The sequence below is a fragment of the Pygocentrus nattereri genome, chromosome 26 (assembly GCF_015220715.1).
Source record: "Pygocentrus nattereri isolate fPygNat1 chromosome 26, fPygNat1.pri, whole genome shotgun sequence".
Lineage (NCBI taxonomy): Eukaryota > Metazoa > Chordata > Actinopteri > Characiformes > Serrasalmidae > Pygocentrus > Pygocentrus nattereri.
In genome coordinates, this window is record NC_051236.1 from 22,463,537 (window position 1) to 22,585,432 (window position 121,896).

The window sequence follows — 121,896 nt, forward strand, 5'->3', positions numbered from 1 at the left end:
GTGGTGGAGAGGCAGCGGGTGATGGCGGCGCAGGTGGCCCTGAGGAGGCAGCAGGCGGCCGTGGTGAGCGGACTGCGCAGGCGCGGCTGTCGCTCCGAGTCTTACCTCTTCCTAAAGTGTTTAACAGGCTGCGAGTTTGCTGCTTTTGGTCCATGTTTACTTATTTATGGAGACACGCGTTGAGTCTCATGAGTGGGCCGATTTACATTTAACGTCCACTGAGCTTTATTAATCGTAACCACTGTCAAAAAAGTTGCCGAAACACCTCGAAAAAAGTGATAATTATCCACAATAATTCACGATCTTCCAGGCCTGTTTACTATTTAATGTTTACTTTTATTTACTAAAGATGCAGATAAGGTCTCATCTGGCCTCAAAACAGTTTTAACACACTGTGATGATCAAAAGTGATGAAGAGCGTTCACAGCACAGCTCGTTGTGTTGTTTCGGGTTTAGGCACCGACTGAATGACCAATAACGAACTGAATGATTTAAAACGTCGACCGACGTTCACAGCGCAGCGTGGCTTTCGGCCTTTGGTGCAGTCAGAGTGGATTATTTGAGCAACGCTGCAGAAATAATCTCTCCTGAGAGACATGATTTGTTGTATATATGTTGTATAACAGTAGGCCTGTTTACATCTGTTGACTTCTTAACATTTGTAATCTATATTTAAAAGATTGATTATTTTTACACAATCCACAAGCTAAACTGCATCAACATTAGTCCCATCTTTAAGTTCTTTACTTGTGAAGCCCAGTATTATGTACAAAATCTTAACAACAAACATTATTTACATTATGTGCTATTTCATTTTTATAGTACATCTGTGTTTTGAATGCTGATAATAACTGGTGAAGTAATAATCACAAGGTGAAGTGATGAATTAGCTGAACTTTGTTTAATTGGATCTCCAGCTATAGCCAACACACTTACTACTTATTGAATTACTTGTTTATACATGTCTCCCTAAAAACTGTATAAAAATATTTGCATCAACTAATGTTTTACAACAGAGCTACCGTTTAAATACTGAGTACAGTCATTGATTTTCAGAGTGTAGTTTAATCACCAAATTTAATTGAACTTTGCAAACTTTACCAACTGTAGCTGTAATGAAACGTTCACACACGGAGCACAGAACCGTTTCCTTTCTTACGCAGGGTAAGAAGAGTCAGAGGAGTGCGTCTTTTCTCCGTCGCTCAGCGTACCAGTGCTACAGCAGGGCACCAAGTCTTCTGGCAAAGAGCATTCTGGAGGGTAAGCCTTAATGAACACACATCTCATTAACACATCCAGAGGCTCCCAGGCGACATCAGGAGACAGTGGATTAGTTCAGCCATTATGCTGCAGATCCCTCTGCCCATAACAGCGCTGTTTGTGTTTATTTAAGGTAATTAAAATTATGCAAATGAAGGTAGGAATTACAGTGGAGTGGACTGATGAAAGTGCTTCAGAGACGGAAGGTCCCTGATGTGCTTCATTCAGCGTCAACATTAAAGTTCCTGCTCTGCTGTTTGTTCTCCAGTTTGATTTTATAATACCTTTATCACTTAGACTCAGCGTTCTTCAGATTTTGTTATGGGAAATGGGAATGGGAATGGTTTATTGCGTTGGGTTTGTTAGACTTTGTTAGACATTTTTTAATCATTTATGATATTAGAAAGTATACTGGCCCTTTTTTCTCACATTTGGGATGTCTGGATAAATTAAAAATAAGTTATTATAATTGATATTATAATTATAAATGAAGACTTTTAAGATTTTTATTGTTGATCAAATTATTGCAGCGTATTCATGTTTTTCCACTATAAAATAGAATGTGCTATTCAATTAATGGTGAATTAGTACAACAATGAACAGACGCAGCCAAACATGGTTTATGCAAAATGAGATTATGTATCTTTTTTATCATGATATGAACATATATTAAGGCTGGTCCTTGCTCTCATTATACCTTAGGCTACAAGCCCCCAGTGCTGGAGGACTGGCCGAAGAGACTCCACTACCCTCCGCTGAGCGTGAGGATGAGGAAGAGGAGAGCGTTTGCTGATAAAGAGCTGGAGAGTGTGATGCTGGAGAGGGAGATGAGGCAGAGAGAGATGGAGGAGCTCCCTGAACTCGTCTTCCTTCAGGCCACTGTATCTCCTGCCCCTTCTCCATGTTGCTGCTCACTGTCTGACTCCGGCTTGCCCAGCCACTTACCCATGTACAAATCCAGTCCACTGCTGTTTGAGTGTGATCTCCACTGCCATACACGAGAGTTTAAACTCAGCTCTGTAGAGCAGTGTCAAAGGGGGGACATTCTCACACAGAGCTGCCTTCTTCAAACAGCCAAAAGCTGGGAAACTTGCAATGAGAGGGACTCCTGTCTGGAATCTTTTCTGCTGCCCTCATTTCAAAGCTCTCAGTATTACTGTAGCGAAAACTCAGGTGTCAACACAGAACAGACAGTGCCAGAAAATGTCACTGCTGACTCGTCTAGCAGCGTGCCAAACGGTGTTGCTGCTGACAGACTGGATATCGCGTCAAAGCAAGACGGTGCCCTTTCTCTGATTGAGGCAAAGGTGCTGTCACGGGCTGAGCTGCCAAATAAACACTCCAGGGCACCAGGGCTTGAAAATCTCACACAAAAACACTGTGATAGTAAAACAAACTCCGTTAAAAATTCCAGTACAAGGCCCTTACCCTTTTCTGTAGAGGCCTTGCTGATGAGATGATGAGGGGTCTTCTCTGTAGAATCCACTTTTTATTCATTTGGAGACTATGCCACAGAAAAAAATGTTTCTATGTCAAATCAATTCATTCTCTAGGAGTTAAAACAGAATCGAATATTTGGACTTGTCTTATGCTTATAATTGTATGTTTTTTTGATTCACACAACTGTGTGCTATATCAAATGAAATATTTTTTTAGCTTTATTTATTTTTATTGTCCTTTTTTATTGTGTATTCCCACAGAAGCCTCTAGTTTTACATTTATGCTTTAGTGTTTTCTAATTGTATCACAAATATGCTTTGTACATTATGGGCTTTGTTTGTATATAAATATATATGTGAATAACTAATTTGTTGCTGTTTTCTTTTAGTTCACAGTGCACCATAATATTTTTCACCCAGATGCAATGTTTAAGCAGCAGGATTAGTTCTTTTAGAGCAGGGCAGAAATTTTACCCTCTATTTTTAAAGAAAACTAATAAAGAAAAGAGCCCTGTGGTGTGGAACAGCTCTGAGTGTAACATTACACTGAGTAAAAGACATGAATAAGAAATGAGCCGCATTTAATATTGCCAAATATATGAACGTATATAGAATGTTCTGTCAGAAGCATTAATAGGCTTTTCAGTAATAACAAGCACACGAAAATCATCGCTGTCAAAACCAAACCTTGTGTCTCCATTATTTGTAAATTTCTTTTACTTTTTTTTTTACATAAATACCAGTGGCTCTTATATGGTGTAAGCATTTAATGATAAATGAAGCAATAGAAATGGTCCAAAAAAGACTTTTTCATTAGCTTTACTGACAGTTTAAGAAGTTAAGGTTTTTCTGTTCTCTGAAGTTACCATGTTGAAGATACCAGGTTTTGTTCTGACAGCAACGAGATGTACGTTTTGCCTGTGTTAAAAGGACATTTTTGCAAAATATATTTCCACTTACATACTTCGTTTTAAATACATACCGACCAACTTATACTAACAGCACAGTTAATGTGAAGCTATTCCCTGCAAAAGATCTGCACACTGTTCTTCTATTACAGTCATAGCCACCTTCATGTGAGAGAGGTTGGAAGCCTCACTGCGCATGCACATCTGATAAGGTTGCCTTAGCAGCATTGTTCTTTATTCTTCAGCGTGGCTTTATTCTGGAGCCTTGGCAAGTTTGTTTAACCTGCAGCTGATCTGTATCCTTCCTCTTTTCTCCTCCTTTCTTTTTTTCCCCATCATTACAATTTCTCTGATAGAGGAACCAGATAGTTTTGACATCTCTGGACCGCGTGGCGTCAACACAGGTGATAGCACCTTGCCCTCTTCTTTGTCTGTCTGTATCTCAGCGCATCTCAGTGCTCAGATAGGGGCTCCACATCGGGAGGCTTTCAGAGGAACCTTAATCGTTCCCACGGGACAGTAAAGGCAGTACTTTCCAGTGTCTCTGAAGCTCTTTCACAATGAATGTTATACTTGACACCTATGTAGAGCAGAGAAATATGAGCCTTGCATGTGACAATGGGCTATGTATTGACAGGCAGCCTCCCCTAGGTGATAGAATTGAACCCTGAGCAGATAATAAACTGTCTGTTGGTCGAATAAGGACTTCCATGAATTAATAAATAAATAAATGAACAGAGGCGCACAATGATTCCTGTCAAGAATGGAGATCGATTTTCTCTTTCAGGTAAGTTACATTTATATTCATCTTCCTTACCATATTTGCTCTGCTTGATAAAGCGATGCGCTTCAGCAGTTTCAAGGATTCAGATCTCTCTTAGATTGCCAAGGAATCAACAAGGTTACGATGGACGCATTCATCGGAAATGTTCTTGCCCTTTTATGGCATTCTGAATAGCTGTGCTCCAATTTGTCAGCATTATTCTTTTTTAAAAATCTAGTGTGGTGGGCTGTGCTGAATGAAAAATCATGTGGTGGGCTGTGACAGTGCAAGGATAAAGCTGAACCACATCATTATCCTTGTCCCAGCTCTTGTGCCAGTTCTGCTAAAGTATCAACTTTGAAACTACTCTTTCCTCCTTATTTCCATTTCAGTCACATGTTTCACACCAGGATCCACCACGTTTGAGACTTGGCTTTGTTAACCCAGCCACTCTTGTGCACTATGTAGGGTGCGAGAGAAGAGAAATGTTATTTCAAGACAGCGCCCCTGAACCCCTTCTCCTGTGGATTTATTTATCCTCGCAGCCTGCTCTTAGCGTGAAGTCACCCCAACTTGTTTGTGTAATCTAGATATCAGTGTCTGCTCTCTCCTGACAGGATATCAGCAACGTTTGGTATCAGGGCCCACAGGGGCTGCTTTGATCCCTCTGCCAACTCCCTACTCAAGCAGAATTCGTCAGATTTGACTCCCTGTGCTTGGCAGGCAGGCCTCAATCCCCCCAAAAGCAGCTCTAGGGTTACGCAGCCCCCCATTCCCCAAGCAGGGGTGTCTCTTTCAGTGTGGGTGGGCTGGCCTTCTGCCCCTCACCTGCTGCACCCAATAAAAAACGCTCCTGTATGTGTCATTGGTCTAGAATAAATGGACCTACTGCAGGCAGAAGAACTTAAATGACTGTGACACATAAAGTGCTACAATCAGAGTTCTTTCTTTCTTTCTTTCTTTCTTTCTGATCCGTTGCAATAGTACAGCACTGTGAGGATGAAAAAGGTTATTTTTGCTTAAATGGTTTTGTAGTTTGGGCCACCAAAAAAAAAAAAAAACATGTAAAGTAACAGATGATGTTAGCATTTTGGTTTGGGAATATCAAAACTGTTTTCTGTCCCTGCAATTCATAGGAAAAATAATAAATAAATGAAACTAATATAAATTAATAATGTTTACTTAACTTTGAACATAGGGACTTCAAGGTTGCCATCCAATACTGTTTCAACATAAACAGTTCATCAAACGTCTTTGTCTCCTTAATGAACAGAGAGGATCTGGTGTTAAATGTGTGCAGGTTCCACTTAACAGACAAAACACTGTCCCAGTAAACCTGAGAAACAATCTCTCAGCACATGCAGACATTCAAATGTGCTTGTGAGCTCGGGCTGCGTTCTCTCCCATCTCTCTCTCTCCCGCTCTCTCTCTCTCCTCTATTTCTCTCTCTCTTCCTTTTCTTTCTTTCTTTCATTCTTCCCCCCACATGTCTCTCTCCCTCTGTTTCTCTCTCTTTCCACATATCTCTCTTTTCACCCTACCACCCCCCCAAGGTGTTTGTGGGCTCGGGCTGTGTGCTCTCCCATCTCTCTCTCCCTCTCTGTCTCTCTCTCTGCTCTATTTTTATATCGCTCCATTTCCTTTCTTTCTTTCTTTCTTTCTTTCTTTCTTTCTTTCTTTCTTTCTTTCTTTCTTTCTTCCCCCCACATGTCTCTCTCCCTCTGTTTCTCTCTCTTTCCACATATCTCTCTTTTCACCCTACCACCCCCCCAAGGTGTTTGTGGGCTCGGGCTGTGTGCTCTGCCATCTCCCTCTCTCTCTCTGTCTCTCTCTCTACTCTATTTTTATATATCCCTTTCTTTCTTTCTTTCTTTCTTTCTTTCTTTCTTTCTTTCTTTCTTTCTTTCTTTCTTTCTTTCTTTCTTTCTTTCTTTCTTTCTTTCTTTCTGTCTCCCACATGTCTCTCTCCCTCTGCTCCTCTCTCTTTCCACATCTCTCTCTTCTCACCCTAACCCCCAACACCCCCACCCCCCACCCCCACTTCAGATGACCACTGCTGCAGCTGTGTGGCTATACTGTTACTCCCCAGCTCCCAGAATCCACCTTTATCCATTCCAAAAGCACAAGCCACTGTGTTTCCTGACTCTGACTGTACAGGCTTTCACAGGCTTTTCCTCAGGTGTTACATCTGAATGCCGTATGAGCATGACTTACTTGCTGATAATGGCATAGTCCTGTACATAAAATTCAGGTTTAAATGGCCTTTTACCAAAGAACCATTTAAGTTTATCCAAACACTAATGTAACCACAATAACCCTTACCCATCTCAACTGCCATGGGTGAAGGCCAGGATTCCTGGATGCTTCTGGAGTTTAATAGAGTGGGCAGTGATATACAGATGAAAATAGCCGTGTTCCCTACTCTGTGAAACCATTAGCGCGGTATTTAGCCTGCTTGCATTTGAGTGTCCTCTATGAGTAACCTTAACCTCCGAACAGCCGTAACAGCCCACAGTCCTGGAAAGCCAATCCCCCCACTGCGTGTTATGTGGTCGTTGCTCCGTAAAAGTGGCATACAAACGTATTGGCACCTTCTTATGAGTGATTGATTGCACCAGGGCCAGGCTGCGGAAAAGGAAAAGAGGGGCTTATTGATGCATAAACCTCCATTGATGATGTTGGGTGAAAGCTCAAGGAGTGAAGGGATGTGGGAGATTGGAGTAATAACAGCTGCTTGGCCAAAAGCAATGTGTGGAGGAAGCAAGGAGAGAGAGAGAGAGAGAGAGAGTGTTGAGTTGGCAGAATGTAAGTGAAGTGAAATGGCGTGATATAGCAGAGAAACCTGGTATTCGGCCCAGCTGTACAGCCTGCACCCCGGCCAAGAACAACACCATGTTTAAGGGCTATTTATTCTAACTGGATTACCATTACAGACATGACAATCCATGCTGTGAATTCTATGTGAAAGCAAGACCAGAGGGATGGATTAAGAATTGCAGCTCATTCAAGTATCTGTGACAATATATAGCATCAATAAAAACAGGAATCGGCCATTTGCCTCATGATGAAATGATGATGAAATCAAGTCCAGTCAACCTGGATAAATGAACTTGTATTAAAATGTTTTCTTTAGTAGCAAGTGTTGTGAATTTGGACAAGCTTTGCTGAACGTTGGTAAAAATTCCATTCCAACAGAAATTGCAGATATCAACTTGTTTTTTTTTTGTCAAAATATGACTGCTACCCATCACTGGGTCGGTATCCCGTCTTGTCACCAGGCTTTCTATTGTATTGCTTTATTTTAAAATATTAGGTTATGAAAAGATACAAATACGTACTTTTCTACTGGGAAAAATGTATTTAAATTAAAACCACTGTTGTACCTTTGATGGTTTGTGCTGAGCAGCACTGTGTTGTTGGAGCAAAGTGGGAAATAACAACAATAGAGAATGTTGTCAATATGGTAATGCCAGCTTGATCACATGGTTAAAAACTACACCAAATCTATTCCAACAGTGTAGACACAAAAATTCACTTGAAAATGATAAAGCGCTTTTTGAATATTTCTCAGAAATGTTGCCAACATTCCTTAAACCCTGTCTGGAACTGTTGGTTTCAAGAATGTATGTGGGAAAAGCAAATAGGTCTAGTAAAGTTGAAGGGTGTCACCAAAAAGTCTTACTTGCTGTTCATAGTACGGTGTGTATTTTCTCATGGATGAGGTGATGTGTTGAGTCTAATTGTTAAGCCTTCAGGATTTAAAATAATCATAGCCACCAATCATTTGATTCATGCAGTAGTTATTCTAGCTCTCCCTAACACACATATGCAAGCAAACTCTCACACAGACACCTATATCATGTCTCTAAAACAATAATCAACTTGAGTATAAACAGTGGCTCTTTATATGAAGCCTCATGTCAATATTGCCCTTTCCGCTGCCACTCACACACTTGCTTCCATTACCACTGAGCATTAGGCCAGGGGCTTTTCACCTATACCCTATGGCCTTCAGGCTATTTGCACCTTCCTCAGTATGGCCATTCTCTGCTTTTGAGGCCCTTCACCTTCTCTGCTCTCCCCCGGGCTCCTGATGGCCTGTCCCCTTCTGGAACATTTGGTCTGCAACACCCACCTTTCTGTCTTGTGTTTTTTCTTCAAACAAAGCTATTAATCACCTTAATCGCCCTCAATTAACCTGTGCCGCCAGATGCACTCCGCATGTCAAACTCCGAACTGTTCCAGACAGCCAAACAGGACATAAATCAACGTATGGAGCAATTTGCCCCAGCAATTCCGCCTAATATTTGCGGAAGCCGGATAACAAAACACTAACAACATGGAAACTGGGACCTGAAGCTTGGACAGCTCCGTGGGCCTAAAGCATTAAGGGTAGAGTTGCTGGGGAAAGCCCAGGCACTATACTGGGCTAGGAAACATTTCACTTTCACCCTCCCAGTTCAAGAGGTGCACAAACTTTTAACTGAGCTCAACTCTGACCAACCTCCTGGGCTGTTGCCAATTGTTTGATATTTTAGACTAAAGTACTTGCCTTGAATGTATACTAACATGTGGGTCTATCTTGTTACACTGATACGAAGACTAACTTATTCTGTACGTGGCCAAGTCATTGACAGGTGCAACGCAGAAGCCTGGATCTTGTCTGTGAAGACGGAATTGATGCCATTGTGACATTTATGACACTGTGTCGGATTTCTACGGAGGCAGAAAAAAAGGAGCTGTCAGTGCAGTATTAGATTAGAGTCTTATGGTAATCTAGCAAACAACACATGGCAGCCACATCATAACAGAGATAACAAACACTGCTTCATAACACATTAGCCAGCATTTGAAACACATAATTGTCACACAATGACAGAGAGAGGAAAGAGAGAGGACATTCTCACCTATGTCACTTAGAACTGGAAAAAGCAATATACTGTACTGTGACATAGTGTCTCAAAATAATGATTATGTTGAAATAATGACTTGAAAATAAGTAACTGTTTTGGGAACATAAGTCAGTATTTTGACATGAAAAATAAAAATTTTGAGAAAAGTAGTCACTATTTTGACACAGTAAGTCATCATTTAAACACACTAAGGAAACAAATGAGAAATCAGTTTTTTAGTATACAATAGTATACAAGATACTAAACAGAAGTTTAAGAAAATAAGCCATTATTTTGAGATACTAATTCATAAAAAGTCATTATGTTGACATACTGCTGCCAAAAACAGAGACGTGATTCCTTTTACCTGGCAGAAATGGACTGAAAATATATTACAGACCAAAATTGGAGATGTATCGACTGCCAACAAATAGAGGCCTGTTTTCATTTTAAACAAAAACGTAAGCATGCAGTCAGTGATGAAGTGTGATAGCGACAGACATGACACTGCCTGTGGCTTTATTATATCAGAAAGTATTTTGGACATTTGCTGGATGAATAGTTTGGAACTATTTGATTTAGAAGAATTTTATTGGGACGAGCAGCATGTGAGAGAGGTAGAGGCACAAAGAGAGAATAGTTGTGTGTATGTGCGTGTGTGTTGTATGTGTGTGTGTGTGTGTATCAGAGGAAGAGATTAAATCAAGAATGGACAGCATGCAAGAATGCCAGAGTTGCTGGGTGGCTGGAGCCCAAGGAGGATTCTAAATGTCTGGCCGAGTGCCAGAGGCTGAATTTGGGACTCCTGCTGGAGTGTCTTGGGTCCTGATATGAACGTGTAGTAAGGGCTTAGTTGGCAAAAAAATGAAGGCTAGGCCCACCTGATCTGCTGCTGGAGCGCTTTGAGCAGGGATCAAGGTCTCATTACAAGGCCCCCGAATATAGCAAGCCGCTCTAACCAAGCAGTGGAGCAGCACGGATCAGCCGCATATATCAAAGGGATTAACAGATAGTGTTTGATACATATGGTATTATGTGATCTATCCAGCTTACGCACACAAAAATATGCAACCAATGTCAGTGGCCATTGGTAGGCTTTTGCTACCAATCAGGAGTCACTATGCTGTTAGGTCTGCATGTAAATGTGAACCGCTATTAAATGTAGGCATTTGAGTCAAACAGGCCAGACTTCGGCCTGTCATCAGAGAGTCTGGTAGGTTTTCATCACTCAGTGTGGCTAAGCACTTTATACTTTACAGGAAATGGGCTTTTGGCTGCCTTTAGATGCACACTGACCATTCAGACATGATTGTTTTTGTATGACATGTCGGTGCAGGCAATTGTCAAAACCATGACAAAACAAAGGCAGATGAAGTGGTAGGCCATGTCTACTGGCAATATATCTATACTTGCTAGAAACTACTTCAAACCAAACTCACAAATCACATATTAGATGCTTTACATTTTTCGATGCAGCTGCTGTCTTGTTTTGAAAGGCTCACTGCTGTCATGATGTCCAGAGCAGGCAAATGCTTGCTACTGGTGATCAGGCAGCATTTAGCATTTTAGACTGATAAAAACGAGTGTATGGAAGTGCACGTGGGCAGTATGGATCAGAGTTTTACTGCCAATTTACAAAGTAGTTATGGCAATCTTAGTGTACAATATACATCAGACAGCAAGTGTACTTGGAAGGCGGAATGTGTGAGGCTAAACTATGAGCCTAACTATGAATCAACTCCAACAGCCATGAGAGGTTTTGTTTTAGGAAAGTACCTACAAAAAGGCGTTCCCAGAACGGATGAAATGAAAAATCCTGGCTATCAAAACCCAGACAACCCACATCGCAATCCACAGGGGGCTTTTATAGTAGTTTGTTTTCAGAGGCTTCACACAACCAGCAATCTGCCATCAGTGGTTGGAACGCCAACGCTGTGCAACTGGACCTTGTGGTGACTAGACCAGGCTATCTTTTTATCCACATAATTATTTTGATTTCCTGAGGTGTCTCATTTTGCATGTCTCCACACACTGCCTTCCTGTTTGCTTTGGGCTTTAGGCTGAGCCAGGAGAGCAGGGCTAGCGTTTATTTTTAGTTTCCTTTTACCATGAAATGGACTGTTTTGGTCCCAGGAGTTCCATTATGCCATCAGGTGTGTGGCATAATTTTGACACAGCTCAATTTGAGAGCCCACCGTGAGGACGGAGAACATTAGCACCTTGAGTGATGGTGCTGTGTGTGCTGCTGCTCTGTGGAGATACTTACTTTGTGTTTAACAACAGAAAGCATAATAACACAATTAAGCCTGAGAGACGTAATGCTGGAAATTGATTCTCAGTTCTGGCTGAGGTTTATTTTAAACTCTACAGTGTACCGTCAGGTCTCAGCATAATCAAAGGCAGTGGTGTGTAAGAGCAAGAATGACAGAGAGAGTATTTTTCTGCCCAGTTTTGCCCCATAATATGGGGGTAATTTGTCACTTGTCAGACGGACAAATATAGCTACACTTGCACTAACTAACAGAGCATGTTATAGTCATGCATTACTTGAGCCGCCACATTTTCAGACAGAGAGAGAAATGTAGCATGATGGTTCTTTCACAACAGCCTAATTAGGCTAAAGATCTCATCAAATAAAGAAAATACGGAGATCACACTAAGAGAAAATAGCTTCAAATGACTTAACAAGAACCATGTGTTAAAGACCCTCTGTACTCAAAAATATCTTTTCAAAATGGTTAACTGCTCTTGGACGACTTGGTCTGCTTGTGCTGTCTGACATTTAGCCATTAGCTACGTTTGCTCACCAGAGGCTAGTGTTAGCTTAGGGAGCAGACTAAACCAACTCCACACATCACAGAAGAGGTTTGGTATCCGCAAGTTTAGAATATAAAGATAATTCTGAGTCAGTAAAGTCAAGTAGCTGGTGTTCAAGTGACAGAGAGATAGAAACTAACCTGATCTGTGGTGTGTTGTGCTAGGTTATACGCCTGCTAAACTAGTGCTGCCATAATCGGTTCCACTGTGCCGTCCTCAGCGCTATTCAACATTTAACAATTCAGCTTATGGTTTAAAATTGATAGGATGATGAATGGAAACTGTAGATAGACTGTAGATTTTCTTATTATTTATGTTACAAGTGGAGCTTATTTTTTCTGCTGTGCTTCATCTCTTCTGCTCAATCTGTTCACATATAGGCTGAGTTACCTGTAGACCTCTGAAGTGGTCATTCAGTATTTGGAGACATGCCCATATTGGGAACCCTGGATCTAAGCTTGATTTCTTGTTCCAAACATGACACATTTTGTCCGATGTACATTTTTCCCAAAGAAAGTCTGAATTACAGGATCGTTTATGAGTCAAAATATAAGCATTGCTATATCCATGCTTATAGCAAGCTAGCACTGTTGTGCATTGAATTTACATTGCATGAAAGTAAGTCTACTATGTACCATTATTGTATAATAACACGAGCTACTGCAAACTACTGTTAACGAAACATAACACTTGACAAAGCTTCCTGGTTGGTTTTTGCTATTTTGGTGCAGTCAGCTTTTCGATTCAGTCCGTTTAGTGTGCAGCAGTGTTAGCTCGCATGTAGCATAATTCATATTTAGTCTTTTTAATGGCCTTGTAAGTTGTAAGAGAATCCAGTGACACTCAGAAGGAAAATGTACATATGACAAAATACATTATGTCTGGAACAATTTTGTTTTCCACAGGGTGTAATTGTGCCGATTTTGGAAAATTCCATGCAAATCTGCTAGAGAGAAATCAAGCATCGATCCAGAGCTTTTAACATGGCCCTGCTGTCAACCACAGAATGATGACATGGCTTTGGTGATCTAGTTGCCTAAGGTACCCATGTGGAAAAAATGATATGGACATGTATTTTTGTACATTCGAAATTCATGGCAATTCATTGCAATCCATGGTGAAATACATTCCAGACACTAAAATGTATTTCAGAATATGTTGCCTTATTAACAAAACATTTTAACATACATTTTTTAGATGGGGAAATATTACAATTCAAATGTACCATACAAAAATAAATGTATGTAAATGAATTTATCGAATAATAAATATGTATGAAAGTAGCCAAAATACTTGTCTAATGCATTTACACTTGGAATATTTTTTTCATATAGGAAATAGTGCAGTGTGCAGAGCAGTGGGGGAAAGGGTGGGATTTGGAAACCAGGAGGGGGTGTTTACAATTACCATCACTGTGCATATTTATAAACCTTCGCATTCTTAATGGGTGTTAAAGTGATAAATACTTAAGGGTACATTAATGTAATTCATAACATTGTGAGCTGTGCTGATTTAGTCCAAAACTTATAATGGTAACATGAATCTCTTTCAGATGATAATGTCAGAATAGCTGGTTCAGTTTTCTTGTTTAGATCTAGTCTGTGTCAGTGCCTCACTCTGCCTAAGGAGCCAACGTGAGTTGATGAGACCATGATTATCAATGTGCATGTCTACACATACACACACACACATGCACACACACTCTTACACACCTACGCATGTATCTCTTTTCCATCACTGCTCCCAGTGTTCCTTTGACTGATGTACTTTTGTTTGAATTTCGGCATCTTTCCACTCACTGGTGTGTACTGATGCTATCAGAGAGTATCTCAGAGCGAAAAGAAAACCTTATGTCTCCAGAGAATGAAAAGATGCGTGACAATACCACCTCTAAATATTGCGACGGTTCATAGAGACACACGGAAAGAGTCTGTGAAAGTGAAATCAAAATATCCATCAGGGCACAGACAGGCGTCTGAGAGCCGACTTGAAAAGACTATGTGGGACAAGAAAAAGAGCACAGTGCACAGAAAAGTGGGCCAGAAGCCTAATGTTAGGATTTTTAATGCAAGGAGTAAAGATGAAATGTTTACTTTGATACATTGAAAAAAAAAAAAGTATCACAAACGTTGTCATCAAATTTCTCAGCATTGTCTGAATGCTGAAAGGAAGATTACATCAATGTGATGTGAAATGGACCATTGTAGAGAAACCAAATTTTCTTTACAATGGGAATGATAGAAACCATGGGTTACAGTGTTTACAGCATAAATATAGACATTTTACTTGCTATTCAAAAGAACCAGTGAGCAGATACATGGTTTTTAGGTTTTATACACAAACACACACACACCCACACACACACCCACCCACACACACACCCACCCACACACACACACACACACGCACACGCACGCACACACACACACACACACACACACACACACACACACACACACACACACACACACACACACAAAATTCTTACTGTGTAAGTTTCTTAAGAATAAACCATGCTGAACCATGCTTAATGGTGTACTTAAGCAGAATTTTGAAAAATTGGTGGAATCCCCCTTATTAAGGTAATGTAATGAAACAGATTGGACACAAGTGTTTAAATGATAATGAAAAACGTCTGGTGCCCCCACCTGAGCTTCGCTGCATAATTTCAACTTTGAGTCAGAGTGTGGCAAAAGCTGACAGGTTCATGGATGGACAGCTGCAGTGACTCTCTGATGTTCCAACAAAAGATTGGAATAGAAATCAGGAGCACTAGTCTAGTGTTTTAAGGTACAACACACTTCATGTTTTATGAGAATACATAGCAGCAATTCATTTATTGCCTCTGGTCATTTTAAATTATGTTGTTTGAGATAGTATATTCCTACTTTATTAATTATAATACTAACAATACTACTTTAATTTAATAGTTTTAATCATGCTACATTTGTATATAGTCACACATCTTCAACAATACTGCACCTTTCCTACATTATTCTTGTATTATATTTGTCCTTTGAGATCCACTTATAATATTTGTGTGCTTGTATGTACTGTAAATGTCATAATTTATTTCTACATGACAATTTTCCAGTCTCCCTTTTTCCTTCAGAATTAAAAAAAAACTTTTTTTTTGTTACTACGCCTTTAAAACTATGAACACAACTGCAGAAAGGTTCACATCCAGACCACTGAAACTGAGGGAGCTCACCACTAGCCACCAGTTTCACCCTGCCATTGACTGCCTTTATTGTGCATCATTGAAAAAGCACTCAGAGCTAAAGTGCTCCTTATAACTTTTATGTGATTAGGTGGGGCCGCTGTAGACTGAAAATGTGAATAGCTGCAAATTAGTTGACTCTTGTGGCATCACAGAAGCAATGAATTTAAAACAGGCTTCATCATAGTTTCCATATTGTATGGACTTCAGCAATGTTTACATATTACTTCAAACTCCTTTATTCCAAAACTAATGATTTGTCTCTGGTTCTTCAGAGGTTTTAGCTTCTTTTCTACCTCATCCTTTCATCAGCATGAAGGCCTGTTTTACTCAGGGCTGTAATGCTAGTTTTAGGCCCTACAAATCATATGGTGTACGATGATTTGAGGCTTTGTCACTATAGACTTATGGCACCCTGCCACAGTTCAAACCATAGTTAGCCAATGTTATTTTTATTTTATTTCACTGCTGTGTTGATTCATCCAACTGGAAAGCTAGAGTTCTATTATGTCTAAATGATTTTAGAGCACTGAGTCCTGAAAAAGAACTCTTATTTTAGTGCATGACTGTCTGAATCACTCTCTGGTGTAGGCCCATCAGCATGTTCTATGGCAAATGATATAAAACTAGCTTGTGTTTGTCTTTCTCATGGACCTACTGCAAGTGTGGGGAAACTGGCAGCTTCTCTGCTGGAAGAACATAAATAGGCAGCGGGTAGAATCTCTGGAGATAAAATTAGTCACTGGCCACCTTTTGGCTCATATCATCGAAAATGAGCCAAATGAGCCAAATGAAATGAACCACAGTCTAGCCCTGCTCACTTATGTTGAAGTTATAAGGAGCATTTCAGCCTAGACTTCTGTTTAAATGAGGAATAGTATGTCTGTCGCACTGCATAATCAGTCTTAAAGGCACAGTACCAGAAATATACATTAACTTCATTGTTAAACAACCTTGGGTATGACTAAATGTGTACATAAATGAATAAGTTGTTTAAAGGAACAAGAAAGGTTGGAAAATAGTCATTTAAAAATGGTGTGAAAGCAAAACCGCTAGCTGTCTAAGCTAAATTCTTAGTTTGCAAAGTACTCAGAATGGACCCAAAAGAGCTGGCTAAAATGTTAATTGTGCTATAGATTGCTGTCCTCACAAAAACGTTGTGAAATTTTTATGAGAAGGAGAAAAATCTCTTTAACTTTAATGTGGTACGTAATTTTTAACTACATCTATTTTTCCATTCATTAGGAAATGTTCACACTATGTGAAGGGCACCTGGAATTTTCGCAAAAAGGAAACTTCAGGCCTAGCGAATGCTAGCATTGTTCTACAGGTGGGTATTCCCTGCTGTTTTGACTGAGTTTTGGCCCAAATCTAAGGCCTAGCATTAATAGTCACAGTTCACCGCTGCATTTTCAGATGGTGTTAAAAAAATAAACATGAGAAATATGTTATGTTATGATACCAACTCATTCACATTCATCCATCTTTTCAGCCAATAGCTGTTCAGCATGACAGTATGCACCTTCTAGTGCTAAGAACAATGTAACTGTAAATGAAGAAATGAAATAGACCACATCAGTCTGGTGTGCTCTAGGATGAAGGTTAGCAATCTGCGAGCTTAATTTCCTTATATCCGTTGTCAGTTCTCACCCTTGAAACTTGTAGTGGCATGACGAATTCATACACATACACAAAGCACATAGATACCTAACCTGAGTTTGTTGAGAGCTTTAAGTGGGGATGCAGCATGTCTGAACAAAGGAACTAAGAACAGAGCTAAGTGTTTCAGTAAGAAGGGCCTCAGTCAGCGTAACCTGATCACTGTTTGAGGTCTACCTGAGTGACAAACCAGTGATTGGCATCATCCCCCCACCACAGACACTGCTGCCGTTGCGCTGGATAAGGAGGAGGAGAGGAGCCTTTGTGTTCTTATCTGGATGGACGTGGAGTCGCCAGTTCAGTTTAGGATCTGTCTAGCTGTCTCTCTCTCACCTCCCTCTGAGAGCTACAACAATAACAACAAACACCATCCTAACCTTAACTAACACGTGCACTTCATGCTAAGACATGTGTGAGTATAAACTAGTTTGAAATGAGGTCTATCTTAGCATTGAGATTTTTCTTCATGTGAAATTGCTGGGTTGTAATTACCATAGACTTGCACACCTCCACATATACATGCTACATGTACTTAGATGTATTAATTATGTAGCAGGCACTACATTATTTCCTCATGTCACCAACAATGCAATTAAATAAATAAAAGTGTGATTAAATTTAGACAATGTAGCAAAATGACAACTATAGCTTTACACTTAAAGCAAATGCTGGCTACTAAAGCCTGTTCTCATTTTGAGTCTGGCATCACAACAAAGCATAAAGTTTTGATCATAGCACATGGAACAGCATTAAGCACCATTACCCAATTTGCTTTGTATCAACAGATTCACAGCAGGATCTGAAGGGACAGTGCAGTATGGGTAGCATTGCCAGGTGTGTGATGACATAATGCTGGCAGAGCCGTTTACACTGGCGGACGATCAGGGCCTCGTGTAGATGCGCTCTCAGGGCATCTGAATGTGTTTCGGTGGTGGCCCACCAGAGACTGCTTGTCAGCAATTGCTTGTTGCTTGAACAGGACTAGTTGTATGGCACTATCCCCATCACTTTGAGTTCCAGCCTCACAGATGAGTTATACATTATTCAACTGCTTTGTTTCCAACATCAACAAAATTACCCTGGAGAGATCCCGTCTAGAAGGTTTGATTTAGCCTGGGCAGAGAAGAAGTGTGTTTGTCAGTGCTCAGTGGCTTTGACATCACAAGCCGTGCTAAAGAGTAAGTACAAAGTGTTGTGTCATCATGGGGTTTCCTTGTAAAACTCAAAGGGCCAGATGGAACTGACAGCAAAGAGTAGATTGAGTGACCTATTTTTCGGCTTTCAAATTGGACATCAGTCCCATCTGTCAAAGGGTCTTCACTCTCAAAGGTGAGTGATGGACTAAGTTAAACAAACTGAAATGCATGACAAGCAGAGAGCAAGTTCTTCTCTCTTTTGGAGCTGCGCCTATGATAAAGAGGAAAGGGGCAAATGATTTATTCAAAGGGGTTTGATAGACAGGCCGTGGTTAGCTGCACCACATTTGGCCTATGAGGTGAACATAGTAAAGGTTTAATGGGCCATCTTTGAGTCTCTTTGAACTAAATGGGCCCATCAGTCTCAATTTGATGATCCCATGACAGCAATTTCACTACAACTGTGCTGGCTCTGCTCCTCGTATGCTATTAGTCTTTATACTTATGTGGTAAATAATAGTCAAATCATGCCACTTTCTCTGTCCTCAAGGTTTTCAGAGATTTGTCATATAAGATGTGTAAGGATGTGGGAGGGTGTTTTGAGTTTTGAGAAGCAGCATATACCCAGTTTTTTATATCAAACATACCTTGGTATAATGTGATGAAATACAATAATATACGCATATATCTGACACACCAAACTGCTTATCGATTCTAGATTAACATTATGCAAATGAGCTCATCAGTGACCAATCTGATTGTTGATATGTTGCCTGGAAATCACTTGTCACATAATTAAGCAAAACGCATGAGATTTACTACTCAAATGAACATTGAGCAGGAGAAGAAAAACAATACATGTGAAAAGTGGGACATCATAATGTTAAAGGAATTCTAAAAGCTTAATAAGAACATTAGGTCACTTTGGGGCACAAAACTAGCCTCTAATTAACCATCTGATGCACAAACCTTTTTGAATACACAACATGGGTCAAGAAGGACCCATATTCATTTCCTATGTTATGTCATGCATGAGTGAGTGTTTCTCTGTTGATCAAAATAAGAATTTATGATGATCAAAAACAAGTTCATGAAATTCCTTTAATACAAAGAATAAAAAATAAACCTCAGTCAGTTTACTTTTGACCCATGTTGTGCACCAAAGGGTGAAATGCACTTTCACTCTAGTAACTTCTGGAAACCCCCAAAGCATTTGGCAAGGGGCAATTTGGCTCACTGGAATGAAAACAGTAACTTAAAGACTGCAATACTACTGAGGATTTTGGAAATACATAAACTAAACATAACATAAAATACATCTGCACCCTAAAAAAGCACACATACGTCTCCACTGTGCTCCGATTATAATTTTTGAATTATTTTTAGCAGTTACCATGCTGACATCTGTAAGTGCTGCAGCCCCCTCACCACCCACAGTTCCTGCATCCTAGGGAGGAACACAATCAACTTTGGCCAACATTGGTAAAGCTGGAAAAACAAGAAATATAATCAGTAAAAGTGAAATAGTTATTGGATGTCTGATTTTGGAGTAAGAGCAGTGGTTGAAATTCTTTTTTTTAGTAACAAATATGAAATAAACTAATGATAACCTCCTGCTTGTCTTTTGAGATCATGTCCTTTACTTGATTTTGCTTCAGGCCCTTAACACATCCAAACATCATCCTAGTCCTGGAATGAGGCCCACGCAGGCCCAAGTCCCAAACGATACTCTGCAAACATTGCTGGGCTTCTCTAAGGAAACTCAATCCCTCTTTTGTTGCCCGGCGTAAGTGGTAGCTGAGGACAGATGTGACATTTAACTGGCTCGTCAACTTGTGAGGGAGGGACGGCCTGCTCTGTTTTCACCCCCATTTTGAAAGAAACGAGGCTGTTTACTTAATATGGCCAACTTTTAATCACAAGGGAAAGGGCTTTTTAAAAGATTAAAATTCAAGGCTCTCTCAATCCTAGTGTTGTCAGAAATGCCAAGTGCCAGTGTTTTCATCTCATTTATGCATGAAGAACCCTGTGTGTGCCTCAGCGATTCATCAATATTTGAGGAGAATAACTAAAATCTCATACTCTGGCATATAAGCTATAACCATTTATAACAAATTTGTTACATCAAATCAGTAATACACTTCCGTTTAGAGTCAAAAGAGGCAAATGAATGCAAAGATAAAGATACTGACTCAAAAGGATCAGAGAGTATTATTGTGCTAGGCATGCCACTTTATTGTGTCCATTGACATTTACCAGTATATAAAAAACTCACTAAGGCAGAGCTATCTGATCAGCAGCCTTAATGAATGAACTGTGGAAAAGTCTGCCATGCAGAAGACAGAACAGAGTGTATATGGAGAGCATGCTAGCAGATTAAATGGCCTTTTCACTTTCAGTGACGCTCATCCTCAAATCTCTTCTCACCTGTCAAAGGTGCATCTCACTCGCACTGCATTCCAGGGCGACTCTTACTGTGGTAGATTCTTTCTCCAAACAACAGCCACTTTACAAAGGAATGTGACATGAGCAATGAACCCATTCTCTCCCATCACAGACTCCATTTCAACTGGTAGGCCAGCAACAATTACTATGGTGACACTTGTTCGGTTCTTGGCCAAGCGGAAAAAGCAAAATGGTCTATGCGCTTCCAATTTTTGCATTGCAGTTTTCAAACATGTATGAAACCTCTGTGAGTATTTCCATGTTTCGGTGATGAAGTTAGACTCAGAGAGCCAACATTTGATAAGTTTGGAAGTCCCAGACAGAGTTTAAAGCCAATCAGATAAACCTTCTTCCATGAAGAATAGTGCCAAAGTAAGGCAATGCAAGGATGCAAACATACTTTCACAAATGTCAAACTAATAATGGAAAGAGATCACTTTACACAAGTGAGTCCAGAATGCTGCACGTCACGTTAATGTATTCACTTTGATGTAAAATCACAGACGTGCAGAAAAGTAATGGAGCTTGACTGTTTGATCCAACTCGATACCATTGGACCATTCGGTTATGTCTTTCCTCAACTTTAGATAAGATGTTGGTGAAATGTCTACAGCATACGCTGGCAATTACTCAGAGACATTTAAGCTCCTCCATTTTGCACTCCGAGTGAGATGTTACTTCTTCAGGAGAGCATCGGGTAGAACATTATATTTCCAGTCCACATTGTTTTATACATGCTTATCTTCCAGCACCAGAGAACACTTCACATTTCATCTGAACATACGGAAATGAAAGAGAATACAAAAAAGGCCCTTTGATATTGTAGCAAAGCTGTCTCTTAGCAGCTGAGAGTGATAACAGCCTGATGGAAATCTACTCATAAAAAATGATGTGAAACAGTTAAAAAGAGATTGCTTTGTGTTGCATCAAATCCGTATTGTATAGCTCTCAGGTTAACAGTCTCGCTGGTGGAGTGAGTAAAATGAGAATCACCTCCATTTCGCCTGAGGCGCTCTGTGTTGAATGCGAATTCATTTGGCTAATGCTCTTCTAAACAAATTAAAGCTTCGACATGCCTCAAAACTCGCTATTATTGAAAATGACACCTTTTATAGGACAATAACCACACTCCCAATGACCCTATCTCTCACTGTCTAATGTGTAGCTCCAGGGCTATGCAGAGGTATAATAAACACAATTAGCAGGACTTGTTAAAACCGAGGGTGAGGAACAGTGCCTTGGATTTAATGAACAATGGATGGCAGCTGGGTTTTTGAGTGAATTTGCATTGGTTTAGTCTAAAAGTGTAACATTCAAATCACACAGCAACAAATAAGTCACAGCACAAAGTTGAATTTGGGGCAAGTGAGACGAAAAATGTCTTCATAGTTCTGGCAATTGATTACGTTCAGTGTCAGAGAGGATGATAATAAATGATGATGGAAAAGAGCATAGTTCTTCAGTTTCATTTGAACTATGCTAATGGAAAGGGCGTCTGGTGGCACAGGTGGATCACTTGGGCCATAAGGGCATCTCACTTCATTGCCCACACAGACATTTAGCTAATCATCCTCTGCAATGGGCCAGATCATCATCTCCTCATTCCTTTGGAGCAAAAAGATAATGAAGATGAGTTTGCAGCATTTCTATAATGATACATTAGCTGTTGTAGGTTCAGATATTGCTGGGTGCTGTCCTCTAGTGGCTCTACATGATGTTTGTGGTGTAGAATTGTTAATGTAGAGGAATTGCTAAATCAAGTGATGCTGCAGTGACACTGACATGATGGTGTGTTAGTGTGTTGTGCTGGTACAAGTGGATCATCAACTAAAATTAATTAATTTTTTAATTTTTTGCAGTGTAGTAAAGTCTGATTGGCAAAATGTCTTTTTTTGAGAGAGTTATGCTCTCTTTAAAATAAAGAACTATTTGGAGTGATGCCTTTTTGATGGTTCCTTGTAGAAACTTTCATTTTGTTGGTTCTTTACAAACAAAACACTCAAAAGGTGGTTCTTCTGTGGCATCACTCCAAGGAACCTTTTCTGGCACCTTTATTTTTTAAGAGTGTAACTGGAGAAACCCTCTTTGGATAAATCCATCAGAAATCCCCACTGATTAGACCACATGTTGCTCAGACTAGTTAATTGGCCATTTGGGAACAAAGTCAAACTGAAGATACGCTGCCAATGCTCGCCTTCTGCGCTCTAATCTCAGAGGCTACTGAGAAGAACCAACTTCAGCCCAAAGACAAAACACAGAGATTTTGACTAGACCATGCGTGATGGAGCATCAGTATGATAGGTCTAGCACATCGTGCCCTCTTTGTTATGCTATAGTTACTATGCCTTACTCATTATGGAAAAGACATAGACTGTGCTGATAATACTGCTCATAGATCAGGCTGAAGGAGTGGAGAATAGATGCCCAGGGATACTTTCCCATGACTAGGTGGCGTCTGTACTGGGCCTCAGCCCTAGTGAGTGCATTCAGAATTATCAGAGCCATCAGTGTGCAACTGAGGTTTATCTGCTAGATAGAGATTTTTCAGTCGCCCCTCAACAGCTGTGTTTGGGGGAATGTCACAATGAATCGCCCTCAAAGTGAGCAGACCCCGGTACATTTGATAACAAGGGCATTTATCTGAATACATATATACGTATACACATGCAGATTCACAGCGCTCTTGTGTCTGAGATAGTGAATCATCATGTTGCTTGTGGAGACAATAGGTCAGTAGGCAGTGCATGTGTTTGTGCTAGAGCTCAGATTGTGGTTATGGATGACTGCTTGTCACAGACACACTGGGGGTTCCACGTCCATTCCTGCTGAAAGTTTTCTCGCCGTCTCAGCACTGTAAGACTGGTATCTAATGTACTGTAAAAACTCATTTACATTCGAAGGCAATGCAACCCAGGTGGAAATGACAGTTTTGGTCCCAACATTTTTCCGATTTTTGGATACATTGAATCTACAACATGTCTTCTCTTAAAATGTGATCATAAATGTAAAAAAGAATCAACATAAATATTTTAATTTATGTGTGTTTCGTCACCTCACATCCACTTACATCTAACTGCATTTTCCAAAAGTGAGTTACTTTAATGGATGAGTGAGCACCACTCACTCTCAGCAGAACCCTTTCCCATCACTTATCACTAAAGATCTTTTGTTTTCCATATATTCTTGTGCTTTAGTAGTGATGGCATCATTTACACAAATTTTCTGAGATCTCAGTGGGTAACACAGTACTAGGGTCCAGTCTTAAAATCCTTTTTTTTCTCAATATACATTTTCTCTACATTCAGAACCAAAAATCTCAACATCTAGAATGCCTGCACTAATGATTTTTCACATGTTCCTAAACATATTCTGAACAAAATAACTGAAGGAACTGCTCTTATATTACAGTGCATAATGTTTTTTAATTGAACAATAAAATTCTGAGTTTTCATGAGCTTTTTCAGGGCCTGTCTTCACAACTAAATAAACATTTCAATCATCTTCCAAGGGCTAGATGCATTGAACATTTTCATATGTACGCATATTTAAGTAATGTCTCCTTTGGATTTCTAAATTTATTTACTTTTGTTAAACTTCCCATATGAAAAATACTAGTAATATTAAATAATTTTGCAAAGATTCATTGTGATATCTTACCTTATTCAAAAATACCTTGTCTTCATAATGATTGTACACTAGAAACAGAAAATTGTATATGTGAGATTACTCTTGTCATTATGTGAATTTATCTGTGTATGTTTTATACAGATATGTGTGTTTTATGTTGTATATGATTAGGGAATTACTTAATACAGGACACAGAGATTGTACAATTTAATATGTCATGTTATGCAGTATTCTGTTGTGCAGTATTGTATCTCTCAACCTCATCAGTTTAACAGAATTTACAGTTTTGTGTTGTTTTCAGGTTTTCATCAGTACATCTGCATTCTCTCAGTACAGTAACCAGCATGCATTAAACAAATACATCATACAATCCCTGTGGTGTCAACCAATGCTGCTTGTCTAGCCCTTGATTTATAGGCTTTTAAAAGTTCCTCCCTACCTTCAGTGCACATCATCAGAAGAGATTTCTCTAGTCTCTTAACCAGAAAATCTCCCTCCAAGGACTGCTGCAGCACCACGGTAGGACAAGCATGTTTACAACAGTTGTAGTAATGATTACATTTTTATTTTGGCCAGAACATCCCCTTATTCAGCGAGTGATATAATGAGCCGAACCAGATCTGACGCAGAGGGTGAGACACTGGAGGAATGTTTCGTTGGGGAAATAAAAAGTTGTTGTGATTCTGACACGGCTGGACGCTGTGGTCGAGTCCTTACTGAGTGATCTGACATGACATCTTGAAGCACCCACACAGAAACTGCCCGAAGGCTTCTGGAAGGCCACGGCCTCAGCACCAGCAGAAGACAAGCTTCAATTCTGATCAACTTCACAGACATCTGCCTGTCAAGGGCTATTTAAGAGTATCTACGTGTTTGGGACATTAACCAGTTCTGTAAACTAATGAACAACTCAAGCTTAGGAGATGTCTTTCTATTAGTTTGGATTCTCCAGATAAAGCAAAGGCCTTTTGTGTCGTATTTCCATCTAAAGCAGAGAGTACACCATCCAGTCTGCTCTGCTGTTCCTGGACGTTTAAAGTAACTTCTGTGGAGATGCAGGAATTGGAAAGACAAGGATAAGAAATTGAGCAAGACAGGAACAGTGGAAATTGGATGAAGGAAAAACAGAATAAATAGAGATGTAGAGAAACAACATTCAGCCCTCCAGCATCTTTCTCTGCTCTAAAATACCACTCAGAAATGCCTCAAAGGAGCTTTCAAGACTAGTAGACATTTTTCTGATTGTGCTTGTGCGTCTAGCTCTTAGGCTGGGTTAGAGTTTGGACTCTTGGCTTTGGAAATTCCAAAAAACCATTAATATCAGCTAAATTATTCGACAGCTGGCTTTTCTGTAAATGATTTTCTGCCCTTGGCTGAACCAGTTTGATATTGGCTGGCAACAATTGGAGATTCATGCTCTTTGGTTTCTACTTTGAATAAAAGTGAATTTTTAGTCAGCTACAGCTAGACTGAGCTCTGGGTCCTGGAGGAAGCTAAGGCCTTTTCTTTGCATGTAAATAAAGCATGTAGATGTGTGTAAATGCGTGCAGCTGTAGCTCAGCCTCTTTGTTGTTGGTAGCTATTTTAGTGGAGGCTGCCTTCCTTGGAGGTGAGTTGCTAATGGACGCTACTGCTAGTTTGATGTAATTTTAAGTAAATTTGTAAAAGTGTTCTTTTGAACAGTCACATAATACTGTACAATGTGTCTCTAATGTACACTCACGGTTTTTGAAGGGTTCTTTAGTCGAAGATACAGTGGCTCTGTATTGAACACTCAACGAACCCTTTGCATGATTAAAGGGGTCTTCAGATTGGTGGAGAAGGTGCGTTATATGGTTCTAAGTAGAACGTTTTTGAAAAGGGTTCTAAATAACACCCAAAAGAGTTTTTCTATTGTTACAATGTCAAGCTTTGCCACAATAGAAGAACCCTTTTTGGTGTTATATAGCAACATCTACAGCTCATTCTCCATCGAGCTGAAGGACCATTTCACGATGCCAAGAACCCCTAAATCAGGCAAAAGGTTTGTGGAGTGTTCATAGTTCCATATAGAACCATTTTGTTTGCTAAAGAACCCTTGAAGAACCATGTTTTTATGTGCGTATGGCAGCGCGTTTAAGGGCGCTGTATTATCCTCGCGCGCCCTCTTGTGGAGAAAATGAGACACAGCGTCAAGTGTTTACAGTTGCTAGGCAACAAGGAAGCGGAAGCCCCGGGTCCTGTTGATGTGCAACACGACCTGCGGGCCAGTTAAAACTTTTGGCCGCTTTTGGCAGGTAAGACGTTTTAGCAAAAATATCACTGTCAACACTGTCAGGCAGGTTATGGCAGCAGCAGGCAAGGCCAAAGAGAAAGAGCCGGTGGATATAGTTCACCAGAATGCGATTCACGTGGAGACCATCCTGAAGGAGCAGAGGAGTCAGAAGCTCTACACCGAGTTCAGCATTAATCCTTTCAAAAAGCGTGAGTACAACGCCTAGCTGACTTCTTCACAGCCAATACAAGTACAACGAAATTAAATGCTGGATGAAACGTTCAGACATTTCACACAGACCCTACATCGTAATGTATTTCCCTAGTGTGAAGCTGTACTGATCCAGTTCCCTACAGAGGAGCTCCTGAATACACCTAGTTTCAGTGCACTGGTCACTAATGGTGCCTACTGGAGCAGTTTTGTGGCACCTAATACATACACTCTTTAGAAAGATGGCTCTTCAATGCTTTAGTAAAAGAAGTCCCTGCTGAAAAAAATAGACAATTAGAACCTGATGGTTTTGCTGTCTAATGGGAATTGGTTTAATGGTTATCATTAGAGAGCAATAGTCTCCCATAGGATACCTTTAGATCCCATAAGGAAACCATCAAATGTATCTGTAATCAGAACACTTGTTACACCATCATTTTCCTTTACACTGTGATATCGAGGCATCAGGAACGCACACAATACCATGACTTATTATTGAACACCAGCAGGAATCGACAGAAACATTTAATGGTTTCTATGTTTTTTTTTTCAGTAGGAATGGTTTCCATTTGGTGGAATCATTTCAGGCTTAAATTGTTAAATGCATGATGAAATGGTTCTTCAGATTGATGAATAATGTGTTTGTCACGATTGGCCCCTTTCAGTCTTCCAAGTGCTTTTGTTTACATGTGCTTTCTTTGTTTTGATTCTTCCCTGTCCTGCCCCTTTTATTCTGGACTCCGCCCCTGATTGTAACCACCTGTTTTCCACCTGTGTCATGTTAACCGTCGTTATCCTTGCTGTATTTGAGCCCTGTGTTTTCCCTAGTCCCTTGCTGGTCTTTGTTTGATGTGTAGTTCTGTGTTTCTGTTTATTATGCCTGTACCCTGATCTTTCCGTGTTGGCTCCATGACCCTGGACTGTTTTGACTCCGAATCTGATTTGCCCCGAATGCTTATCTCTGCGTCTGTGTCCTCATCGCTCCCAAACATTACAGTGTTGTATAAGGTTCTACCTAGAACATTTTTGAAAATGGCTCTGTGTAGCACCAAAAGGGGTTCTTGTGTTGTCACAATGTCAAATGTTACAATGCTTACACTAATACACTAGCAGGAACATTTCTCCTTGCTAATCATCATTTGAGCAGAAAATGGTTCTGTATAGAACTCGTGGTTTTAAACAGACCATACCCTTTACTGAAGAACCTTGAAGAGCCTTTTCTATTAGGAGGTTTGAGTTGCCCTATGTTGTTTTAATGGCCAATAGCCATCCATGGCACATATGTATATTTAGCTCTGTACATAAGACTATAGGTAGAATAATGAGTAGAATATTTTGACAGACAAAATCACTGTAGCAGTAAAACTACAAGTAGGATATTTTGATAGCCTAAATATCCTTATCAGAAAATGATACCAGCATTTAAGTGTGTAGGCAGGATATTTTGATAGCCTAAATCAATTTATCAGAAAATTTTACCAGCATTAAAAAACAGGAGATTTTGTTAGCCTTAGTCTCGTTAAGTAAGGTATAAAGCTGAGGCTGTACAGTAGACCATAGGTTAGGCTGAAGGAACATTAAATACACAGTAAAATGTTTGAAAAACAAAGTTACTATGCCTTACTCGTTAAATGCCCTGCTGGACCACTCGATGCATAGGACAAATTACAACACCGGCAAATTGTCTCCTATCTCGAGTTAGTTGATACCTGCAATTATTCTTATGAGACAATAAACAATAATTAGGCTAATGTTCTGATAGCAGTGCCAACACGGATGTTAAAAACATTAAAAATATGGACATCAAAAATCATACTTAAAAGCTGTTGCATTAGAGCTAAATAAACTACATATATGGACTCTTTAGATCTACTGTTATAAATCATTCACTCTGTCTCTTGTGGCTGCTTGTGTCTCTGACAGAGCTGGGAGACGGGCGGTATCAACTAATCCTCCACCCAAGCAGTAACGCAATGATGAAAATTTGAATGGATCTAGAAAAATATGCTTGCTCAGTACTTGGCTGGCTAAAAGTAAACCACACTGCAAAACTCGAAGGCAAAATGCAAACAATTTGTGAGTGATGCAATATAATAATGTTCTCTTTCTTTCAGTGCATGTTTTGACCAACAAACCCATGTCAAGGACTACATATGAAGAGGCAGAGGAAGACCGTATGTATTTGTTTAAGAAATTTCCATTTTGGTATTAGCTCAGTCAGATAATCTTTGTTCAGATAATCTGTCAACAGAAAATGTCTTAGAATGCCAGAGAAATGGGTATATACAGAGAATATATGGCTTACTGAAACAGTTACCATGGTGTTTTAAAACATTAGTGGTGAAACAGTATACCATGTAAGTCTTCTGAAATACCAGATGGTGGCCTTTCTCCTTATAATTAAGAGCTTTGAAACACACCAAGTGACATTCCTTGAGATGTAGGCAAAAAACATTTATAAAAATGCATTAAACATATCCAGATTCTTCTGTTATAGTGAGGTTATTAGAGCTTTCATAGACTTGATACTATGTCACCGGTAGGACAAATGATCCATAGCTGTGCGAACGCTGTAGATAATGCAGTCAGTGAAGTAGCTGTCTTTGTTCTCCACATATGCCATCCTTGTATGCCCAAATACTGAGGAGGAATTTGATGCAGTTATTGTTAAGCACAGAAAGATAAGGTTCAGATGAAATGTGAACATGTAGCTAATAAATTTGGAAGCCTACCTCATGGCAAACATAGTGTGACAACACATCTGTTGTTCTGAAAAGTTTTCATTCTGTTTGACCATAAAATCTGGTGATTGAAGGGGAAAAAGAACATTGTGTGTCAGTAATACACATGAGCACAACATAAGCAAGAAACAGACTTTCTGTTAAAAGGTGTGTCTCGTCTGCGTATAAACTCAAGCTGCTGCATCATTCAGCCAAATTATAACATCTAAATCAATGAATTGCACATTTAGTTAATCTCCTGAATGAGTTTTAAAGCAGAGAGTGGCATTGCAGGCTAAGCGTCAGGGTCTGTGTTTACAGACCACGTCAAGAATGGGAGTTCTGATAGTGATGTAAATCACAAATACAAAGCATCTGACATCTGAGATCAGTCCTCTAAGTCAGGACTGCTTTATGAATTATAGCCCTGATTAGGTGGAGAAGAGGGGATATAGATCGATCTCAATACTCCAGTTTCACTTGTATTTGATTGAATCACCAATTAAATCTCAGTGAATGTGTCATGGGCAGAAAGAGAGAAGTACACATTTGAAGTCTCTAAGGCTTGAACTTTAACCAGGACAGTCTAGACCTGTGCAGCCCATGTTCATGTTAACCACTGTGAGATAAAGCTGAGCTGGTATTCACAAAGCCATCCTGAGTTAGAGGACTAATTTCAGATCACATTTTTCCAGATTTACTGTGGTGGGCAAAGTACACAAAGCATGTACTTGAGTTAAAGTCAAGATACCAAAGGTACAATATTACTCCAGTAAAAGTAGAAATCCTCCCTTTAGACCTCCACTTGAGTAAAAGTACAAAAGTATTTGCCTTCAAATGTACTTAAGTATCAAAAGTAAAAATACTAAAAGATTGATTACGACTCTGATGTCCTGTTATCATGTTTATAACAAGACTTGCTTCATTAACTCATCTTAGGTGAAAATACTCCAGTGCCGCTCTTGGTAAACCAGTCTTTTAATGGAATGTCATTATTTAGTGATGCTGATGTCTATGAAAATGATCATAAGCACAAAACGCTGAAAGCAAACAGTTTCCATCAGGTAGTACTGAGGGGCTCTGAAATCACTTTTTGCAAACAAGCAAAGTTTCAGTTTGAGATTTATTTGCAATTTTTAAGTTTAATGAAAACCTGCTTTAAACACAGGATCACAAATGAGTTTTCCTCTACTGTACTGTATCTGCAGGTCACTGTTCATAAACATAAACTAGCAAAAACAAATTTACTATAAAATTAAATAGTGTTTGTGTAAATTCAGTAAAAAGACACATGAGTCACGACTGCATATGTGTACATATTTGTATGGTTTATTTATACAAAGTTGGGTTGGTTCCATTATTTATGCTGGAGATCCTCCCAAAATTTGATGCTGCTGCGCTGATGTTGAACCGTATGCTTGCACTGGGTCAGTATGTCCAACAGATGAAAACAAGCTAAAAAAAACTGGTATTGTAAGCCTAGTGTATGCTTCCATGTGTCAAAACAAGCTCAAAACAAAGTGCGCTCTGTGCCCTGATTGGTGTTCTTGCTTTGCGCTTCTTTCGTTTTGATGTTACATTTTTATACACACATAAACCAAAAAGAAATGACAAATTTCTCATAATGTAGTGGAGTAAAAAATAAGATATTTGATATTGAAATCTAGTGGAGTAAAAAATAAGATATTTGACTTTGAAATGTAGTGGAGTGAAAATGTAGTGGAGTAAAAAATAAGATATTTGACTTTGAAATGTAGTGGAGTGAAAGCCGCCCAAAATGGAAATACTTCAGTAAAGTACAGATACACAAAAAACTACTTAAGTACAGTAACGAATTACATTTACTTAGTTATTGTCCACTTATAATGGTCAACCTCACATGGTTAACCTGCTTTAGCAACAGCAGATATTGCATTTGTGTTCTTTCTCGCTGATAAAACCAAGGAACAAAGAGCTCCCCATTGGTTTCTTGTGCCAGATATTTACATACTGGGCAAGTCTTTCCCCTTGTTTTACTTATCCTCTTACCTTTCCTTTTGTTTGCTTGCCCCTCTGATCTCAACTAACCTGTGAACTGTACTCACTGCAAAATGATTTAGTTGTGGTGAACATCTTATCTGCATGTGTGTTTTCTCACAGGTGTGATGTTTTGATGTGAATAAAGTGTTATCTAACCTTATATATCTGATTATCTTAAATAAAATCGCTGAAAGGCCTAGGATAGGCTATGTAACACTGTCCACCCACACATAGTCCAAGATAGCTATGATGTAATTACGAACTGATCTCCCATGTGCCTATTCATCTCAAACCAGAGTATTCAACAAGGATTCCCTTTTTCTGATTCAAACTTGCACAGCTAGCTTCAATATGGATATAATTAAGCGTGCTTTGATGCATATCCTTGAACTATATTTATCCAGTGGATGTCCATTTAAACAATGCCTTAAGTGTCTGTCCAAGGCCATACAGTGAAATCCTATTGGCATATGCTAAAAACCTTATAAACCTTTGGAATCAACAGAAGTTAATAAATAAATCTATTTTTGCTTCATGTGGATTACTGTCAAAAGAAAAAATACCGAAGTGGGCCAATATTTGGGGTCCTTCAGTATTGTACTACTATTAGAACTACAGTTTAGCCTGGTTTCTATTGTGTGCAATACCACCAGTGCCTGTTTTTGTTTTTACATTATGAGTTGCACCTTAGATTTGTCTCATGTTTTTAGAATTTGTTAAACATTTACTTTGTTGGCTGGCATTGTTTTTTCAGACTGTAGATGCTGTAGTAGTTCCCCACTATTTGTGTTCAAACAGGAAGGAACAAATACATAAAAGTATGGATCATCAATCAGTTAACTTGTATTGTAACTTTAATGTAACTTTTACTGTCACTGTTAATGATGGACAGTAATTTGTAATTCTTTTCTTTCCTGTTAGCTGCCTTCCTAAAGATTATTCATGGAGCACATTTGGAACCAACAAAGAAGTACACTCATGCCATGACGGAGTCTCAAGAAATTGGGTGGATATCCACTCCTCTGGTAAGGGTTTTAGGATTTTTATGCTGTGTAGTCTATGGCTAACACTATATAGATTTTAGAAAGAGAACAAATTAAAAAAAAAGGAAAAGATAAAAAATAGCATTAAACAGTGAAATGAAATTGCAACATTGTGGTACACTGTAAAAACTTTCAGTGTAGAACTACAATAAATTACTGGTTACTAAGTGCATTGTTTTTGCTGTAATTTACTCTACCATATTAACTGTAAATAACAGTAAAATAGCAGCTCTATACTATGACTTCATTGTCACCTGGAGCTTAGGATTATTGTGATTTAGCTATACACTTAAGTTGTAATTAAGATACAGCAATTTCCTGTATTTTGCATAATAACTATGGATGCATCGATACCAATACTAGTATTGTAAGCCTAGTGTATGCTTCCATGTGTAATGCTTGCACAGAATATAGATGCTTGCGGATAAAGGAAAACAAGCAGGCTTTAATGTTGAACACAGAATCCAAAATCATAGTCGAAAAACAGGCAAAAGGTCAAAGTACACAAATCCAGCGTTCCAGAGCAAACAATCCAAAAACCAGAGTCAGAGAAAACGGGGGAAAACAAGTCATACACATGAATAAAATCGATAGAACGCTCAGTGGTTTTCAGTAGAAACAATACCTCGCGACTAACTACTGCTAAAGCCCGGGCTTGTAAGAGTCATGCGATTATAACAGGTGTAACACATTAGAATTCGAGTGATCTCAAACGCTGATAGGAGCGTATGTGGGAATCAGAAGTCAGCTGATCTTCCAGTGCATGCTGGGAGATGAAGTCCATGTGTGTTTCGGGAAGCGATAAGGTCATGTGATCTCCCAGAGGATCAAGTCTGTTGCTCCATTCGTGACATCATGCTAATGAACAAATAACTCAAGCTGGCATTGAACAAGGGTCTGCTCACATAGAGAAGTGCTGCTGATGATGTGGTTTTAGTCCATTTTTAAACACAAACAAACACTACTTCCCCACCACTGGCAGAGACATGTAGGCTAGCAAAACGGAGGCAAAAAAGTTGACATTTGTGGTACTAAAGTCCAAATATGCCTACTTTGTACTTTGCTCAGTATGACTACAGTTGCAAAGTATATCAAATGTATTGATTTTTAAAAATTTCCTACCCATCTACATCACCACCTTGATTTAGTTTCAGTGCATAATGTGGCACAAGTTAGCAAAGCTGCTCAGTTCCTCAGCATTTCTGCTCAGTACTTGGATGTGTCAGATGCTATTTTGAATGAAACTAAATGCTATTTTGTTGTATTGATAATTGCTCATAGACAGAGTTGTCTGTAGGGGCTGCATTCCACGTAATTTCTTATTAGACTGATAAGATAAGATAAGATAAAGTGTTTATTGTCATTGCACAGTGTACAACAAAATTGAGCAGCAATCCAACGATACTTCCTACATACAAAACAATTTAAACATAAGGCTAAAATATCTAAACATAAGGCTAAAATATATAGATGCAGATTTAAGGAAAAAAGTATAAAAAATCTTAAATATAAAGAAAAAGGACTATAAAACTATATATTCTAAAACAGTAAATAGACAATAGTCTATAGACAGTCAATAGACAATAGACAGGTGAGGTAGCAGTTATTGCACATTCCTTGGATAGCTTATAGTGTTATATAATATTGCACATCTAAGAATTATTGCACAGAAAGAATACAGATTATAGATCACACTCTCGAGAACAAATGAATAATAAATAGAACAGAGGTGGAGTGGAACACTGCAACAGTGTAAAGGGTCCTATGAAATCAAATCAGTGCCAGTAAAGAGCAGTAGTTGTGTTCAGTCGGTTCTACTGATCACAGTGTTCTATGGAAAGGCCTTGTCAGTGTGTGGGTTTGGAAGTGTTCAGTTCCCGTACGGCTCTGGGGTAAACACTGTTTTTAAGTCTGTTTGTACGGGATGGGATAGACCTAAAGCATTTACCAGAGGGCAGCAGGTTGAACAGATGATGTCCCGGGTGAAATGTGTCCTTCAGGATGTTGGCAGCCGATGATCTTCTGGGCCGTGTTTATGACCCCCTGCAGTGTTCTCCTCTCTGCCACTGAGCAGCTGCTGTAATACGTTGAGATGCAGTATGTCAGCACGCTCTCAATGGTGGAGCGGTAGTAGGACAAGAGCAGCTCCTCCTGAAGGTTGTTTTTCCTGAGTATTCTCAGGAAGTAGAGCCTCTGCTGCGCCTTCTTGACCACTGCCATGGTGTTGGTGGTCCAGGAAAGATCCTTAGAAATGTGTGTGCCCAGGAATCTGAAGGAAGGGACTCTTTCAACACAGTCCCCATTGATGTACAGTGGTGTGGGGACTGCTCCTTTCTGCCGGAAGTCTATAATGAAGGAAGGGACTCTTTCAACACAGTCCCCATTGATGTACAGTGGTGTGGGGACTGCTCCTTTCTGCCGGAAGTCTATAATGAGTTCTATTGTTTTTGAGGAGTTCAGGGTGAGGTTATTTCCTGAACACCACTCAGCCAGTCTCTGGACTTGTAGGCAGTCTCATCTCCTCCAGAGATAAGTCCAACCACTGTTGTGTCATCCGCAAACCTTACTATGGTGTTTGTGGAGTAGGTGGGGACACAGTCATAGGTGTACAGAGCATAGAGAAGTGGGCTAAGCATGCACCCCTGTGGTGCTCCGGTGCTGAGTTTGAGGGTGGAGGAATGATGGAGACCCAATCTTACAGACTGGGTGCGGTCGGTCAGAAAGTCTCTGATCCAGAGGCAGGTGGGTTGTGAAAGTCCCAAGTCTGTGAGTTTGGTCACCAGTCTGTGGGGGATGACTGTGTTAAAAGGTTAGCTGAAGTCTACGAAGAGCATCCTCACATAGCTCCCCTGGTGCTCCAGGTGTGTGAGTGCTGTGTGGAGAGCAGTGGTGTTAGCATCTTTTGTGGATCTGTTTGCTTTGTAGGCAAACTGGTGTGGATCAAAGGTGGGTGGGAAGATGGCTCTGATGTGATGCAGAACCAGTCTCTCAAAACACTTTATTATGACCGGTGTGAGTGCGACCAGACGATAGTCGCTGAGGTCGCTGATGGTAGTGTTTTTTGGTAGTGGGATGATGGTGGCAAACTTCAGACAAGGTGGGATGATGGATTTGGACAGGGACAGGTTGAAGATTTTTGTGAAGACCCAAGAGAGCTGGTCTGCACATACCTTCAGCACCCTTCCTGTCACTCCGTCAGGATGTGGAACAAAATCTGCTCTACTGCAACGCTACACAATCCAGTGTAACTAATGTAGCATAACTACCTCATACATTTAATTTAAAATCAACTAGATTTTAATAATTTAACAATTAAGGTAGATTTACACTAACAACTGCTTATTATGGTATCAGAATCAGAATAGACAAGTTCTTAAAAATGTACTTTTACTTGGTCTGAACAAAATGATATTGACGCATCCCTAAATAACAACTGTAAAATAATGCAACTCAGTTGCCAGTAATTTATTGTAAACTTGCATCTAAAAAAATATTTTAATATGTTAATTAAAAACAGTATCAGTAAACATATTTCCATTTTGCACTGTGTAGGAACAGAACACCTCAAGTATGCAAATTTAATTGCAAATATACATTTACACACATTTGTAAATGTTATTGCAAATGCAATAAACAGCACAGTTTTAGTCAACATCCCAGTGCTCCAGCATTTAAACAATCAAAACAATCAAAAAAGGAACAAAAATGTACAACTTTAAAATACCAAAGCCTGAATTTTCATAATAAAATACTACCAATATTTTAATTAAATGTTTATGCATTTTTAAATCTCAGTTGCTGTCACATCCCATAATGCTGTGCTATAGAGTGCCTACCTCACAGTAATTTGCTGTGTTACTACAGAAAATATTTTAAGCTAAGTTGATGTCACTAAAATGTCAGATAAAATGATGACTACAGTTAAATATTTTTAAATCCTGGTAATAGTTAACAATGTATTTGTTTATGATATTGAGCTAGCAGAACTTTCTCTAACATTTTAGATTGTTTCGGATCGCGCAGATAGAAGACTGAACTTCCCACGGCAGAATTCGGAGATTACCAAATACATGGATGCTGCCTGGCGTCTGAAGGAGCAAACCCAGAACCTTGGATGAAATTCACAGTTTTATCTGCAACGACCACAATGTGTTGCTCTCAGGATTCTCCAAACACGGAAAATAATTTGTCTTATTGTGCTTACTGTCTTGTATTAAATCATAGCACCATATCATGAGCAAGAGTAGTACGGTTTTCCAGTCATCAGCCTTGGCTGTCTGTTGGTAATCAACGTGACTGAGAAAGCACGTTTGGATCAAATGTACAAAATGTAATTTCATGTCAAAATATGAATTGCATGGGAATATTTTGCAAATGAGCTCTTCACGAGGGAAAAATCCATAAACATTCTGACAAGCAGCTAATGAACAATTGACTTATTCACATGTTTTATGCAGGTGCAATTCTGCTGAGTCAGAGTTACATCTGGAAGTGGAAATTGTTTCTTTTGTATTCCAGTGATATATGACAGTTTATAAATAATCAGGATGTGGCAGTAAATGTTAGTTTGTTCTAGAGTGATTTGCTGTACTTTAAGAAGGGATAAATACATTAATGTGAAATCCTTGTTTTACATGGCCTGTGTTATGCATTTACTTTCATTTATAGAATTTCATTATTTTCTTTCCTCTCTTTTTTATGTCATAGAAATTCAGAGAAATATTCTCAATTCACTGTATTTTTAAAGGGGTCCTGTAGACACCAAATAAGTAACAGATGTATTCACATAAAAAAGTGTTAATAGCAATTTTATTAGAGTTCTAAATATTTAACCCTTTAATGCCAAGCGAATCATATTTGATACATAAGTTTTTGAGACCTCCACGTCATCAGTATGATAACTTCTTCTTTACTGAAAAACCTGATGTATAAAATCAGCTACATGTCTTCTGCCCCCTGGTGGATTATCTGTGCATTGTATGCACCAATGGACCTTCAATTGAGACATCCGTTGCCAAATAAGTGACCCACCTGTGGTTTTGCATGGACATTTTTACCAATTTTGTAAAGTTAAGGTAAGAAAAACACTCAAATTGTTACTGATACTTCACTATGAATATTTACTGGAATGATGCAACTTATGATTACCTAATGTTTCATAATTTATTTTATAAAAGTGTGTTGAAAATGTGTGTATCAAATTATATACAGCAGGTATATAAGGTCATTTATCTGTAAATCATCATTTTATTGCATTTCATGCATTATGCATTGCAAAAAGCAACATACACTCTTTTGATTATTTAAGTAAACTAATTAAAGGTTTAAATGACATAATTAGATATATTTAGAGTAGAAACTGAAATATTTATAGCCTATATTGTATTTTTTATATATGCAACCTGCTGTATCATGATGATTGATGACTAGTTGGATAATGCCATGGCTTGCTTGCTAATAATTGTAATTTGCTTATTGCTTTTCACTAAAAACTGACTAATTCAGAGAATAAATACACAATAATTTGTTTTGATATGTATTGTTTTAGATGCCAGTGTCGAAGATGTCCTGAAGATGATTTTAGATGGAGATTCAAGTGACCTGGAACAGTTAGGAGAAGATGATGATGAGGAGGAGAAATGGACTCCTACTGCAATGTGTTCAGAGGGAAACTCAGATAGTAGTGATGAGGAAGACTTGCAAGATAAGTTTTGACGAGACAAGTGGAGAAGTTGAGGACAAGACAACAATACAGGACACAACAACAAAGCAATCAGCAAGGGGCAAAGTGAAAAGGAAAGAGTATCGCTGAAAAAAAAACACAATTTGAACCTCCAGCTGCTGAATTTGATGAATGTGTTGAGGAAGATTCAGAAGACAGGCTTGACTGGACACCATGCATGTATTGCAAAAGTTTTGTGTCCGACGAAATGCTACAGGAAATTGCAGAACAAACAAACTTATACAGTGTACAGAAAGAAGGAAAGTCAGTGAACACAACTGCCAAAGAAACTAGGCAAATTCTGGATACATGCACATGGGTTTAGTACAGATGCCCAATGTACGAGCCTGTTGGGAGATGGTGGGTTGGTGGGTTTATCATTGCTGCACGGCTGAACTTTGATCAAACCCACACTTTATTTCAAGTTTTTGTGGAGATCCCGATATTTTTTGTTTATTTTGGAGATCCCAATTGTCTTTCCTAAATTTGAAATTACCTGAGTAAAGATTTAAAGGAAACTCAGAGTAGAAAGTGTAAAAAAATCTGTTCTGTATGTTTTTGTTTGTTTAACAAAAAAATGCTGTGAGCAATAAATTGCAAAAAAAATCTGGATGTATCAAATATGTTACAAAACAAAACTCCTATATGCCAAGTGTTTTTTTATTAGACAGAAGGTCTAATAAACACTCCAGTATCAAAGAATTAAAATTTTCTGTCAATTATTTAATGGTTTAGGAAAATTAGTCAGAATTATGAACAGGGCTGATGAAAAGCTGATGGTGAACATGTTATTCAGAGAAGTGCTATGCTGATAACAATAATAGTCGTGGTGTTTTTATTTTATTCCCAAATCTGAACAAGTTTTGGATTAAACTCATTGGAAGAATGCACTTACAGTTCAGTGTAAAACAACCAGTCTTTTGATTGCTTTGAGGCAAGAAACTTTGTTGACGCTCATTTTTATGATTTTAAACCATAAATAATGCGCAGAACAGTGTTTGGATCAGTTAGCTATTGTTATGAGTTAGATTTAACAATCTAAAGCAGGAATCCTCAGATTAAACATTATGTGTGGAGAAAAATATTACTGTATTATTTTAAAGTATAAGTTACAAGTGCTACAGACACTACCAGGTGAGCTTCAAGTTTGTCAAATATACTAAGATTAACTAAGAGAGCTAAGAGAGCTTTTATTGAAAATGCACCTTTATTATGAATAATAATAATATTTTTTTTAGATTTATGTACAGCACAGCTGTAGAACCTCAATTAAATAACGTCATGTTTCACCTCTTTGGGTACCTTGTAATAAATGAACAAATGAACATTGCATGGAAACAGAACGGCCTTCAATATTCCTTTTTCATATTAGTCTATATATATCGCTGCTGTCGGATCAAAACCTCATATCTCCAAAATGGTAACTTTACAGGAGAAGGAAAAAACCTACTTTACTTTTAATGGAAGTCATTTTGGGCCATTTTTGTTGGTCTATCCATCAAGAAATTTACACACAATGTAAAGGGCAAAAGATAATTTTAATCTATGTCAAAAACTGAAAATCGTCAAAAATGGAGATACGAGGTTTTGTTCCAACAACAGTGATATATATATATGTATGTATGTATAGACACATTCAGACGGTGGAGTGTATCCTGCTCTAAGACATTCAACTGACATGGACAAATTAATTAAATATCATGTCATTTTTGATAGGACAACCAATCAAAAAAGAGCTGGAGAAATTGAACCAGAGAGCACACACAGCTGTTCAGTATGACACAGTTTTCAGCTCAAAGATAAATGTTAAATTACTGGCTACTTAAGTTTTTCAAATTTTCAACTTGATCCATGGCAGAAAAAATGTGACCTGCAGCCGAACAAGTGGAACCCACAGAATCCATATCCTGCTGTAGGATATGATGTCTTTTTTTTTTTTTTTTTACGAAATACTCACCGCTGTCTGAACACAGCCTTAAGCCAACCAGAAAAGAGAAAATGCCTGAATTGATCTTTTAAATCCAATTAAATGTGATGTATTTGGCAAGGAAATGTGTTTCTCAGCAGAGTCAGAGAATTCAATAAGGTCTTAAAGATTTCAATTTGGAGCTGCAAGGTGCTAAGCAGAGTGGTAAAAAAAAACATTCCAGAGCTTTTCTTTTTGTACACCTCTCTGAATACTGACAGGTGGGCCTGGGTTTGTCATGAACTACAATGATCAGTGCTAGTGGTGTGCAGTGTTACCACACCTTTGGCCTTCACAGAACAGTAGCCAAAAATGTCTGTTGCTGAGTATTATCTATCCGTTTGGAACCGACTGTAAGTGGTACAGCAAACTCCATAAATAGCAGTAGTTTATTCCAGGTACAGCCTAGTTCCTCTCACTCACTTTTCTATTCCACAAACTCAAGAGACACCAGACTAGTTTTAGGTCATACACACATTGCTTGCTCTCCTCTACTGGTGTAGAAATATATCAAGGAATGAATTCATATGCCATGAACTCAAACTTCCGCTTTTTAGTTGCATCCGAGTGAGGAGAGTAGCCATGATCACCATTCTACAACATTCACAGTGCTGGAAAAAGGTCCAGAGCGCAGGAATCCTCATGGCTTTTCTTTCATTGGGCAGACAGGAGCACTAGACTACACCCTGTACTACTGGATGTGGGAAAATCGCGTATTGATAGCCGCAGAAAAGACCGGCTGTATGGACAACCCACAGAGTGGCCATGCTAGATCAAGTTGGCAAATGTTGGTGAAATGGTCGCATCCTGAAAAAAGCAAACAAGTGCCCTTATCATGCTTATTTTCCACGTATAATATCTTGTTTAAATGTGTGTGTAAAACCCATTTTACATATATAATTATTGCAAAAATAAGTGAACTGAAACGCAAAACTGTGTGGATGTAATCTGTATGCATATATATATATATATATATATATATATATATATATATATATATATATATATATATATACATTTAAAAAAGTCAAATCTAGGCATCATTTTAAGGGTTTGTGAAAGATGAGGTCGTGGTTTGTGTATATAGCATATTACACCTGGCAATTATTAACACCGAGGCCACTCCTTTAACATAGTTTATGCCTGCAGGTGAACTTTAACCCTGGGAGCATCACAGATCTGTGTGAGTGGGGATGGAGTCTTTAAGCTGCTTCACTGTAGTGAGAGTTTCTTCAAGCAGTCCACACTACAGAAACTGGACTCCTATAAGATGGTGACCTATGGTTAGACATGAGTGCAACTTCCAAGGCCGGTATACAGCACAGCCATATGTAGACATACACTGAGCTATTACAGACTGAACAGCCGCTGTTTGTGTCATTTGAAATGTAATGGCAACATTCTTTCTTGTATTTGAGTGAAATGTTGATGAAGTATCACTGTTGATGGTGTTCATTCAGTGTGGCAGAGGTAGATTAGAAAGAAAATCTGCCTCATTTGCTGCAGGTTACGGCTGTTGCACATCACTCCAGGCTTTGACTGCTCTGCAGGCCCTTGGATTGTGTTTGTTTGAGAAAATCGAAGATAAAGACTACTACAGGAAAACTAGAAGGATGCTAGCAAGTTCTTTTTAGGCATTGTTAAATAGACCATGCAATACATCAGTATGTGCATATAACTTTTAATTGGAAAAAAAAGTGTCATGATTTTTTATTTATTTATTTATTTTTACCTCAAAGGCAAAGGAGAAGAAGACAACTTTCTTAAATTCGAACAGAAGTTAATGGTACTGGATTTTTTCTTCAAATAATTGGTCCATTCATCATTAAATTTTAGCACATTGTAAATGCACCTTTTAGCGTGTATTAATTCTTATATTTGATATGTATGTACATAATACATATACATACTCTTTAAAAAGATGGTTCTTCAAGGGTTCCATAGTAAAGACAATGGTACAGTATAGATCCATGAACACTTAAAGAACCATTTGCATGATTAAAGGTTTCTTTGCATCTTTAAAAGGGTGATGGAAATTGTGGTTAAGGTGTCTGTATAGAACCAGTAAAAACACACACTTAATATGGTTCTTCAGGTCTCTTTAGTGCATATATATATATATATATATATATATATATATATATATATATGCACAGATTATTATTATTATATTTTGGTACTGTCTCTATTTGTGTGAAGCCTAGAAACTCTTGTAAGGTTTAGTTGCTAGACTTCATGCACAGATAAGCAAAGCTATTCCACAAATACAGTACTTTTTAGATATTCAAATGGCCAGTGGAATCTTTTTCACAAAATGTTCATTCTTAATCCCAAATGTGGTTTGATCAGCCAAGATATATTTGCTTTCTGCAGTTTGCTTCACATTGAAGTTAATGTATCTAACATGTAATGAAAGCTTATAGCAATTAGTATAGCACTGTGCAACTGCATGTCTATATCATCACATACCCATCTCACACTACACTAAGTAACATCACAAAGCTTTCCTTGTTTGCTTTCTAACACAGTATGACACACCGTTATCTATAAAAATGGACAGAAGTCACACAACTAAAACAGTAGCAGCAGCCGTGTTTGCCTTATTTTTGTCTTTTAGTGCAACGACATGTCATAGTGTCTACTTACACAAATCTGTTGGAAATAACTTAGAAATGTAGAAACCTTATATAGTTTGGAATGTACATGATGATTGAAGCTTATAATTTACACAGTGTTAGCTGGCTGTAAGCTTCCATTACTTGCTAGCTACATTAGCTGAAATGCAAAACTAAAAATGCAAACATGTCTTGGCTGATTTAGGTAAGAGGAAAATTACGTAAATTAAACTTCAGTTTGTACCTTCACCATAACCCTGAACAACTGCAGGATGACAATGATGATTATATTTAGTGTTGACAGCAATGGATGTTTGTATGTCTGTGTGACAGTGTATATTTATAAAGGACTACAGCATTGGATGTTTTGGCTGTTGTGCTAAGTGAACTATGAACTACTGTCTAATGGAAAACATTTTCCTTGTATGTGCAGAAACACTTGGATAAAGAAAGTGTGATTGTGGTTTCTTTTTGTAATTCTGTGCACTGGAGCTGTATAAGGAGTTTTAGTAGGATGCCTACAGCATTGCTCTCTAGCTCTCAGGCTTGTTTCTGCTGGTGAGTCTACTCATCGAGGACATCAGATCCTTCAAGGAGTTCGGTGTGTGCAGCTGCAGAGAGGTGAGTCCAGGAGTGTAGTCAATCAATGTTGGACCAATTTACATTTTAACTGACTCATTTTGACTGTTTTCTTTTATTGTCATTCCTCATCACAGCCAAGTGTTGAGGAATGAAATATATTTCCTCCTGTACTGTTGTGCTGCATACATATACATATACAAATACACATATTAAGCAAAACAATACAACAGTGATCATAGGTCTGTAAGCAAATTTACAGGCTTTAGCAGAAAAAATTTGACTGTTTAGATGGATCGTTCAGTGGTGTAAACTATACACACACACACACACACACACATACACACACCCGTAATGCTCTGTAACCTATTATGTATTGAAATGCTATGTAAAAAAACTCATTTCACTTAAAGCCTGTAATGACCTGGCATAAAGTGTTATCTACAACTTTAGCACATACTATACGTCCACAATGAAAAGATACAAGCTTTATGATGTGTTATGCATGTAATTATAACTGCTTAAAAGCAACTATTCAGGTATATGTTCTGTTTTATAACTCTTATCTGTTTATGGTTATACTGTGTGTGTCGACAGTATGCTTTTATTCATGGTGGGCAGCAGAAATATTGTACATTTTTGCTCCATCAAAAGAATGTCCTCAACCTCAAGCATCACAATGGAATAGTATCAACTCATAAAAGATGTGGTGATTTTACAAATGTTGTAGAATCCCTGTTCTCCATAATAAAAGTCAAAGTTATCGCAGATAAATAATAAATTATTCTAACATGATGCTTGTATAACTTCTGATTTTAAGCAATTACTATGAAGCTGTGAAAGATTAAGAAATTTCAGATGTGTCCAAAATGATGAATGGAGACGTAAACGATCCCATAATAAGTATAACATTGAGAATGTAATGAAATAAATTTTGCACTGGACAATTCCATCTGTAAATTTGTTCCTTATAGAGGATGTGTTAACTTATTTTTATTTAGGAAAACATAACTTGAGATATTGAATGAATCATCTAAAATATCTTCTTTCTGTTTTTTTAGTTTTAATATACACTCAATAAGTTGTATTTGAATAAAACAGCAACCGTGATGTTATTCCAAACTTTTGAATAGTAGTGTGTATGACAAGCTGTTTATTTTTCTGTGTGGCTGAAGGCCATCAAGCCTCTGCAACTCATCCAGAATGCGGCAGCACGACTCGTCTTCAATCTGCCCAAGTTCAGCCACGTCACCCCATTGCTGCGCTCCCTTCACTGGCTTCCTGTAGCTGCATGCATCAGATTTAAAACCCTAATGCTTGCCTACAAAGCCAAAAATGGACCAGCCCCTACCTACTTGATGGCAATGGTGAAATCTCGAACTGTACCACGGGCCCTTCAAGCTTGACCCGCCATCCTTCAAGGTGCACGGAAGGCGAGCGTCGAGAATGTTCTCTGTACTGGCACCCAGGTGGTGGAATGAACTCCCACTGGCTGTCCGAACAGCAGAGTCTCTTGCTGTCTTCAAACGCAGACTGAAGACTCATCTCTTTACACAGCGCTTAAATGAGCGTTGAACTATAAGCTGCACTTATTTTATTTATTGTATTGTATCTTACTGTTATTGTATTGCATTGAATGGCACAGAGTTCTGCGCTCAACTCTGTTTCTTTTTCTCTTGGTGTCTGCAGTGACATATTTGTTTCTAGCAGTATCTGAGCTCAGGACTGTCTTTTTCTCTAACCTATTGGTAACTAGCAAAGATACTTTCTCTAGATTGACAAAGCACTTCTTGTAAGTCGCTCTGGATAAGAGCGTCTGCTAAATGCTGTAAATGTAAATGTAAATGTAAAGGTGCGCTCCACTGTAGAGTATGGATGGCATGCACTGTGGAATAGTGTGACTTTTAAATACTGAGTCAGTAAAGGTAAAAGGCACTTTGTCAGACACCACCAGTAATCACAACACTGAAGCCAAAAGAAGCACTTTCACTGCAGATTGTCTCCCCATTTAAAATAGATTATCCCATCAGCTGAGGAGGCTCCTTTATGCTTGACAGAAAGACTAAGGCCCTGAGGGTCACATGTAAATCAAGTGTGCCAACAGAGATGGGACAGGAAGCTGTTGAAGGCAAATAGAGACAAATATTCACCACCTAACATCACCCCCCTGTCCCAAGACACACACACACACACACACACACACACTGAGCTCACAACAATTTCTGTCTCTGATTTGCTTTCTCGACAGTCTATGAAAAAAACAATCACTGAACAGTCAAACACCTAGCCAAACCATTCCCAGCTGACAGCTTTGCTGAAAACTATTACAAATGTCTCCATTGTAAACGCTATGAAAAGAGCTTAAATCAGATCAGCAAATGCATCAGAAATGTTGTAATGGAGTCATTACCCTGCTATTCCACCACATATTTTCTGTTATAATCAGTTTGTTCCTCATTAATCCCGCAATGTGGAGTTTTCTTAGAGCAACATTAATCATGCAAAATTTCATTTTCCTGTCATGCCACAGCATTTTTTATTAAAATTATGTACATTATAGATATCACCTTTTCTGAAATGCCATACACACTGTTCACATGCATAGTGCTGCAAATTTGATTTCATTTTTTATACATATGAGAAAATCTGGATGAAAATACAGAAAAGTACTGCCCATCCTGTGAAATAACAGCAATAAAATGTAGGAAAGAAAAACTGTAATTTGCTGTTAATTAACTGTATTCTGTAGTGTAAATCTGTTTGCCTTTTTATGATACTTACAAAGCCCTAATAAGACATGTATAGCCCAAACATGTATAGCTCAGAGTGGACTTTAGGAAGCAAGACAGAGTGCACAACCTGTCGGCTTCAATGGAGCCATGGCAGAGAGGGTCAGCAGCTTCAAGTTCCTCAGTGTTCACATCTCAGAGGAAATGACATGGATGGAACACACCACTCAGGTGGTAAAGAAGGCACAACAGCGCCTCTTCCACCTCAGGTGGCTGAAGAGGTTTGGCATGAACCCCTGCATCCTCAGAATATTCTACACACGTACTGTGGAGAGAGTTCTAACAGGCTACATCACCACCTGGTATGGAAAATGCACTGCCATTGAGCGGAAAGCTCTGCAGAGGGTGGTGCAGACGGCCCAGCACATCACCAGGGTCCAGCTCCCAAACCTCCTGGATTTATACACCAGCCGCTGCCTGAGGAAGACCAGGAGGATTCTGAAGGACTCTACCCACCCAAGCCACTGTCTGTTCTCACAGCTGCTAAGTGGGAGGAGGTACAGAAGCATCCAGAACCAGCCAGTTCCGAGACAGTTTCTTCCCCCGGGCCATCAGGCTGCTGAACAGCCAGTAGTGCTGGTGTATCGGTCTATAGGCCTGTCACTGCACCTCTGAGTCATATGCTGCCATCAAGTCTTTTCCTGGGACATCAATGATCACCTCATCAAGACAATAATAATTGTATTTACAAAAATAAACCGTTGTTTGGCAGTTTCTTTTTAAATGAAATGTATAGGCTTCTTTTTACAATGGTTTTAAATATCATCAAATCTAAACATTTGTCTGATGCCGACCCTTTTTTAAAGCCAAAAGCTGCTGATACTGATATCATTCCTAAACCTAGCTTCATATTAAAATCATTTTACACATGGATCTTGTATGTATAAAATGGTAATTCCAACCTTTCTAAACATTATTCCAGACTGTTCAATGGTATGTGTCTGTACAGAGAGAAAGTGTCGGGGTGTGTACATGTGTGCATATTTCAGTGTGTCTGCCTGTGACTGTGGGTGGTCTGTCTCATAAAGCAGCCCCAATCAGGGTGTGAAAGCAAGATGTTTAAAGCACATGGCCACTCTCTCCTGCTGTGACACTGATTAGAAGAGAGGAGACAGATTAATCAAGGGGGACCCTGGCGTTTGGCCGAGGACATCGCCGCTATCGTGAAGGAAATGCGACGTCGGCTTCCATCAATCCGGAACAGTGGGAGAGGCTGAGCGATGAAGGCTCTGCATAATCGCCTTATTATTTCACTCCTGAGCCCCAGCTAAATTAATCTTATTAGGGTCTCCATGCCAGAGATGCAACCCTGAATGGAGAAGGCCATGTTAGAGATCGGGAAAAAAGAGGATGCTTTAAGTGGAAAGCTCAAAGTGAAGTGTTCAGCTTGTTATGGATGGCTTGACCTGGAACAACCTTTTCATCTATCTGTGCCTTTGTTTTCTTCATTTAAATCATGCTGTCCTCCCTTTCTCTGCTTTACTCCTTTATGTCCTTTTTTATTACCCTCTCCCTTTCAGTTTTTTCTCTGCTTAACTGACTCTTTCTCTGCTTCTCTCCCTGCCTCTGATATGTTGCTCATTTTTCGCCTTTCCTAAAGGAAATGTGCAGTTTAAAAGGCTCAAAGCAAAAAAAAGTGTTCTTCAGTATGAAGAACTACTTTTGGCTCCCAAAGAGCCTTTCTGTTGAGTGGTTTAGGTTGAGTTCTTAAAGAAGCACTGATTTGGAAAGTTCTGTAGGGAACCAAACGTTGCACTGCCCTGAAGAATTCTTTTTGGCACCTTCGTAAGCACTTATGCGAATGCTATGTCTGTTTTTCTCTTTCTGTCTCTCTGATATCAAACACAAAACCCACACATGCACACACAGTGTCATGAGGACATTCAGGGCCAGCAGAGGGAGTATGACGAGTGGAAGGAGCAGACAGAAGAGGATACAGACAGAGCAGCTGAAGGACGATTCAGACACTTTGAGGAAGATAGTCAACAATTACCAATAACACACATTTTGCTCTTGATGGCCACCTTAGTTCAATGAGTTTTCAAGGTCAACACTAAACATGATTCTTAGAGTTGTAAGCATGTTCATATACAGTACTATGCAAAAGGCGTCTAAGAAAATGACATTTAAAAAACTGTTTATCTGTGCAGTAAGTGTTTATATGCTCAGAAAACACTGATATTAGAGTAAATACAAATAATACTAACACAATAGGTAGTAATCAATACTGTCAACACAGTATTAATTGTAGTTATCATTCAGTACCTAGTTTGACTGGGGGCATTGGTGAGAAAAAAACACCTTGTTTTATATTGCAGTAATATATGTCTTCTTTATATTTTAAAGCTTTATTGTGTTTTACAGGCAGAAACACATTCACTACTTAGATGAATAGTTGTGAACAGTTTGATTAGACATTAAGACATTTGTGTAGTGCTGCACATTGGGATATTTTGTTAATATGAGTGTTACTGAGTGATCATGGACAACAGTTCACATAGAATATGCACATATGTTTTTTTTAGGCAAACATTGAAATTCTGTATTAAATTTTATAACAATTACACACATAAACATGTTTGTCTGGATGCAGGGCCATGCATATGTCCCATTGGTATCTTTGGATATATTTACTGTGTTTAGAATTCTGTGTTTTGCAATTATTTTAAAGATGGTCATATCAATTTCTTTCAGAGTCATTATCAAGCCATCTAGGTAACTAGATAGCAAGCCAACATCATCTCTTGGTGTCAGTGTACTGCAAAGTAGCTTAGATATGTAGTTGCTGTTTTAGGTAAGATTCATAATTACAAATTATACTTTTTGTAGAAGGCAAAGCTTTAATAAGTTCATGTTATTTTCTTTAATCAGTAATTAAACTTTTTTCCCCCAATTTTCTCCCCTGTTTAGTCGTATCCAGTTCCACTCACTAGTTAGTATTCCCCCCAGTCACATGATACCATATAGGAGGGCAAAAGACAGGTTCCCTCCGAGAAGCGGCACTGCATCTTATCGAACTGCCTTCACAGTGCCGTTGGACAGCTGAATGTGCTTGGAGGAAAGCCTTAACAGGCTAGCTTTGCACTGAGTGATGGGGGGGGGGGCATCCTACCCACCCAGAGTGTCAGGTCAGCTCTGCTTTTTTGGACTACCAGCCACGAAAGGCTGTAAAATCACCAGGGATCGAACTTGTGTTCTCCTGATGATAGAAGCAAACAGACGGCTGCATGAATCTTTACAGTAGTGTTTTGTTTGTATTTATTTATAGTTTCACGTGAATAAACACTGGAGCTAAAGAACAATGGCATATTTGTATCCATCACATTCTTGAAAGGGTTTAGCTCCCTGCCAAACTTAGTTCCATGCATACACTCACACACACTCCCATATACCAACACACACATACAGTGCCCTTCACAAATATTGGCATCTTTGGTAATCATGAGAGAAAGGATCATCAAAGAATTTCCATGGATCCCAGATGTGGAACTGTAGACATAAGTTATGTCTTGGGGTCAGAATATTTCCCAGAATGCAATCAAACAACATTTATCAAGGACCAACAAACTGAAGCACTAACAGTTTGGCAAACGTTACTGGAACAGTTTTTAAGGTCAGATGAGACCAAAATAGAGAATTTTGGCAACAAACAACAAAGGTGGCTTTGACACAAAGATAGCTGTGCAGAAAAGTACCTCATCCCCACTGTGAAGCATGGTGGTGGATCTTTGTTGGGTCTGTGGGACTGTTTTGCATCCAAAAGCCCAGGACATTTTATTCAGATGTATGGTATCACAGACTTCATCAAGTACCAGCAGAAATAAAATCCAAACCTGACTGTCTCAGCCAAGAAGCTTGAACTTGGCTGGCTTAAGCTTGGATCTTCCAGCAGGACAGTGATCCAATATATGCCTCAAGATCAACACAAACATTGTTCACTGACCTAAGAATTAAGGTTTTGCCATGGTCATTCAAGAGAAGAATCTACAATGTGGAACTCAGAATCTGAAGGATCTGGGGAGGTTCTGTATGGAGAAATGGTCTCAGTCTTCTCCAGTCACATTAAGCATTATAGGTGAAGACTCAGATCTCTTATCTCTGTATAGGGAAGCTGCACAAATTATTAAATGAAAGGGGTGCCAATAATTGTGGCACACACAGGTTTGAGAAAAATATTTATTTACTAATGAGGTTTAGTTTTTTTCCAGTCATTGGACTTCAGAAACAGGTTTTTGACAAAAAATTTGTCAATATTTTGAATGAAAGATCAAAAGTATATAAGTAAAAAATGTTTATTGACAGGGACAAAAATAGGCCCTTGCATTTTGGCCCAGACTAGCCCACTACAATCATTCACATACCACATACCACCCATACCACACATACCACCCACCCATTCCCCTGAATATGTATACTGACTGTGCCATTGTACATTGTACATTTAAAGCTGTGTACAGGGAATCAAGGAAGATTAAGAGCAAATGAAACATGATAAATACCTTAAATAAGTGACATTGCAAAAATGTATAATCTACAGCAATGGATTCTAAAACAAGCTATTTCATCCTGTGTGTGTATGTATGTGCAGGGTTATGATTAGGAAACAGGGTTAAAAAAATGTCAAATATGCTGTATACCCTTCATATAAGTATATGCTAAGTACATATATGTAATACAAACTTTTGGTAACACAACATCCACATTAGCTGTTCATGAAAACTGGCAATAACCTACATAGATATTTATAAAGACTTAATCCGTGAAGCATCTTTTGTCATAACTTACTGAGGTGAAATGACAGAAACAGCCTTTATGACAACTGATGCATGTTGAAATAAGCCTTAATGTTTAGGTTTATGTGAGTTATCATGAAAATCTTGTGTAGGTGTCAAGTAGCTTCCATAAAGTATCCTAAATGTTCTAACTCTGAGCTTAAGCTCAGTAACCAAACAGTTAACAAGTATTAAACATGAAAATTAAACACCTGTTGCACTCTCAGGACCATTATGGCGTATGATCACAGGGACATTGTAGATTACTTAGTTAATTAGGACATCTTTCACCTGATGTATGAAGGCAAACATACATGCGTTATACACTCACACCCCTATACCTACCCACATAAACACAGAGACTCAGCAGTTTCTCCAGTCTCTGAAGTACACTAGATCATGATTATAACTAAACAAAGCACTATATGGGCTAGTAAGTGTGAACTCACCTGATGTTGATGCTTCTGTACAGCATGTACAGAAGCATGTATGTCTTTTATATAGCCAGAGGTGAATTACTGTATCAGGCAGACCACATTTAATGTAAAGATGAAAGAAATATTGAGAGATATTTCCTCTGTTTTCCTCTTTATTAGTTGTAAATTGGAGGTGCAGGTGATGCAATGTCTATGATTAAACAATGCAGCAGTATCATGAGAAGGGTCAGTGGCATGCAGGTGAGGCTTTCTGTGCAGCGTTGGACAGCAGGAAACTGTATATACAGATATCTGTTCACACTTTGTCTTTTTCACTGTGTAAATTTGAGTAGAAGGAAGTAGGGAAGATCAATGTGTAGAACATCTGATGTCAGAAACTCCAGGCTATGATCAAGTACCTGCAGAAAAAAATTCTCATCCTCAGACACGAGATTCAAAAGAGATGAGAGCATCCTGGACAAGGAGAGTGCAGGGTGGAGCTGGGAGGAGACAATATCTAAAGAAATGTATTATTTGTTGTTATTTGTTTTTTGTGAATTCACTACACAGAAAGGTGGCCAAACCATATGTACCAAGTACAAACAATACAAGTAAAGTAAAAGTAAAATAAAGTACAAGTAAAAACAATATCATTAGCATCACCAGTAGAAATTCTTTAAAATGTAGTTGGTCATTACATCTAACTGAGTTAATGTAAATAGTTTCACTGAAAAAGTAATGTGTTAACTTGATTGAAATGTATTGAAATGTACATTTATAAAATACTCTAAAATACTTTTTGGAAGTTTGTAATCACTTTTCAAAAGTTTGGAATCAATGTTTTTAATCATGTAAAACCAGTTTGGTTGCAAGGTCCTGTGTGGGACCTGGGCAATTTTTAAATAAAAGACTTTAAATAACTAGGACGCTAAGACACTGTAATGGATAGTATTCACATGACATCACAAATGCACCGCCACCATTTCAGTAGGCAACATCAATTTCATTCAGCAGTGCTGTGGAAGTTTGTAATGAGATAAAGCCATAACCAGTGCAAATATAATTATTATAGTCTACTAACCAAAATATTTGAGTATTGCTTTGATTTTGTTTGATTTGTTGCTGTAGGGATAATGAATGAAAGCTGAAATCTCACCTGCTAGTGCCCCATCTCAAACCTCATTAGTCTATAGGTAAAGTACAAAAGTGTATGGTTTGGCATGTAGCATTAGATTAGCCAGTGAGACTTATTCAAAAGCATTACTGTGCTGTTTGTTAGCTGCTCATTTACAAAATTTGAAGTATTTGTTGACTAAGGATCATTGATTGAATTAAATTAATGCATTATTTGAGTTTACTGTTTAAGAGCTTTGGTTGCTTGATAGCCACTTTTATTAAAAGTCTCACAGCTTGGAATTTTCTGAACTCTAGATATATGCAGGCTATATGGATCCAGTCCACCAATGTAGCTAATCATTTCCATGTAGCATTTTCTGGAGACTGCATCTAAAGTGCTCACATATCTTTACACCTTTTTCATGGTCAATTTAGACGTAATCGAATGAAGTAAAAATGAAGAGATGTAAGGTGTGTCTAGAATAAAGAATAGAAGTGTAAACGATTTTAAAAAGACAGGTAAAACTATAAGGCATTGAGAATGAAATTAAAATACAATCAATATCCAGAATTTATCATATTTCAAATGGAGAACTTCTAAACATCTCAAGGAATGTAGATATATAATCACAATATTTATCAGTGATTAATGACTTCACAGAGTTCTTGCCTTTTGGTAGTTGGTTTGTAATATTTAAATCCACATCAGAGACAAAGTTACTATAGAATTTAAAATAACACTGTTAATATGATAGTAAGGGATTCCAGACTTTTTAAAGGTAACGTATATTATACAAACAAAATTATTGGCAAAGTTAAGCAAAGTGAAAAATGGTAATTTTGCTAACATATATTTTTATTCCTACGCGGTACACATTTGAATTTGAAACATTTTTTCAGTGTATTGCCTATCTCTGAGTGCATATGGTCACTTTTCATGATGAATGAATGAGTTGGTCATCATTCTTGACCCAGATTTAATGAGTGACCATTGAGTGACCATGTGCTCTCACATGAGACCAAGCCAAGGTCACTGTAAACGTGTCGCTCAGTATGAGCCAGCAGCAAGCCTGCAACTAATGAATAATCGTTCAGCATCAGCATGTGATCACACACCTGTTTTAATTTTCTCTCTCTCTCTCTCTCTCTCTCTCTCTCTCTCTCTCTCTCTCTCTCTCTCTCCCTGTCTCTCTCTCTCTATTTATCACACACACACTCTCTCACTCTCTAATATCAGGTCACTCCTGTCCCCTCTTCATATCTCCCTCTTTCTCTGTCCCTTTGACAGTGCACATCTATTATCTTGCCTTTATTCCACTGTCAAAGCCCCCAAGCATCATCCACAGAGCTCTCAGTGAATAATAACCACCAACACAAGCTTGTTGTTCGAGCACAATTGATGTGTGACACATGCAGCGTGTTTCATCTCATTTTGAAAGGGTGTGCATATTTTATCATTAGGATTATGACGAGAAGAGGGTGTTTGAATCCGCTGCACTCCAGAGTTCTTGCCTTTGTACTTTGCTCACTTACTGTCATTGAGAGCATACTTGATCTTTTAAATGTTAAAAATGCCCTATCAGATAGATTAGACCTGCTCTGCACAGCATCCAGGGCCAAGTGGATTGAGAGGAAGAGAAAAGCCACAGAAACATTTGCCATTAAACGTTCAAAGAGCAATGTTAAATGCTAATGTATAAACTGAAAAAGAGCATTTATGTGATAGAACCAGGAAGCTCATAGACTCTCTTGCAGTGATTTAAATTTGATTATGATGATACAGCATGAGTGAAACTAAATAAGCAGCCCACTGCAGGGTGTGTGATGATAACATGGCTACTTGAGACAGATCTGTGGACTTATTGTGTCGGTATTACTATTTCACTTTGAGTCAATTATGAAATGTCAAGTGTGAAATCTGCCTTATTTGGCATGAAGTTCAGCTCCAAAACAAGTTTTATGGTGTATGCATCTTGCAGTAGCAGATCTTAGAGAAGAAAAAGAGGAAACAAGAGCAGAAGGAGTTCAAGGTTATGTTGGACTACATAGTGAAGGAGATGTGAAAAGAGACTGAGCCTTGAGAAACAGATTCAAGAGGTGAACTGCAAACAAGACAAAATGGAGAGCCCATAACTTTTCTTATATTTTAATTTTCTCCCCGAGGTCTGCATATGACATTTATGTGAATTTAGCTATCGTAAACAGCCAGAGTACAGTAAACAGGGGGTTCAAAAAAAAAAAAAGCAGAGGACAACAGGAAGCTGACCAGAAGCAGTGATATGGCCTGCCTTAGTGGTGCGTGACAGAGGCGAGAGTGGAGATGCGAGGTCAGAAGTTGAGAGTAATGATCAAAGCAATCCTCTCTTTTTCTCTTCAGACAGGCCCAGAACCAGGTCCAGTTTGCTGCGAACCTACACATATCTTCTGACTTTTAATATGTAGCTGATAGTGGCAAAATAGTGGTATATGTATATCTCAGATACACATTTGTAATGCCTATGAACTCCACAACTTATATATACACCCAACTCTGTACGAATCCCATATATGCTTAGACTACATTTGTAGATGCTTAATGTGCTGTATTGGCTAAGCATTGACAGAGAACAGCCTTGTACAAAATGTAGCATGTCACATCAAGGCTTGCTTTGGCAATTAGAATACAAATGAGCCTAAGATACTGGCGAGGTGAAACAGATCAGCACTAACTGCAGCTCTGGAGAGAGAGAGAGAGAGAGAGAGAGAGAGAGAGAGAGAGAGAGAGAGAGAGAGAGAGAGAGAGAGAAGGAAAGAGAGAGAGAGAGAGATCGATAGTTGCTCTGCTTTTTTCTGTAGATGGAGAAAGAACTGAACACTTTCCACAAGAGAAACACAGAGCAAACGCAGACCATAGCTGAACCAAAGCTCAGACTCAGCACCAGTGACAAGAAAATGTAGAGGATATGGGGCATTTAAGTTCAAATTCATTTTAGTAGTAGCTGCACTGTAAAAAAGAACTGCAACATTGTGATCATGTTCTTTTTGCTAGCTTTATACACTAAATAATAAGCCTGTGGGTTATTTTAACTGTGCATTTAGTGTGACACATTAATACACAGTACTAACTGTCCACACCGGTGCGCAGTGTGGAAGTGCTGGGGTGAAGGTTTCAGACTAACCCCCATCACTGCATGGGTTTGCACCAGGAGCCCATGAAACTGAAGAGGAACATTGGTGAACTTCACCAGCACAATGCCCAGCAGCAGGTCACAGCCAGATTTGAGAAAATTCCAGAATATAATGCTGTACGAAAAGAAGGGCCTCCAAATGAATGTGTGTGTAAGGCAGAGGGACCCAGTAAGCATGGATGAAAATATTCAGAAGGAGCTCACTCATCAAAGGGAATACATGGAGAAGAACAAGACTAAGCTGACCATAGATCAAGCCACATATCACACAGAGAACCATGGAATTCGACAGGAGGACATTTAAATGCAATGTTTCTCTCAGTACAGGTACATTGTAAAGGTTCTTTAGCAAAGTAAGGGTTCTCCCCAGAATGTTTATGTTAAGTAGAGCTTCTTTAAATTTTAAAAAGGTTCTTCAGACTCACTTTAACAAAGGTTCTATAGCGAAACAAGAATGATTCTGCTATGGCAGAATAACCTTTTCTCTGCATGTATTTCGTCTGAGTGCGTTGCTCTAATAGGGTCCAGCTTTTGTACTGTGTACAGAACTGTGTTGCTGTAATATAACAAGTTCACAGTTTTGCTGTTTTACAATGTTCAGTATTCTGAATGCATTTGCTGGTGTGTACTGTCAACCTAACCTGACTTGAAGTTTAAGGTATGAAGTATTGGACTGTTTGCTAAATTCTTCTGTCTTGGAATTTCTATAAATGTGGTCACTCTGTAAAACATCATCTCTGTGATCCTGTTAAAGCGGCTGGATTTAGTTTCTAACCTTAAAGTATGAATGTTTACAGACATCTAGAGAGAGTGAGCGATTATGCAGAAGCAATTAATAGATGTTTGTTTGTAAGAACATTGCTGCTCATGTGTTTGTCTGCTTGTTTCTTCGTTTACATTGCTGTTTATGTGTGTGTGGCTGTGCCGGAGAACATTACTCTGATTAATGAGATTAATGATTTTAAGATGGAGCTGAAGCCTGTGTGCTTTCAACTTCAGCACTGCAAGAACTAGCTTGCTCGCCCCAACACACCTGAAAAACACCCCAGTCTGGGGTTTATAGCATAAAATTATGTTTTGGTGAGGTCATCAGTGCGGATAGATTGATAGCAAGACCTATCTTTCACTGATCTTTCACAACCACAGAACTGATTGGCTGAATTTGCTTTCAGTTCAGTAAAGATCATTTATTTGCAGAGGCAACATAAAACATGAAGGGAAATAAAAAGTTATGTTCAGGGAAAAAACACCTTATTTCTGTGTGGATCATCTAAAGAATTACATGAGTCCCACTTTACTGTTATGGTTGGTGAGGACATTTATTTTTCCAACCACTGGAGGTCACCATTTTGAGTGATAGTGCATTTGAGCTTCGGTATTATACTGTGTCTTTTCTAAGATCAAGTCAAAATCAAAGGAAGGTTTTGTTATTGTCATTAGCATTAACAGTGGTATCTCTTTCTGTATATTTTAAGTACCTGTCCAATCCTATATGTTTTATATGTGAGTATATTTATACTTTAACATACTTGTGTGTGTGTGTGAATACAGGATGAGTCAAAAGAAACACCCAAATATCTGTAAGACATATAGTTGGCATGATATCATCATTACCATAATGTATTATACCAACAGGTGTACTTATCCAACCCTGGTCTTGGAGAAGACCCAGCCCTACGAATTGTAGTTTTACTTCTCCTAGCAGACCCACTTCAATTCATGAAGGACTTGTTAATAAACTCATTAGCTGGCGCAGGTGAGTTTGTGGGGAGGGTAAACACTAAAATGTGCAGGACAGAGAATACTCAGAGACCAGGGCTGGGAGCCACTGGGCTACTACATAATGTTAATTAGTCTAGCTATAAGCACCTCCCAGATATTTAGGTGGTTTCTAACTTTTAAATCATGCTGCACATATGACAGACATTAGCCCACCATTAATGATATCAATTATTATTATCGGAAGTTCTACAAAGCAGTGCTAGCGAGCCTGATCTCCGTCTGAGCGTGAAGGAAGAGAAGAAGGAGAGAAATCCAGTCCAGCAGTCCAGCAGTTCAGTTCTCCTTCATGTATTAAACTACACACCAGCACTAACTCAGCACTTCCATCCATCAGCCTCCAGCAAAAACTTTGGTTAAAGCCCAAGTTGAAGGCTAAGTTTTTGACTTTGTCTGCAACAAAATGACAATAAACTTGATTTTGTGCAAATCAAAATCATGCATGGATGTAATTATGCCACATGTTTCCATTCAATCAAATAAAGTCAGGACATACAGATTTTGTTTTCACACATTTTCAGTGCGTAAGTCATGTTTTGGGTGTTTGGGCAGTCGTGCTCAATGATGACAGAGCACAGATACAGAGCACATTTCTTCATAGAAGTGCTTTATATATGATATTCATTGAGGTGCTTTTATTTATACAACACATTTTTACAAGTAATTGTATTTCAAAGTATTTTAGAGAGCCACAGGGATTTACAGCAAATTGTCAAAGATTTTGTATAATTTTAAATGTTTGTGATGTAAGCAGTCATTCAGAGTGGTTTGATGTGAAGTGATGCATTGTACTGAAACTTACAGACGCAGATTTCCTTATAATGGTGATGATAGGAACCAAGGGTTGCAAGGTGTACAATCAATTATGACCATTTTATTTACTATCCAAAACGACTAGTGAACCCATCTGAAACTATGTGGAACCCTGAACGTGGATAAGTAAGGTTCCTTTTGGGTTCCATGAGCCCTGCTGGGGTTTGTAAATGGGTTGTTACTGGGGCCCTATTCGGCTGCCCAGGAAAACCTACATGGACTTCAACTGGACTAGCCATGAATTCCACATATATGGAGCCCACAGGGGCCCTTTGTGGGCTTGTTTCCATCTGTAGATCCTTTTCTGGTTAAAATATTGCTCAAAAGTACGTCAGAAGTGTAGAATTATTTACATTTTTTTATAATATTGTATTTCTTATCTGAAATTAAGATTTGAAGGATTTTTCTTATTGCACAAGTATAATAGAAGTGCAATCGCCACAACCCCAAACTGTGCATTTATATTTACAGGAAATAAAGAATAAAATAAATTAATATAAAATATTACTAATATAAAAGTAAAAACTCTAAACACTATATGTATGTGCAATATACAGATATAGGATTTTATATTGTATCCAGTGAAATTTTTTGAGGTCAAGGCCTATTCCTTGTATTTTTACATATATAATCCTTTTGTATTTTTAAGTATATGAATACCTCAGAAAATATGGATATTATTATTATTATTATTATTAATATTATTACACCGTGGGTAGTGCTGTTGTCTCACAGTAAGAAGAGCCTGGGTTCAGTTCTCTGGCCTGGCGACCAGGGTCCTTTCTGTGTGGAGTTTGTGTGTTCTCCCTGTGTCTGTGTGGGTTTCCTCCCACAATCCTAAGACATGCAGTCAGGCCAGTTGGAGATCCTAAATTGCCCCTAGGTGTGAACGTGTGTGGATGTATATGTCTGGGTGTGATGGACTGATCTCCAATCACTTCCATGGCCACAAGTGTACAAAACCAAGCACCTAGGCCTGCAGACTGCTTCTACAAATATTAGTGAAAGAATGGGTCGCTCTCAGGAGCTCAGTGAATTCCAGTATGGTACCGTGACCAGACAAGTCCAGTCATGAAATTTCCTCACTTCTAAATATTCCACAGTCAACTGTCAGTGATATTATAACAAAGTGGAAGTGATTGGGAACGACAGCAAATCAGCCATGAAGTGCTAGGCTATGTAAAATGACAGAGTGGGGTCAACGGACGCTGAGGAGCATAGTGCACAGAGGTCACAACTTTCTGTAGAGTCACCCGCTACAGACCTCCAAACTTCATGTGGCCTTCAGATAGCTCAAGAACAGTGCAGAGAGCTTCAAGGAATGGGTTTCCATGGCCGAGAAGCTGCATCCAAGCCTTACATCACAAAGTACAATGCAAAGCGTCAAATGCAGTGGTATAAAGCGCTGCCACTGGACTCTAAAACAGTGGAGACGTGTTCTCTGGAGTGACGAATCACGCTTCTGCATTCGGAAATGAATGAGTCTGAATGAATGGGTTGCCAAGAGAACGGTACTTGTCTGACTTTGTGCCAAGCGTAAAGTTTGGTGGAGGGGGGATTATGGTGTGGGGTTGTTTTTCAGGAGTTGGGCTTAGTTCCAGTGAAAGGAACTCTTAATGCTTCAGCAGATCAAGAGATTTTCGACAAATTCATGCTCCTAACTTTATGGGAACAGTTTGGGGACGGCCCCTTCCTGTTCCAACATGACTGCGCACCAGTGCACAAAGCAGGTCCATAAAGACATGGATGAGTGAGTTTAGTGTAGAAGAACTTGACTGGCCTTCACAGAGTCCTGACCTCAGCCCAATAGAACACCTTTGGGATGAATTATAGCGGAATCTGTGAGCCAGGCTTTCTCGTCCAATGTCAGTGTCTGACCTCACAAATGTGCTTCTGTAAGAACGGTCAAAAAATCCCATAAACACACTCCTAATCCTTGTGGAAAGCCTTCCCAGAACAGTTGAAGCTGTTATAGCTGCAAAGGGTGGGCCGACAACATATTAAACCCTATGGATTAAGAATGGGATCTCACTCAATTTCATATGCGTGTGAAGGCAGACGAGTGAATACTTTTGGAAATATAGTGTGTGTGTATATATATATAACATCTTACCCTGGAGAATGTGTTGCATATATGGTTCTTTTTGAAAGTGGTTCTATATAGGACCAAAAAGGGCTCTTGTTACAAGCTTGACATAACAGCAGAACCACATACAATAACTTTATCCAATTGTTAACCTGAGCATGTGCATTCATTGTCAGGAGGGCTTTACATTAGCTTGACCTGGAAGTGCCTTGTTTTGATTCTGGCTTTCTCAAAGTTTCTTAGCGCGAAAACATTCTTTGCCGTTTAGTTCTTGCAGCTGTGGAGTTCTTGCCTCCTTACTCTGCCTTACTTTCTAAAGTAAAACCCACCCATTCCAGTCGAGGTATTCCAGTCGCTCGGTTTGTTTAGGGATTTGCGGCAAACCCTGACTGTGGCAATACAACGTCTCAGCCATTAGGCAGTGCATTCATAACCACTGATTATAATGCCTTTCTGTTGAGGAGCTTTCAGAGGCCTCTTCAGACACCTTCAGATACCTGGTTCCTATCACCACCACGCTGAACCAGTCCGCCTCTGTCTACCGTTTCATTACACGGAACGCCGAAAGAATCAGTGTCAGTAACCCAGAAAAGCAAAGAGAGCAGAAAGTAGAGGGTGTAGGTGAACGTGCTGTAACACGGGGGATGAGGTTTCACTGTATCACTTGAAACGACGAAACCTGCGCGAGAAATAGGCCACGCCCCCTCTAACACACACCCGAACACCACTACACACACACACACACACACGCGCGCGCGCGCGCCAGGCGAAAGTCCGGATGGAGGGAGTGAGCGCACCTGAGCTGCTCTTCTCCCCTGTCGACTTCATCTCTCTCCGTAAGGGACGCTGGGACGCGGTGGCGGTGTCGATATTCCCGTATTTTTCTCTGGTGTTTCGCTCATTTGAAGCGACGCCGGCGAGAAACGACGCGGTTTGGGGACCGGAGCGTGTCTGCTCAGCGCAGGTAGGGGCTCCAACTGCCTCACACATCAGAGAGGAGCTCCGTCTGCTGAGGAAAGCAGCCGGCTGCTCTTCAAAACCCGCGATTATGGATTAAAAATGCAGAGACGAGCTTGCGCGCCTTTATATTCTATCAGAAGCTGCTTCTCTGACAACTTCTAAGATCAAAGAAGCAGCTTCTAATAGAGAAGTAAAAGGCTGGTGAGTTAGTTTGGTGCTTCATGATCCACATTCAAACAGCCGAATAAGTTGAGAGGTAAATAAGTGCTACTTTAAACGACTGAGCTCGTCTCTGAAGCTAATCGAGGTTGCGAATGGTTTTCAAAGGCAGGTCGTTTGTGGTGGCCACTTACAATTCGTGTGTTATTTAAATCGAGCAGCTGGAGTTCATGGGAATTCATTTTGCATCGTTTAATTTGGTTATTATTAGTGTGTCTGCGCTGACTGTAGTGTCGATGCTGAACAGGATGTGCTTTATTCTTGGAGATAATAATAATGCTGGTATTATGCTGACGTCATGATGTAATTTGTAAACTTTGAGCCACACTGTTGACCCTTAAACACCCTGGGGCCTGCTGGCATGCTGACATTACTTCATACACAGATAACAGGGCAACAGCTTCGTGCTTTTTCCTCTAAAATGTAGTTCACATATTATATATTATTATATTAGGTACAACTGCCTTGTAAATGGTAAGAGTACCTTTATCAGGTCATGTCACTACTATGTCTGGTCAGCGTAGTGCTGAACATCCAAATAACATCTGCTGTGTGGTGGTCCTGTTGGGGTCTTGACCACAAAATTTATGCAGAGAAACAGTTCAGAGAAAGTAATTGTAGAACTATAAAGTGCACCTACATGTTTATTGGACCTGACAACATAGTCGAGTGTATTTCACTTAACACAGTGGCATTTTTTTGTTAAACAAACATAAAACTAACACTACAAGTAAAGTAGTACAAATAAGCAAAGAAGTAACACTTATTTTTCTATGTCTGTCAGGGTGTTTATCAAATCCACTTCCAAAGAGGAAGCACAGTTGTCTTACCACCCCCTGTTACTTGCCTCAGCTAATTGATTCTTCATTAAATTAAACAGCTAAATCACATGCACTGCTGTTTTAATTCAACAGAGTGTGCTGAGAACAAAACCTGTGTTCTGCCTACTGTACAAAGATAGAGATAGCTTAAACACAAAGACACACACACACTTTCTAAGCCACTTATCTCTCTGGGTCGTGGGGGAAATGGAGCCTATCCCAGCAGTCTTTGGGCAGAAGGCAGGATACACCCTGGACAGGTCATAACTTAAATAACAAAAATTATTATGATAAAAAACAAACAACAGATGTTTTTCATTATTTATGTTTATTTGTATTGATGGTGTTATATAGCGTTATTATAAAGAAATACACACTTACTGCCAAGATAAATAGTTTTAACATTTCTTCTTGACTGCCTAAGACTGCCTCTCTCGCTCTCTCGCTCTCTCTCTCTCTCTCTCTCTCTCTCTCTCTCTCTCTCTCTCTCTCTCTCTCTCTCTCTCTCGCTCGCTCTCTCTCTCTCTCTCTCTCTCTCTCTCTCTCTCGCTCTCTCTCTCTCTCTCCCATTTCAAAATGCATTAAATGCCAATTCTATAATTTTATACATGATATATGATGTTGGGAGTGGGCTTTACCCTTACACATAGAAAAAAATTTCAATGCTATATGATTAATACCACCATACTGTACACACACACACACACACACACACACACACACACACACACACACACACACACACACACACACACTGGTCAGCCATAACATTAAAACCACCCCCTTGTAACCACGTATGTGCACTTTGTAGTTTTACAATTACAGACTTTAGTCCATCTTTTCTCTACATACTTTGTTAGCCCCTTTTTATCCTGTTCTTCAGTGGTCAGGACCCCCATTTTATGCTGTGTCTGATCCACTCAGACCAGTGCAACACACACTAATACACCACCACGCCAGTATCACTGCAGTGCTGAGAATGATCCACCACTCATACCTCACTCAATACCTGCTCTGTGGGTGTGGTCTTGTGGGGGTCCTGACCACTGAAGTACAGGGTAAAAGAGGGTTAACAAAGTATGCAGAGAAACAGATGGTAACACACGCACGCACACACTCACACACACAATGTTTGGCCTTCAAGGACAGATGTGGCCTATATGAGAGGTAAAAACTGTTAAGTGCAGAGAAAAAGCTAAAACATAACTCAACTCCTGGCTCAATTTTTTATCTGCACTGCTGCACAGAACAAACATTCAGCTCTCTACATGGCAAACATCAAGCTTCAGAAATGCTAGAATGTGCTTTGACGGGCCGTTTGGGCAGACAGACAGGCAGTCATTGAGAAGCCTTGGCCTGAGTGAGTGTGAGTGAGCAGGCGAGTGGGTGCAGGTGTGCAACCTGGCCGGTGACTGTCACACAGATGGAGGTCAGGGTGGAGTGCAGTGCAGGGGAAAGCTGGATCATTGCCCTGTTTGGGATCAGGTTATGGGCCTTGTGTACGCTGCTCCTGGCCTGGAGGATAAATCTGAATATTCTGGGGCCTGCCACCGCTCAGAGGAAGAAAATGAGAAAGGGAGGGACAGAGAGAAGGAGAGAGGGAGAGAAGAAAAAAGGTGAACCAGTTTCTTTTTGTCAGCAGTGTGGAGCTGGGCGGACGCGCATGTTAATTGGTGATTTAATTAGTCCTTAAATATTGCAGCTGTGCTCAATAGGAGCGCACTGCAATGAGTTTACAGGATATTAAAGACCTAACCAGGACAAAACGAAACAGCATTCCAGCTAAAGCGCTTAAAAAAACTTAAAATCAAAAGTAATCAAGAAATACTCTTATACTTGACACAGTGCATTTTCTAAAACACACATTATGGCATCTGTAAAAGAGCAGCTATATCGAAATATCAAGTTGACCATGCACAAAGAACGCAGAGGTGCAAAAAAGCCACAAAAGAAAGATGGAGCAATACATCTTTGTTCATAATATCTGTTTGTTTTGTGCCTCTTCTTTTAGCTTGCACTGCAACATGGTAGTGAGGTGAAATGAGATGGGGGAATAATAGTGTGTGCTTTGGAGAGAGAGAAAGAGAGAAAGAGAGGGAGAGGTGGTGACATCAGTGGGTCCTGAAGTGAAACGGTGCAAAACAACAGGAGGCATAGGTGAGGCTGCGGGACAATAAAGGTAGAGTAACACAGAAAGCTGGGAGAAAAGGAAGGGGAGGAGGAGGAGAAGGAGGGGCTTTGATTTCCAAGCAGGTTAACCCAGCCAGCCAACAGAACCCCAATGCAATTTGACTGAGAGAGAGAGAAAGTTGGTGAGATTACAGAATGCAAGATAGTGAGGAAAAGAGAGAAAAAGCCAGATTAAGGAATGAACTAGAGAGATACAGAGTAGTTGCAGGTGTATAGTGCATAGTGAGCCTGAGCAGCTGCAGTGTCTGGTTTGTTCCTCAGGTTATGCCTCACAGTAACCTGAGCCATGTGTGCAGGCTGATAACCCATGGATTAAGAAGAGTAGAAGCAGCACTAGGAAGCCTGGCCTTATCAGAGTTGTGCATGATAAAGCAACTCTTCTAGAGCCTTGTTCTGCATTATTCAAAACCATGATTACCATATACTAGATTTTCAAGTACATTGTACTTTTCTGAGATAAAACTTGCTGGATGCATCTAGAAAAGAGCAAAACTTTTAGTTCTCAGTTTCTGTAGCTTTTTGCTTCTAGATTCAATGTGGTTTCTGCTTTGTAATAGCTTACAGTAGTAGCAGTACTGTGCATAAAGCCAGGGACCATGCTTTATTTGTTTGATTTCCAGTCAAAACTACAAGGTATTTGTTTTTCAGGAGATATATCTGAGGAGATTACACTGTAAAAAAGTGGCTCGTCAGATCTACGTAAAAATTACTCCATGTGGTAACATGTAAATTAACTAGTTTTATTCAACCTAAATAAATACTTTGAATGAAAGTCAAAATCATTTCTTGAGTTGAATAAAATCAGTTCAGTTGCTTGTTACCATATGAAGTCATTTATTTTAAAGTAGATCTGATGAGCCACTTTCTACAGTGTAGATGTTAGGCAAGGCAAAGCAAGGCAAGGCATGATTAGAACATGATTAATAGAAGAGATTTAAAAGACAAAATAATTCATTTTAAAATCAAATTAGGCTAGCTAAAAATCTAATAAAAATTAAAAATAAGATTAGGATAAAAAGGGCTGTTACACTAATCTGATTGCATAAAAAAGGGAAAAATAAGGAAAATAAGTGAAAAAAACAGGAGTTTTCAAAACTTCAAAAATTATTAAAAGTTATAGAAAAAATGGGTTTCCTAACAGCCTTGCCACTGGCCAGACCACTAAAGACCACTAAAACTGTTAGACCACACTGGGTAGACCACTAAAACTGTTGTCATCATACCATATTTAAAGATTCCATCTTTGAGAGAGAGGAGAAAATCAAGCTCCACTTTTGCTTTAGATCTGAAAAAAAATCTATAAGCATTTCTATCCATCCTTCCACATTGAGAAGACAACTCAATACTGTGAGTCTGAAAGGATGTGTAGCTATGAAGAAGCTGCTACTGAGAAAAGAAAATAGACCAAAAAATGGTCTATGACCAACTGACCACCCCAGATTCCAGACCTCAACTTAATTACATGTGTTTCGGATTACCTGGATCATGAGATGCAGTAAGTGCAACTTCTAAGACTGAGCTCTGGAGTTGAGGAATTGAAGTGTGGGGCCATATGCTGGTGCCTGTTTAAAGGGGTTAAAATGGCTGTTGACTAAGATAAGGTGCTATCATCTCCTGCTTATTTACAATCTCATAAACCTTCTCTCATTAGTATGTAACATTGTGTGCATATGAAAAGTAAAAGGAACTGGTCTACCTATTCTTCCTCATTTTGCCCCTATATCTCATTGTGTCTGTCTTTTTATTCTTGTTCTAGTGAGAAGTCAACCTCATCCTGGCCTAGAGAAGGAAACAGAGACTTACTTCATTGTCACTGTCCAGCAACCAGGTGGAGAAGAAACAAGGCAGAGGCTGTTGCATGGTGACCAAAGACAAGAGCATGCTTTGTGAAGGCTTCCTATTCAGATACATGCCCTGCTGCCCTACAGACCCTGACACCAAAGTGTAAAGCTTCAATACGGTCCTGACTCTAAACATAGACTGCCTTAATGCTTGGCACATAGCTGCCAGGAAGGATGGAGCATTGTTTGATTTTTTGAACAGCCCAGAACACCAAGAGGATATTTACACAAAGTGCTACTTGCAGGTAAACATTGTTAAATCCCAGACTTTATGCCCATTGAATGGATCTTATAGACCTCTGAGGATGTGTGTCATTTTGTTTTCTGTAACATGATCAAATAGCAATGCCATCTCTAAGCGGTTTTTCAAAACATTTTCAAGAACTGCCCCTAACACACCCTAGGGTAAACAAAAGTCTTCTAAAGCTGAGACATTTCGTCCTATGTATATTTTTTCCCTGGATGTCACTGGGTCAACTGACTCTGCTACAACACTATTATTTACCAAAACTTTACAAAGTTTGCTGGGGTGCATGGGGTGTTTTGGTGAGGTTGCTTGTCTTATGATGTGAAAATTCCTAATTTGAATACTTAACAAGCTTATAATTCAAATGACACAGTGATATTTGAAGGAAAAATGTATGAGGGGTAAAAAGTATGGGTAATGGGCGGTATGCTGGTTAAAATTCTTCCTTAGGTATGAGTTTTGTATGAGTTATACACCTCTGCCAGAAAAAAGCACAGATAACGCAACGTATAAGCAGTGCAAACTGTGCTAATGCGAGACTCTTTAGCTGAGTCGTTAGATCAGCAATGTTTGTCACTTTTCAAACAAAAATGAAAATGCAGCCACTGTTTAGTGTTTTGCATGTGATGTAATCCACATTTTTGAAGCAGTGGATGTAAAAGAATGCTCGGTCCTATGTGGCTAGCCTAACAGGGACACCAGAGTGGTAGAGGCGCTCCCTCTCGTACCGCCTGTGGAGCCCCCTGACTCGGGCAGCTACACCAGACAACACTTCGCAAGCATCATAAACACAGAGCAACTGGTACAGAATCATGAAAGAGTGTAATATCCCAAATTCCAGCCGTGTCTGATAGCCGGAGGGGGTGAGTTTATGGGATCCACATGAGACAAATGACTTGACAGATTCAATGAATCTAAGGTTGATAGCTTATTCTAGATTTTCCACCTTAAATAGTGCAGCAGTTACATTCAGGTGCCTGTACAGATGCCACGATGTAACTGCTGCTACATTTAAGTTGGAAAAGAAAATCCTAACAAAAACTTGTGAAATAAGAAGCGAAATTCAGCCTTGTAGAAATTTACATTTAGCACCGTTTTTGCTGGGCCCACAGGGCTAGTGCTACAAAGCAATGTTGACAGGTTTATCTATTTATTGTTTTGCTGTTACTATTCTGCGCAATAAAAATTATTTAGATTTACATCAGTTGTTCTAAATATTTTTTTTTTCAAAAGTGAAGGGACATCCCAGAATAATAAGCCACTGATATTAATCCACAAAGTATCTAAAATGATTTTATTTGTGATATACACTGAAGCCAAAAGAAATTTTAATAATGACTTGATATAAATATTTGGCCGTTCAAACAACTACAGCTAATAGGATTTGTAACTTTTATGGTCAGTTAACCCTAGAGTATGACAAGGCAGTTTTTCAAATCGGTCTTCATTTCTCCCGTGGACATCAACCATATGCAAATGATGAACAACAAAATGATAACAGGTTCAGAGGCTCATATGGCCTCTCTGTTAGGTGCGTTATGGACTTTGGCTACGTTTAGTGTTGGGTGTGCTGTAATTTCCTTATGAGCCTGTCCTTTTCTCTTTTTTATTTGCATGGATCAGTGTAAATTATTGACCAGGGAAAGACTCCATTCTGTCAATGAGTCATTCCCACATGCCCTTGTAAGGAACATTTTTACTCATAGGAATTACAGTATGGCCATGTTTACAGTCCATGGCCATGTGCACTGCTCTAAGCAAGGCTGATGTACTGATGTGTAAGTCATCACAAAGGTTGAGACCAAGGCCTGCGCTGCCATTCCATCCACTATTAACATGGGCCGAAGTGATTAGTCATTATAAACTTGACTGGCCCATGCTGTGTATCTTACACCCTTCTTCTCTGTCTTGTAACTTTGAACTTTTTGCTTATCTTTTAATCCAGCACTCTGCATGAACATGATCTGATAGTTGTGCCAAAGAATGCACCGCTGGGCTGTGAAGCTCATTATACAGAGTAAGCTAATGAAGAACAGTCCTTTAGGGATTTTTGACTGATAAAGAGTTAAGAGGCAGTATGTTCCGAAGAAAACTGATTTATTTTCTTATCATTAATGTCCTAAAGACATTCAGCTAGAGAACCCAAAGCTGAGTAGACTAAATTGGTTTCCAAACCCAGTGGTGATTTAAGTGAGTATTTTTTCTGTCATAGTCATAAGAAGAAAGTGCACTTTAACTTCTATCTTGGCCTGCTTATATCAGCAAATATTCTCAAAGTTCTTATGGTGGGTGATACTGCAACAACATGAATATACACATATATTCATCATACATGATAAACTTAGTAAAAAAAAGAAACATATTTAAGTACATCAACAGTATACATGAAGTATACATCCATCCATCCATCCATCCATTTTCTAAGCCGCTTCTCCCTCAGGGTCGCGGGCGGGTGCTGGAGCCCAAAGACTGCTGGGATGAAGTATACAGAGAATACTAAAAGAATTATATTACTTAAACCAATGCTTTAAAGTAAAAAGCATGCTTTAGCACTTTAGCTTAAGTTCACCACACTTGACCATTTAGTACCTTTGAGATGAGCTGGAGTGGCATTTGTTATTCAGAACTAATAATCCAATATCAGCGCATGACCTCATTTATACTCCTGTGGCTAAATGCAATCAAATCCTAACAGCAATGTTCCAAAATCTAGTGTAAAGCCTTCTCAGAATAGTAAAGATGGTTACTGTAGCATAAGTGGGAATAAACTCCTTATTAATGTCCTTGATTTCAGAAGAAATATTGGTAACATTTTAGTTGCATTTTAGTTATATATCTGAAAATAAGCAGCAATCAAATATGGATATCGGTTAACTCAAGAGTGTACATTTAAAATGTTTCAAGTGTAGCAGAAACTGTGTCTTACGAATTGCATAAGTTAACTTAAGTTGGCATATGTTGCCCGACTTTAGAACAGAAAAGATCTTGCAGGTGTAGAAGATGCATTTTAACATTCCCTAAATGTAACTGAAATATGTATACATTGTGTTTAATTATAATATATTTATATTTAATATATTAACATTACATATTTATTTGTTGAATTCAGGTATATTTAGTGATCCTGAAATCCAAGTTGCAGTATATCTCAATAAGTAGCACTGTAGTGTATAAGTACATCCAGTAGTGTATTTATTATATATTCCATAATTACATGTTTGACTTTACTGCACCTGAAGAAGTTTGGAAAGCCCTCACTATAATGCACTTAGAATATTCTTAATCATAGCTTAATTATAATTTGAATAAACTTGTCATAGGTTGTCCCAAAATAATATATTTAGTATATATAAAAGTATGCTTAAAGTGTGGACATTCAAAATATTGAATGCATTTTTTTTAAAGGGAAGTGCCACGATATGTAGATTTTTGAGGTTTGTGAGTCAGAATAGATGAAATGCACTGGCAAAATAGTTGTGCCATTTTTAGAAAAGGTCAAGGAGAACAAGGATGCAGTTGTTATTTTTTACAGGGTCTCTGTAATTGGCCTGAATCTGTCTTTTTTATGATACACCAAGTTGCTCATTGCTCTAGAAGTACTGACGATACCTTTGATATACTCAGAAAAGAGTGTTGTCATGGAATTTATCACAATAATGTTTATATGTTGTCATATTGTGAGTATATTGTATTGGGCACCCTACAAAGTTGCATCCATCTTCTTCCATTGTTACATGCTCCTGATTAAAGATTAGGTTCCCTCTTCCATCTTGATTTAGCTTTATTTATTAGTGATTCATTTTCCCCTCTCTGCTCATGTGCCTCCTCAATTATTGTGCGCTATTTCAAAGTGCTGCATGACAGTGACAAGAGGCTCAAGTCTATAGGGACTTAATTAACAAAGTGTCACACATGCTCACACTAAACTGCACAGCCGTTTCAGCCACTCACCAACGAAAAACAATTATAGTCAACAAACAGGAAAAAAAGAACACTGTGTGCTTTGTGCACTTTCCATCCTCTTTCGATTAGTGTTGTTATGTGTATAGTAGTCAGAAGTCTAGTAATTAAGAGTCCTGGCTCTATATATTATCTTATATAAACAAATGGATTTGTGAACATATCCAGACACCCCTAATCAGTGAATTCTACTTTAAGGTGTTCAGTTGAACACGCACAGCTTGTATTATTTAGAACAGCATTGCTAATAGAATGCAGTGCTCTGTAACAGCTGCACATGAGCCTAAGGTCACCATGCTGGGCCATCCAGAACTTTTGGCATGGGTTGGAGTGCTGTTTCCAGTACTAATACAGAACTAATCAACCAACATCAGCACCTGAGCCCACTAAGGCTCTTGTAGGCTGATCAATCAAATCCTCAGCAATGTTCCAACATCTAGTATAATACCTTCCCAGAAAAGTAGAGGCTGTTACTGCAGAAAAGAGGAGACAAACTCCCTGTAAATGACCTTGTTTTCAAAAAGAACTGGTAATACTTTATAATAAGAGGTCCTAATAAACAGCTCCTTAATCATTATCTAATAGTTGACTAATAATGACTGAGAATATTCACATCAGAGTTACATATCATTGCTGTTGGAACAAAATCTTGTAACTTTAGAGGAGAAGGGGAAAAAATATTTAATTTTCAATGTAAAATAATGAAAGGTTTTAAGATAATGTAAAGGGCAGCTGGTATTTTAAATTATTTTAAAATAAAAACAACAAAAATGGGGAGAGAATATATGGAGAACCCTTTGAATTAACCATTTACTTACTGACATATAAGTATCAATAATTCATATATAAGTCAATAATTATTGCAAATTGTAGAAACCTATTAATGATGATTAATAATGATTTTGTTAATTGATGCTCATAACTCACATATTATGTAACTTAAATGTTAAGTTTTTAAATTTACTTAGCATTACCAGTACTTGGTAATTGTCTACATCCTGTTTAAATGACATAGTTGTTATTTACGATCTTGCTGTTTTGTGAGGTATAAACTTTTCCTTAATGCTTAGTTAGTCATTGATAGTAGTAGCATATACTTTTCTAAACATTAATAATCAGTAATCAGACCTCTATTATAAGGTTGTGGGTTTATAATATGTCACTGCTGTTGGAACAAAACCTTGTATCTCCAACAACATAATTTTACAGGAGAAGGAAAAACATGCTTTTCTTTTAATGTTACTCAATGGAATCAGACTTTTTTCCAAGTCATTTTGGGTCATTTTTTTTGCTCCGTTCATCATGAAATTTACACACTATATAAAGTGAAACAAGCATTTTCAATTTATGCTAAAGAGTGAAAAATGACCAAATGAAGATTTTGCTTTTGTTCTGACAACAGCAATATTTATGAAGCTATATTACTTATTTTAAATAAATCAAATACTTTTATAAAAATGTCAGTGAAATGGTAACACTTATTAATATGTAATTAAAGAGTTTTTTTCCAAAATGTTATATATCCATCTGTTAGTTTTAGAAGTAGAGATTCCATATCTCCATTTTAGTTCTCTAATAAAGTTTATATTAATCATAGTATAGCATTGATATTTCTTGCATGTGTGAAGTTCACTCCCAACAGCATATGAAAAAACAAGAATATTTTTTAAAAGTAGTCTGTTATGCCTTTTGTGAGGAAGCCCTTCAATTATATAACTATTAGGTAGAGTTTCTTTTTATAAGTACCTGTTAATGAAAAGTGTTACTGAAATGTGGGGTAAGCAGATGTTTTTGGACAAACTATCCCCTCCACCATTGTGCTCGTTAGAGGCCAGTGTCCCCCTTCTCTTTTTTAATGTAATTGGCCCACTGGGTCCAGGGATGTGGTGTATACCGTGGAGTTTTGTATGAGAGTAAAGGCAGAAGGCTGGCAGGCAACTGGCTGCTGACTGTTCCACTAAAGCCGCTGACAGGATTGTAAAGACAAGCTGTCAGTGCCACAACCTTGAGGGTCGCTGGGACCACAGGGACAGGCCATTGATAAAGGGATTAACACTTGAGCCCATAGCGAAGGGGAATTTCTTTTCTCCTTGTACTGTAGTCTCCTGCACACATACACACATTCCTTCAGTCTCTAGTCAGAGGGAAGTCACAACAGAGGTGTTAAGACCTTGAAGGATTGTTGGACCTAGTCTGAATTTCCTTAGAGGAAGCTGTACAATAGGGTGTGTGGAGCAGCTTCCTTTGACTTACTTTGCCTAGCTGTGGTTATTTTGAATAGTGTTGGATCCTGAAGTTATAAGTTTAGCTTCCAATGTGACCAGAAAGTGGTGATAGGTGTTACAGCTGATTTCTCAGTTTGAATGTTAGATCAAATATTGGCATGCCATTGTTTTCACTGAATGACGCACTTGAAATGCTGAAAGCTTCAGTGGCTGTATTTGTTAGTTTGAATGGTGCCTAGCTTTCCACACTTTGGTAAATGTGCATATGACTGTGGGTTGTTCAATGTTTGTAGTAGGGCCTAGACAATATGACAACTTGGCATCAATACATTCAAAATTCTATGAACCAGTAACATTGTGTACATAGGCTTTGTCAGTTTTAGTTTATAATTGCCTTGAAGATGGATATGTTTTTCAGCTATCCAGTATGATTATGATGTCATTTCTCAGCATGTTTTGTTATATAATGTTTACAGAGACATTATCAGTGCTTTATTGTTACTTAATCTATAATAAATCTATTTAATAAATTTATGGAACATAATATCAGCTGATTTGATTGCTCAAACAATAAATCGGTTGGGCCCTAGTTTATGTTTCTGTTAATGTTTTAAACCTTTAACCCCTATAATTCTAGTTGTATTTATTCAGTTAGTAAGCTTAATACTTGACTCAGTAACACTACTATGATATGTGCATTTATGATTATGATATTTATTATAAGACTGAGGATCTGAGGATATTGTGGTATTACATTATGGTGTAACATTTTTATATTATATACTTCATATTATATTATTTTTTAAAACATGTTTATCAAATTACATTTTGTTTATTTTCTAAATAAAAAGAGGTCAATACATTCTTAAATATGGCATGTTTTTGCACAATGTCTGTTTCATTTCATTACTGAAAAAATATACAAATACATATAAAATATTGAATGTTCCATAACAGGCCACATTTTATGTTTTATTTTTTGCTACATTCAGCAAATACATGTAAGTTTTGTATTAGAATGTGCAGAATTCTAAGGATGCCTATTTACTCCCGCTTACAGAACATATAATTTGACTAGGGGTGTCCAAACATTTGCATACAACTGTAAACATTCATACAGTTTAGCAAGTTTTCTGTGAAACTAAAGCATTGTTCACTTTGTGGCAGGTGCTGTTCTCAATCACCTCCCTGACATCTGGAGTGCTCCCCCACCCTCAGCAGTGGCCTGGCAGCGGGCAGCAGCATGTCGGAGCTGGAGGACTTCCCCCCTCCGCGGGGCCACCAGCAACATGCTGATCCGGCCCGCATCCAGCAGAACCTCCTGGAGGAGCAGGTGGAGCTGTGGTGGTTCAGTGAGCCTAGGAAATCTCTGCTATGCTATTGTGCCTCAGTGGCCCTGATCCTGGGCTGCGGCCTGGGTGGAGTGGGCCTTCTGTCCACCACCACCAGCCTGTCCAGCGAGTGGCGTCTGGGGGCAGGGACGGCACTGTGCTTATTGGCCTTGGCTGTTCTCCTCAAGCAGCTGCTGAGCTCCGCTGTGCAGGACATGAACTGCGTGAGGAGTCGGCGGCGCATTAATGTGCTGAAAAGCGGCGGCTTATCAGACGTCCTGGTTGTTCTCATTACAGGACTGTCCTTACTCATTTGTGGAGCCGTGCTGCTGGACATTGCCCTGGCTTACCACATGCCCAAGCCTGGCCAGGCTTTGAATGACATGTTTATATCAGGAGTGGTGCTGCTAGCGGGCGGAGGGTTTACAGTGTTAGCTGTCGGCCTTTACTCAGCTGTGGTTTTTCTATTAGAGAGGACAAGGCCGGAGCAGAGCCTGCGCGACAGGATGGTGGGCATCTTCACCGTTTCAGGACAGATGCGTGCCAGGAGGGAAACTGCATCAAGTCTGGCTCAGCTCATTTGACTATGACTGCATATTACTGCCTTTCTAGGATCCTCATATGAACTCAGCTCGAACAAAAATACAGAAATGCAAAAGAAATGTGTAAACTGATCTATATGATAATTTTTCCATTTCATTTAAGACTGTACTCCAGCAAGAAGGGATCAATAAAGAAACATAGCCACTAATGAACCTTTTGCACAATGGACACATACTGATTGAAGAATGTATGCAGCTACAACCATCAGTACAAACCGCACTTGACACGTTATATGTATCTACATCTCATTGTCAGCTAAGATGTAGACCTATAGTGGTTTTGCTCTTGTCTTGAAACATAGCTAGGACAATATTGAGGAGCTTTAAGCATAAACCGTAAGCCTTTATAGTGATACACTATTTTCACCCAAATAACAGACCAATGAAAGAGCAATTAAAGGGGTTTAAATCATTAAATTATATTTTGGTGAAGTATGCTGCTGTCTCACTCTACAACCATTGCCTTCCTCCAATATCACTGGGCTTCACCAAACATCAATCCTCCAATGTCAGTGGACTGCGTGTGTCCTTCACACTCTTATTTATGTGGGCAAAGGGGAGTGTGCCAAGTGGGGGTCCATCTGGACCTTGCTTGTCAGAGCTGTTTAGCGTGTGTGACAGAATGTATCAGCCGTGTCAGTTTGCATGTCTGTGATTTTATACTGCGACCTCTCTCTGCCTCGGTGCGGTGAACACTCTTGATCAAATAAAAGCAATTCTATATCAGTCGGTGTGATAGTGAAGCACATGGTGTGCCTTTTTATGTCAAAGTTGTTCTTTAGGGCTTTTGTTGTTTTGGGCAAGTTTTACAAGAAGTGGAAACAGCTGAAATATAAGCATATTTACAAACTTCAGTGCACTGATGGTGAGTGTATTTAGCAAAATTTGTGTGGTACATGCTTCTACTAGGGCCTACTAAGTTCTGCACAGTCTGGCTAAATTACACTGAAATGACCAACAGGCTCTAAAAATGCTTTAGCGTAGGGCAGTGCTTCCCAACATGCTCCTAAGGGCCTCCAGGCAGTCCAAATTTTTGCTCAACCTAACTCGGAACAGCAATTGTTTCACTTGGGGATCAACCCTTGCAAAATACATAATAAATAAATCGTAATAAACAAGAAGCCAAATATACCTGCTGGTTGGTATGAGCAGGTTATGTTTATCCCTCATTGACTCGGTGTGTGTGTATGTGGAAGGAATACACACACTATGGCACAGGCATTACTACAGCTGAGTCACTGAAGGTCCTGAGGGGGCAGGGCAGGGCTGAATGAAGGCCAGCACCAGAGGCTGGGTGGGATGTGTTGACTGATGCCTGTTCTAGCCCTCAACAGGCGGGCCATTGTCCTTAAACTGTTGTCAGTCACCACATGAACAAAGCCTCTCTGTGAGCTATTGTCTTTAAGTCACCAGCCTCTTATGCAGTGCCTGATAGGAGCAAGCCTTGTAAGAACAAGCATAAGCCTGGCTATCCAGCCATTGTAATATGCACATATACAGATGTGCACACATATGCACACACAGCAAATATTGTGCAGGCTAAAGAAACCTGTTGCTGTCATATGGGTAACTCTTCTAATGCTCTTGTAATGCACTTATTTAGCCTTAACTAGCCAGCAGCTGGTAGTGACCTGACTGCTTATTACTCCATTATTAAGCAGTGACTAAGGTGAAATGAGCACTTTCTAGAGCATGTTTGTTTGTGTATTATACATCATAATCTTTTGCACACCATGTTTTAATGTCCGTTAATATTCCCATATTAAGCCTTATCCAGCCAATAGCTAGTGACTAACTTATTAAGCCAATAGCTGCATATGAACTGGATGCTTATTAGTGAACTACGAAGCAGCAACTAGAGTGAATTAAACCTTTTCCAAGAGCTCTATTGGCTTATTAAAGCTTACTAAAGGCATAATAATGGACATCTAAAATGTTGTGCAAAATATTATGATGTATAATACACAAATAAAGTGCTCTGGAAAATGCTTAATACTACACTCTGTAGTTACTGCTTAATTAATAATGAGCAGCCTGTTCATTACTAGCTTCTGGCTTGTTATGGTATAAGTGCATTACAAGGACATTATAATGATATTATATTTGTTCTTTTCCATTTATTTACACTATTTAAAAATGCCAACTGCATTTTACATTGTGTGAAATTTTCAAGATCAGCAGAAATAACCTAAAATTGCCTGGAATAACACCTTGTTGCGTCGGTGTACATTAAAAGTAAAGAATGCTATTCATTCATATTGTGTTTCTCAAACAGGCCCCAGTACTAGACTCAAATGAGATTTGAATTACAGTCCAACACTTCAATAACCAGGCACCACTTATCAGTCAATAAATGGAAGATATAAAACAGTAAGCAGGTAGAATACACAAGTCTAATTTAAAAGAACAAAACAGCAGTTTATTTGTTTCCAGTCACATATTGTACAGTATCAAGTGGAAGCAGAGAGCAGGTATTTAATAAATAAAAAAGCGGAATATCAAAAACAGATTTCAGAGTTGGGAATGTGGTGGAATAATTATCCAGAGGTTAGCACACCATTGGTCCCCGGTGAGAGAATGTGAAAGAGAGGCAGGCTGTCATACTTACGACAAATAATATATTCTGCTGCCTCTGCAGAGGTGCCAACAGTATTCCATACGCACGGCAGCCTCGCTGATAGAACAAGTGATGCAATGCATGCTGAATACAGGGACTTATGGCAGTGTATTCTCTACAATTACACATAGAAGACAGTGGAAATTTAAAGCAGGACGTTTCTGGTCTAATGCTTAATCATAGGATTTGGAGACAGATCAGGCAGTGATTTAGAGTCTGCTTTCTCAGTCTTCTAGCTGAGATATTCTCACCCTGCACATGCTGTAGAATTATATGTGACAGATGTACAAAAAACTGTACATTTAGCTCCTCAACCCAAGTTCCCTTAGAATGAATTCATTAAAATTTCTCATTCTTACAATAACTGACAAATCAGCAGTGCTCTGGAGTCTGCTTCTCGAGTTTCCTTGCGTTTGTGAAGTAGAGACATTCTTTAGACTTTCACATTTGCAAAAGCAAACACAACAGACAAGGCTACAAGGATACTGTGGGGAAAATATAGTGTTACACCAGAGCCTGACAGTGTACAGCCTTATTAATCATTGATTTTGTGCACAAGGTATTCATTCCACTGGTCAGTGGGGTTACGTTTTATAAAAAACTATATAATAAAAACGGCCACTTCCTTCTTTCAGGATCATGATAGATGAGGAGTAATAAAAGATCTATTTAAACTGGTTCCAATTACATTTCTTAAAATGATGGATTTACATAATCATCCTCTTGTTAAATACATAACAATTAAACGTAATGCTAAACAAGTAACAGACTACATATGTATAAACAAAGAAAAGAGAAAACAAAGCCAACCAAATACCAAACCTGTCAAAATGTTTCTAAAATAATATGTTGCATGACCAGTTTTTATTGCTTTGTTCACAGACGTTTTAAAGGGCCCATTTCTGAGAATGTAATGTCTGATGTAAACACTACCCATTACCCATATATGGAAACCAAGTTGTTTTGTATTAACTGCTTCTGTGTTGTCATAAAAACCTATACATTTCGTATATCCACCTATTCAGTAGTTTAGCTTCACGCATTCACGTTTGAAGGAGTGTTTGAGCCTGGACCGCTTTTGAATGAGGCACAATACAGGGCAGCCAATCAAAATGGGACTCATTTACCTAATACCAGTCTTAAAGGCACAGTAACAGAAACAGCCTGTTTAATTCTAAGGAATTAAGAGAGGTTGGAAATGGCCTTATAAAAATGAATTCTGATTGTTTTTGGTACATAAAACCACGCAAATTGTATGAGTAGACCTCAAAGAGAGAACAATAAAATACAAAACAAAACAATAGGATATGGACCCTTTAATGCACATGCAAACTTACTGTCTTCCTCTCTCTGTTTCTCTCACACACACATACATAGATAAAGTAGAAGAGAGAGAGGCTGTAACCGGTTGAGTGATGTTTTAGAACACCACAGAGCTGTCTCTCTCTCTCTCTCTCTCTCTCTCTTGCTCACTCTGAGGAGAACAGTAGGCCAGGACAGTCTGCACAAATAGCCATCATCCCTTCAGTTTGTCCTCAGCTGATAATCTGTGAAATATAATCATATAATAAGGCCAATACAATCAATGTTTTAATTGTTGAAAAAATGGGTAGTGTGTATATCATTCTAAATGTGTGTAAGTTGGCTGCCTGCTTAGCATTTCTAATGAATAAGTGAAAAGAGCTGAAGGATTAGAGTGCCTCCCTCTCCTCTGGTATCGCTGATGCAAATGGAAAACTGATAGTCTACACTCTATTAAAGTGTGGCATGAGGGAGAGTGGGTGGGGGTATGTGTGTGTGTGTGTGTGTGTGTGTGTGTGTGTGTGTGTGTGTGAGAGAGAGAGAGAGAGAGAGAGAGAGAGAGAGAGAGAGAGAGAGAGAGAGAGAGCGAGCGAGAGAGAGAGAGCAAGGGAGTCTCAAGTTTTCATGTGGGCAAAGGTAGATTTAGATGGTATAGCATGGTGTGTGTGTGTGTGTGTGTGCTTTTTCAAATTATTGACAGCGTTTTGAAAGAATTACCTACATTCTTGAAACATTGACTTAGTATCTTAAAATAATGACTGTCCTGAAATATTGACTGTGCATTGAGTTATGTTCTCTAAATAATTACTTATTTTCTCAAGATTTTGAGATACTATGTCAAATAATAAGTTTCAAGAAAGCAAGTGATTATTTGGAATAAGTAAGTCAATATTCGAATATGGTGAGTCAATATTTAGAGAAATTAAGTCAATATTTTGACATACTGCTGCCAGAAGTAAAACCTCTGGCGATTTTTCTCCTCTGCCTTTCAGGAATGGGTTTCCACATATAATTTCTCCAAAGTTAACCTTTTAGACATCTGATTTAACCACATCTTGGAAGAAATGTCAGGCCTCTGACATTAGTCAAAAGATGCAATTTTTAGAAACGTAAATTAGAATTTTTAAAAACAACTGATATTGTGATTGCTGTAAGACGTCCTAACAGACTTTAAAGGACATGCAGATAGAGACAGAGTGAATTGTCTGTAAACTATTTCTTTTATCACAAGATGAATCATCTTTCAATAATCCTGTATTTTGTCACAACAGTGCAAAACAGTACATACATCCAACATTTAAAACTTTAATGTACTAACAAATATTTTCTGTAGATGGACTGGGGTAAGGTTTTTAACACAGTTGTGGAAAACACAATTAGTGCCAAGATAAACAGACTTTTTTCACAGCATTGTATGGAGAAATTATGTGCATCAAGTAAATTCAGTGTGCTACATTTTTCAGCATGTGTGGGCGTGTGTGTGTTTGATTTACCTCCACTCTGTGTAATGTATCGTACCCATGGTAGCGCCTGGTACCCACTTTTCTCAATGATTTTTAGGTATCGGACCTGAATACATGGAAATATGTTTAGCATTAGAATTATTACCTAACAACATAAGCTCATGGACATTTAAAACCAAGACCCACCTGAATCCCTGATACAGTGAAATAAGGGATTTCAAAATTGACAGTAATCGGCCTCTTTGCTTCTTGTTCATCACTCTCAACACTCGGCAGTCCAAAGTGAGCCCTCATCATGTACTCCTTCCCTCCCTGTAAACATACATGAACTCTTAACAGGTCCAGAATTGAAAATACATTATAAAAGTGCCCCAATTATATTAAATTCATGAGTTGTCCAGTAATTAATAAATATCAGACTATGTCAGCAGTTGTTTAACAACAGTAAAGAGAATTGTGTGCACAAATGAAACATCTTTTCTGAAGATTTTTTACAAATTGTTTTGCTTCCATTTCTGTGACATAAAAGTATCAAAGGCCTCAAGTGACCAATCTGTGAACATCACCTACATTTCCAAAAATAAATACAAGAATACATTTGTAGTCAAAATTAGTGACAAATATGTTTCCATATACTTGAGACATTTTTTACAATAATTTTAGAAAAATATATGTTTTCCTTATTTTTTTAAGAGATCTATTCATGGCGTAGAGGTACATGCAAGGCATTTAATAGTAAAACAGTCCCCAAAGAAAATAAACCTTTTCAGATTTAATGCTATTTGTCCTTTATCAACATTACATATAAAACTCAGATGATTTGTTTAGTTTCCCAGCTCATTTTAAATAATAAATAAATTAACTATATTTGCAATGCAGACATTGTGACCCCTGGTTACCACTACTGTAAAGATCACCACTCAGTACATATCACTACAAGGCACCATTTCACATCAAATCACTCTGAATACTTTGTTTACAGTAATGATTGAATTATGCAATGTTAATATTAAAAAAATGTTAGAATCCCTATTTGCCAGTTTTATCCTCTTTGTCAATAGTTATAACATGAGGGCCTGTATTCACAAAGCTTCTTAAAGTATAGTGTTCACTTAGGATTGGATTCATGTCTCATGTAGATCCTAGATCAGCACTCAGAATCTGAGACACTTTGTGAATATGGACCCAGGTCTCCTTGGACATATATTAGAAAATTGGTCTTAGTAGCACTAGTGGAACATTCATGGCTTCACGTAACACTTCATACACACCAAAACTGCGGTGTTGAAATATACACGCAAGTACGCAACAAAAGCAGCTCACTATTTCAGACCAAGAAAAGCAATGCTGAATATGGGGCATTCTTATCAGCACTGATAGGTACTGTCTTAAGTACAGCTCAAACAATAAAAGAAGTATCTGATGTCATAATGCATAGCAACTATCATAAGCTTAACTACTTAAAAATATTTTCCATGTTATCTTATCACAATAGCACACAATATAAATGTATCCTTTGCATGTTAAAAACTAAAGGTAGCAATTTCAAAAGGTTCGTGGACTTCCTGCATAACACTGTCTCCATAAATCCACAGTTAAAAAAGCAAACAGAAAAGAACCTGAAGAGAAACCACTTGAAATACCTTAGTTCAGTTTCATTAGATCAGCTATAACCTTCTGTCTGATAATAAATATGTGGCCTATTGAGAGTCATAATTAAGCCAGTTGCTGTCAAAGCTGTTGTAAGATGTTGCACACAGTACTGAGATATTCTCACAATTTGCTGGTTGTGTCTGCATGTGTCTCAGTGGTTTAATAACCGAGTGACACTTTAATATGAGTAATTCATTGCTCCACTACATATCGTAAGGAGTGTGCAGAGCTGCACATGAGTTCCTGTGGGTCCAAAGCATTATTACACATTTACTTCCTTTGAGAGTTTTGTTTGATTAAATTGATTTGGGCAGTCTTCGTTGTGGGTTTCCTCTGCTTGTAAGAGGCAGGGGTCTGCTCATACAACAAAATAATTCACAGCTCTTATAGTAGTGCTATCATGGTGTAACTGAAGACATATGCATTTCACACCTTCATTCTACCATTTCCTTTTACTGATAAGAAGAATGCATGTAAAAAAGTTACAGTATTTTTTTCAGCAATATACAAGTAATTAAAAATTTTAAAAGTTTTATAAAAACTATAAAAAAACAGATAAACGTTTAAAGTGAGTCAAACATGCTAGTCCTGTGCAACTTCACAGGTATCTGGTATCCAGACACCACTTCTAATTAGTGAATTCAGCTACTTTAAGGTGCACCCATAGCTAACACAGGCAGCCAACTGTGCACAGTTTCTATAATCTCTGTGGAAAAGCACTGCCAATATAACAAGAGGTTGAGCCTAAGACCACCATGCCCAGTGCTAAGCATCTAGTGCAAAGCCTTCCAGTAGAGTGGAGGTTGATGCTAGGCCTGAACTTTTTGTAGAAAATAACTAATTAGAATGTTTCTGACCAACACTCCCACTGTGATTTAACGGTTCAGGCCTGTTAATTTGACCAAGAACGCCAGAATATCCACTTTCACTGGTTTGAATGCTGAACATAGTACGCCAGACCGCCAGGTTTGGTTGTGTTGTCATGTACACAGCACGTGGGCTGCTTTTGATTGGTCTGACCCATATACAGATTGTTCACAAGCTCCATGAAGAAGTATAAATTTTGCCACTTAAAATTTAAAGGTCTACATTTATATCCTACATTTTCCTGCAGTTTATTTATCCCCTTAAGGTCCAATTATGTTATTATGGGTTTGACTATTTTTGTTGCCATGCCTTTAATATGATTTAAATGAGCTGTGTTCTGATTGTCTGCCTGTACTGTGTCTCACTCAAAAAGCACTCAGAAACACCCCTATAACTTCACTGTGAATGGACAGGGCAAAACAGCTATAGACTGAATAGATGGATATTTGTAAACATGTTGGTTTTTGTGATATCATAGAAACAACAAATACAAAACAAGCTGTTTTGCAGCCTTAACAGATACATTAGATACATTAAATGTTTCATAATATAACATTGCAGCTCTTGCAATTTGAAAATAGCACTTTTTAAAATTGCATTTTTCTTGTAAAAACAGTTCATCTGGTATCTACAAACATTTGAACATACAGTGTTATTAAAAACAGGATAAGAAGCTGTAAAGAAATATTAGATGAGTCTAGAATGATGAACAGAATCTTACTTAATCCTACATTGCCTAAGAAAGTTCTATAACTTCAAGAGTTAAGTTTTAATAAAATGAATAGCCAGAATGTATTTCAAAAGTGAACAACTGTCAAGGCAGATAAGATAAAATTGTTTAAAAAGGTGATTATAATGTATTATGTTTCACCTTTTTTCAAAATACAAGTCATTTAAGTGATATAACATAATTCGTAAATCCTAATGTATTATTATTGCATATAAAAGAACAATAAAATATTAATATGGCAAGTTATTCCAGGCTTTTGAATAGTACTGTATATCATGTGTTGTTTATGAAGACATTACAGCATTCCTTTGGGCAGTTCTATAAGGTACTGTAAAAGCGTCACTCACTGGGAAGGACTTGATAGTCCACTCAACAGCACTCTTCTCAGGCAACCACTTGGCATGGCCAGTGCTGGTCTTAAATTTGGGTGAGTCAGCGTCACTGGGCACAGGCACCAGGATGGTCACGTTGTTGGCTGTGGAGCGGCTCTTAAACTGACTGCGAGCCTGAGGGACAAAGGACAGCACATCGAACAAAACACACAATGCTCAGCCAAGCATACTGACACAGTATGAATGGGAGCCCATGGTTACGATGAGTTTGAATTTATTTCTGTGATTACTATTCGGTTTATGATTAACCACCTGAAACTGGACAATCTACAAAGTGAATAGTAATCGGCTGCCCACATCCTGAAGGACACATTTCACCCGGGACATCATCTGTTCGACCTGCTGTCCTCTGGTAAATGCTTTAGGTCCATCCCATCCCGTACAAACAGACTTAAAAACAGTGTTTACCCCAGAGCCGTACGGGACCTGAACACTTCCAAACCCACACACTGACAAGGACTTTCTATAAAACACTGTGCTCAGTAGAACCGACTGAACACAACTACGGCTCTTTACTGGCACTGACTTCATAGGACCTTTTACAATGTTCCAGTGCTCCACTACGGCTCTTTACTGGCACTGATTTCATAGGACCCTTTACACTGTTCTTGTGCTCCAGTGTTCCACTCCACCTCTGTTCTATTTATTATTCATTTTTTCTCGAGAGTGTGATCTATAATCTGTATTCTTTCTGTGCAATAATTCTTAGATGTGCAATATTATATAACGCTATAAGCTATCCAAGGAATGTGCAACTACAACTGCTACCTCACCTGTCTATTGACTGTTTTAGAATATATAGTTTTATAGTCCTTTTTCTTTATATTTAAGATTTTGATACTGTTTTTTCCCTTAAATCTGCAATTTATATATTTTAGCCTTATGTTTATATATTTTAGCCTTATGTTTAATAAGCTGCTCAATTTCGTTGTACACTGTGCAATGACAATAAACACATCTTATCTTATCTTATCTTATCTTATCTTATCTCTTATCATAAGAAAGAACAAGACTTATTTCAAAAGAAAAAATCTTGACACATAATAGACATTCCTGATCAATTAACCCATAGAATGCAGATTATTTTTAAGGTATCAATATTGGCAATTACAATTCAGTAACTTCTATGAATTATTTGGAAACTACTGCGAAGCTAACAGTTATGTAGTTACTTATCTAAACAGTTGTTTATAGCAACAACCAAAGCATGGCACAGTAACTCATGGGAATAAGCCCAGAAATTGTCGAAAGTGCACATTCTTTACTTTAAATCAATGAAAAATATGTATCAGTAGATAAGAGAGAAGAGATTTATTATAACGTGTAGTATAATTGTGTAGCTCAGTCTCATTAAATATGTTTAAAAATATAAAAAATATGTTAAATAGAACCACAGACATGTAAGGGTTAAAGGGGTTAAAATTCAACACTGTGTCATAGTCCTGTAAAGTGACAGTCTTCAGAATTTAAATCAGTCAAGTTTCAGCAGGGTAAGGACAAAAGGACAAAGCCTGCTTGTTTAAGAACAAACTGACTCTTAAGACATGTCAGGTAAACTTTGGAGCTGCCAGGAAATTGTGAAGACCAGGGCAGTGAAGTGTACAATGCATCTGAGCCGTGTGTGTGTGTGTTTGTGTGCGTGTCTGTGTGTGTGTGCATGTGTGTGTGTATGTGTGTGTGTATGTGTGTGTGTTTGTGTGTGTTTGTGTGTGTGTGTGTGTGTGTGCTCGCTAGTACCTTAACTTTGATCTCTACTCGGCTATGAGAAAATTTCTCAATCATGCTTTCAATCCATATGAGGGGCTTCACCTGCAAGGATTACAATTATGAACTATTAAATTAGGACTGAGCTAAATAAATTAGTGCTCATTTCAATAACTGCAACATACAAACAAACAAAAAAAGCTGATTCTGATGGGCTAGTCTGAGTGTGTGTGGGAGGGCTGGGGGTGTGTAATGCTCACTGTGGTGTTAAGTCGATAGGACATGAGTTCACTCTCTCCGTCAGGAGGAATGAAGGAGATGGTTCGGTCATTCTCAAAGCGAGAGAGACGCACACACTGATGAAACTTAACGTCCTCTAACTCCACTGACTTACTCTTCTCTCCTGTGGAAAGACAAAGGACTCTCATTTAATTTATTTAACATAACACACCAGCACGTTAATGCAGCATATTAAATGTGACATGAAAACCTGACACTAAAGGGAACAGTCTAAAGGGATATGGTTTGATTCATGTAAATGAGGTTTTCAGAATGCATTTTCATTCCATTTAAATTGGCCTACATGCCTAATATGTACGTTCTCAAACATGCAAGTTGGTGCTGAACATCTTGTAAAGCCAATTTATTCTTGAGTGAAAATCTTTTACTGCACTCCTATACATGCTTCTACGTTTTCTTTTATAACACTGTTTTTTCATCTATTACAGATTCTACCACAAAAGCTTGTCAGATGTAGCAACAATAACTAAGAATTTTGCACAACGCCAGATTTTCACAGCAGTAGTGATAATTAGACGTGTGAATTACTTAATGGCTCTAACAGCTCCCTCAGATATTAAATGGTTACAGATATGTTGGCTGGTAGCTAACACTTTGTTTTATGATAGCTTTGAGATAAGGTTTTGGCCTAAGGCATATATAAATATAACAAGTGCAACTTCCCTTTTAATCTAAGTTTCAGCCCAATTGTGGGCCATTTCTATTCGTGATGTAATGTTCACACAATGTAATGTGCAGCTACAATTAAAAAAAAATAATAAGAATAATAAATAAATAAATAAATAAATAAAAATATTTATATTTATAAGGACAGTAGTAATTTCATATAACATTATGTAAAAGAGAGAAATTCCTGTTGAATCCAGTTGTATTATTGCTTAATGATGACTCAATTAGCTTTGTCAGATTAACAAAGGAAGATATGGCTTGATATACATTGGAGCACCAAGGCTGAGTCAACACTGAAAATTCTGGTATTTCCTCAACTAAACACAGAAAAAAACAACACAAAACTTTAGAATAAAAATACAACAAGTAATTATGACACTTAAAAGAAGAAACATTAAAAATCCTGCACTAGTTCTAGGTCACTGTTCAAATTGAAGCAAATTTGTGACATTGACTATGTTAAGGCCTTTACACAAAAATGCAAGTTTTATTTTCTTCTTCCTTTCATTCAAGCTCACATTCAGATGATCCTCAGGAAGATTTGATTAACTGATCAGAGGCGTTTGCACAAACATATGGAGTTCATAGCAGCTCAAGTGCACATTATCATTACAGCATAAAGTGGAAATATCAAATACCAATAAATTACAAAATTCATGTAAACATTCTACCTTCTACCTCTGTTTCACTCAAATTGCTATGCTGAACATTTGTAATGAAAAACCTTTCTAATAAAAGAAACATTTTCATTAGTGTTCTCAGACTTTTAGATCCCACTGCATGTCAAAAAAACTTAGGACTAGGAATTAGGACTACTTGGACTCCATGATCTCTTCTGTCTGACATGTTATATGACATAGTAATGCAAGAAATGGCCACACTACAGACATGGAATAATTCTGATTGTGAGGTGAACAGAAGACTGAAGCGAATGGAATGATGCACACTGTGTAAACCTTTGTGTCCTTTTTGTTTCTGTACTGAACTTGTATTGATAGACAGGAGGAGAAAGTTAGCCTGTTCTGAAATTATTACTGTGATAAATTACTATTATTACCTGAATGCAAAGGAAATACAAATAATAAATCATGTGCAGTAAAACAGAATGGTAGTGTATAAAGTAGATTATATTTAAGCGTTTCAATATTTTGTTTATTCAGCCTGCAGATATGGCCTAAAGGGAACACAAATGAAAGTGCCTGTGTGATTGCTGGCTGTTGCAGGTTGTTTGACCTGCGAGCAGGAAAAGGCATCAGCTGCAGAGCAGGCTTTTAATGACTCTGAGACTGGGAGCGTCCTAAAGTCCCTAATACCAGTGAGCTTTGGGAATTCAACACTGCACTCTGAGCTCCAGTCTGTGAAATGGACCTTTCTCAGCATGGAACTGGGATTGCTGTGTGGTTGTGTAAGTGTGAATTTGAGTGTATGTTGGGTTGGGCCAAAGAAGGGAATCAAAGCAACAGGATGCAGTTGGTGTTTATATGAGCATTTAAACCTGCTGAATTCTGGGTACTTGTATCACAGTTCTTATATAAAGTGTGCCCTTGTCTAGAGTGTCTAATTCTCGTTGTCTGTATCACTGACATTTACAGGCGAGCATAAAAGGGCTGTGTGGAGTGCACTGGAAGGCACAGCTCAGCAGTCTCTGTGTTCCCTCAGTAGCAGGAAAGGCCTGCTGGGACCCAACCCTCATTGCTCATACTCAGACACTCACTGATGCCATCTAAAGGTCATACAGAGGTGTGACCTCTCAGTCTAATGCCTCTTGATTGGTTCCCCAGGGTCCACTGCCAGCAAAAGTGAGAAAAGCTGATTGCTGTCCCAAATTAGTCACTCCAGAATTAACGTGCTTATTGTCTCTGAGTACTCTGGGTATTTAAGAGTTTGGCATAATGTTTTAGCAGCTCTGGCTTCTAAATGACAAAATGATTAAAAAAAATAATATACAATGAAATTTGTCAATAAATACTGATGGGGTCGTGTATTAAGTGAAACTGTCCCATACAGACTGTCATTAATGATAAAATCAAGAAGAAAATCATAATAAATGTAATGTGTCAGTAAACAAAGATGAGTCTGTGTTACAATTTAATTGGCCCCAAAATAGATCTCTGTGGTCTTGTCTGACTTTGATAATAGATCTAGTTTCTAGTTCTACATTTCTATTTTGTCTAACATTCTCATAATCCACAATGCCAGTGATCCAACAAACATCTTTCTATAGAGTCCCTGTTTCAATAGATATTTAACTATCTTGTCCTGCAGAGAGCAGTGTTTCCCTCGTTTAAGAACATGCATCACTGGTTTCATATTGCCACCTGATGATCATAGGTTAGGGTCTTGTTACCAGTTAGAAGAAGTTCTCTACATTTCGATTACAGGTTCGTAAGAGGAAGTACATCAGGAAGACAATGTGCCTGCATCACTTCCTCCACCTTCTGCTAAAACTGTTTTTCTTTCAAGTCAAAGTGCTCTTAATGTTACAGCATGTTTGTGCCCTTCTGTCCTTTGTGGTAAACTCATTCAATGACTCGTTTATCATCCAATTTGATGGGGTAACATTTCTAGCATTAGTAGCACTTGAAATGGATTTATTCTCTGCTCCAGCTTGGTCTGGATGTGGGGAGGAATGCGTAAGTGAGAGCTGATCTTTAGGGTGATTGACACCTGCTGTGAAAAAGCCTGCGGGGGTGATTAAGGAAAAGAAACAGATGGGAGGGAAGCTACCAATGGAGTGCAAATACGATAGGTAGAGAACGAACTGCCTGCCCTGACTGGGGTAAAATTAGGTCTTTGTACACACACTAAGGCTGCAGAATAGACTGATCCTTCAGTGATATTGTGAAATTGCCCTTCATAGTGCTGACCCTGCGTAAGTGCATAATGTGCAAATAGTGTTTTGTCATGCAATGTGCACATCCTGACCACAGATATTGGTCATGGATGTTTCTTTGGATGTTTGGATGAACCAACAACTAACAATCAAATAAACATAAATAATTTGCCTAGATAATAATGCAGTCATGGTCGACTGTTTTCAACATATTGGAATACTGGAATTACAATAACACTGAAATGCGGCATGTTTTAATGTTGTAATGCACAACATTGAATGTAAATACATATATAAAAAAAACATAGCGCCTTAATTCCTTCCCTTGTATTCCTGCTCACTTGTCAAGCTAATAAAATGCTCAAATTATTTGTACAAAACTATCACAATATTTATTGACACTCAATTTGTTGTCAATTTGTGGACAAGACTGGTTTCTAATAATTCAATATGGTCACTCACTGCCGGTGATCTCGAAGAGCACTTTGTCATTGAGCCCCAGCCTCAGCTCAGGCATGCCTGAAAGAACCACTTTCAGTTTGATGGAGCCCAGAATCTCACTGCGCAGGACGCTGCCTGTAGCACTGACCTGGTATAACACCAAGAAAGAAACACCGTGACACAATGACAAAGAGATAAGTATGTGTGTGGGGTAAAACTTCATTTCCACAATCATTATCAGCTGCAATTTTTTCCCATATAAAATATACCATATGGTAATAATTAATATTCATATTCATAATATTAATACAACACTCCATCATTAAAAATAAGGACACCAAATAAACCCGGAAGCACCACAAGTCCCAAAAATGCAGCAGAGGAGAAAGTCAACCAGAGAAGGCTGCATGGTAATGTGAATGGTAATGCCCCATTAGAAAGCAATGAAACGTGGGGCTGCTGTTAATCAGACAGAGCGGTGCTCCTGAGAGCTGCTGTGGGCTGCCTTTCAGAATCACAGCCTGAGGAGTACACCAAGAGCCAGGGCATTCATCCTGGGACAGTTTGCAGAATAAAGCAAGCATTCTAGAGGAACAGCAGAGGAAAACAATCAAAGTCTCTTCTATCACTCAATGCAAGGAACTTTGGAAACTATGACCTTGAAAAGAAAGTGAAAGGTAAATTAGGGTATACTGAGTAAAGGAATGATACTGCAAAAAGAAGTATAGATTAGAATTAGACCTGCACGATATGGACACAGTATTAGTAACGTGATTAAATAGCAACACATCGGGACTGTGCCATATTGGCATTGTGATATGGGCTTGTGATTACTTGTGTTGGATTAAGTGAAGTCTGGAAACTATGACCTTGAGAAGAATATGAAAGAAAGCAACTTAAGGTATACAAACTAAAGGAGTGATAATGCAAAGAGAGGTACAGATTAGAATTTAAGCTGCATGATATGGACACAACACTAGCACTGGGAATATACAGTGACATATTGGGATCGTGCCTTGCAATATGTAATTATTTGTGTTGGATCACATGAGTATCTTGATTCATCAACACCTGTAGAAACTTTCATCTGGACCTGTAATTAGTCAAAGTACTGTGGTCGCTATACTGTGGCCAATATACAGCAAATTTCTCATTTGCATGTTTCTGCCTACTGTGAAATCAGGACTGCAAAGGCCAATATCATAATGACGATTAACAAATAATACAGTTATATGCAAAAGTCTGAACACCCCAAGTCAAATGGAAGTGGAACTTAACATATTGAAAAACATACAACATAAAATGTGGTCTGTGCAAATTTATGGTACATTATAGATTTTATTTTTTCCAACATGTTAAATTCAGCAAATAAACAGAAACTGTACACTACACTAACATTTACAGAAAAATGTCATATCTAAGTTTGTTCCCTGTAGATGATGTGTTAGCTTATTTTCACTTCAACAGCAAATCAACAAAACATGTAAGTTGATTGGAATGTTCAAACTTTTGCAAATGACTGGTGATAAAAGCAGCAGAGTATGCTTGTTGACAGCAGTGGTTATGATATCAACAACTAGAAGAAAATGATTATTTTTAGAATGCTACTTTCATTAGAAGTGAGAACAAGAACAGACAGATCTCTCAATTGCCTTAACTCTTTTCTCCTCACTGTGTACTCACTTGATAAGGATCAACAGCATGCATTTTTAAATTAACCCTAACCCTAACCTAACCCAAAGTCCTGTACAGTTTATGTAAGAACTGCAACACAGAACCATCACTACTTACCAATAAGTTGACAGACTCAATGACATCCATGAACACTTCATTTTTCCTGTACTTGATGCCCTCTGACCTCCAGGACACTGCATTGGTAACCGTTGCTGGAGGGCGAGGAGCCCCAATCTCCAATTTATGCCCTTGCTGTGTGATATACCTGACACAGAGTTGAACAGCAACCAAATATCAACATTTACTAATAACAAAATATAAACACACACACACACACACACACACACAGGGGTGCAGATTTCTAGTCCATCACAGGGCACAAATATCAGACATGTTTTCGGGGGATACATTATGAGGCTATTTAAAACAGAGAAGCTGCATAAGAGTTTGAAAAGGCCACAGGTAATGTTAAAATACTTGAAAGACACCAGGTCACAGAAAAATTCAATTGTAAATAAATAAGCACAATGCAGAAGAAATTACTCCTGCACAAGATATTTCACAGAAGTACTGAGATACGTGGCTGCTGCTGAGTCAGTAAACAATGCGGTTGTGTTGGTGTGATGAAAGTTCAGCTGGAGACTCCAGGGAGTAACATGTATATCCATAGAGACACACAAGCAGACAAACAGCTAAACCTGTTTCCACTTTCCATTTCCATCACCTATATGATGCACACATACAAATACTAAAAAGTGTGAGTAAGTGATTGAGTCTAAAAACTGAGAGGCTGTGGCTGTATTATAGTATTTTGAAGTATAAGGGTCATCTTCATGTAACAGCCTATAGGGTTAAAAAAGCTAAATTATTATAATTTTTTTTATTATTTTTACCCTAATTCTCATTAATACAATGTGCTCACAAATGTTTTTCATGTTCAATATCTAGAATTCTTTTATTACGTTTGTATTATTTTTGACTGTCGAATCTCTTTAATGCTTTCATTGTGAATTCAAATGAAGTGAACCAAACAAACAGAAGGCTATGTGGCAAAAAGTAAAAAGTAAGTAAAAAGAAAAACTTCAATTGCTGTAAATTTGTTGTAGTAATGAGATAAAATTGCAAGATGCTGTATTTTGTAAAACATGTTTTACAAAATTAGTTTTAGCTTTTAAATGCTCTGTCCGATAATAGTATACAGTCTGAAAAGAAAACTTGAGAAAAAAATGAACAGATTTATCCTTTTATGTGTTTTTTATGTGAATTTTCCTCTTAAATTGGAAACTGTGAGAACACACTAATGCACATTCAAAGCACAATTTTGTTTATTTACTGAATTTAACATATTGGGAAAAAGTCATGGCACATTTTATATTTTCTATGCTTAAAATGGCATATTTGAGTTTGTTCCCTGTAGAAGTTGTATAAACTTATTTCATCAACAAAACAAAATTTGCTTACAACAACCGCCAATATAATAATGCATATCTGGATCACATATGTTCCATGTTGGGCTGTCTGTTGCCCATGTAGTACGTGTTTTTATTGAGACCAGAAGTAGGTTCAACTGACAAAGTGTTGTGTTGATGACGATTAGAGATTGCACACTGTTAGCTGCAAAATGGACCTGATCAATACTGATAAATGTGATAAATAAGTCAATCAAAGGTGCTCTGTCACTGCTGTAGCTGCTTATCAAAGTTAAAGAAAAAAAAAAAATTTCTTAATGAGCATATAGCTGGTTTCATTACTTTAGTCTCCAAAGGAAAAACTGCATTGTTGTGTTTGGCTCCTACAGTCATAGAATACATCTGCTATCCTACATTTATCACTACATAATGCAGATTCTGTTGAGATGATGACTGCCCATTTACAACCAGAAACATCAGAAACATCTCACTCGCCTGAGTGTGTGCCTATATGAGCAAACTGAAGCAGACTTCTGTTTGTAAAACTATGAATAGAGAGTACAGGGAGCCTGTGAATGCTGAGCTGTGAATAGTGGTGGATGGTGCCTGTTGGAATGATGAATAATGAACAGTGAATCAGCCAGTACTCACTCCAGTAAGATCTTGCTGTCAGTGGTCTGAGGAAGCCCAAAATCCATGACCTCATCCAATAACTCATACACAGTCACAAAGTTGTCTCGTATGCTCTCCTCCTCCAAGGATTTAAAATACTCTTTGAAGACCTACAACAGAACCAAATATGTCCAAAAGTTTGTAGACACTCAATGTTTCTTCCAACATCAAGTGTATCAATGGAGAGTTTATATAAACAGTCCCTATATAATGTAAAAAATACAAGTAACCATACTGCAAAGAACCATATGAGGATTATAGCGGTCCATGCAGGTTAGATCAGAGCTTTTTTAAACAAAATCAGAATGCAAAAAATGAACTTTTTAAACAATCTGTAATATTATTATTATTATATAATTATATTATATTTTCCAATATTCTTCTGTTCTCCTCACTAATAAATGCACATAAATACACAAACCATTAATATTTACAGATTATGCAGCCCAGACAGGGATGTGTGAAAAGCACACTTACCTCCACTATTTTGTACAGGAAGGAATATACAAGGGCAGCATTTGTATTCTTCTTGGTGATTGCTACCACTGAGTACCAACTGTCAAGGATTTATGTGCAGAGCTAGTAGAAAAATGTTATACACATTAGCCACAGCAATAAGAAATAAGAAAGACACTGTAGCTGCTTATCAAAGGAGCTGCTTATTAAGGATACGGTAGAGGTTGCTGTGTTTAATGTATAAAAAGTGGGTGGAGCCATGAGTCACAAGCGGCGATAGTTCTGCATCTTCCTCTGTCTTCATCATGATAGGCATGAAGTGGTCAATCTCACTCATGTCAATGTTGCCCATGTAGTTTCGGCATATAAGCACCTAGAGGGGTGATGGTTAAATCAGGCTAGGTCAGCACAATAGAGTAAATACTGTAATACACTAATTCAAAAATCACTGACAGATTTTACATGTTTCTTTTTGTTTGCAAATTATACAAACAGCATAAGGATACATGCTGAAGAAAACATGCTGCTTTTATTCATTGATTCATGCAGATTAATTCTAACCGATCATAAAATTAGTGCCCAAACTTAGCAGATGGTAAAATTATGAAACGCATGTTCAGTTGCTGTGTGCGAAAGATATCATCAAAACCAGCCTTATTTCATCACAGGAAAAATGCTGACTCAGCACGAGTGAGTGGGTGAGTCAAATATCTGCTGACCTCTGAGAGAAATAATATAAAAATCATCTTGGAGGAATCTAGACTTATGAATAAACTTCATTACTTTTTAAAGAAAAGATATTTGTGCAGAGGTCAGATAGGGACGAGCGAAAATCAGGAAATAAGAAACAGAATGGAAACAGTCGCTGAAAATATGTTGTGTTGAACATATTTTGTGTACTGAAGATATTATTTAGGCTTAGCATCTGAAGTATTACAAAAAAAACTACTGCAAAATGAGTGGTTTGGTCAGTAAATCAAGCTCTTTTGCTCTAAAATAAAACCAACATTTATAGTAATGTATTATTAATCATCACTGTCCAAAAATGTTATTTGCTGTTTGCAGATGCCACTTGATCAGAGCAGCTGCCCTTTACATTGTGTGACAATTTAATGATGAATGGACAAAGAAAATAGTACAAAGCTGGTTGGAATATAATATCTTTTACATTTATTTACATTGAAAGTAAAGAATGTTTTTGCCTTCTCCTGTAAAGATGCCACTTTGGAGATACAGGTTTAAGTTTGGACATCCCTGCCTGGCTGACACAGAGCGCCCAATTCTATTGGCTGCTCTATAGTGATTACAGCATATACACTGTGTGTACATTAAAGTAGCTAACTTCTTCAACTGTATGCTTTTGGATATAAAGTGTATATATTTCCACATGATTTTCAATCATATTTTCAAAATAAGTCCATTGAATACCATCTATTTTTCACAAAAACTCTAAAATAAACATTTCCCATGTGCACATGAAATTTACACTTGAGAAATACAACCAAATTAGGTTAGAATTTAAGAACTGATCTGCCAATAGACTGGCTTTACTTTGCAGTTTATCATACTGTGTGATCATGTGCAATCTGCTCAGTAAAAGCAAAAGCAAGAGAACACAGTTAAGAACTGATAATCTGTACGTTTCCGTTAGCGGTGTACCAATACGCTAATTCTGCCTTAAACAGATTCAGAGAAAAGCAAAAGAAAGCCAATAAAATCTGATAGAAAGAATGGTTTGTGAGATTTGAATTTATTTATTTTCTTGATAGAACATCAAAAGATCCCATTTTTGAAAAGGAGATTTAAAGGGGGTTTGAAAATGTTTGTGTCGCTGCAGTAGGTTTAAGCCCAGTAAGAAGCTGCCCAGGACCATCAAGGTTGTGCTGTGCATAGTTATAAATGATGGGAACCAACCATTGCAAATGACCTGGGTTGAAAACAATGAACATTGTTCACATGCACTAAAATTTGACATAATCCTAACTGGTCTCATCAAACTGTGCTCATGTTTTTGCACTGGGCCAGCTTATATCACTGTGAACCATGTTCCACAAAAATATAGTTTTGTCATGAATGTTTAAGCTGTGCTGTTTATTGGTCTATATAACCTGCCATATTGTTGAGTTTGAGTAAAATCACATTGGAACACATATGAAACTGCATGCTGAACACTTAGGGCCTGAGTTTAACTACAGCTATATTTGCCAGTCAGCATAGTATTGTGCCTTTTGCTTTCTTATAACAGCATAATTAGGTCATGCCTGGTAATCTAATCGATATCAACTATCTATATGATCTCTCTTAATGAGAGCCAAGCCTTTCATGTGAATTTAAAGTCAATAACAACCAATCAAAGGGAAAAGCACTTGAAGCACCCTCACCCATCCTCTTTGAATATGAGATTTAATTTAAAAACTACAAGGAAAAAATCTCAGAAATCTAATATTACAGGAGGTACAAAATAATGTGTTAGATGTGTAAAAGACACATGACTAAGGAATCAAAGAGTGTCTGCTAATGTAATGTCGACTGAGCAGGGATGCCTTAAGCTGAAAGATATTGGATTGCTCTAGGGCACAGACAAGAAAGCTTTCATCAGCACTGCCAGGGGTCGCAGCTATATCAGAGGGTAATCCATTCAACTGAAGCCGTTTGGTTGCCTCACTTCTTGGCCTTGGTTTTTCCTCTTTCTTTCTCTTTCTCTCTCAGAGGCAGCCAATATTATCCCTAATTAAAAGAGACAGTTCTATACTAAATTAATACACTGGCTTTTCAAGTAATGCCTCCAATTTATCATGTAACCCAGTTTAAAGTAATGAAAGAATGGATGAGATGGCAAGTGAAAAAACTAGATACATACATTTGATACATTAGGAGCTGGGAGTTAACATGTAAACAGGGTTAGGCCAACCCCAACCTGGTTTCAATCATTTCACCTCCAGGTCACTAAAGTTGAGTCACTTGTGGTGGCGGGGCAGAACGGGTTTGGCTAGTACTCCACACTAAAACTGTTTCTCAAAGGCCTTAAACCATTGACTTTTACCCTGAAACACTGCTCTACATTTAACTTGAAATACTACTCTGATGTTTCAGCACTAGTCTACTTTTGCCTTTAAACAGTTCCACTTTCACATGGCCTCCTGCCTTCCTTCTACCTTAAACCTCTTCACTTTTACTTTGCAGCTTTATTCTGTTTATTGTTAAACACAACTACTTTTATCTTTAAATTCTTTAGCCAATAAACTCTACTGCACTTACTTTTAAGCATTACTCTGCGTCTACCTTTAAACACCTTAAAGTCAGTTTCCTTAACATGAATTAAGCCTTGGCCTGAACTCAAATGTCAAAAGTGATTCACCATTAAAAAGCCTTATTAGTCAAGGCTTAAAGGGCAATTCCACCATTTTTTCAACATTTGTGAGTAATTCAGTCCTTCAGATGTGAACAGCCATACAGAGTAGTTTGATGTGAAATAGTTCATTGTAGAGACTCTGATTTCTGTACCGTGCTGGTGATGGGAACCAGGGCTTGCCATGTCTACAACACAAATACAGCCATTTTATTCACTATCCAAAACCACCAGTCAACCCACACGTGTCTTCCGAGTTTTCTGGCCTATGTGTAATGCTGATTATATTAAAACAGTCATAAAATAAGTTCTCGTTGGGGGACTATCTTGTGATGCAACTCCCCGTGTGTCCCCCTTGAATGGACTGAAATATATTAAAATATATTTTAAGCCAAAATGTGCTCACGAAAACTAGCCCACACCAGTGTGTCAGATATCAGGCAGCATATATCTAACCATTTCATGGGATAACTTAGTGTGAGGGAGCTTTGAGAGGTGGTCGTCTGGTTCCTATCACCAACACTGTGAACAATTCTGACTCGGAAAGTTTCTCAAACAGAACATGTCACACCGAGCCACTCTGAATGACTTCATTTGCATCTCGGCCATTTAGTGATGTAGATTTTTTTTTGCAAAAATCACTTCCTCTTTATTCTGGACCAGGAACCAGTCACACTACTTTTATCTTTTAAAATCTACCTGTTCCACCTGTAAACCACACTACGTTAACCTTGAAGCAGCACGTTCACTCTAGCACTGCTACTTCTACTTCTGAGCTCTACTTACTAATTTTACCCTCTAACTCTCCACCTTCACTTCTGCTCTGAGCCAGGCTGCCCGCCCGGCTCCCCCGTGAAGCCCCCCACGTCCAACTTCCCTCAGAACCAGTTTGTCTGCGTGTTTTAGTGCCACGTACACGTGCGTCCCCGCATTTAGACACACTACAGGCACATTGGCGTTATTTAAGCTACTCCGTGAGGCGGACGTGTGTAGGTTCTTGGTCCACCCCTCTTTCCCTCCGACAGGTGCAGACTCCCTGCTGACCTGCCGGTGGTCCAGTGTCTCACTGCGACCCTACCTTGCCTTTCAGGTCCAGGATGAAGATAGCGGAGGCTGCCATTCTGCTAATGTGGGAAGACGACGGAAAGCAACCGAGCGGGAAGTTTCACGGTTTTATCTCTCGACTGCAGAAGAAAACCGAGCCGATACTTCCATCCCTCGCGTGTCGTTCGCTCTTCCGGGTGCTGAGGCGTCGGTCCGGTTTTTCAGCTTTTCTCCAGATGAGGCTCTCCGCCAGCCTCACACTCCCGTTCAGCCCCAGTCCACGAGAAGTTCGCCTCCACACGACCCGACAGCGCCCGGAGTTCTGCTTAAAGCGGGGAGTCGCTCGCTAAACGCAGTCGGATTTTAGCGGTTAGTGTCAGAAACTGGACGCCCCCCTGCGGAGCGTGACGCTCACGGACGGCTCCAGCACCCAGTCCTGTACCGTCTGACACACTTGAGCCGCTGAGGGACGTTTTAAATACCGGGAGAGCACAAAACACTTCTTTAAAACGCTTTTTATTCAGTGAAGCTTAAAGCGAGTGAAGTCAGAAATGGAGGTGTGTAGCCCGTGTGAGTTATTAACCCTTTCATGTCCGCTTGAGAGACTTCTTAGTCCCAAATGTTGTGAGGCTGCCGCAGCACAAAGACGAAGAACTTTAAAAGTGTGTTAAACTATAAGACTAAAAATGAGTTTTTCACTTAAGTTATAATATTAAACTTAGTTTTTAAGCCACGAAAAGATTAAACAAAACAAAACAACAACATAGAAATCAGATTGAAAAGTGAAGTGAAAATTCAAATGTGCACTGCTAGATATTCATCCAGTCTATAACTCCATGAAGTCTCATCACTTGTTAGAACAAGTTCTATTTTCAACTAAATTTAGTTGTTGGACATGAATGGACTGATTATTTCACAAGGTTAACACAGTACATGAAAAATGAATACATGTGAAGGAATCAGTGTCATAAATAAGCTTATAAAAAGTCCTGCTGCTTCCGTCATCGCAAATATTGTAAGTAGCTCAACCTAGTGTCAGCCCAAAGCTCTTTCAGTTCTCCTTCAGCTACCCAATAGTGAACTCCAACTCGTCCTCTTCGTCTTCATCCTCCACGTTGTCCCACTTCTGTGCCTCTTTTTCTGCTCTTTCTCTCTCACTGGCCTGAATGTAATTGTCCTCAATGAAGCCGTCATCGTCCTCCTCCATCTCACCACCTTCGGCTGAGCCTGAGTGTGTGCCCCTCCTTGAGTGGGTCTGGCTGGAGAAGCCCACCTCAAAGCTAGAAGGGTCGCAGTGACTGGATGTGTCAGTTTCACTGAGCCTCGAGTGCCTGTAACTGGCCAAGTACTTGTGCACGATTTTACACTTTGCACCAACAGCGATGAGGATGGAGATGATGATGGCTGTAACCAAAACGGCAACAAGGAGCTTCCAGCTGCCTGAAGCACTTTTCAGACCATTGTCAGTGTCTGTAAGGAGATTGTAGCACAAGTTAATGAAAAACTCGCTGCTCTGTTTCTTTATAGAACAAATGAGAAAGTTGGCATCTAACCGGTGAAGAGTACAGTCTCTAAAATATTGGTATGTTGCTTTTTTTGTAGCTTTTGTTTTTTTTTTATATAGTGATAGTGAAGCCCATTTTCACCATGAGAAAAAGATTAAGCCATTTACTAAGTTACAATAAGGAAGTCTCATACTAGTCTTAATATCCCCATATAAGATAGTGTATCTTATAATAATGGGATACTATCCCATAAATGCCATGAGTCATAATTGTGAGATATGAGACCGAGTGGCTTTTTGTTCATTTTACCAGACGTTTATCAAGATTCTAAATGAGTGTGAACACAGTCATAGACAACATACGCAAAAAAATAACCAACCGTTTTTGTTGGATGTGTTTGCGTCAGTGGTGACCACCAAGGTCTCTGCCAGCAGTTTACGACGGAAGTGACTCTCAGTGATTATGCTAAGAACATTTCCTATGTCAAAAGAAGGGAAAGAATGGTGACCTTTAATATGGGTAAAAATGTCTTCCTTAATTTCATTGTGGTTATGTGAAATTGTGATGGAGGAACGCAGCACCCGGACCATTAGGATGTAAAAGGTCAAGTTCTTGATCCTGGCTCATGATGGATTATTCTGAGACATTCATCAAACTGGACTGAATAGTAAGTGCTAATGTAGGATCAAGGGACCTTTTACATCCTAATTAATACAATTATGTGGATTAAATAAAACATGGGCACTCTGATCTGAGATAAACAGAATTACTCTTACATGTTTGATAAATGTGGCCGAGGTCGGTAAGACACTTTAAAAAATAAAAGCAGTTAAAACATACACCAATCAAGACACTAATGTGTTTATACACACCATTAGGCTGTCTTTTCTCATCCATCTGCTTATAAACTCTTCTTCTTTCTGTTGTTTTGAATCTGCCGTTTGGTTGAAGATTACTGCTGATATCCACAAACTCAGTCTGTATAGCTAACAGGGGAGTTTGCAAATAATTATTCCTCAGATAAAGCTTTTGTAACCTGGGGAAGCTCAACAGGGCATCAGCTTCTATTACAGCCAGTTTGCATCCACTGAGGTCCAGTACTTGCAGAGATAAGAGAGGGGAGAAGTGCTGCTTCCCCAGCAGGGGGAGGTAGTTTCCTGATAGATTGAGTGAGATCAAATGGTCAAAGTGCTGCAGCTCTTTTAGGCCATTAGCACGGGCGAGGTCTAAGTGATTCTCCGATAGATCCAGCTTGGTCACGTTTGGCCATATCTCTTCTGGTACTGATGACAGGTTTCGTCTGCTGCAGTCAAACGTAGCCTGAGAAATGAAAGTGTTTTGACAGAAAACTGGTTATAGGTTTCCGCCTGACAAGAGGTTCTATGAAAATTTCTGTTGTGCAATTAAGTGGTGTATCAGAATAATTTTCAGAATAGTATGTGAAATAGTATATAACAGTACAGTCATATGCAAAGGTTTGAACATCCTCAGTCAAATTACAGTAAAAGTGAAAATAAGCTAACATCCTCTAGAGTGAATATACTTAAATATGGATCTAGGCTTTAGTGCACATATTCTATTTGCTGGCTATTGGAAAAAATAAAACATAAAATATGCCATAGCACAGGCCACATTATGTGTTATATTTTTTCCCAGTGTCTTCAATTCAGTATTTAAAAATCAGTAATTGTACATTAAAATGTTTGTTATCCATGAAGGATGTGTTAAATTCTTTTCACTTCGAAAATCAACAAAAACACAATAGCAAAACAAATACACCCCTGCCTTCAGTGCTCCTTCAGAAGTTCTGCCCCCAAACTCATGGAAGCGCAATGAACGATCATTTTAATCTTCATGGCCATGAAACCCTTTATAAACGTCGGACAGACAAATGCCACAATGTAAAGTTAGAGTGAACAGCTAATTGACGTTCTAGTTAGGTTGTGGGTTTACAAACTCTCACAACAATTGCTGCTGCGAACCACAATCACTTTAGCTAACAAACAGGACAAAACAATACTGACCTACTGATTTTGTGACACAGCAAAAATAACTTATTGTTATCAACCTATCATCCAGAAACAGCGCAACTGTTCATTTTTAATCCCTTTTCATGCCTTCAATTCTTTCAGCAGCTGAATTCATCTTCTTTCCTGCTCCTCGTTCGAATTTTCCTGTTTCACCTTAAATGGTGCAGCATCAACATTATGGTGCCTCACACTAGCGTAACCATTGAAATGACCAGAGCCCATAAATATGGGAAAAGGAAATGAAAATGAAAACAATAAAATGTAAATGAAAACCTCTTTTTAACATTTCTTTTTCCAAACTTCTGCGCAAATATCCTGCCAAAATTTAAAATGAAATGAAATGCCTTCATCTGCAATTTTATTTTTACACGAGCACGAGCTGTTTGTGACAAAAATAAAAATAAATTGCAAACGCCTGTTTATCATTTCATTTTAGTCGTTATTCTGGTTTCTCATGGTCAAATCTAAAATGAAAACGCTAACAGACAAAAGAAAACACAAACTTCACTTTGGCTTTGGCTTTTCTTCATGAAACGCAGAACACGTGTCAAAACGCAAAGTTTACTTTCTTATTTCTTTTTCATAGCGATCAGCTGCAAATCTGACAAAATTAAAATGAAAATGCAAAATGAATAAATTAAGAGCAAAGTGACCGTCTGTGATTCCGTTTTCATCGTGGATACACTTTAACTGTCAGAATGAAAAGGAAAATGAAAACGAAGATCAGTGCCACCTGCTGGAGATTCACTTTTCATTTTCCAGTTTTCTATTTCTTTTTCTAACTGACCTAACATGCAAATATATGTTAATTAGCACTAGCCGGGGCTATGGGGTACAGTTATAATTAAGTTTTGCATCACCATTTTTCAACCTTCCTTTATCTTTTAAAAATAAAGAGGATGTTTTTGCTACCATGTCTTTGATATATGTAAGAGCTCTGTTCTGAAGCAGTCTGGGCTGAAACTCTCCTTATAATTTTAATGTGAATAGGCAGAGCTAAACTATATTATGTTGGGTATGTGGATATAAAAAACAGAATATATAGAAACAGTTCAAAATGAGCTGTTTTTGCAGCTTTGTTTCCATATATGAAGTGAATAGTCTGCTTTTAACAAAGTGTAATTACATAATCAAAGTCTTTTATTTTAAAATCATTGAATTATATGGGCCCTTTATGTTCACACTTTGCCAGTGTACATATCCAAACTTAGTTGATCAGTCATATTCTGTCATTGCACAACAAAGAAAATAAATTCTATATTTGATCATTTGTATAAACAATAACCACTAACATGTTCAAGTCAGATGCCTATAGTCAAAAACAGGAAATGAGTGCCTACAAACAGGATGTTCCCAGTGCAGTCACACTTTCTGTGGCTCAAGAAAAAAAGGACGACAGTGTTTCTGACTCACCTTCTCTCTGTTGACCACACAAGAGCCCACAGTTAGGAGTGTTTGGCTTAAACCTGAGGCCCAAAGAGTGCCGAACACACACAGAGTGTGAGTTACTGACCACATGCTCGACTGTATCCTGCACAAATAAGAGACATTTTACTGAGTGCATGATCTCATTGAAGCAAGATCTAAACTATGGTTGCCCACTTCAACAGACAGCAGTTTAGCAGATAATTATCACCACTATGAACATAGCTGTAAATCTGAGCTAAGAGTTTTTGGTAACACTTTACTGAACCTTGCTATGTAAAATTGACTTAACCATGTTATAAACATATCATGGTAGATGCCATGTGTAGTCCTGAACAGTTCACTGAAGAAAGTCATTGGGGTTACTAGTAATAGTGATCACAGCTGTCATAATGTATGATGTTATGTGTCATCAAACGAGTTAGCTAGTTATGTAGTTTGCTATGCCATAGAAAACATGCAGCATTTGGATATGCAAGCAGGTTGACACTGGTGGTGACAACCAATGAGGCTGGAAGGACAGTCAGCTGCTACCTGAGTGTCCTTCTGTTCACAGCTTTAATCATACAAAACCTAAACAGTATTTCTTCACAGTGGTGGTGATATGAAGCAAGGGTTGTCTAAACACAAACAGAGATACTTGTTCACTGATATATTCTTTGCTATCAGTGAACCTACACATATAGATTTATATGTTTTTATAATTGATAAAAGAAACTAAGAGATTGAAAAGGCCTCGGCTAAGCAATACTTGCTTTGTCTTGTTGCAGTGATCTATAATGAAGCCAGTTTAATTGATAAACTAGGTTTCCAGACCAGTTTTCCTCTCTGCAGTCAACAGTTACATAGTAACTGCATTACCCATACATACTCTTCCCAGGATGGGAGAAACCTACAAATGGCATGTAAGTGTTCTGAGTGTGTAAACGCACACACACACACACACACACACACACACACACACACACACACACACACACACACACACACACACACACACACACCTCTTTACAGAAGTGTGTGTGTGTGTTTCATGTTTATCAAAATCTTGTCTTGGCAGCAGCCATTGTTCAGAGAAACGTCTGCTGTGTTATTAGAGCACTTCCTCTCTGCTTCTCGTTCTATTCATTTCAGCATGTTGGCTGTAAACACCCGTCAGGAGCTCCCTTTTATCTCTTCCTGTCTTGAGATACTCTCTGCACAACAAGGGCTCAGGGTCCAAAACACTACTAAGTATGACCACTTGTGGCTGTGTGGGAATATCCCTTGTGCTTCTGTGCGCACAGCCATCATCAAAAGTTAACCAGTTTTGGAGATACAAAGTTTTGCTCCAGTAGCAAGGATATGTGGTCTACATATTCTCTGTACAAAATCCTTGCTAAAACAGTCGCCTTATAGAAGAAGGAAAATGCTCTTAATTCTTAAATTTACAGATGACATTTTCTTCTATTTATAGTGAAATGTTCACACAATGTGGAAGTAGGTGTCACTTACAAATAGTGTCTTCTCAAGAGGTTTTAATATTACTTCAGTGCGAGTATGAGCACTGTGTCAAGCCTTAATCAATTAAAGTGTAAGTGTGGAGACAAATATGTACAATATCTCACAAAGGTGAGTACCACCTTCACATTTCTGCAAATATTTTATTATACTTTTTCATGGGACAACAACTATAGAAATGAAACTTGGATATAACTCGAAATCGTCAGTTTACTGTCCTCTGAAAATAACTCAACACACAGTCTTTAATGTCTAAATAGCTGGCAACACAAGCGAGTACACCTCACAGTGACAATGTCCAAATTGTGCCCAATTGTGTTGTTGTCCCTCCTTGGTGTCATGTGACTTGTTAGAGTTACAGGGTCCAGGTGTGAATGGGGAGCAGGGCTGTTAAATTTGGAGTTTTGGGTACAATTCGAACATACTGGCCACTGGATATTCAACATGGCACCTCATGGCAAAGAACTCTCTGAGAATGTGAGAAATAGAATTGTTGCTCTCCGCAAAGACGGCCTAGGCTATAAGAAGACTGCTAACATCCTGAAACAGCTATAGCACGGTGGCCAAGTCCATCTGGTCTTCACCATTTTAACAGACTCTGTACGTAGTGTGTCAAATAATAGGCAGCTCTGGTCTTCACCCAAAGATATTAGCATGTGAAACCATTTTATTTTAAATGCAATTTAAATTTTAAAAGTATGCTGTTAGAAATAAAGGTAATGTGCAGGTACATTTTCATAGATCAAGGAACAAACAAAGTAAATGCTCCCTCAAAGGTACAACAGTTGTAAGGTCCAAATATTTACCTTAAATAAGTTTTTTCAAGATGAAAAGCATGTATTTTAACCTTTTTGTAACCTCATGTTTTAAAACAGAACAATAAAATAAAAAGCCTTGAGATGAAATGGGGTGTATGGAATGAATACAATTTAGGAAATTTAATTTCAGTGGATTATGGTACAATTTTGTTCCCTGAGTAAAGGTACTGAGATGTACTCTTGAGGGTACTACCCCAGTGACAAGAAAGGTACTGCCCCTCCTACCTTTATTTCTGAGAGTGTATGTTTTTCCTCTGGAAAATGTACTTACAAGTATTCAAATGTACATACAAGTATTCAATTTCAATAATACTCAAGTAAAAAAAACTAAACTTTCAGAATATTAAAGGGAAGTTCCAGCATTATATCATACGCATTATAAGTTTCTGTTTAAATAGTTAAGATGTAAAGAAAGTAATTCTAAATGGTTTAAAGTGAAATGCTTTAAGTCAGAATTATTCACTGGAACGGCATGTTTGAAGTTATTTTTAAAATAACTGTAAATATGTTGTCTGATGGCTGTGACATTCACTGTGGTTTTACGATGAGGTTTTGGCCTAAAATATATTTTTAAAAATACATTCACAGAGCGGCACATGCAGAGTGTTATAATAGTATAGTATAATATAATAGGCATCATAGCTAGATACGCATAGGTTCACTGAATGTTTTGGATAGTAAATCACATGGCTATATTCGCATTGTACACATTGCAACCCCTGAATCATATCACCAACACTATGAAGAAACTGGAGTCAGTAAGTTTCTCTACAGTTTACCATTTCACATCAAAGCACAACTGAATTAAACACTTGAATTATGCAGAAATGTAAAAACTTGATGGAATTCCCCTTTAAGTATAGCAACAAAGTATAATTACTTAAGCTTTTTTCACCTCTGTGTATTTGTGTGTCTGAAGTAGATGGAAACAGTTTCATAATAGAATGTTTATGGCAGTAATGCATTTTTCAAATCATTACAGGATGAGCAGGAAGAAATGGAACATAATCCCTGTTTGACTGTTGTTGCACACCATAGTTTAATTCTTTATTTCTATTTCATTGTAACTTTTCTCACTGTATTATCTGTTGCGTTGTTTACAGGGGAAAACTGGCAGTAACTTCCCTATACACGCCTCGCCTTTGATATACACAGAACAAGTCCTTCACTTGACCTCCTCCACAGCAGCACCATTGTAAGTAAAATCACCCTTCCCCCACACCTTCTCCAGTCTTCCTTTACTCCTTTCTGAGTCAGTACTCATTGTATTGTCTCGAGGACTTTGCATTGTCATTGTTACTTTTTTTAAATAGTTGAAAGTCTGATCTCCTAAACAGCTGTTGATATTGGTTCATAAATTGTATACATCACACATGTAAGCAGTGGGAAATGTACAGTTAGCATCTTAGTTGTGTTCATTTCTAAGCAACCACGCAGGTGAAGGATGATTTTGAGGCCTACCTTTCTCTACCTTGGCGGTGTGCTGCCTGCTATATAAATGCGAAACAAAATACTGTAATTTCAGTCTGTATAATCCAGCAGAATCGGTTATACCTGACTCCATGTGTCTGTGGTTAAAGTAACAGAGTCCAGCCTACCTAGTGATTGTTTTCCTTGTTGTGGTTGAACACAGCATAAAGAGCCATAGTGGTTATTTGAGCACAGTGTGTTTGTACTTGACACATAACATCAGCAAAGAGAGAGACATATGATGCTGCCCATTCAGTTCGTTTCAGCAGTCTCTTCAAGCCACATTTGTGCAGGTTATTGCAGTGCTAGTGCAGTGACATTGTCATAGCTTTGAACAGGAAACTTGATCTTCACTAATCATGTGGCTCATACAGGTTTTTTATCTTCATTTCATCCTTATTTTTTTGTAATAGAATAGAATGTAATAGAGTTAAATTATTATGTAAGTCATCATCATTTTGGCTTTGTTTTGAAGTAGTTGAATTAACATACATAATGTGTTTATGTTTACCCTGTATACACACACACACACACACACACACACACACACACACATATATATATATATATATATATATATATATACACACACATGTGATCATATATGTGATCCAATCAGAGTAGCGTACAGTGGCTAAATGATTGTAGCCTTCTGTAAATAGTAATGTGATACCAAGCAAATGACTTGTACTGAAGCTCACCTACCTGAGCTTTGGCTCTGCTGTTCCTCTAAATATAGTGAAGTAGTGGTTTGCTTTCTTCAGTCATCACATTTTAGCATTGTGTTAGACATTTCCATAGGAAGAAAATGGAGGCATGTTGTGCAAAGGTTGTGCGAGGTGTGCCTTTAACTTATCACCTGAGGAAGAAGTTAATGAGTAACTCAATAACAACAGGCAGCTTTCAATGGGCTTTCTGACAGTCACGAAATTCAGTCATACATTGGACACTGTAATTAACCCTGATGTTGGAGCTAAATCTAAATATGCATTCACTTTACTTTCTAAATGACGAATTAACCCCTTATTAGCCGTTATTAGCTCCTAGCCTTAGTTTAATCTCTGCTTTGTGTCGTCTTGCCTTGTCACATAGCCCTCTAATGCTACCCTTATGTTACTCAGAATTAATTAAATTAGGGTGAACAAGCATCTCTGTAAATCCTGTGAATAAAAATACGCAGAAAAGTCCTTGGACCAGTCCTCATCACCAGTCCTCATCCTCACAAACATCTCAAGATACAACATAACCCAGAAATAAAAAGCAGGGGTGGGGTTCCAGGATTTGAATTATGCTACCAGGTAATAGGTAAGCTATCTGATTTGAATAGGTATACAATCTACATGAATGTAGGCTACCCTGCGATCGATAAAATGTGCATAATTTTTCAATCTTTTTTCAACAGTCATTATATGACGTGGTATATGTTGATAGTAGCAGTCTCTGTGTCTTCAGAACTGGAGCTAGCCCAGGGGTGAGTTTAGGGTCTCGCTGTTGGACTATAGCCATGGGTCTCTTTTAATGCCAAAATATTTACTTGACTTACGTGACTTTTGAAATCTAAATCGTTTAATAGGACTATTGGAATTTATTCCCATTCATGCTGACCATATTCTTTATTCAGTGTTCCATAGTTTACCATAGCTTCACTCACCATGGTAGGCTACTATATGACTTTCTGACATGGTTTACAAAGTTAATTAGGTAGTACCCAATTTTATCAGTCGTTATTCACTATAGTTTATTACGGCACAACAGTTTCCATGGTCAAAATACATTAAATGTCCCCCTTTGTTATTTCATGGATAAAACGTTGGATATTTTAATGACATGTTGACCATCAAACTGCAAATGCCCAATGTTTTCGTTTGAGAGACCTGGTCACCTTAAGTTTAAAGATTACACAGTATGTTGCTTATGAACCAGTTTAATGATAGTCTCAAAGTCTCAAAGTGCCAAGCTCAATTCATAGGTTAGCTTTTCACAGAAGAAATAGTGTGCACACTGACAAAGTCAGATACAGCAATGTGCAGAATAGAGCACCCTTCATTTATTTATAATTTTAGATAAACAGAACTTAAAGCTTTCATCTTTGAGAGACAAGAGAAAATCAAGCTCCACTCTTGCTTCAGATTTGTAAGAATCCACAGGTGTTTCTGTCTATCCTTCCACTGTGAGAAGACCTCTTAATACTATGAGTCAGAAAGGATGTATAGCTGTTGAGAAGTCTTTACTGAGAGAACAAAATACACAAAAAAAGAAGAAAATGCTCCCAAGTGGCATAACCACAATTCGATCTTCAGTATGCTACAGCCATCTATAGACAGAAGTCTGAGAGAGCACAATAGACCTCGCTGTCTCTGGGAGTGTAGGATAGCTCTCATTCTCCCCCATCACTCCCACAGTGCAATGCTAGTCAGCATGGACATCTCTTAGCTGACCCAACAGAATTGGCAGAATTTTGAATGTTCTCCTTCAAGCGTGATGAACTGTCCAATGACGTTTCGATAGCAGCAGTTTGAAAAGATGTGATGGCTGGCTTCACATGATTTGGGGGAAGCAAGTCCAGTGGTGGACAAAGTACACAAACCATGTACTTGAGTTAAAGTAGAGATACCCAAGGTAAAATATTACTCCAGTAAAAGTAGAAGTCCTTACTCTAGACCTCAACTTGAGTAAAAGTACAAAAGTATTTGCCTTCAAATGTACTTACTTATCGAAAGTAAAAGTACTTAAAGATTAATTATGACTTTAATGTCCTGTACTCATTCCTTTTTAACAAATCTCTTGCTTCATTAACTCATCTTAGGTGAAATACTCCAGTGGTAAACCAGTCTTTTAACAGAATGTTGTTAATTAGTGATGCTGATGTCTATGAAAATGATCATAAGCACAAAACACTGAAGGCAAACAGTTTCCATCTAGTAGAACTGAGTGGCTCTGAAATCACTTCATGCAAACAAGCAAAGTTTCAGTTTAAGATTTATTTGCTATTTTTAAGTTTAATAAAAACCTGCTTTAAACACAGGATCACAAATGAGTTTTCCTCTACTATACTGCATCTGCAGGTCACTGTATGTTCATGAACATAAACTAGCAAAAACAAATTTACTATACAATTAAATGGTCTTTGTGTAAATTCAGAAAAAGACACATGCCAGTGACAACTGCATATGTGTACACATTTCTATACTGTGGTTTAATTATGCAAAGTTAGCTTAGTTCCATCATTTGTATTGAATAGACACTCCCAAAATGTTATGCTGCTGCACTGATGTTTAACCGTATGCTTGCACTGGGTCAGTATATCCAACAGATCAAAACAAGCTCAGAACAAAGTGTGTGCTGTGCCTTCATTGGTGTTCTTGCTTCATGTTTCTTTTGTTTTGACTTTTTTGACTTTTTATACTCACATAAGCCAAAAGGAATGACAGATTTAGCAAAATGTAGTGGATTAAAAAGTAAGACATTTGACTTTGAAATGTAGTGGAGTGAAAGTAAAAAGTCACCCAAAGTGCAAATACTTAAGTAAAGTACAGATACACAAAAGGAATTCTTAAGTACAGTAACGAATTACATTTACTTTGTTACTGTCCACCACTGAGCAAGTACTGATCAGGGGAGACCTAGCTTGTGGTTGGAATTTTTACATGGCTAAATTTGGGAAAATGTCCAAAAAAGGGAAGAAAATTTGCACTCAAAGCAACAAAGTTCTAGGAATGAACTTTGGAGGTGTGGAAAAATGTACCTGCAGATTTACTTGAAAAACTGAAAGCAAGTCTCCCACACAGAATAGAAGCTATTATAATGGCAAGAGATACATACTTATACATTTGATATTTAATGTAGTTGTTGATGTAGTTTTCTGTGAAACAGTTTGATGCTGATGCTCAAAAGTGATTTGCCATTTTGGCTGGAAAGTAAATAAATGATTTTTGTGCAGTATTATACATTTGATGAGTATTGTTTTGAGTTTTGAGTGGTCTAAAGTAGCTAAACAGCTTATTTGCCATAAGTGCTGTTTGACTATGACTAACCTTGACTGTACTGATGGGGGCGGGGGGCGATGGGGGGGTCGAGGAGAGAGAAGGAACCCTGAAAACAATAGGGTCATTTCCTGTACACCTCTTAGAGCCATGTGTGCATCTGTGCATGTGTACTTGTATTTGTATGTATATAGCGGGTCTGCAAGTATAAAGTGTGTGAGTGTGTGTGTGTGTGTGTGTGTGTGTGTGTGTGTGTGTACACTGTGGCTCTTGATCTCTTGGCGCCATTGTATTCACAACTTGGGAGACAAATTAGAGGCTGTAAAGGATAAACTCATGTTTGTGTGTTTGTGTGTATGTGTGTAAGGAGGATAAGAGAAAAGGAAGGAGAAAGGATTATGAAGCACCCCTGGGGACAGCCGCAGTGGCTTCACTCTCTTTAAAGGGAAAAAACAACACGAGGCCAGCAACAATGGACACTTTGTCTTAGAAAAGATGAACCGGTCAAGGAATTCACATTTGGCACCTAAACTGCTGTTAGTGAGTTTAGTATGAGCGCATCTGTCAGCAGCCTTCCTCCTCATACTGTACACAAGTACACACATACACACACTCACAATCAGTCCATTTGTCTGTAGCATTTTTTCTGATATGTTACCTTACCACTTTCTTGACTATGCTCACTTAGGTGGCCTTGACTATTTTTGTGATTTTGGCTCCATTTAAGTATCTGAAAAACACTCATTTCCTTTCGTAATGGGAACCGCCGAGACTGTTCCCTCTGTAAAAGAGAAGTGATTTGTCCAAGTGGTATGTTAATCAGAGATTTTATCTGAAGAGTGTTTGGCTTGGCCTCACTGAGTGTGTGAACAGGCAGGCTTCAACAAAGAACCTGAGACTGCATTGAGGCACAGTAAAGTTAAAGAGATGCTACCTAACACAACACTCCTTTCTAAATCCATTGCTTTCTGTATCTAAGTAACTGAGTGTTAAAAAATGTACAAGTGAATTCAATTGCTAGACAGACAAAAGGTTGGGGTCACTCAAAATTCCAGATAAGAAATGAAGCCTTTTGGGAAATTTGGGAAGTTTATAAAAAGAAAAAGAAACTAGGTTAAAACATTCTTGTTGGTTCCAACCAAAAATATGAATTCAAAGTGTCCCAAACCAAATACAGTTGGACACACATTCCATTAAGCTTATGAACATCTTCAAATGAAGGACAACAGGTGTGGCTGTGATGTGTAGAAGGCTGACACTTACGCTGCCTTTATTAGCCAACAACTACTAGCCACGGAATACATTGGACACAAGCATGAATTCTTTTATTTAGAGTGCTGAGCAAAAGGCAGAGGACACCCTTCATTTATCTAATTTTTAGTCAAAAAGGCCTTTTAGTATAAGTTACTACTTTTTAAGAAGAGGAGATAAGATTTAAGATTGTCAATTGTCCAAGTCCATTGGCATAAGGAACGGGAATGTCATGGGAAAATAAGTAAAAACTAAACAGGAGTTTCCAAACATGGAGTAAAAAAAATGCCCTTTTGGCTGGAAATGAAATGAAAGGTGGTCTCTGACTTTTTCACAGAACAGTACACATATAGAATTGATACTTATTCATAAAATTTACCAGAGCTGACATTAGCATGCAGTCCTGCTGTAGCCAGTGGACTACTGCAAAGTATTCCATGATTTTAGTGCTGCTTCCTTTACAGGCAATCATAATAATATCCCACTTAGATGTATTTGCTCTTCCACTGGTGTGCTGAACTAAACCAGTTTCTCCTGCCCTGTTTAGATCCTTGATCTGTCCCACTATAAGCAAGTGTCTACTGCTCCAGCTGTGTTCCAGTGGGGCTCATGGGGTAATGCAGGGTTGCAGGCTGAGCAAACACTCAGCAGACAGGAGACCAGCCGCTCTTCCTGTTTCTGCTTTGCCCGCTGTTTGATTCCTGCTCAGCCTGCTTCCTGGTCACATATCAGGTCCAGCAGCACAGCTTCCTGCCCAAAAGTCTCCACGGAACACTGCAACTCACCACAACTCGCCCTACCTTTCTCTGGATCTTTCGTTGTTTTGTACAGTCATACAGCGTCTCTGTCTGCAACTTAGTCTACATCACACGTATACAATGCTAATCTGAAGATATTATATTTACAGCTATTTCTCCAGGCAGTGTGTTAATGATAATAATGATAACTTTGCCAAAAGACAAATGTACACAGTTGTCCCTGCATATAATAGAGATGTTTGATGTGTAAGGTGTCCTTCGTAAGTTTTACATTGAAGCTATGAGTCAAATGAAGCACACTAAAAGCTTATAAACACTAAGTAATATCATACAAACTACGTCACACATTTGCCCCAAACTATGCTGTGCTGTTGTGATAATGCATAATCTCAAATTAAGTTGCTTATGCGGTTTCTATCACTGTTATCTATAAAATGGGCACTGCCTCTTACCCTGCATGCATTCATTCAGCCAAGATCATTTTGATGAAGCTTATACCTCACCAAAAATAGACAAAAAGTATGAACAAAATTCAGGCTTCAAATAACGTTTTGTATATCATACTGCAGATTGTAAAACATATTTTCAGTGTTAAAGTGCTGTAAATCCAAATGGTCAATTCTTATTGTTTGGGGGGAAATAGGTTAAATGCATGTAAATTACCCATGCTTTAACAATTCTGTTAGAATGTTCACTAAAATATCATTTTTTATTTCTCAAGCACTTGTGTTTATTTTGATCGTTGTTACTGTTATTATTATGCTCAAAAGTGGTATGTTAGAATAACTAAAAATGTTTAAAAGTATTTCTAAGAATTTCAGTGAAATACATTTTTACAGATTTCACCAGCAGAAATAAAACAGAAAACCACTGTTAATTAACAACTCTTTTCTGGCACATATTTTGTTTACAGTGCAAGATCCTTTTCTAAAGATAACAGAATCTCTTACAGTATTAGAACGCAATAGACATATCTTTTTGATCATCATATGTGATTGATTATATTTAGGGTACAGGGTAGTTTTGAAATTGTTATTTTTCACTGAACTATTGCTTTTAAGTTGAACCTGGTGTGTTGTTGGTGTAACTGAACAATTCCATGCAGTTGCTGGAGTGCATTAAAACCAGACCTCTGTCCTTCAAACCATCTCACAATTGACTAACCGCAACACACTTGTGGACACTGTGTTTCCTTGCTGTGGTCTCAATGTTCCTCAGGAGTTTTGGCAGGATTAATTTTCGCCCCATCCTGGTAAAGGTAATGACAGACTGACTGTGCTGTTCCTATAGCCACAGTCACAGCTTGATAGACAGCAAAGAGAGTGTCCAACATTACCTGATAAGCTTTGAAAGATGGTGATCGGGAAGTGTAATGCAGGTTAATTCTATGCATTTAAATTGGCCGTCTGCTTGCAAAGCCAAAGCACTTCGGTTTAATGGAAGTCACTGGCCTATAATGGCCTGTGATGCTCATTATCAGCTGCAATGAAAAAGGATTTAGGTAGATGACTCTGGTCGGAGGATGATGTAAAATTTAATAAGTAACATGACAAAGGATAGTGAGCTTGTGTCCACAGGAAACTGGAAGAGGCAGTCACGTTGAAACCTATTTCTGGCATATTGCATAAATGACAAAATTTTTTCACTTTATCACTGCAGACAGAGACAGGTTTTCACAATGAGAAGTCTTCGGTATAGTTAACAGTGGAGACTTTCAAGATCCAGGGAACCTAAATCTGTGTTTTCTTTCTAATCAGGTTAATTGTGTTTTTGCACTCTTAACAATAAACATGCACTAAGTATACCCTTTCAATAATATTCCAGTGACCAATAAATGACAGATATGCACAGATCAGGCATAACATTTTGACCACCTCCTTGTTTCTAAGCTTATTGTACATTTTATCAGCTCCACTTACTATATAGGTGCACTTTGTAGTTCTACAGTTAACGACTGTAAGTGGACACAGTGTTTAAAAACTCTAACAGCACTGCTGTTTCTGATCCACTCGTACCAGCACAACACACAATAACACACCGCCACCACGTCAGTGTTGCTGTGCTGAGGGTAATCCAAAACCTAAAAAGTACCTGCTCTGTGTGGGTCCATGGGGATCCTGACCACTGAAGAACAGGGTAGAAGGGGGCTAACAAAGTATGCAGAGAAACAGATGGACTACAGTTCCAAAGAAGTTGGGACAGGGGCGTGTTTACCACTGTGTTACATCACCTTTCCTTTTAACAACACTCAATAAGCGTTTGGGAACTGAGGACAGTAATTGTTGAAGCTTTGTAGGTGGAATTCTTTCCCATTCTTGCTTGATGTACAACTTCAGTTGCTCAACAGTCCGGGGTCTCCGTTGTCGTATTTTGTGCTTCATAATGCGCCACACATTTTCAATGGGAGACAGGTCTGGACTGCAGGCAGGCCAGTCTAGTACCCGCACTCTTTTACTATGAAGCCACGCTGTTGTAACACGTGCAGAATGTGGCTTGGCGTTGTCTTGCTGAAATAAGCAGGACGTCCCTGAAAAAGACGTTGCTTGGATGGCAGCATATGTTGCTCCAAAACCTGTATGTACCTTTCAGCATTAATGGTGCCTTCACAGATGTGCAAGTTACCCATGCCATGGGCACTAACACACCCCCACACCATCAGAGATGCTGGCTTTTGAACTTTGCACTGATAACAATTAGGACAGTCCTTTTCCTCTTTGGCCTGGAGGACACGACGTCCATGATTTCCAAAAACAATCTGAAATGTGGACTCGTCAGACCACAGGAGACTTTTCCACTTTGAGTCAGTCCATCTCAGATGAGCTCGGGCCCAGAGAAGCCGGCGGCGTTTCTGGGTGTTGTTGATATCTGGCTTTCACTTTGCATGGCAGAGTTTTAACTTGCACTTGTAGATGGAGCGACGAACTGCGTTCACTGACAGTGGTTTTCTGAAGTGTTCCTGAGCCCATGTGGTAATATCTGTTACAGAATGATGTCGGTTTTTAATGCAGTGCCGCCTGAGGGATCGAAGGTCACGGGCATTCAATGTTGGTTTTCTGCCTTGCTGCTTACTTGCAGAGATTTCTCCAGATTCTCTGAATCTTTTGATGATATTGTGGACTGTAGATGATGAAACCCCTAAATTCCTTGCAATTGCACGTTGAGAAACGTGTTGGACTATTTGCTCATGCAGTTGTTCACAAAGGGGTGAACCTCGCCCCATCCTTGCTCGTGAACGATTGAGCCTTTCAGGGATGATCCCTTTATACCCAATTAAGACACTCACCTGTTTCCAATTAACCTGTTCACCTGTGGAATGTTCCAAACAGGAGTTTTTTGAGCATTCCTCAACTTTCCCAGTCTTTTGCTGCCCCTGTCCCAACTTCTTTTGAATGTGTTGCAGGCATCAAATTCAAAGTGAGTGAATATTTGCAAAACACAAAGTTTATCCATTTGAACATTAAATGTCTTGTCTTTGTAGTGTATTCAAGTGAAGATAGGTTAAAAAGGATTTGCAAATCATCGTATTCTGTTTTTATTTATGTTTTACACAATGTCCCAACTTCATTGGAATTGGGGTTGTATTTTTGTCTTTTTGATTTATTCTGGGCACAAGTAGCTGCTTGTTGCCCGTTCATTTGTTTATTTATACACCAACATTGTTTGTTTGTCCGTTCCTTCATTCACATGTTGCTTCGTCCAGCAGTCTGTCTGCATGTCTGTTCACCCATGATTTTTTTTGTCCAGTTACTGTCACTCATCATGCTCATTAGCCACACCCTCACAGTTCTCACATAGGTCTGATCTACTTTTGTATTTTACCTAATTTGTTGACCAATGTAATTTATCTTGTACATATAATGCTGTGCAAAACTATTTAATCTTAAAAGTAATCAGATTTGTCTGGATTAAAAATGACACTGCCCTGCGATGGACTGGCGACCTGTCCAGGGTGTATCCTGCCTTCTGCCCGATGACTGCTGGGATAGGCTCCAGCACCCTCCCCGTGACCCCGGGAGAAGCGGCTTGGAAAATGGATGGATGGATGGATGGATGGATAAAAATGACACTTCTAGACAGAATATTCCAGATTTTTACTGCAAGCCAAGACATTTGAAATCAAAATTTATTGTTTGTCAGTGGATCTGTATCAAAAAATTAAAACCAAAAAAAATCGGCTTGCATAAGTATTCAGCCCCTTCAGATTAGTACTTGATAGAACCACATTTTACTGCAAAAACAGCTTTATATCTGTTGAGCTTTGCATACTGTTTGTGAGTGATTTTCATTCATTATTCCTGGCAGATTTGCTCCAGGTTGTTCAGGCTGATGATGCTTGTGGACCACAATTTTCAAATAATGATACAGATTCTCGATTGGACTGAGATCTGGACTTTTACGTGGACGTTATAGAACATCCATATTTTTGTTGTTCAGGCACTCCTGGGTTACTTTGGCCTTGAGCTTGGTATTATTATCCTGCTGAAAAGCAAAGTTTCTATTTGGCAGACTGAAGCAGGTTTTCTTGCAGTATCTCTCTATATTTTGCACAGTCCACCCATACTTAAATTTTAACAAGATGCCCAGTCCCTGCTGAGGAAAAGCATCCCAACAACACGATGCTAAAACCTTTGTACTCTGCTGCTCAAATCGTATTTGTTGAGGAATGGACAGTGTTAGTTTTGGGCCACACTGCACGGTTCCATTTTTGTCTCATCTCACCGTAAAAACTTAACCCCCACTCTGATGCATGATGTATTTAATTGCTTATTTCTAGTCACCTTCCCATGCAGACCAGTTGAATGCAGAGCTCTTGACATTGTTGTCTTGTGCACCTTCACTTCAGTGTCAGCCACTGAACTCTGTAGCTCTTTCAAAGTGATTCTTGGCCTCTCTGTAGCTTCCCTCACAAGTCCCCTCTTATGCTGAATGCTTTGGTGGCAGTTTCTTCACAATTAATTCAACAGTGTTTACTAAGATGTCTAAACACTTTGGGATTGTTTTGCAGCCTTTTCCTTTTTCTTGTGCCATCTATAAGTTTATCTTTAATTTCCTTAGAATGCTCTTTGGTTTTAGAATGCTCTTCATGGCTTTCCTTTGGATTCACAGCCTGATCAGAGGTACAAGGCAGTGTAATTGTTAACAGAGAAATATTGCAAAATTTTCATGCAGTGCTGAAAGTCGGGTTTTGTTCCATTACAATAAGAACTCGTGAATAGTCTGCTGTTACGGCTAAAAACAATCCAGCACATCAGCTGTTTTTTGATGAACATTTCCTCACATTTTTCCACTGCCCAAAAAATAGAGCTGTGGGGGATACTGATTTAGGAAACTGGGTCAGACAGGTATGCCTCACACAGGTTGTTGAAATAACCACCATTTTCCGCATGAAAGCTTGCACGGCTACAGAGGGCCATGTCAGATAGCTCAGTGCAGTGACTGCATTTCAGAACCACATTTCTGCTATTGCTTCAGGTCCCTAAAATCAATTTCATGCAATAAATTCAGCTTTTGTAAGTCTCCTTCCCATCCTCTTTAGCTCAGAATACGTTTTTATATTATTAGACATGCAGGGCCAGACATAAGCTCATAATGAAAATACATGTCTGGGAACAACTTTAACTTGAGGTTTTGGTTTGAAGCAAAATCCACCACAAATAGGGATATAGTCATTTAAAACCTGCCCTGAATTTTAAATGTCTGGAATACAAATGATAACACAAGCAAAATGCTATTGTAAGAAAACTAAACTCTTTCTCTTGCAAGAAGTAATGCTTATTTTTGCTACTTGGAATGTATTTTCTGAACATACAACACACATCTACATGCTTATTGCAGTTATTTAGAGAGACTTTTCAAGCATACTAACTTATGTTACATTCATGGGCTAGTGACAGGCTTCATATCTGTTGGACAGCGTTGACGTGTGCACTTTTGAGCTCCACAAGGTGCTGGATTGGTTTGGAAGTTGCATACTCACACTAAGTTTGTTACCACCCTGATTATGTGGGTGGGTCTACTTTCCTGCCCATATTTAACTAAAAATCTGTAATGGTTGTCCCCGGATATTCTTGTTGCAAGGACATGTCCAGCTCTGCCAGACTTTTTATAGCTGTATTGTGTATGATGTTTTCATTAAAATTGAAAGATGTAGCATTACTGAGTCAGGAGAAAAGAACATGGCAACATGTGATGTGCTTGTGCTGCTGTAAAGCCTAAAATATTCATTTAAAAGTCAAAGGTGTTAGGTCGGATTTGTGGGAGATTTCCAAACCACATCTTACAAGTCTGCATATAACATTACATGCATGGATTGAAACAATGTCCAGCACAATGTTTAGGTTTCAAATAAAAAATCGACAGAATGATGAAGATACATGATAATTGTAGACACATCCTACATTACGTTTTGACTGAGTTCTCTTTGAATACTCTTTCAGCACGCTAGCAATCACGAGATTCACCTGCTCTGTGAAGAAGTTCTGAAACACAAACCATTGTTACAAAATGTTCTTCCATGTGTTGTGTTTGATTACACATTTCCACCAGAGAGGTTTCCAAGTCCACAAAACATTCACACTTAAATTAACTAATTAGTTGGATCAAATGTGTCAGAGCAGGTAAAACACCAAATTATGGAAGTCAAGTATGCTCCAGCACCAGGGATGTAAGTTATTTGATAATGTTTCATGTTAACAAAGACATTCACCATATTAACCAATAAATAATGAGGCAAAAGCGATTATTTATGCCTTTTAATTAATGCTCATCTTTTAACGAAGTGATTTCTCAGTGCTGTGCTTGCATTTATTTTGATATGAAAAGCATAAGATCTGATAAAGCATTTAGATTTTTATCGCACTTATATATAATATACTTCACACTTCGGCCTAATAAAAGTTGAATATATTGCATGAAATTGATTTAAGAGACCTAAGTGGTAAAAATGTGGTTCTGAAATGCCTGTAACCATTATTATTAAAACAAATCAACAATAAGCCCTCAGCCTTGTGAATTCTGATCTGAATGTGTGCAACATGCTTGCTCAAAACTTACTGCAGTGCACCAAGGCATTAAGACAGCATCATGCTCCTTTTACACAGTAACAAGCAGGACAAATGGTAACACACAGACAGATCCAGTTCCACATGCTGATGCTCTTTACTATGCCCAAAATGGACTTTCATGTAGCCCACCTTCACTGGGGACAGATTTTAATTACATTGTAGAACATTTTAAAGTAAATAAAAACCAGTCTCAGAACATAATACCAATGATACATTAGATCAAATTCATTCATTTCTTCCCTAACCTCTTCATTCAGAGCTTCTCTTCTGTGCCCGCCACCCAACCCACCGAAGGGCTCTCTCAATCCCATGTAGGTGGATGGCACTTGTGCCCCCGAGTAGGGAAGCGGGTGGGCTCATGCTGAGATGTCATGCTGAGCCCGGAACAAGGATTTCCACCTGAATGCCACCACACCCTGAGCCAATACAGAAAGCTGGAACTGTGTTTATTTTACTCTTACAAGCTGTTGTAAAAGCAGAATTCAATACTACAGTGCCGCCTTATGCTTGAGGGATCCCAAGCTCTCTGATCTGGAGGTCAGGCTCTGTGCCATATGTGGCAGTTGTTATTTCAGAGTTTCAGAGATTACAGACATCAAGAGAAACATGATTCCTATGACATGCTGCCACCCTCAAGGCCTGAAAGTTCGTCTACAATGTTGTGTTCCGATATAACAGAAAATGAATGGAGTTGTTAATATGTCAACGCTGTATAGATTTGCAGTGCACTCAATGATACTACTGAAATGAACACTGTATGGCGCATATAGGACATGACCTAGAACAGAGGAAACAGGATGAATGCTAAGTTGCATTCTTGCCTCCTCTGTGCTTGAGTTACAAGGACTGATTTCTGATATTAGTTTTGGTATATACCTGCCCAAAATGACCCTTAGGCATAGGACACATTAAAGAATGATTGGGTGATGATGGCTTGTGCATATTCTGAAGAATAGGTGCTTTTCCTCAGGCTTTTGAGTGGCCCTGTTCAAATACACATTGTATAGAAGATACCATGAGGTTAAAATGACAATGGAATTGCTTTGAAGCAGAGATGTGAACGGCACTCTGTAGACTTGTGTCTTGTTGACAAGATACTGTCATGTCTTTCCCTTTCTGTCCCTCTTTCTGTCTCTTCAGAAGCTCTCTATATTGTTCCATTGTTAATGTCCTTGACCTTTCTGTCAGAAATCCTCTCTGCTCTGGCACTTTGCAACTAGCTGACTGAGTAAAAAATCCAAGACATCTTCTTTTTCCCCACTGCCACTGTGTTTATTATTCCACGGATGTGTGGACAGATAAATCATGCAGGGAAGCTGACAGAATTGTTCCAGTGGGAAACTTATAGTGAAGCTGGATTTGTGTGAGCTTTCACCAGAGTGTAATTTCAAGTCCCCCTGTTCGCTATATGGTGCACGTAAACAGCCTTCAGTGTGGAAGCAGATGATAGATTTGCTTAAGAAGAGTTTTCATGGCTGATCCGATATGCTTTACCTTTATCGCTGGGGGATTTCCTGCAGAGTCTGCAGGGAGCTATCAGAGCACCCATACCTCCTGGGGTCCCACGGCTGGGCTTCCTCAGTAGGGACTGTGGCCCTGGAGCCTGGCCCTTTATATCACCCGCTGCCTCTCTTTCTCTCACACTGGAGCAGCACAGGGCTGCGTGTGGAAACCTGCCAGCTCCCATTACAATGGGTGGAAATGGGAATTTAATACAAACTTTCTCACTAAGCCACACAGTTATTACAACTGACCAACACACACACACACACAAGCATTAAACTGAAATGACTTTCAGACTTTGCCATGTTTAATGCTGATTTTAGTTATTTTACCACTGTTTAAGGAATTTTTGCAAACTACATTGCTATGGTTTAGCTTCTTGATTT

At 38.6% G+C, this 121,896-nt stretch overlaps 5 protein-coding genes across 6 annotated transcripts in view; 3 read left to right on the forward strand and 2 right to left on the reverse strand.

Annotated features, from left to right (window-relative positions):
* The window catches only part of dmrt2b (doublesex and mab-3 related transcription factor 2b), a 3,490-nt gene extending 473 nt beyond the window's left edge, over positions 1–3,017 (forward strand). The window contains exons 1-3 of the mRNA XM_017718935.2: positions 1–63; positions 1,164–1,260; positions 1,963–3,017. The exon at positions 1–63 is cut by the window's left edge and continues 473 nt beyond it. Coding sequence (XP_017574424.1) covers positions 1–63; positions 1,164–1,260; positions 1,963–2,720 — 918 coding nt within the window. The 3' untranslated portion in view covers positions 2,721–3,017. The remainder of the gene's footprint in view (positions 64–1,163; positions 1,261–1,962) is intronic.
* Positions 3,018–26,371: 23,354 nt separating this feature from the next.
* On the forward strand, positions 26,372–37,045 carry fam183a (family with sequence similarity 183 member A). The gene is made up of 4 exons (XM_017718947.2): positions 26,372–26,629; positions 28,745–28,804; positions 32,291–32,394; positions 36,417–37,045. Exons 1-4 carry the CDS (start codon positions 26,392–26,394, stop codon positions 36,528–36,530), a joined length of 516 nt encoding a protein of 171 aa, XP_017574436.2. The 5' UTR covers positions 26,372–26,391; the 3' UTR covers positions 36,531–37,045.
* Positions 37,046–60,994: 23,949 nt separating this feature from the next.
* Positions 60,995–75,510, forward strand: LOC108440199 (transmembrane protein 125). Its single transcript, XM_017718965.2, has 3 exons — positions 60,995–61,196; positions 66,179–66,508; positions 73,863–75,510. Exon 3 carries the CDS (start codon positions 73,939–73,941, stop codon positions 74,608–74,610), a length of 672 nt encoding a protein of 223 aa, XP_017574454.1. The 5' UTR covers positions 60,995–61,196; positions 66,179–66,508; positions 73,863–73,938; the 3' UTR covers positions 74,611–75,510.
* Positions 75,511–77,022: 1,512 nt separating this feature from the next.
* On the reverse strand, positions 77,023–98,574 carry ap1m3 (adaptor related protein complex 1 subunit mu 3). The gene is made up of 12 exons (XM_017721310.2): positions 98,238–98,574; positions 94,027–94,183; positions 93,832–93,899; positions 93,334–93,464; positions 91,391–91,538; positions 89,621–89,747; positions 85,617–85,759; positions 85,390–85,461; positions 83,608–83,766; positions 80,197–80,322; positions 80,041–80,116; positions 77,023–78,792 (listed from the first exon to the last, which is right to left on the reverse strand). The coding sequence occupies exons 1-12, from the start codon at positions 98,277–98,279 to the stop codon at positions 78,770–78,772; spliced, it is 1,272 nt and encodes a 423-aa protein (XP_017576799.1). The 5' UTR covers positions 98,280–98,574; the 3' UTR covers positions 77,023–78,769.
* Positions 98,575–98,703: 129 nt separating this feature from the next.
* On the reverse strand, positions 98,704–107,785 carry c26h1orf210 (chromosome 26 C1orf210 homolog). 2 transcript variants are annotated; one of them, XM_017721319.2, is made up of 5 exons: positions 107,657–107,785; positions 103,152–103,269; positions 100,581–101,028; positions 100,088–100,186; positions 98,704–99,673 (listed from the first exon to the last, which is right to left on the reverse strand). In XM_017721319.2, exons 2-5 carry the CDS (start codon positions 103,254–103,256, stop codon positions 99,270–99,272), a joined length of 1,056 nt encoding a protein of 351 aa, XP_017576808.1. In that variant the 5' UTR covers positions 103,257–103,269; positions 107,657–107,785; the 3' UTR covers positions 98,704–99,269. The 2 variants fall into 2 exon arrangements, with proteins under 2 accessions (XP_017576808.1, XP_017576815.1); XM_017721326.2 differs by lacking the exon at positions 107,657–107,785 and adding an exon at positions 106,943–107,048.
* Positions 107,786–121,896: the final 14,111 nt, after the last annotated feature.

What these genes read in the sequence shown, in the direction of transcription:
- fam183a (XM_017718947.2), top strand. Translation starts at nt 26,392, where the DNA reads ATGTGCAACACGACCTGCGGGCCAGTTAAAACTTTTGGCCGCTTTTGG. An exon ending in CATTAATCCTTTCAAAAAGC is followed by an intron (nt 26,630 to 28,744) that starts GTGAGTACAACG and finishes TCTTTCTTTCAG; the next exon opens with TGCATGTTTTGACCAACAAA. An exon ending in GGTGGATATCCACTCCTCTG is followed by an intron (nt 32,395 to 36,416) that starts GTAAGGGTTTTA and finishes CTAACATTTTAG; the next exon opens with ATTGTTTCGGATCGCGCAGA.
- LOC108440199 (XM_017718965.2), top strand. Translation starts at nt 73,939, where the DNA reads ATGTCGGAGCTGGAGGACTTCCCCCCTCCGCGGGGCCACCAGCAACAT.
- ap1m3 (XM_017721310.2), bottom strand. Translation starts at nt 98,279, where the DNA reads ATGGCAGCCTCCGCTATCTTCATCCTGGACCTGAAAGGCAAG. An exon ending in GAGTAGAGATCAAAGTTAAG is followed by an intron (nt 83,767 to 85,389) that starts GTACTAGCGAGC and finishes TTTGTCCCTCAG; the next exon opens with GCTCGCAGTCAGTTTAAGAG. An exon ending in GGACTATCAAGTCCTTCCCA is followed by an intron (nt 80,323 to 83,607) that starts GTGAGTGACGCT and finishes GTATGTTTACAG; the next exon opens with GGAGGGAAGGAGTACATGAT.
- c26h1orf210 (XM_017721319.2), bottom strand. Translation starts at nt 103,256, where the DNA reads ATGTGGTCAGTAACTCACACTCTGTGTGTGTTCGGCACTCTTTGGGCC. An exon ending in GTGTGGTCAACAGAGAGAAG is followed by an intron (nt 101,029 to 103,151) that starts GTGAGTCAGAAA and finishes TTCATTTCTCAG; the next exon opens with GCTACGTTTGACTGCAGCAG. An exon ending in TGAGAAAAGACAGCCTAATG is followed by an intron (nt 100,187 to 100,580) that starts GTGTGTATAAAC and finishes CTTTTGACATAG; the next exon opens with GAAATGTTCTTAGCATAATC.